The sequence below is a fragment of the Pholcus phalangioides genome, unplaced genomic scaffold (genome assembly GCF_987345545.1).
Source record: "Pholcus phalangioides strain wild (caught in Gottingen) unplaced genomic scaffold, Ppha-v1.0 ptg000013l_1, whole genome shotgun sequence".
Classification (NCBI taxonomy): Eukaryota; Metazoa; Arthropoda; class Arachnida; order Araneae; family Pholcidae; genus Pholcus; species Pholcus phalangioides.
This window is the reverse complement of record NW_028301606.1, coordinates 38,589,578-38,718,799: the sequence shown is the minus strand read 5'-3', so window position 1 is coordinate 38,718,799 and position 129,222 is coordinate 38,589,578. Positions and strand designations below refer to the sequence as shown.

Sequence of the window (129,222 nt, the reverse complement as noted above, 5' to 3'; positions counted from 1 at the left end):
TGTCCCAACTTTTTTCATAAAATGTCTCATTCTTTCTGGGTCATTCAAGTTAGTCGAGGAGGTTACCAATTTGCTGAATTTCTATGACGGGGTGGGGGGGTTGATTTGAATGAGAGCTTACGTCATCAACCACCCTTTATAAAAATATGAAACATTCTTAATGTCATTTTACTTGGTGTTCCAAAAACGAGAAAAAAATTTCCCTTTAATTTAATAAATTTAATTAAATAATTTCCCTAAAAATTTAATTTAATTAAAAATTTAATCGGCAAATAAAAATTTAATCGTGAAGAACTAATGCATAAAAGTGTTCCTCATTTTAGGATCGGACGAATATTAAGGAGTTATAACGTTTTGAAATTTTGTATCGTATCAGTCTCCTAACGGTCAGTTACGTACCAAACGCCCAATGAAAAATAATTTTTCCACATACAGCGGGATGCCAATAATCGAAAGTGAACTGAAATATTCAACACCACAGCCAAGCTCAGTTATTTTCTTCACGATTGACGCTTTTTTCCTCTTCTTGTAAAGTGATGCCAACCTTGTAATTACGTAATAAATCCGACCCTCTATATTGGCAAATTTATCACCAGATTTGTAAAGCGTAAGCCAAACGGGATATCCATTGGAAATTTTTTTTCCAAAATCAACACTTTTTTTGAAAAAATTTAATTTTTTTCAATTGACTGTAAAGTTTTTTGAGGGAAATTACAGGGAATAGAAAATGGTTTGCGCAGCTTTAGTTCTTTCTGAGCGTTAGCTCAGGGTTATAGCATTGCTATCAGCTAAAAAACGCCAAGTTATACGTTGGGTGCATGTTCGGTGAATTTGGCAGGATTCGAAAGTGATTGATTTTTTCATGAATTATAATTCCATAATTACTGGTCAAATTTCCGTATTCGTTTTTCACATGGAATCACGTGTGTAATTATTGGGCGGTCGATAGCATCCACCTTGTTTATAGGACCAGACAACCAATTGGGACTGTACTTGAAAGATAAGCTACTTTAAAAGTTCGTCAGAGCTGGGCCAAAACAAAAAAAAAACCACAAACTGTCAGGCAACAATGGTTCTTGGGACTCAACAGTGACATTTGGAATCTTTACTTTGCTTTACTTTGATTGCCTAGGGTCTAAAACATAGTTTTCCAACCTTTTTTGTCCCATCGCCCCTTCGTCAGAAATTTTTGTCCCATCGCCCCCAACGCAATCTAGCCCATAGGATCCTATGTTATACCCGTAACTTCTACCCCCCCCCCCCGGAACTTTCCATCGCCCACGTTGGGAATCACTAGTCTGAAACAATGCATTTCAGAGATGTTTACTTATTTACAATGGTTTGCCACTTCTTCAATTCTCACGATATGGAGAAAGCCCCTTGCAGCACCAGGTATTATAGCTAGTAAAGTATAAAACTGGTAAGAAACACTTTCTTGATTTTTCTTTACATCTCGAATATATCCATCAGATTGGAATCTGAAGTAAAAACTGTCTGATTACACAGTCGCTATTGCCGAGGTAGATTGTGTATTGTTAGTTTGTGCACTCCCAAGTTCATGTTGAACGCTATTACATTTTTATTTGCTTTTTCCACATAATAATTTTATCCGACCCCAAAGGAATCATATTTTTTCCTCGTTTAAAAAAAAAAAAAAAAAAATAAATTCGAGCTCTCATAATATTATCCTCGAACTGTGAACATGTTATCCATGGCACGTGTCCATCCCTGACATATCTAGGGGACCGATTAACTAGATTACACTTCCGTAAGATGTGGAACATTCTACTGAATATCTGACATCCTAGTTTGAGTAAGTATAATCTAGAGAAAACGAGGCTCCTCGAGCACACCCATCGGGCATGGCCGCCTATTTTTCCCGCCCTGGCGACATAAATGTTATCCGAAATACAATATATAGTACAACAGTATAACATTGCTACATTCCTCAGACCCAGTGTCTCCTACCCTGTTTTGAACGGCAGCCAATCTCGCTACTACGCCGAACCAACGTCACGCGTCGATGCGGAATCAGATCCTTTTGTTCGGATAGCAAGCATTCCGAATTAAGGAAGATTCGAATTGGGGTTCTTTTCATCGGTACCGCGCTCAGACGTAGAGACTAGCCTTTCGAGGTCAGGTGCCGCGATTCGCATATTTCACGCGGAAACGTGGTCCGTGGCTTTTGAAGTCGCCAAAGTGTCTGTATGTCCACTATTCTGACATCTATATAGTTAGAGATGAAGTTTGGCTACTCGACTGCATAAGCGAGACTGTTAACCTCCATGTACCTGCCTGCCAGGCTGGTACGCCCACCTACCAATCGGTCAACAAACTCGTTTTCAATGTCAGAAAATGTTCACGCAATTCACGCGTTTTCACGGCTCGTCGGTGAAGTAAAAGTATGGTTTCCAGTTCACACATCCAGCGAACTGAAAACCGGAATCGTCGGCGCATAACATGAGCACTGATTCCGAGGTATTCAACAAGTCTTTTTATAAGTGCCTTTTTTTTTCTAAAACAATGAACGAAGAAAAGGGTATTGTTTAATCATTGTTCGAAATAGGAGTTTTGAAATGCATTCTTGTCCAGAGAGATGAACATTGTGAAGAAAAACTCATCTATTAGCCATCTTTCGCCTATGGATCTTATATTTTCATTTTTTCCCTTTCAACCGATGAGTATGAAAAACAAGCCTGCCGTTCGGAATCGGCAATAAATTGTAGGTCCTGGTCTAATTAGCCCTCGTGTGCAGAAAATGACCGTGGTGCGACAAAAATGATCAAATGATCAAACCGAGCACAACCGCGGTTCTATCGTCACAGACAATTTACTACCGATCGGGTTGTGCCAGATGTGTGAGTGCGTGTACCTAACAGTCTGAGTGCATATTTTATTTTGCGTCTAATTTTTCAGTGGTGCCACCTATAACTCAAATTATGAGTGAAGTGCAATGATTAAATATTTGTACCGTTGTAGGCCCGGTGCTTTCCGTGCGGGAGACTTTTCAAAGGAGAGATCGGCTCGCATTCGCGCGTCAAAGTTGGGATTTATCGATAACCAACATCAGCCGATCATCACTGTGTCGCCAATGGCGTTCAAATCCAGTTGCTCACGGTGCGATCCCGTGACTATGACCACTCAACCACCTCAGTGGCTACTACTAACCCCCACATGCATCTCGTCTATATTCCTCTGCGGAACTTGTAACGAATTGGTACATGTTGGAATGTGCGTGTCCGTGTTGTTAACCTAACGTGAAGCTTGTTTCTGTGTAATGCTTGTTATAGTGCTGCCATCTGCTACCTATTTTTCGAACTATGAGTGAAGTGTCATGCGTCACTAAGAAACTAGTGAAGGCATGGTCACACTCGTGTCAAGGCTGGCCCAATACGTTCCATGGGCAAGTAGCCGCTCTGCTATTGGCAATGATGGCCAAATGTTGGAGGCTAGACGATATTGGAAGGCTGTTCGAGTACCTTCTAGCTTCCAACCCAAATCAAAGTAGCTGCCTTCCTTCCTACATCTTCCAGTACGTCTGGCCCCACATTGGTTGGAGAACGCAAACTGTCAAAGCAGAAGCACTGCAGAAGAACCGGTTCCTTTGTCCTTGGCAAATATTCGAGAGAGAATATTGGCATCAAAAAATTCTTCGTCTCAACATTCAAAATATTTTATTCAGTAAAATGAGAAGTAATTAACTCCAATCGATTCTCCGCACACAAAACATTAAATGTTACGGTATTTGCTTAAGTCAGGGCCCACTCGCGTCAGGAATGGCCCTATAGTAATTCGCAAATGTTTGCTTCGTTTACTTGCCTTCAATAGAAAGAAGCAGCACTATCATGGCTGCCTGCACACTTTAATAATAATAATAATAATAGTAGTAATAATAATAATAATTATTATTATTAAATATTATAGTAGGCAGCCTATGATGGTGCTGCTTCTTTGTATTGAAGGCAAGCAAACATGACTATATAGGCTTAAGCGAAATACCGTAACATTTAATGTTTTGTGCGGAGAATCGAGTGGAGTTGATCTTCAAGAAGCAGAGGAAGCTTTCAGGCATCAAACTTCTCATTTTACTGAATAAAATATTTTGAATGTTGAGTGCAATGCAGGCGAAACTGTTTTACTAAGCCATGGCTACAATCGTGTGAAAGCTGGTCAGTAGTAGTCCAATAGTCATTCGTAAATAATTCCAATATTCGCCGCCTTCTGATGCAAGAAAACAACAGTGGCATAGGTTGGTTACACGCTGGTCCAGCTTGACCCAATGTTCCTTGGTGAATATTTGCCAAGAACAACAGAACCGGTTTCTCAGCACATTCTTCGTGTTGCGACAGTTTGCGGTCTCCGATCAATGTGTGGCCAGGCGGACTGGAAGGTAGGAAAGGAAGGTGACTCCTTTGACTGAGGTCAGAAGCTCTAAGGTAATCAACTAGCCCACCAATACCTTCCAGTCTCCAACTTTTTTCTCCAGGTTCGAACCCCGCTGACGGCACAGTAGCGGTCGGCTGAACTTTTTCCCAGCTTCGAAGGACGAATGCGAGCCCGTCTCCCATTTGAAAAGGTCTTTCCGCGGAGATCAGCCAGACTTACAACACGATGCTCACATAACATGAAAATTCAAGCGTTTCCATCTTTACTTCAAAAAATTGACGACAGATGGCAGAACGAAAATGAAGTGCAACTTGACAACAAAAATACTTAGGGTCACACATATACTCAGACCACACATTCCGGCATGTGCAGATTCGCTAGGAATTCCGTAGAGAAATTTGTACGAGGTTAATGTGCGGTTGAGATAGGACGTGTTCACCAGATTTATCACCAATTCGTCAAATAAAGCTAATCCGAAATTTGTTACTAAAAGCTTGTGCAGGAAGTGGTTTCCGGCTTCAATAAAAAAGGTTGAATTTTTTTATTTGAAAGCTTCCCATCAAATTTAAAAATCCCGTAAATCGATGAATTCTCTTTCATTATAGAATTTAGGCTTTTTCTTTTCTTAGAGATTTTGTTAAATTAAAAATACAGAAATCCAATAATTGTTGAAGTTTGCGCCATCCGTTACCAAGGATGTTCTTTTAAAACTTAAACGGCTGTTGTCATATTTACGTGGTTTGTGTTCCAGGCAGAAAAATTTGTTTTGTGTGAGTGCATTCTGCAGCGAAATGAGTCTCCAAAGGCAGATCAGAAGCGTTATAGGGAACTGTGAAAACCCTGAAGGCATAACGATGCGAGGGTTGAAAAGTACCCTTTAGAAGACTTTCGGCGTAGACACCAAAAACCAGAACAGTGCCATATCGGAGTATTTGAAGGAAGCGGTTCACGCCGGTGATATAACCAGAGAGATTGGAGGCTATTACCGGAAGATCAATTTGAAATTCCAGCCTGCAGCGGATGCCAAAAAGCCTCAATCAAATCGAAGGTCTATCGTCTCGCATGGTTTCCAGATTAAAACTCGAAGCCAATCGAAAAAAGGTGAAGGGAGCTCGAAGGTTCTGACTTCGAAATCGTTGGGAGACGAGTCACGTCTTTATGTCCAGCGAATCTGATGATCGGGTTGGTCAAGTATGATCCAAGGTCTGTTTGTTTCCCAATCCAAACTCGAAGACAAATCGGGAACATTTGAAAAAAGGGATCTCTTCCTCCTAAAGACATCTGAAAAACCCCAAAAAGTTCAAATGCCATCAACTCGGGAGGTATGTTTCATAAAAATGCACATTCTCGAAATTTGACTTTATTCGGTATCGAGATGTTTAGGCTTCATGTTGGATGTGTTTTTATTTCAGTTTTTTTCTTGTTTTCTACGACTGTCATGCCGCGAATGCGGTGTGTTTCTTAAATATAGAATTATTGTTATACCATGAATATTTCGGATATATATACATAAACTTTTAAAGCTTAACGTATGCATTGCGAAACTGAAAACTATTAGTAAAAACAATGTCAATGTGTCCGTATTTTGAAAATAACTTGAAATGCTTTTGCTCGAATAAGAAAAATAATAATAAAAATGGATTTGTATATGAAATGTTCAGTGATTATTAATGTTGGGAAAATATAACTGTGTGGGATAAGCTATATAAACTTTTTGCACCATAAAAGCTAATACAGTGGAACTTGGCCTAATCCTTTTTATGTGTGAATTTTATCATATGGATCTCATAATTTTATTATGTGATTAGTAGCGGGTTTCTTACTGATAAGGTGGAGAGGAATGAGTGTGGTTTCTACTCTAAAATTAGGGCCGCACTCGTGTGGCCCAATACGTTCCAAGGTTGTCATGGTCGAGTATTGTGGCCAAATCTTCGATGCTCGTAGGTAATGGAAGGATGGTCAAGGAGAACGAGCAGGACCTTCCAGCCTCCAATCTAAGTCAAAGGGGCCGCATTCCTCCCCGATCTTCAAATCCGTCTGGTCACACATTGGTCGAGGAAAATCAGGGTCACACTCGTATCAAGTCTGGCCCAATAGTAGTCATTCCCAAATATTTGCTTCCAATCTTTGCCTTCCCATGCTGCAATCATGCACTAGCAGCATCGACTGGCTACACATTGACCCAGCTTGGTTCAATGTTCCTTGGTGAGGGAACCGGTATTTCCAGAATACTGTTAGTGTTGTGACTGTTGGCATTCTTCGGCTGAGGTCGACACGAATGTTGCCCTAGCTGAATGCGAACAAATACAACATGAAGAGTAATCTGGAAGCAAATATATTCACCGAGGGCTAAGTTGAGCCAGTGTGTAGCGAGCTTATGCCACTGGTGCTTCATTGCAGCAGGGAAGGCAAATATTTACGAATGACTATCGGGCCAGGGTGGACACGAGTGCGGCCCTAGCTTCATAGCACTGCCATCGGTGTGAGCTGATCGCTGATCCTCAGCTTCCTCCAACACTGTGGTCGGTATCGTGGACGTGCGATGGACTCGCACTGCGAGTTCCAGGGCCGCAACTAGATGCGTGGTCACCCGGGGCAAGCGCGCATTTTGACACCTCCTCGAAGGACGGGTCCAGCGCACGGGGCACGAGACCCGCCTGCTCCGCCCCCGCTAGATGCGTGGTCACCCGGGGCAAGCGCGCATTTTGACACCTCCTCGAAGGACGGGTCCAGCGCACGGGGCACGAGACCCGCCTGCTCCGCCCCCGCTAGTTGCGGCCCTGGCGAGAACCGGGTTCGAAACTCATCGACAGCATAGTGGTAGTCGGCTGAGTTTTGTTTTCTGTGGTTCTCGACTACGAAGCGTTAATATGAGCTGATGTCCCACATTATAAAGTCTTGCTAAAGTAGATCAACCGAGATGAATATAGTACAAATATTCAATCATTACACTTAGTGTAAAAAATAGAGATGGCAGCACTAACAATTCACGTAAGATACTTGATACCGCAATAAGGCTGTTAAGTACACTTGCACAACTCAATCGGAAGTAAATCACCCATGCTGAAATTCTCGGAACATTTTAACGGTAAAAAAAAAGAAAAATTTAACGCAACGGACGTGAACCAATTTAAAATTGCATCTATTTCTTTCAAGTCATTGAATTTATGGCACAGAAAAAAAACCCCGCTTAATTGTAAAAATAACTGTAGCACTTCATCGTAACGTCAAAGAAAAAGACACTGAACATTGGACGGTATGAATGAGTTTTATCAGCAGCTTGATTTCACTGGATGTGACTGAATATATACTAGTACAAGACGACATTCTTCTTAGCTCTGGATGGATCCCAGCTCTGGAAGAGCCACCTCTGCCTGGTCTCATTGACAGAACAACGTGCCATTCGAACTCTCTTTTCATCCGATGACATGTGCAGACACAGCTTGCTCTTGCTACTCTTGATCACATTTGTCTGGAAGACATTGATGAAGGAAGTGACTTTTTACAGGGTGATCAGCGAATAAGCCCTTATTTCAAAATTAAATATCTCTACAACAAAGATCAATAGAATTATGCGGTAAACGGTACGTTTATTAGCAAAACTATAAGAATGTTGTACAGAAATTTCGAAAATTTAGTTTTTTTTTTAATTTTTTAAAATTAAAGAAAAGAAAAACAAAACTGGTGATTTCGGGGTTCCGAAAATCCTCATTTGTGTGAAGAGAAACCACTGCATTCGCCTAAAGTTACTGCATGGGCTGTGGTATGCGCCATGTGTGCTGACAAATTGTTCCAAAATTGTAACGTAACGTTCAGTAGTAATCGTTTCTCGCACGAAGAAGGAGCCGATAATGCCTCTAATTTTGAAATAAGGGCTTATTTGCTGATCACCCTGTACATTGGTACGTAACAATATCAAAGTTAATAAAAAAAAAAAAAACAATAAATAAACATTAAAGTATTGTAAAAATACAAACATTAATTCTCTAACGAAGCACATATTGACATTTTTTTCTACATGTTTCTATTCTTCCGAATAAGATACTGTGAAAGGTGAGGTGGAATGAAAAGAGATGAATGAAACAAGCAAGCATTAAGTCAGGGCCGTGGTCTTATGAAAGTATCACGGCATCACGGGCTCTAAGGCAAAGTGATTTTTGTTGTTACCCTGATACCTCCCCCCCCCCACCCCCCAAACCTGGCTAGAAATGCGAAATGCCTACCTACCAACTTACACGCATTTCTCTGGAAAAAATTTAACCAGATCTCGTTTTTCAGGTAGGCCCATGCTGCAGCACGACCCAACCCACACGAGTAAAAGGCTTACATCCCGGAAGGGACAGAGCCTCGGCCATGTCTGGTCTGACAGGGGTAAGTCCATGCACTAAGAGGGCACTGGGTTGAATTGTAAAAACATTCCTATTACTTTTACAATAAGTACTAAGCTTTATCGTTATTATTGGTCAAACTGCATATGTCCCCCTTGGGAGGATTTCTAGGAGCTCTAGGTCAATGTTTTTAAAGTGGGCAATATCACCTCCGCGGAAGGGGGGGGGGGGAGAGATAGAATAGTTCAGTTTTGGGGGAAATGGTCACTGTCAGCAAAATTTCGTCAGCAGCTTAGAATACATGTATTTCATATCTTCAAAAAGGGGTGGTTGATGATGTAAGCAACCTTCAAACCCCCCCCCCCTTGTCATCAAAAGTCAGCAAATCCAAACCCCCCCCCCTCCTCCTCGATGCTGACGTAATACTTGAATGACCCCTTTACGAAGCCGCATGTACGATTAAAAGGTGTGATTTATAATTATGCCACAGGTAAGCTTACCTCGGGATCGTAGGACCAGGCTTGATTTCCTCCTTGAGAGTGGCATTTCGCTAGCACCACTTCTTTGCCAGTGTAATCTAAACAACCGTCTGCTTTGCGGATTTCTCCGAACGAACTCATCATCCAAAACTGTTAAGTAAGATTTAAAAAAATCACTGATAATATTTCAGATTTGTGTTATTTTATGTGTGTGTGTACCATGCGGATTGACATTAGTAGTGCAAGCAATGTTCTCACCTGATTTCCTCCGGCACCGTGGCATTTGTACATGCTCACTGGTCTCTCCTGGTGTCTGTTCCTCGGTTTGCAGTCCAAGCACATTTTCCTCTTTTTGCTGCCCAAATTACGAACCTGCAAAATATCGGCAAAAATAGCATATTGGAAAAAAAAAGAAGAAACAAGGAAAAAGAGTTTTTCTCTTATATTTTCTTCAATTATTTATGAATTACTTGAACATCTTAAAAGCAGACCGAGCTCGCATTCAAAATTATCATGCTGCAGTTGCCGTTCTAACGTCAATAATTATGGTTTTCTTCTGCGCCGATCACTGCAATACTCATAAAAGTTAACATCCCATTTGAATTTTTCGAAATTTTGTTGCAGTTAGCGTTACCGCGCTCGTGAAAGCTAGGTCCTCCCCCCCCCCCCCTGTTTCTCTTCTCATTCTGGAGTGCATGCTCTGAAATACCTATGTCTCGAATTTTATTCGCATTCGTTGATTCTTGCAGATGATAGGGGCCCGTATGACGGCAAAGTTATTTTATGATGTAATAAATAATACATTATTTTATGTATAACGATATCTGTATCACAACCAACAACTTGTACGTTTGTCAGCTAAAATATTGTTCGAATAAAAAAATAACAACAGCAACTCCCTCGACGCTACAAAATGTTTGTTTGTATTATATGTGCATGTTTTTGTGTATTATATGCTTGCATTTGTGTGAAATATATTTGAATTTGTGTATACGTTTGTATTTGTCAAAAAAAATAAATGAATATAAATGGAGGATCATAGATTTCCTCTACTAAAAATCTACGGTCTTTTTATACAAGTAGATTGCCAACCAACCTCCCCTCTTCCGATGGCTTCATCTGGAACGAACAGTTCTGGGTATATGTTGTCTAAGTACCACTTGAAACTCTTGCAATTCAGTTTGCTTCTTAGCTCGATTCTACTAGTAACGTCTCCGTACTCCCCCTAGAACGAAAGGCAAATATTAGGAATAAACGCCATCGCAACAAAACCATGAATATCATTCGGATAAAAGTATTTGAAACACGCTATGATAATTTAGGTAACGATGGGCATGAATGTGAGAATTTCGATCATCCTCACACGTACTACGTAATCGTTGAGAAGCCCGTGCGTAAAAAGAACCTCCGAATGCCAATGGTAATAAAATGAGGGTAATTTGATAACGATTTTTAAATAACTAAGTAAAATTTAATAATGGAAGTCTAGAAACGAGATACACCATTTCTATCCGGGAATTACCAATTTGTTTTGTATCAGTTCGTAAAAATATTTGGCGTAATCGTCCAACCACACTTTTGCTACGCGCACTGCATTCCTCTTCAGTATATTAACCATTGTATCGGGCCATTTGTAAGGACTGTGCTTCCGGAAAACATGGCCGACATGAGAGCATGGGATCATCTCTAACGAACCGCCACACATCCATGTCTGAAAAGAAATATGACGAAATTAGAATGCGTAGTTTGCGCATTCAAAATATATCATCGTAAAATACAGGATGATTCATAAAGTAGTAGGCTACACAGCTTCCAGAATGCTGTGAAACAGTAACAATTGACGACACGGATCACACCACGCCCCCACATGGCCAGGCCTGACAGGGTTCTAACCCTGGGGCCGGGAAAATTCTCATAATTTTTTGCTTTTTCACGCTATACATGAACTATAGAAGGGCCCGTAAGAAGTCTGACCGGGGGGGGGGGCGCGAAAGATCCCAGCCTAGGGGCTCTACTCTAGGATGTGGGGGCCATGATAATACTTCTGTATGTATTTAAAATTTTGTATGCATATAATACTTCTGTATAATATTCTAACACTATATGTATTACTGTCAAAGACCGAAATGCGGCCAATTCGCGAGTTGGCCGAGAGTTTTGGTGGTAGTCTGATTCGCAGCAATGATTCGGGGTTTGGCTCGTCAATTAGCGAAGTGGCTGGAGATCCCTGGCCAACCCTGTGCGATGTGTTGATGTAAGACGGTAGGCACCAAAATGATTTTTTTCATTGCCAAGTGTGGTATATGGCTATAGCAGCTGTTTCGGATTAGCTCCACTTGACAAGAGAAAAGGAAGAGAAATTTGAGAGAGAAAACTATTTATACAGGGTGTCCTGTAAGTTCTAATGCGTCTTTTATCTCATCAACCGTCCGTCATAGAGGTATGATTCGAATTTAAAAAAATGATCAAAAGGAGTTCAAAAACTACCCTGCACAAGTTTTGAGACTAAAAATACAGTGTGTAACAAAATAAAAAAATCTAAATTTTTATACGGTCCACCTCTAACTTTGTCCTGTATCTCCTAAGGCCAAGAAAAAATGTCTACATTTTAACTGCAATGTTCACTGAGATATTTTAATTTCAAAACCAGGTAAAAGTTTAATGTTAGTTTAAAGTTAGTTTTTGCTGTTATGGAAATAACAGCAAAAACTACCCAAATTTACCTACAAACCCAAACATTACTACCCAAACCCCCCCCCCCTAAACCTTTCCCAAATTTTCTAAGATTTTTGAATTCGACATCCAGTTGTCAACAAAAAACCATTGCCAAAAAGTAGGCACAATCACCGGTCGTAATTAAAATTGCTGAAACTACTTTAAACCTGACAAATATGTGAGATGAATATTTATAATTTTTGCCATAATTATCATAACATAATTAATATTATGAAAAAACGCTGTGTATTATGACTTTGGCAGTTATTACAAATTCAAATAAGTATCGTTGAAAAAAACGGAATAAATGTATATAAAAAAAATCGGAACAGCGAAAATTACATGTATGTCCCGTAATACGGGACACAAGTGGTTCCTAAAATTGTTTCGGACATTCTACTAGTCTTTGTTTTCAGGAAAGTTGATAAAAACTGACCTAACAGATTGCACTCGTAGTCAGTGTCTTCGAATGTTACTGTTTCATAGCATCTGGAAAATGCATACTTTTTTAATGAATCACTCTGTATATAATAGAATTGAAGTGTCATGTGTAGCTGTACTTTATCACTACAATATTTAGCAATTTCAAATTGTGTATTCTCACAACGGAAAATTGAAAATGAAGCAAACCTTGAACGACAGTTCCAAGTTCTCACCGCCCCACGTATCCAATCCGTTGTCGTACGTTCCCAGGTATTCGAAAAACTCCTTGTCGATGGAGAACAGACCACCAGCCATAGTCGGCGTCCTGAAGAAAAGGTATGTAATGAGAAAACATGAACGAAGCTCTTAGGGGCCACTTAAGTATTACGTAAGCAGATTTTCAGCCATTTTTGACCCCCCCCCCCCGCCGTCAGCAAAAGTCAGCAAAACACTGACCCCCCCTCCCCCGCCTGACAGAAAAATTTCGTTAGCAGCTTAGAATATTTCATATCTTCAAAAAGGGGTGGTTGATGACGTAAGCAACCTTCAAACCCCCCCTCCCCCTCGATGCGGACGTAATACTTGAATGACCCCTTATAGCACAAAGTCAATTTTTTATTGCACAAAAATGTCAAATGCATTTCCAAAAGCACTACTAAGGACGGAATGCACGACAAAGTTCACATTGTATCGCACTTGACCAGGGTTCGAGTCCGTGGAGATTCCTTGATATATTGGGCCAAGAAAAAAGTCTCTCTCTCTCTCTCTCTCTCTAACGTCCCACCTGGGCGCCATTTGCTGAAGTTAAGGCACAAGAATCGTGGGACCTGTTAATCCTGGCTTAACAGAGGCTGCCGCTGTGGTGGTCCTAGCGATGGACTCGCATTGCGAGGACCCGGATTCAAACCCCACCGTCGCCATAGTGGTGGCCAGCTGAAGTTGGTTTTCTGCGGTTCCCAACTTTGAGATGCTAATGCGAGCTGATCTCCCCGTTAAAAAGTCTCGCCACAAAGAGCAACAGGCCTACAACGATAAAATCTTCAATCATGGTTAGAAAAGTTGATGGCAGATGGCAGAGAGCACTACACACAACTACTACTAAACCAGACATGCACCTCATCCATATTCCTGTGCGGAACATCTAACGAATTGGTACATGTTGAAAAGTGTGTGTACGTATAGTGAACCTTTCGTGAAGTCTGTTTCCGTGTAATGCTTGTCATGTGTAGTGCTGTCACCTGCAATAAATTTATTAAACTATGAGTTTTTCCTCAACTCACAGTGCGTGAAGTGTAATGAATGAATGATTATACCTGTAGGCCTGTTACTCTCTGCGGCGAGACTTTTTAACGGGGAGATCGGCTTGCATTTGCGCCTCGAAGTTGGGAAACGCAAAAACCAACTTCAGCCGATCACCACTGCGGCGACGGTGGGGCCAGCACCTCCTAGAGATAGAAGGCCTCTGCACTGTTTGCCATAAACGTCATTCAGACTACTTAGAGTAAGTTTGCCACATTTTGAAACACAGCATCCTATTTCGTTTCTTCTTATTTTGGCGTAGAATCTTCCTGATTGGCTCGCAAATACCGCATAGTGATTGGATGTGGGGTTAGATTGGATGTAACGAGTATTGTCCCATATTTCAACGTATTTGGAATCCCAATTTCCTGAATTTCTCTCGAGGTAATATGGTCAGCCTAATTTTACCAATTGTTAAAATTACGAGAACACAACGAACGTACTCTAAAGGTTTCCAGGGCTCTTTTTGGTACTTTTTCATCCTGAACGGGATGGTGTGCCACACGAACTTCATGTTCCAATCGAATCCACCGACGCTTATTAGACCAGGATTCTGATGCTTTCGATGATAGACATACTCGAATGTGTCGTCGGCAATGATATCTATGATGGGACATACAACCACTGTCCGGTTCTGGTAAATACGGTGCAAAAGTGGCTCCAACCAACCTAAAAGAGCAAAAAATAAAACAGATTATACCTAAACAAAATCACTGATAAAAAAAATGGTTTCCAGACATCACAAGAGAGAAATGAAGGCCGCGAATCGTTTACCTTCGGTACATTCGATGTGGGAATCCAAGTAAGTGAGAACCGGCGCCTTCGCAGCTTCGGCCCCAATTATTCGAGCTCTTATGAGACCTTCCCGTTTTTTCGCCCTGATCAGTTTCACCTTCGGGAATTGGATCAAGTAATTCTCCAGAGTCTCGTTCAAGTGAGCTGCGGAAGCCAAATTTACATCGAGATATGAATATTCACCGATATAATAAGATTCGAACAAAATAGTTGTGTTTGATAGATGCGAGAGAAATCGTATCTATCATACAGCGTATGCTATAACATAGTGCAGCGGTTCTCAACCGGTGCTCCGCGGAGTCTTTGGGGCACCGTGTGCACTTCCCAGGGACTCCGCGGTCACTCGAGGATAATAAAATAAATCAATAAATTTGATAAACAAACAAAAAAAAAAGAGGCCTAAAGGGCTCCTCGGGTTAAACAGGGCTCCGCGATAGAAATTATACACTGAAAAGGGCTCCGCGAGTCAGAAAAGGTTGAGAACCGCTGTCATAGTGTATTTATGGAGTTTTCATAGTAAGTGGTAATGCAGTCAAACTTGGTTATAACGACATCGAAGATTCCACGAAATTTTGTCGTTATAACTAGGTTTATGTTTTCGAGATATTTCAAGTATGAAAAAATATAATCAGATGCAATAAAATAGTGTGTGTATGAAGTTGTTGTTTTATTATAAGTAGAGTGACTAGGCCTATATATACGATCAGGAAAAATGCGATAAATTGATATCATTAATACGGGAAGTCGCCAAGTCTCACAAAGATATTGCCGATTCTCACCTAAATCAATCGCCAATGAGCCCTTATTAATAATTCTTGGTGAGAAATGCAGTGCCACAGGCAGCCTGCGATGATTTAAAATGTACAGTATTTCACGGGGAGGGGGGGGGGGCTGAACGCAGCCAGGGCCGTCTTTACGGCATAATCCTCCCCCCTCCCCTGGCTAAAGTGAATTTTCATAACGCACTTTCTGGATCAACGCACTCTTTCTGAATTTGAGGCCGTCCCCGAGTGGGACCGATGCGTTAAGACGGCACTGAACACGGCGAATATGTGAAATTAATATTGGTATTTACAGTCATAATTACCATAACATAATCTATAAATTATGGAAATAATCTTCACCCCCCGATTTCAGCAAGGGTTATGAATTAAAGTAAGCTTTGTCGAAGGCCCTTTTCAAAAAAAAAGAAAGAAAAAAAAAAGTGTTAAGAAGAGCTAAATTATAAAAATTCCTATATACAATTCCCATTTAAAAAATTAGAATATAGAGAAAAAAGCAAAATTTTTGATTTCAAATGTGCACTATATTTCAACGAAGATGCCATTTTATAAATTTCCAAAAAATGCAACAGACTCTACATAGTTTGTAGAAGAATGTACCACAAAAGAAAACTTATACATTAAAAGATGCATTTTCCCCCAAAATCATAAAATAATAACACTTTAGTAGTTGATTCAAAAAATTGCAAAAAACTGGGAAGAAAGAGCATAGATTTTTCAAAATAAACAAACAATTCAGAAACCTTCAGTACTTAGTGACTTCCCCCTTTGCCCTAATAACACCTCGGGAACGATTTGGCATATTATTGGCAAGGTTTTTTATATTCACCACTGGCCCACACAGATTTCAAGGTAGACAAAGGTTCATTTTTTTTTTCTTTGGGGCGAATTGCTACAGGCGTCTTTTCATGATGGCCCACAAATTTTCTATTGGGTTCAAATCTGGTGAATTTGCAGGCCAAGGAGAGAAGTACTTCATTTTCTTTAAGACAATTCTTTCTTGTCTTTGAAGTATGACTAGATACAGAATCTTGTTGGTAAGTGAAATCGTCTTCAAATAAATCTTAACATGGAATGGTCCAAGACTTCTTGGTATACACTAGAATTAACAGTTACATTCAAAATGTAAAGCTTTCATATGTGGGCCGCCAGCGCTCATACAGCCCCACACCATAACATAGGTAACAAATTTCTCACTGAGCGTTACAAACATTGTTTAGTGAATGTTTCGGGTTTGCAGCTCCAAACTCGCATGTCTTGATGACCGTGGGACACGCAAAACATTGACTCAGCACTAAAAAAGTACGTTTCCCTATCTGGATGACCCCATGCAAGCATATTTTTGCACCATCGAACTCTAGCAGTTTTATGCTTGGGAATGAGTGAGAAGTGGGTTTTTCTTAGGCACACACTATTTAAATCCAAATTTATGCATTCGTCTGAGTGCGGTGGAGGATGATGATTCAGTCACTCCTATTTCTTTCCGCCCCCTTTGAATAAATCGCAAACTTCTGAAGCGATTTTTCTGCATGATTTTCTTCAACAGTGTATCTTGGCGATTTGTAATCGCTTTCTTACGGCCACTATTATTCTGAAAACTACAGTTGCTTAAAATTTTATTTACACTTGCTTGAGAACATCTTGCTTTTTGGGAAATTTCCTGTTGTGTTAGGCCTTCTTCCCGTAGCCTCGCTATGAGAAGTTTGGTAGAAATCGCAATTATTTTTTTCCTGCACATTTTCAACGTATAACTAACTAAAACCTGCTTGCTAGCAGGTATTTATAGTAGTAGCACATGTGCAATAGAAACTTTTTTGCTAATTTTTTGCCCTCAACGTCAACCAATAAGAAATGTTCACATATATTCTAATATTTTGAGTTTTTAAGCTCTCCAGATAACTCTAATTTTGTGATTGATTACATTTTTTAAATATCCTATGTCAATTTTGGGTAAAGGTGTGAATAATATATGATATTTCCAAGTCTTCAGAGCACGGCCATTTTTTTTTTCATTCATTTACACTGTTTCTTTTTCAAGATATCATTTATTTTGAAACACAAAACATACATCTTTCCCTATATTCTATTTTTTTTGAATTGGAGTTGTACGTGTGATATTATCATCCTAATTTTTTTTGATGAATAATATAGGGAACTAGCTATAATACCCGGCGTTGCCCGGGTTTTTTTCAATGAGGCTTTTTTGGATCACCTGATATCTCCCTCTTTCTTTGAGGGACATGCAAACCGTGTCCAAGTTCACCAATATGGCGACTTCGTGCGCGACTCATGAAATAAACAAATCTAGATTTAAATTAACGTAAAAAAAAAAAAATTTTTTTTTTTTTTTAAAGGGTGGTAGGTATTTCGACTCCCCCCCCCCCCCTTTTGAACTTCAAGTTATACATCTCTGCCTGTTTCTGCTTCAAAAAATGCTTAATTGAAGCTGTGGAATTTCTTCGATGTACTTTACGGGCCCATAATTAATTTTAAAACATCCTAAACTATGAATTTATGCAGTTCAATATCAAAAGACAATACGGAGACATTAATTTTCATGCTTGAGAAGATATAAATAAAAAGTTGAAATCAATGTTATTGCATGAATGTCCAACTCAAAAGTAGGTCCGGCTAATTACTTCATATTTGATCTCCTGGGCTTCGTATATCTCTAATCGAACTCAATATTTCAGAAATCTAGAATTCAATACAATTTTTAAAATTATGTATGTGACAGAAAACTCCACAAAATTTCAACATTTCTACAGTAAAATCGGCAATTTTAACACTGATTTCTATGGGGCATCATCCTTTGCCTTACCCTCAAAGTGATGCTGATGATGGTGTCTATTCAAAAAGCTCTCATTACTGGGAAGATTGAATAAAGTGGCAAACCATTATAAAGGCATAAATATTATACATATACGTACAACATTAAAGAAACGACAAACCATTGTAAAGGCATATACACGTCTTAAACGCATTGCTAGGGAACCACGGTAACCAAAGTAAACGTTCGGAAAGTGATTGTTGAGGCCCAAAAACCATTGTTGCCCTACGGTTTTTTGCCCATTTGGGGCATTTGCCCTGGTCTGACAAAATTTTAAAGTAGCCTATCGTTCAAGTCGGGTCCCATTTGGTATATATGCGAAATTTGGCGACGATCGATCTAAAATTGTAGATTTGTATAGAGAACATACACACACACACACAGACACACACACAGACACACACACAGAAAATCAATTTTATATATATAGAAGATAGATAGATAGATAACAACAAAAAATGTGACTTGTATCCAAGGTCGTTGCATTTTCATTGACGTTATAAGCGTGGTTCGTTAACATTATTCTCTATGTAATTAATCAGAACCACCAATTATTAACGTTATAACAGAGTTCAACTCTATTTAGATTTAGTATGAGAATAAGTTAAAGGCAATAAATAATAGCATCTGTAGTCATGATAACGGTGCAATAATAACAATGTGGATGCGTACGCAAGTCTGAAAAATCATCGACAAGAATAATTTCTTTTACTAGGTGCTCCGGTGACCTGTCCAAAATACTGTGGATTGTCCTCAAGAGGACGCTCCAGGCTTCATTATGGAAGCAGATAATGATGCTGGTCGGTGGTAGGAGCTCCATCGGATATTCAATCCGTTTACACCTGTAAAGACATGCGATTCTTTTAAACTTCAAAAAATACTTATGCTATTCTTTAATACTTGAAATTAAAATTGCATGACATCACAGCGAGTTTATGATGCTAGAATGTTAGGAATGGAAAGTATGGAATGGTGTGTGTGTGTATTGTACAACACGTTCAATTAGCAATTGTATAGCACTCCAGGCATTGACGAATACCTAATGGAATTTATTTTCTTTGCGTGTATAGGTAAACTGATACTTACTTTATCATACATGCACCTCAGATACATTCCTCTGGGAAATTTCTAACGAATCGGTTCATGCCGGAATGTTTTGTATGTGTATGGTCCTGATGTTGTTGTCAGAGTTGTGCTTGTTTTGTGTTCTTGCTGCCATATGTCTTCTGTATTTTCAAGTGGAGATAGTGAATGCTTGAATTTGCATTTTATGTAAGTATCATGTAAACTGATAGCTGTTTATCTTAATTAACGAACATGGAACTCTACAAGCTCTTATCTTTTTGCCCAGTTCCTGCATACTAGAATACTAAGCATTTGATGTGGCATTTTTAAGGACTACCAAGATGTTGTCTGGCAACTCAAAGCCTTGTTTGAAGAGGTTGAACGTAGCCGCTGAATCAGCAGCAAAGTGTGAACTTCAGCACTGGTAGTTCTGCCATGGGAATTTCGCAAAAATTATATATGTTTTGAAAAAATCACTCAAATGAACAGTGGCGGAGTATGTCAATCGAGGCCCAGGGCGCAAAAAAATAAATAAATAAATAAATAAAATAAAATAATAATAATAATATTGGGTCCCTTAAATTAGAAAAAAGTGTGGATTTTTGGTTAATCGGGGCCCCGGGGGCGCGCGCCCTATTCTCCCGCCGTTAAATCCGCCTCTGCAAATGAATCATCTAAAGAAATGTAGCCACAAACATCTCCAGATTTTACCAATCTCGACTAATGTTATGAAGGGACATTCGAAACAGACGGCGCGTACCGTAAGTTCCAATTCGACATTTATCTCATCAACTGTTCATCGTAGAGGTAAGGTTATAATTGAAAAAAAAACTGCTCAAAATGTGTTCGGAAATCACCCTGTACCAGTTTTAAGAGTGAAAATACAGTGTGGCTTAAAATGAAAAATATAAATTTTTACACGGTTCTTCCATGTCCTCTCCACAAAGATCACTTTTACTACGTACGCGATAAACAACAATACAGTACGCGATACAGAGAAGATAAACTGCCGAGCTTTTTGCTTCTGAATTCAAAGACAGAGGGCAGCACTTCTGGAACACGTGACAGACATTCTCAGGAAAAAAGTTGATGATGATACACTACACTTACGGTATACGGCGCATTTCAACATGCACCGATTCGTTAGAAGTTCCTTCAGAGAAATATTTGCGAGGAGTAGCAGCTGTTGTATGCGGACATTCCCAGTATAAGGTTTAGATTGTGCTTAGGCCTAGCTGAATTTGAATCAGAGACGCGAAATAAACACCGTGTGCGCAAATTGAGTGAAACGTGAAGCCTTCCACATGATTTGAACTAGCGCCTGAAGTCGTTGCAACTCCTGATACGATATTAAACACGCAAGAGATCAAATGCCGTTTGCACATCAGCAGAATTACTCAATACAGAGAGTCGACCCCTTCAATGCAAACTAAATTTCTAAGCAAGCCTCTTCACAGAAAACATATTGAACAGATGGAACCGAGCATGACCAGGCTTTGTCGCTTGTGCGATATAAGCTCGGTACTCCAGAGGGCGTGGTCGTGCCGGAACTATATCCGCCCGGAGAACCAGCCAGAATAAGTTAGCTAGGAACTCTGCCACAGAGGGCAGGCAGATCTGCAACACAATACAATCACTTTTCTTTCCAAATATCAGTTTCGGCATTAACATCCAGAAAATTCAATTCTCAGTGTATTTCAGGCCGAAAAAATACCATCTCTTCATATACCATATTCACTACAAACTATGAAAGACAGATGGCATCACCAGCAGGAACACGAAACAAACCCAACTCTGACAACAGAAATATATAGGGCCATACAAAAAACACACACACACAACACGTTCCTGCACGTACCGATTCGTTAGAAATTATGAATGTGTACTAGGTTTCATGTACGGTAAAGTAGGATTATACATGTACGGTAAAGTATACGATTATAAAATATTTTCAGTGTGTGTTACATTTCATCTCTAGGATCCGGTAGGTTCCTCCGAATGGATATGATATCACTGACGAACTGATTGAATGAATGGGTCTTCCATCCTTCGTCCACGAGCTTTTGTTCTTCCTTAGTCAAGTTGGTCAGAATCACCGGCTCACCCATTTCACCAGGCTGATCCACTAGTTTCGGAATAGGTAGGACACCCTTCCCGGATTCGACGTCGATATCCGTATTATCATTTATATCATAATTAGGGTTCTTTATTTCGATCCACGGCAAACTGTCCTCCCCTGTAACAGGACTATCTTTTGTTACCTTTTCCGGGTCCGGGAAGTCGGTAGTCAATGTTAGAATGTAAGTCGCGAAGAACCACGCGCTGGGAACCAAAACCAGTAACTTTATTACCCAGTTTTCTTTTTTCCTCAAAATCATGCTCACAAGTTCGATGTGATAACACAGTTACACGAGTGACGTGAAGGTTGATCTCGACAGAACTGTCTCGAGTTGTTACTTGTTCGATTCGCCCTTTTTTGTTCGCTGGTATGGCAGATTTCTTAGTCGACTCCTTCACAGGTGATACAGTGTATTCCATGACTGTGCTTTACCTGATGCGACATGGTCGGAGGCGCGTTGAAGAAGCGAACGAGTGTAAGCAGAATCTTTGCACTGCAAAAGAAAAATATTTTAATATGTAACACATTGTAAAACTCAATAAATATCTTCTTAATTTTTCAGTTGGCAAGTTGAGTATTGGTTGATTGTACTGTATAACATAATAATCAGAAGTTATTATGAAAAAAAAAATTCAAGCAGACAGGTAACGAAAAATAGGCATTCAAGCATATTATGTTCTGCAATTATTTATTCAAATTTTGTTATAGGAGACTTGGTAACAAATTTTGAATACATCACATTTTAAATCGAACATCTAATACTTTTGTTTGAATTTTCCAAAATATATGCATGTACTTTGCATATAAGAAAAACTCAAATACAGAATAACTGACTGATTTCTTTAATATTTTATTCCAGAATGAATATTCATGTTCTCCGGAAAGAAATCCTGTCCTTCGAAACCTGAAGTCTCGATGGCTCGTTTGCTTTTGAATGACCGACTCCCAATTTTATCCTTTGATTTTGAGTCAGCGAGTCCTTTGCCTCTATCTGTGGCTGTGCTGGGTTTGATTGTGTCAACACCTGGTAGCTTAGATCTTTTCTTGTTCCCGTAGTAACATTCTGTAAGCAGAAGAAAAAGTCAGTAATTTCTGTTTTCTTTAAAGTCAAACTGAAGCAATCAATAAAAAGATATTTTCTGGAAAAATTATTTTTCAATTGAAAACTGTCCAAATAAAATACAGGGTGGACAAGAAGTCCGTAGAAACTTTAAAGATTTATAAAAAGTGGAAAAATAACCGAAATAAAAAACACATTATACGCATTATGGGTTATACCCTGTGGTGGTAGTCATGTGCAACACATACAGCTGTAATAAACGATTTGGAGGCATTCTGTTCGTTATTTGCGTATCTTTTTTTCGACTTGTGTACGTCAGCGCCACCTATCAGCTGTTTTTGAATTATTTTTTTCCTGTCTTAAAAAAATTCCTCTGGCCTAGCGATGCCAACCCTGCAAACCGTTTTCTATTTCGGTTATTTTTCTGGTTTTTATGTGATTTTAAAGTTTTTCCGGACTTTTTGTCCACCGTGTATAATTAATAATTATTTCTAACTACTTTTGCTAGAACTGATTAATTAATAAAATAAATAATCATTTCTCGATAAAAATATACAGGGTGTAAAGTTACGTCCTTATACACCCTTCATCAGCGTTGGTTGTAGAAACATAACTTTAATTAGAAAAAGTGTGCATGGCAAGTTCTCATTTAAAAAAACGTATGCCATTTATTTTATTAAAGGCCGTAAATGTACCGAGATACAAAATTTTATTTTTTATACGGTCCCTGTCCTCTAACTTGCAGTTAGAAAGTTGTTTCCCCGTCTCTTCTTAGCCTCAAAATAATTCCATATTTCTAATTGTAATATTCGCCGAAGTACTGCATATTGAAAGTTAAGGGGAAGGGTCATCTTAGAATGTAGAAAAGTTGTAGTAAGCTGCAACTGCAGAAGAATGTTTCGATTGTCTCAAAGAAACATCAAATTATTTTATTGGGCTCAGTAGAGACAAGACAACAACTTTATAATTGAAAAGTAAAGTTAAACAACAAAGGCTCCGTATAGCAGCTGACACAGTATGGTGGTCGGTTCCTAACTTCAAGAAGGGGATCCCAACCCTATTATCCCGTTAGTAAGTCTCGCAACAGTAATACACAACGGTGTAAATTTTCAATCATTACACTTCACTTATAGTCGTAAAAACATATGGCAGCACAAAAATTAAAAACCCTACGCACAGCACTAGGTCCGCATTCAGAATGATAGGTACACATCCACACTTCCAGCGCATTTCGTTCGGTAGTGAATTGCCCATGACGATGGAGCTGAGCTCGGTTTGAAAGAAGAGGGGGGACCGTATAAAAAGAATTGAATTTCATACATCTATAAAATAAATGCCAATAAAATTAGCGTATTATTTAGATTTCTTTTTTTAATTTACAGGTTCTATGACCGTCGGTTTAAAAGTTGGAGGGTGTATAAGGACTTAACGTTACACCCCGTGTATTCGATACTTCGCATATTAATTCAATTTTTTTAAACTGATAATTAATCGTAACAAAATCTTACCTGTCTGGTCCAAAACAACCACCAATACTGCTACAGCAATGAAGAGGTTAGTGAATGCGGCCATCTTCTCCTTGAATGTGCGTGAGAAATGCAAGTGGGCTCGTAAAAGTTCTATTTCCTAACCATTTATTGAGCAGTCTTTAATACATGTTGTTCCAGTGTTTTGCATTTGTCGCACCTGTTGCCATTCTGCAATTTTCTCAGGAAATGATTATTATTCACATTCTTGATGACGTTTGCGTTGAATTTTCTAATTTATACTAGAAGCATACCCAAAATTGTTTGTCCTCAACTCCCACTCATTGCATATTACACGTATTCACTATAGATTTCATAATACCCCCATGAAGAGAATTAAATGAGTAGTCATAATTGTACTCACACACTAGAAATGTGTTGATTATTACTCATCATTACTACATACGTAAAATTTTCTTTCCAAACTTTAGCTTCATCTGCGCTTGGCATCCAGTTTTTCGTACTTTGCCAAGACTAGTGTGTTAAGGGAGCTTAAATATAGTGTCCCAGAACTCTACCCCTAAAATGAGAGGGGCGATAATACACATGAAGAGAAAACTAATTTTCGCGAAGGTTCTCAGGGTCCAAGGTCACAACTAAGGGGAAGCAGGTCGTTCTGGTGCACCGGACCAGATGGAGAAGAGAGGGTAAACATTTCACCTTTTAACTTCTCTAACCAGGGCCGTCTTAAAAGCATCGTGGGTCTCCGGGCAAATTGATATTTCAGAGGGCCCCTACCTGACTAAAAATGATTGCTTATGAAAATTTGCGTGTTTAATCTCGAAAATATCAACGAGATCTTATTTATCTTAGGCCCCTCTCTGTACTTGCGCCCCGGTGGGAAGGAGGGGAGCATGCATTAAGACGGCACATTACAAGCAGGTGCCAAAATGCGTGCTTCTCCAACACCATCTATATAACAAGGCCTCTGTACGAACCTCGTGACGTCACTGAAGGAGGCCATTTCACCCATTGCCATTGGATATAGCAGGCCGACGCATGCGATATCTTTACCCTTTTTTGCAGTATATCCAATGGCAATAGGAGAAATGGCTTTCTTCATTGACGTCACAAGCTTCGTGCAGAGTTCTTCTTCTGTAGGTGGTGGTGGTTTGTCCCGACTGACCAAGCAACCGAGTTATTCAGGGCATACATGTATCCCTCCACTTCAGAAGTCGGTAAAAATATTATGGTTGCCTTGCTCACATCACGGGAAAATTTCATACAAAAGTGTGAAAAGAGTGAATAAAAATTCTTCCTTCCATTTACAGGTGATTACTAGGCAAAAAATATTGTCCCCTTTTCTCTCTAACTGGTATTATGCGTTTGGGGGCGTAGTGGGAGGGGGTTCTTCTCACTTTTCGGGTTACTTTAAGACAGTGCTTTTTTATAAGTGTGCGCCGTGGCTCCTAGGGGCGTCACGCCGAGCTAGAGATATTGATTCGTGTGCCCGTGAAGTGCTTTTTTGAAGTGGTTCTTACTGAAAAAACTATTAAACTATTCCGGGGAGCCGCCGATAAACAATGAATTGGGCAAGGGAGCCGTTTGAGAATATCTACTTTAAGAACTTTTTTTTTCTCATCAGTGCAAAAATTGCATCTTTATAAGTCATCCTGCGTTCCATTAGAAAAACTGTTTGTTCTGAGGTGTACAATACTCTCACCTATCTTTAGGCTTCTGGGACACCCGTTACGGATTGAGAGTTTTGTGAGACGATTTTTTTAAAATGTTATTTGGATTTTGCAGCTCAGTAAATGAAATTCGTGTATTACTAAAGTGTGCCATTATCCGTACGTTACAACTGTTAGAACGGTTACACGCTGGAATAACTTCGCTGTGCTGGCGTCCGCGCCTTTTATTCACAGTAACGCAGATTTGCATATGGTTTCTTCTTCCCCAGGTTACATTTGCATGCACGGTGTTCTTTTTCTCCCGATAAACTTCAACAGGAATGCCGTTTAAATGCGGCCGTTTCGATGTTTCCATGTTAGACCATTCATTTTTTGATGACAATTGTTTGTATTGATGTGTACTATCACCTCTTCCCATCTTTTCTGAATCACCCTGTATAATGAAATCTGTACGAAACGGAACGTCAAGAGACTGAAGTAATATTCCATTTTAGGCAGGTGCACTCGCGGTGGTGTTTCCATTTATAAAGGTGCACACGCACATAAAGGCATTGATCAAATGAAGAGACTTTTTTAGTTCCATCGAAGACAGGTATCCGTCTCATACCGTCTTAGATAAAAGTGATACCCCGGCTAACGAACGTGATTCCGGAACGAATTATCTTCGTTAGCCGAGGTACTGGTTTAAGTGCCCTCTTTCTTTCACAAAAGACAACTGATATTGGAATAATCTCGGTGTCTTGGAATGGAGTTCTGTCAGACCCACCCACTTTACGAGAACCTTAGTTGCACGGAGGCTTTCACGATAAGATCTAACACAACGATTCGTGACAATAAATATGTATATTAAGAGGTAGTGCCACTAAGCCGCCCTCTTTCATTTTGCCTTGGGGCAATCAAGCTACCTGTACAGCAGGAACCCCTTTTTTTTGGGTAAATGTTTAAAAACTTGTTTGAGTTCCGTAGAACAGCCTCATTATCATCACGGGTTCCACGAACAGCCTTATACCTGCCTTATACCAAGGGTTCCGTGAGAAGCCTTACGACTTTTCCCATTCAAAGAGACAACTTGACTGCTATGTACTTTGTGTTTATATTTGATTGTTTCGCATAATTGTAACTGAAACAAATTAACACTTTTCAACATTTTTTTTTTTTTAATAGAAAAAAGGCGATAGCCTAATACTTCAGAGAATATTTTTTTTCAGCGCACTGAACCATAAACTACGTAATAAAATATAATAAAGACAGTTATATCAGGAACAGTAAAATATCAGGGCGCAATCTTATATATAAATGTGAAAGTATGTATGTATGTATGTATGCTCTTTATACAAATCTACAGTTTTAGACCGATCGTCGCCAGATTTTGCATATATACCAAACAGGTCCGGGATTGAACCGTAGGCTACTTTAAAAGTTCGTCAGAGCTGGGCAAATGCCCGAAATGGGCAAAAAACTGTCGGGCAACAATAGTTTTGGGGCCTCAACAATTACTTTCGGAACGTTTACTTTGGTTACCGTGGTTTCCAACAATGCGTTTCAGACGGGAATATATGCCTTTACAATGGTTTCCCACACCTTTAATTCTGTTGTTATAACAGTTTATTCCTTTATAACGGTTTGTAACTTTTTCCAATCCTCCCAGTAATTGAAGAAAACCCGGGAAGCGCCGGGTATTTCAGCCAGCCTATATACAGGGCGTTCTGTAAGTGATAATGCGGCCTTTATCTTATCAACCGCCCATCGTATAGGTACAGTTTCAATTTAAAAAACTCTAGCACAAAGTTGACACTCTGGTACGAAGTTAAAAAGTTATCATTATCCATCAACATGCGAGTTCAACTGCAAAATGACTCAGCACTGCCATCATTTTCACATCAGTTGATCAAACTTGGCAATGGAAGAATTCCCTTAGACCCAAGCACTGGACTGATATGTTCCCAAATGGATTTTGCCAGTTGTTAAATTCAGTTCAAGAACTTGCAGACAAAGTCTTCCCAAATATTCAACAAAATCACCGAAACCATGAGTGGCTTTGTGAGAGAGCGATTCTGGCACCGAAAAATGACAGTGTGAACAAGATCAACGAAAAAATCCTAAAAATTATTCCGGGAGACTCCACATCTTACAAATCGGTTGACACTGTCACAGACACAGCGCAGACAGTGCTGTATCTGTGGATGTTCCGGGTGTGCCACCACACAACTTGACCCTCAAAGTCGGAGCACCTATAATGCTTTTAAGAAATTTGGAGACACCGATACTCTGCAATGGCAACAGACTCTGCGTGAAGAAATTGCACACTTACATCATTGAAGCAACGATTTTAACTGGATGTGCTGGAGGAGAAGACGTCTTCATTCCACATACCCCAATAATTATCACTGAAGAAATTCCATTCACTTTCAAGCGATTAGTTCCCGATTCATTTAGCTTTTACCATGACAATCAACAAAACGCAAGGCCAGTTGTTATCAACCTACTTGAGCCTTGTTTTCACACGGACAGCTTTACGTCGCCTGTTCGCGTGTTGGTAATCCTAAAAGTTTGTGCATCTACACACCAGATGGGAAAAAAAAATATATTGTGTATCCACAAGCAATTGCCTGAAGTTTTTAATTAAAATGTTTAAAAATGAAAGTAATTTTTTCTTACTTAATGCAGAAATATTTTGATTAAGAAATAATTAATAAGCTATACATATATGAATTTTTTACGGGACGGGCGACGTCACCGGGTATCAGCTAGTGATATATAAATATCGAATCAAATATGATATAATTAATCGTGCGTAAGTAAACCAGAACTTACAGGGAATGTTCGCTCCGTAAACTTAAATATCGTGGATGTCGAGGACGTTGAATGTATAACTATCGAAAACATTTTCAGTATTGTCCAACAAATTTTAGGAAAATTCAAAACAGCCTAGGGAAAATTAACCATTCACAATAACCTCTTCAATTCCGTCATTTTTAACTGAATAAAAACTTTCCAAATGAGTAAAAGCATAGGTTATTTAGACATTCAACATTTTTAAAAACAATGCAATCAGGCTGCGAAAGCACAGGGAAAAAACAAGGAAAGCACAGCAAAAAGATTATTTCACGTTCAAGCGAACTCGTCGCTCAACCGAAAAGAGCAACTTCGAGACGCAAACGTCAACAGCAGAGGATTTCGGTAATAATGCCATTTACATGAGCATGTATTTACAAATCGTTATAATAGTAGGAGACTGAAGTGGAATGCGTTTGCATAGTACGTTACGCGAGTCGTCGTGTGGGTTGCCCAATAATCCGTACACACAATACGCTGAGCATTCAGAAGGGAAATGGTTAAAAAAAAAAAAAAGTACGCTTGTGTATTTGTTTAACTCATGTACTAGGCCCCAGGTGATGAAGAATCGACGCTTTTTACTTATTCGCCTTGTAGCAATCATGTTCAAATATCGCACGAGATATTGAAAGACATGGACGTCAACGGTTATCGAAATATCTCTTTGATGGATGAGGATTGAGGGCTCGTTTTGTTGGACACGATGGAATACAGTCAAACCCAGTTGTAACGACACCGAGGTTATAACGGCAATAATTGGCGGTCTGGGCTGATCCTCATAGAAGATAATATTAGTGAGCCTTGCTTATAACGTCGATGGAAATGCCACAAACTGCACATTTTCCGTTGTTTTATGACGTTTTTTTATATTCAAACTAAAAAAAATATAGGCAGTTTAGGAAGTTTGGTGCTCTGATGTGCTCCTAATTATCATGGCTTGCATACGGGACACTACTGCATTCTCCCGTAATTTATCCCTTTCATAGACTTTCATATCGCAAAAATGTCCCGTTTTCACCGTTTTTTGTTTTTGCTTTTAGACGAAGTTTACTCTACTTTTAATCTTTAATCTTTACTAGAATCAAAGATGGAGGCATTTTGCAAAAGGGGTCATTCAAGTATTACGTCAGCATTGGGGAGGGGGGGGGTTCGTATTTGCTGACTTTTGATGACAAGGGGGTGGGAAGGGGACTTTGAAGGTTGCTACGTCATCAACCGCCTCTTTTTAAAGATATGAAATATTTTAAGCTGCTGACGAAATTTTGCTGACGGGGGGGGGGGGAGTCAGTGTTTTTCTGACTTTTAATAAATAACGTTCATATTCTGCAAAATATGGCTAAATTGGCAGTTGAATTCTTTTTTTTTTCGAGAATCGGTGATACATCATATTTAGCAGGGCTGGGCAAATCTGCTGCCCGACATGCAAAGGCCATATAAAAATTCTTACTGTGGGCACGTATTTTTTTTTTCAACTACATGCCCGACACGGGCACGTAAGAAAATAAAAAAATTACAATAATTTTCGTCTTTTAATTACGGGCGACGATGAAAGATCAGTCATTTTACGACTCATTAAAACTATATGGGTACATAATAAAACAAATATGTAGTTTTACACCCACTTAAAATACCAAAATATTCATTTTAAAAAAATCCAAAATATATGTACAAGAAACTTTGAAATTCCAAAATCTGTACCAAAAATGAAAAAAATCTGCTTAAAAAAAAATCATCATGCAAAAAAAAGCACGTTTTTAAAATGCATATTGTGTATTTTTTGGTGCATGTACATTTACAAAATAATATCCCTATATATGTAAATACTGCGTATGCAAATAACATTTACACATTATCTAATTCACGCATTTTAAATTTCTAGTGAGCCGTAGCTGTGCTCATTTTCGAAATACCAGTAACAAAAGAATTTCGACGCTATTTTCTAGAAATAGCTCTTAGCTGCTGTTTTTTTAAAAACATTGACCACTTTTGACGCTCTCTGTATAAATAGCGTTACAATAAAACGGTTGATATTTTTGGAAAATATTGTAAACATTTTTGTCCATTATTCACTAAATTCCACTTGCGGGAAAATAAAGACCCCCCGATGTTATAAAAATATTATGAGCAATATTAATTTGAAAAATTACAAGTGATCGGGCTTTAATAAACATTCAAAAATATGAACTTATTCTTAAAATTCTTTGATTTTGTGTAGTTATTTATACGCATTAGTACTAAAAAATGAGAAAATATGCAAATGCATATGCGCAAATACATTTGCATATAGGACTTCCTAGACATGCTGTATAATAAGGTTTATTGATGGTACTTCCAAAATAATTGTTAGTTAGGAGCTATACTAGTTATTCTTATTTAATTTCCAGCTAGGACTTTGTTAGGTAGTTGCGATGGATTATACAGGGTGTCCTGTAAGTCCTAATTCGATCTTTATCTCAGCAACCGTTCGTCGTACAGGTATGGTTTAACTTTAAAAAAAATGCTCACGAAATGCGTTTTGGAATCACTCTTCATAAGTTTCGAGAGTGAAAATATAGTGTCATAAAATGAAGATTATAAATTCTTTACACGTTCCCCCATATACTCTAACTTCAAAATTAGGGGGAAAATGGGGGGAGGATAATAGCATAAATAAGGAAAGAATAATTGTCCGTTATTTTGTGCCGTTCTTTCCCAACTTTTCTTCAATTTTTGAATTCAAATATCTCAGCTAATATTGCACTTATCAAAACGAACTTTTTTGTTGGGAGCAGCAAAGACAAGGTAACAACTTTTTAATTGGAAGTTAGAGGGCGGGCACCGTATGAAAATTAAAATTATCTATTTGATATCAACACACTATATTTTCACTCTTGAAATTGATACAGAGTGATTTCTGAACACATTTTGAGCATTTTTTAAATTAGAACCATACCTCTACGACGAACGGTTGATGAGATAAAGAATACGGATAAAACTTACAGGACACCCTGTACAGTCAACGAATTTCAATCTATTTCATTTTTACAGCCCTCAATATTTTGCGGCATGGTGCTGCTCTCATCCCTCTTACCTGAGTCCGGTCCTGGAACGTAAATCGGCTATGATTCTAAAAGCAAATTGAACAGTAATTCACAGACTTCTTTTTCAAGCACCAATAGCAAAGAAAATGATAGATGACTGATCTTAGACAGGCCCGTAACAAGGCTGGGATAACCTGGGTGATGTCCAGGAATCCAAGCTGATTTAGGGCCTTACAAAGAAAAAACTAGTACACTTATTTCTTGGAAATTTTGAGTGTCTTGTTTGAAATAATCTTCAAGAAAGAATAGCTTCCAAAACGAATCATTGGAAAAACTGAGGCGGGGGGGGGGGGTAGACAAACCCCTCCTTCTCCGAACGTAACCCTTTCCACTGCGCCCCCAAGAAAAGTCTGCACGGGGCTCGAGAAGGCACGCTACAGCCCAGATCTTAGATTTCCAATTGGTGACAGCAATAATTTTTATGGGGATCAGGTTTGATGATCCGAAAATTGATAAACTTCACCCTAAACAATTTTTTGACAAAAGAATCGTTAAGACAAATAAGATCAGGAAACTCTCCCTGTTGGTTTTCATTATATCAACAGTCACAGTAGTGATAAGACTGATTCAGATGATGATTTATATTAAAACACACTTTTGTGTGTTCATTATGATTTTCCTTTTGAAGAAGATTATGTGAATAATTATTATATGCAGCTATATTTTGAGCGTTCTTTTTAACAATAAGAATAATTTTCGCAATAAAATATGTAAATCCGGCAATATTTACGAGTATTTTACAGGCATGTAAAATATTGATTCTAGCATGTATTATTTAAAGTCACATGCCCGACCGGGCACGTAAAGTTTTGGAGATTTGTCCAGCTCTGATATTTAGGATCCCCATTTCCCATTTTCTCACGATCAAATATGGTCACCACAACCAGAATCAAATAAAATTTTGCACAGCATTTGATTGTACCCGAGTACATTTTTCGTCAAAAAAGGGTCTCAAAAACGGCAACCTAGATTGTAACGACTCCTCGGTTATAACGACAAAAAATTCACAGAATCTTCAATGTCGTTTTAACTGAGTTCGACTGTATTTGAGTAGCAGGAACTTGTAAGTCATTCATATCTTTTCCTAAAATCCCTCACGAGGCAATGGACCATAAATTTCTACACGGAAAAATACCCGTGAAGGAACAGAAAAAGAGAAATCAGAATATATCCGTACAATTGCCTACATTCGAGACGAATTTCGCAATAATTGAGAGTCTAAGCTTCCCCGCCCAGAGTGATAACGCTTCCTCTGTGATGTTCGCGATTATCGCGTAAGTTTTAACTTTAACCTCTCGTCTTCAAGAGAAGATAACCAGTGTGAAGGGGGTTGCAGGAATCTGTGTAAAGTAAAAGAAAAAGAAAAAAGTAATGAGAAAGAGATGGGTGTGAAGAGCCGCTCAATCGTCGACCGATTGAAGGACCATCGGAGAGCTGGGTGCAGAAAAATACCAGTAAACATGAAGCCGAAGTTCGCCTCCGAATTGTCATTTTCCTTTCATTGCCGAAGATACATAGCATCGAAACGGTACGTATTACATACGCTTTTACTTCCTGCAATGTTCTTTTTCTAACTCTGATTACTATTTATACAGTAAAACCTCTCTTTTGCGGACACCGACAAAAAAAATTCGTCCGTAAAAGAGGGGTTACCGTTGATCAGGGGTTTGAAATGCATCTTTTTATTATAAAAGGGGGAAATTATTATTTGGCCGTAAAAAGGGGGGGGGGGGGCTGACCGCATCTAAGTGGGTGTGCGTTAAGAGGAGGGGTTTCACTATGCTACATATTTCTCTTTCCATTTTTCGAATCGTGTTTGATGATTGATTGATAAGTGAAAATTTCATATTAGTATAATTTCTTCAGCTGCGTCAGGTTCGCTGATTGTTTACTGACTGGGAAAAATATAATGATTCTGATGTTGAGTTAGTTTATTAATTTTTTGAGTTAGTCTATTTAGAATTTATTCGAATATGACAATTTCTGATTTTGTTTAAATTAAGACCGAATTCTAACAATATTTCTAAGGAAAAAAAGCTTTCAATGTTTCCCGAAAATAAATCCATTTTTTAATGAAATACAATAGAATTGAATGATTAAATATATGGGTAGAGAGAGCAGAGACATGGAAATGAGAAATTGACCAAGGAGGTAATTGGAACCGCTTTTTTCATTATTGAAAATTCAACCTAGCACTTATGTTGAAGAAATCAAAGAAGCATTTTTAATATATGAGGTTTTTTTGAATCAAGCCTTCCTTTTTTGGGTTAATGTTTTTAAACTTATTTTCTGGAGTGTTCCTTCTTCAAGGTCAATTTTACGTAGTTGGCGAAGGGTTTCACTTGCCTCGATGAGTGGAGCAAGTGGAACCTATGGATGATTGTGCTTTAAAATCATTCACGAAAGATTCATAAACGGAAGAAGTGTCGACAAAGGGGAAAAGTTCATTTAGACCATAAAAAGTCCAAACATTTTGCTATTCTGGTATGAAAAGCCAATTAACAACCTTAGTATATGCACAATTCACAATATTAATTGACAACTTTGGTATGAAGAAAACTCACGATGTAATAACACCCCCATTCCCCCGTAAATGTTGAGCGATTCATTGTATGAGACAAGTGACAAGGGGGAAATGTGAATTTTCAACAGATTTTCAAACTTGAGAGATGAAGGAAATGACAGAACTTTATCACTTCTAGTTGTACTTTTGCCTTGAATGTTTGGTCATTTAAAGGTATATGTGGTATCGATTTTCCTTCCAATATTTGCTTACCGACGAGTCTTAACTTCAGTTAGTTTCCCAACAAACATCTTTGTCGAATTTTTATTTTTTTATGAGGTTGAAGAAGAATCCAGTTACCAACCTTAGCTTCTGAAAAAAAACATTTTACACTACATTTACGAAGTTTCGTTGTTCCTCTATTTCTCAACACTCATCTTTTAGGTCTGTAGAAGCAGCTAGTCTCATGGCTCAGGAACTCTCTCTCTCTCTCTCTAGATATATACTTTTCTTCAGTTCATACCACTGTTGATACAGCCAATGCAAGTGGGTACGAGGTTAGCGTATATTCATTGGGTTCCACTTGGCCTAACACATGAAAAATGAAGGGAAATTGAGAATTAAGAAAGGGTTTTAGGGAATTAAGAAAACCTTCTTAATTCCTATTCTCTCTGAAAAAGTATCATAATTATATTGAATAGCAGATTAAATAATAAGGAAGAAAGAACTTGTGTGTGATACCAAAATATCGATATTAGATCAATCCAAACTTTCAGAAATAGTTGAAATGTAAAGGGCACACCACAGGTAGCAACATGATCACAAACGTAACTTCTCCATATGGAAGTTCCTTGTAATGAGCAGCAAATAGTGTACAAAAGAAAAATTTCGCCAGAGACCGCTTCCAGAAGCTGACTGAATTTTACAAATCATATGGGGTTCCACTTTTCACGAATCTCCTCTCACCTAAGTGTACTTTATTTATAAAATTGCAACAATTATATGATTCGACACTATATGTATAAACACTGAACCTGTTATACTTCTCTTTGCGCTGATGATACGCGGAAGCTTTCGATTAACCCTTAATCTACGAAAATAATATCGTTGTGCCACAAACTCTAATTTGCATATAAGGAAAAAATGTAAGGTTTACAGCTGCTTTTAATTAGATTCTATATATAGTCAAGTACAGTTAAGACATTCATAAAATTCTTCAATTAATATTCATTATGAAAATGAAAAGTTTCTACAATTGATAAAAATAACTGAAAATTTGGTAATAAAAACATGGAAACAAAAACATTTACAAATTTTTGCCATTTTTCTTTCATTTCAAAAATACAAGTCACAATGCATAACATTCAATACATGTATAATATTTTACATTTTAATATTCAAGGTTATCATTGCCGAACAGCTGATTCCCCTAAACCGTTAGTATTAGAGAAAACTTCTGATAGCAAAAATGTTTTGAATATTTTCAATCGCCATCGTTTGAGCCATTCAAGTAAAAAAAAATATAGCGACACCCTGTATATATACAGGCCTCCCTGTATGTATACGGGGGGCCTTGCGATAAACTCAGAGGGGTGATATTAGGCATCACAAGAGGAACAAAAATTGCCATAGAACATGGTATCACAAACCATAATTAGTCGGTGAAAATTAAAAAAAATACTTATGAAGGGTGTGACGTCGAGTGGGACAAAAAGGCCAATAATAAGTAGAAAAATTATTTATTTCACAGCATTGATTACAAATAGAATACAATAATAAGTGCAAAAATTTCTTGGAATGACTTCTCTTCGTCTACTTTGTGACATTGAACTGTGCTGCACAGGCTGAATTGTAATCATTCTGCCAAGAGTAAACGGTTTTTTACTTATTTATTTTACTTTTGTGTACTCTAATTTTGTACTTATTATTATACTTTATTTTGTACTTATTATTATACTTTATTTTGTACTTATTATTATACTTTATTTTGTACTTATTATTATACTTTATTTTGTACTTATTATTATACTTTATTTTGTACTTATTATTATACTTTATTTTGTACTTATTATTATACTTTATTTTGTACTTATTATTATACTTTATTTTGTACTTATTATTATACTTTATTTTGTACACCATAGCCTGCGTTGTAATCAATGCTGTCAAATAAATGTGTTTTCTACTTATTATTGACCTTTTCGTCCCACTCGACGTCAAACTGTTCATAAGTATTTTTTTCAGTTTTCACCGACTAAACGTGGTTCGCGATAATATGTTCTATGGCAATTTTTGTTCCTCTTGTGATGCCTAATATCACCCCTTCTGAGTTTGTCAGCACTTCACGGTAACACCCTGTATATATCAGGAAAAGAATTAAATTTGATTTTTTATACTGTTCCTTAGTAAAAATGCATTCATGTAATGAATGACATGTGATATCATTCCGTTAAAAAAAGGGTTTGTTTTGATGAGAAATTACTCCAGAGAAAGAGAGGGGCACAGACAAATTATTTCGATCTATTTAAAATGTTACTCCCAGGAACATAGTGATAACCCTTTATGTTATGTAATTGAATGAAATCTTAAGATTGTCATATTGATTATTAATAATCGAACCATTTTTGTACTATCCACTTATATTAGAATGATACATTGTCTAATACGGAATATGCCTAAAATTCAAAATTCAATGATTTTGTCAATTTTAATAGAAATAGAATGAGTTATTTTTTATATACGCATTACTATGACGATTTTCGTACTAAACATCATATTAAAAAGAGACCGTTTAAAAAATGAAATCGCGTAACTTTTCTTTTCCCCCAAATGAAAATTTAATGTATTCATTCCACATTTTTCTTTGAAATTCGTTTCTTTCAAGGAAATGTTAAGTGTAACAGAAGATAACATAAAAACAAAGTGTCAGAAATACATTCATTGCTGTTTTTAACTTAAAAATTTCATGTTTTTTGTATTTACTTTTATACAATCTTTCCAATGCACTTGAATTCAGTGTTTGGAGAAGATAATTTGAATCGCATGTAAACATCCAGTCAAGTGATTCACATCGGAACGACTCCTTGAAAAAAAAAAAATCACGAGATAAGTCGAGCTGAGACATCGGCACCGTCTTTCATTCCGAGGATTTTCTCTTCCGTGAGATACCGACCGGTACATGTTATTTTACATGAACCGCCATTGATTATGTTTTTTTATCACAACTCTTTATCGAAGAGCGCTTTTCTTATCCACGACAGTAAAAATTCGTTATCGTTTGTGTCGAGTCAAAATAAATTCCGTATACGTGATATACGGCTTCGAGAGTGCGTAAGGTTATGTCTCCGAAATTTTAATCTATTTTGTACATTGTTTATTTATTTTCTTCTTGAAACATATCTTATTAATGATTGTAAGTACTATATTTTTTTTTACTTATTGACAAATGGATAACTTATGTTTGACCATCGAAACATGCAATGTCTGAGCACATATACCTTGGATTTATAGATAGTTTTTAAGCGTGTTATACGTCAGGTGACGACAAATAAATATAAATTTAATAAATTTGAGGAAAAATTGTTGAATAAACTCCACACTCATTGTCAAATGATTTTTTTTATTCATAAAAGGGAAACGTGATTATACTAATTTATTTGCTACTAGATATAATACCCGGGGCTGCCTGGGGTTTTCCCTCCCCCAGACACTGGTATCAGTAAAGACGTGACACAAACTATTGACATTATAAAAGCAATAATTCCCTAACACGCGTCTGTAAAGGACTGTTAAGGAACCTCGGTAATCGAAGTGAACATTGTGAAAGTCACTGTTGAGGCCTAAGAACCATTGTTGCCCGACAGTTTTTTTGCCCATTTCGGTCATTTGCCCTGCTCTGATGAACTTTTAAAATAGCCTATTGTTTAAGTTGGGTGCAGTTTGGTACACAGTGGATCCCGCTTATTACGTTCCCACTTAGAACGCTTTCCCGCTGCTTAGTACGATTTATTGTCCCAACTCTTACTAATACTCATTGAGATTTCCCGTTTAAAGCATTATCCCGCTTACAACGTTTTCCCAATAACAGTTTTTGAAAAACGGTATTAGCGGGATCGGCCATACTGTATATGCAACATTTGGCTACGATCGGTCGATTTGTATAGCGAACACACACATACAGACAGACATGGCAAAAATCAATTATAAGTATAGATTGATTTTCAGTGTATATGTGTGTTCTCTGTATACAAATCTACAATTTTAGACCGATCGTCTTCGCATTTTGCATATATAACCAAACTGAAACTGACTTGAACAATAGGCTACTTTAAAAGTTCGTCAGCGAAATAGACGAAGAAACTGTTGGGCAACAATGGTTCCTTGGCCTCAGCAATGAGTTTCGGAATGTTTACTTCGCTAGCCGTGGTTCCCTAACAATACGTCTCAGAAATGTTCATTAATTTACAATTTTCCTTTGAAACTTCTTCAATACTCCCAGTATATGGACGAAACCCTGGCTGCACCGGGAAATATAACACTTAGATAGTTCAAATTATAAAAAAATATATACACCGACATAGACATTGTTATAAGAAAGACAAATTACATTTACAGTAAATATGTAAAATAATCGTAATTCACACAAAACCTCGTGAATAAATGGGATATCGGAAATTAGTTCTCATACATGGAATATATATATTGTTTTGAGAAGGGGGAGATATGCACCCCCAAATGTAATGTTCATTGTACATTATGACTAATAAGTGTTTGTTACGAGTTGTTGAATTTTTTGAAATTGTGTTGAATTTCAAAATTTTTCAAACTTTTTGAAACTGTTGAATCTTCGAAATTGTTGATTTTCTTTTTAATTAAAATTTTCCAAGTAGAAAATTTTGAAATTGAATTTTTTCAGTTGATTCGGTGAATAAAACAAGAAACATGAGAAGCGGTATAACCGCTGTCCCTAAGAGTTTACAGAACATTTAGCATAGCAAAAATCACTAAACCCTCTGTAAAATACCGCATGTTTTCTATGAAGTAAGCTGTCTTCCAATTTTCATCAGGAAAATGTGTTCCATCGAGAAAAATCAGCTCTACTAAATATCTGCGATTGCCATTGTTAAAATTTATAAGAAAGCGAGATATCTCGTTAATGCCTGTGAGAGGGTTACGTTTGCATACATCATGAGTATACAATGACTTTTTTTTCACGACAACGGTTGATAAATGGAAACATTCCGTTGAACAGATAGTTATGCATATTTCATCAATGATATTAAGAACAATGCTACGCACCCTAAAATCCGTTTACTTTCAAAAGATCATGTATTCGGAGTACTAAAGTGTGATTTGCAACATAATGTTTTTAATAAGAAGTGGCTCGAGAGAAATACAAAATTTAGGCCCAAAAAATTTAACTTTTCTCGTCAAATGTCCAAAATGGATAAAAAACTGTCCGGCGAAAATGGCAACCCCTCTGCACAAAATTGTGAAATTTTCATTCTGGTTATCGCCGTTCCCAAACAACGCTTTCTTCGACGATGAAGACATGTCTATTCCCCAGTAGGGATTTTTTGATACTTTAGAGCTCTAAACATAGAGGAAACCTGGACAGAGATTCGAGTATTTATAATTACAAATACAAATATTTATAATAAAAGCTGAAAAGCTGTTCATTTTGTCATTGTTATCGAGAATGACCCTGATATTTTATCATCAGTTTTCGTGCTACGCAATTGGTATCTTCAGAGGAAAAAACAATGGTGTTAAGGCTAAACCTGAAACTATCGCATGGGGATGATAACGGAAAAGGAATCAATAGAGGAAATGAAATCAAAAGGTTGATAAAACTGAAAGTATTTACGATATGTTGTTGTTAAACAATTGCAAGATTGAAAAGAGAAGACAAGCCTTCACGGTCGGAGTTTATAATAAAGATCATACTTTTCGGGCTATTATATATAATTGCAAAATTATCTAAAAAAAATTCTATAAATGGGGGCTCCGGTACGTTCCCCGCCGCTGTGGTGGTCGAGTGGTCATAGTGAAGGATTCCCATCGCAATGTCCCGGGTTCGAACCCTCATTTGCGCTATAGTGGTTGTTGGCTGAAACTGTTTTTCTGTGCTTCCCAACTTCGAGGCACGAATGTGAGCTGATCGACTCGCTAAAAATACTCGTCACAGAAAGCAACGGTATATAAATATTCAATCATTTACACTTCACTTCTGTGAAATATGGAATGACAGCACTGAAAAATCAGACACAGCACTAGATAAGCACTTACAGCACAGCTCACTAGGTAGTAAATTGCCTATGGCGATACACCTAAGTTGTGCATGATTTGAAAGAAAAAAAAAGAAAGGTAAATTCTCTCCTATTGTGGGGTGTGTTTCATTCGGTTGTTAATGAAAACATTATTCAATATTTTCCATGGCGATGTGTTCCATAATAATCGTTCTTGTAAGTTTCCCAAGACCTGAAAAGCACTAAATCTAGGAAAAAAAGGAATGCTTAATTTCACAAAATGTTATTTTTAATCAAGAAATACATGTCTCAATAAGGTTGATAAATTGATTCATTGAACTGAAAGTTCCTTTAAAATTTTAATTTTCAAAGGAATTTTAAAAGTTAACTTTCCATTTTATCTGAATTTAAATTTAAAAAAAAATAATTCCTTTTTTTAAATTTCCCCTTTACCTAATTTGCAAGTTTGCTTTGGTTTTTTTTTTACTAAAATGTAATACCAACTTACACTTGAGCTAGATTCAAACAAACATACACATGATCATCACGAAATAGATGCTAAAAACTAAGAAAAAATGAAATAAAACCGAAATTTTAATTTGCTGAAAAGTTTAGGCAAAATTTTAACAAATGCATCTGTGTGAGCCGGATCATAAAGGAAAATGGACTCGTCGCACCCGGCTATTATTAACCCCTTGACAGTGACGCCCGAGTCCAGTTTCGGGCAACAGAAAAATTGTATATTTGTGACTTGATGATTGTTATTTGTGACAAAAAAAAGTGTTTCTTTCTCATGAAGCTTTTCTCATGAATGGAATTCTTTTATCTTCTTTATTCGTATAATGCACAACAGGGGGAAAAAAATGATTTCCCAGTTTTGATGCATTTTTCTGAAATAAATTACACTGTCAAGGGTTTAAGCAAAGAACAGGTTTGGCATTCCAAATTATGTTGAAAAGGGTAGGGAATAGCTATTGGCCACAGTGATAACGCCGATGTTGCACATTCACTCAAAAGACTATGACAGAGTTAACACCTAGTATTTCAAATAGCTCTACATTTGCGTATACTGTTTTCGTCAACGAATATCTCTTAATGGATAGATGTTTTTTCTGAAAATACTCGAATTTCATCCCACGACACTTTTTTTCTTTTCTTTGAACGGTGAATGTCTTAGCTTATATACATATAAGGAGGTTTTTAAAGGTGGTCCGTGGATTACCTTTCCCCCCCCCCGAAGGGGAGGCTACGTGAAAGGGCGGCTTAAGCATCCGGTCCGGGTTCATCCTACTTGACGATGGAACGGGGCGGGGTGGGGGAATGAAAAAAGCTAAAGATACAACATGGGATTCTATGAGGTGATTTGGCAAGAAAGGCGATGGGGAGTTCTTGTTTCTTTTATCTGTTGAGGGGGCAATGAGGCAAATTAGTTTGGAAAACTCTGAACAATAACATAGCTTGGGACTTTGAGGTAGTAAGAGGGGGAGGGGGCTGAAGCACTCGACGGTGATCTTATCAACAAATGCTACTATAGATAAACCAACATGAGTAACTACGATTAAGTCTGAGAAAGTATAAGCAGCGTTCAATCATCAACCGAAGAAGGCATCAGTTTTGGATAATGCGTTATCGGATTAAAGTGTCATGAAATGTGAGGCAAAATGAAGCTCCCCCCCGACTCGTATTGGTACGTAAATAAATATGCAAATTTTTCGTTACTGATCTCACTAGGGTTCGGATTTTTATGATCTAAAAATCTTAAAAATATGCAAGCATTTATCACCTAAAAACATGAAGATATGACTTTATAATGTAAAAATATGACCCTATGTAATTATTTATCTCATTATTTCATCTCTCCTTTTTTCGGCTATTGCTTCTTATCGTATTAAGTTAAAAAATAAAAAAAAATTCATTAATTTTTAATTGAAATTCCCTCACCAAATCCAAATGAAAACCACGTCTACTTTATGCATGACAACTCTTCTTTGGTACGTTCTAGAATGACACTGAATTTTATGAGTTGCGGTTTTAAATATTAACCCATTAACTGCCAATTTTTTTTTTTTTGAATTTTTTTTCCGGATAAATTACATATGTGCATAAAAAGTTGTAAACGTAAAGCACGTAAAATTCCAAAATCCCCAAATGGGATTCGTGGCAGCTAATGGGTTAAAAAAAAATGCTATTATTCAGTTTCTTCTTAGAAATATTTGACAAAACTACTTTGCAAAAGGTTTTTTTAAATTCTGGAGAAATGGAGCAGCAATATTTGAAGAAAATTTACCATAAAGTAGACGTCTAGTTTCTGCAGTCTCGTTGATTATTTTTCAAAATGAATTATAATGTTGCTGCTAATTTAAATCGGTTTTATGCTTGAACATTTAACATATTTAAGAAAATACGATATATTGGTAGCCCTTCTTTTAAACCGAGCTCAACTCCTGTCCGTCATTGGGCAATTTACAATAGTTGAGATTCTCAGTTTCTGCCGCCCTGGTTGTAGGATCTGGTGCGGGACTTTTTTAACAGAGAGAGATCAACTCATATTTGCGCCTAAAGCTGCAAAACGATAGATAACTAACTTCAGCCAACCACCACTGCGCGACCTGGGATTCGAACTCAGGTCCTCGTGGTGCAAATCACTCACGATGCTGACATGACCTCACAGCGGCCTATTTGAGCTGAAAATGTTCTCCCGAAGTCCTGGAAAAAATCACTTAACTTTAGGTAGCGCCAGAATTAACACAGAAAGAGTCGAAGGAGGGCAATTATATCACACTTGAGAGAGTGAGAATTTTTGGGATAAGAACAGGATCGTCTCTTAAGAGCATCACGGGCCCTTGGCCAAGCGATTTTTCTGAGGCCCTACCTAATAAATTCAAGAAAATTTCAACCAGATCTCATTTTTGTGGGGATCCTCTTCTCTTGAGGTCCTCGGGCCGTGCGTTAAGACGGCATTGGATAAGAATAAAAATAAAAAAAGGTTTTTTCTTTCAAAAGAATAATGTAAAAACATTGTCATATATATATATAGATTTGGAGTTTTACAGTAACGGAGATTGGTGGCAAAATCAAGTCTGGCCCTCCTGTGGGGTTGGGGGGAATCAGACACAAAATTCCAAAGATTTCAAGTGTCCGAATGAAATAAAATCTTTTGCACATGCTTTGCATTGTCCTTCAGAAACATAGCAAGTGGATCCTCTGAGAACAAAATGGCAACTGGAAATGTAAAAGTTCTCTCCAGACAAGAAACCGTTTTAAATGCTTACTATATACCTCTGAAAAAACTTCCTACAGATTAAAATTTTCATTGATAAAAATGATCAAGAATGAACTTTTGCTTGACAATTCCTAAAATATGATGTCATAAAAATCCGAGGCCTACTGATCACACACATTCAACATTAATTCTTTGAAGTATTATCACAACTCACGATATCCATTACCGTATAAATACAAATACAAATACAACGCCACAACAGGCAAATTGCCCAACGAGGTGGCTGACTTAAGAACATCATGGATCCCCGAGCCATCCTTTTGGAGGCCCTACCTACTACTGTTACACCACACATGCACCCCCCCCCCGCGGAACCCCCCAACGAAGCCCCAACGAATCGGTACATGCGGGAATGTGCGTGTACGTGTAGTGCAACCTGACGTAAAGTTTGTTTCTGTGTAATGCTTGTTATGTGTAGTGCTGTCATCTGCCCCCAGTTTTTCTAACTATGAGTGAAGTGTTATGGTTGAATGATTTACCGTTGTAGTACTGTTGCTCTCTGTGGCGAGAGTAATAGTTCTTGATATTTTGATTCGTTTCGAATAAGTTCTTGAACATTTTTTCCACGGAATAACCTGAGTTTTCATGTATTTTTGTTTGGCTTCGTAAGTTTCAAACTTTTTAGAGCGAATTTCCAAAAGCAAATCGATCGCCACTGATCGGAAAGCTACTTCGGTGTAAGGTGCTGAATCACGGAAAGAGTTCAACGTTTTCATTTGATCAGTTCAAGTTTGAATTTAAGATTTTTTCTTGAACATAACTTGTGTTTTGTTTTTGTGTAACGAAAAATACGAAAACTTTGTTTATAATGTGGAATACACACAGCTGGCGCTCTTCGTAAGTGTTCATTCATCTTAACAAAAAAACACGTGTTTGAAATTTAAATTAAGTAATTTAATTTTGTAAAATCTTACTAATGTTCTTGAGACATCGATGAATAGGGTATATATGCCAAAATACTTGGATAAAATATTTTATTCATGGATAAAATTTTTAATTCATGTGCTATGGAAAGGGCCATAAATAGATTCATAACTATTGACATACTTTTTCGTAAAATTTCAATTTTTCAGTGATCTGAACGCACTGCAATCACCATTGGTGTGATTCGGAAAGCAGCCGAAGAAAACTCAAGCCTGGCATTAGACAAACGCAACCATCAGTCATGGACTCGGGGGATGAGCGGATGCCACTGTGAGTTCGACTTCTCATTTTTTCCTAGTTAGATATATGAAATTATTAACTGTTATATATATATATCCGCGGCTGCGCTCGCGTAGATGATTTGGTGGTAATCTGAAAATTCCCTGTTTAGGGGTTGAATTATGCAAAATCCATTCTTAATGAGCCCCTACCATAAAAACAAAACCACAGTACCAGCCAAATTTCATATTTATAGCTTCAATTTTTCTTCACTCACCCTTTTTTGACCCCTTTAGGGAGGGTGGAATTTTGAAAAACCCCTTCTTAGCGAGTCCCTACGTTATGAAATTTTTTCAGTAATTTCATTTTATATTCATAGCTTCAGTGAGAGCTTCATAGTTTTTCAGCTCGGAGATGATATCTCCACATAACTTATGGCCACCCTTTAGGGCGTAGAATTTTGAAAAAAACCTCTTCTTAGCGAGTATCTACATTATATAATAAAACTACTATCCAAATTTCTCATTTATAGCTTCAGCGCTTCTAGCTTGGCGATGATTTCTCAATAACCTGTGAACCCCCATTATGACCCTTTTTAGAGGTGGAATTTCCAAAAAATCCCTTCTTTTAGAGAATCCCTACATTAGAAAATGAAACTACTGACCGAATTCCATATTTATAGCTTCAGCGGTTGGGCTCGGTGATGATGAATCAGTTAGTCATTACTACTGGTATTACTTTATTCAATACGGATAACACGCTTAATCGCGATACGTAAAATTTCTTAAAAATTAATGTGTTAATCGTACAAGCTCGATTTTTACTCTCATTTCGCTATTCACTCACTCGTGAAGACGTTTTACATATCACTATTTTGCATCAAATCGGTGCTTTCTGCACGTGTTTGTTCATAATGTTTTTTTTCTTCGATAGGAATCAAAGTGGAAACTCTGGAACTTACGAATCGATAGTGAGCAAAGATAACGCGATAATTTACTGCTGCCACGGAAATGCAGCGGACGAATGCTGCAACAACATACCAGAAAACAACATTTCAGATCAATCAACAGACGGGAGACTTTCCCAGTTTCTGGTGAGCCCTATATTAAAACATTCGCAACAAGATTTACTTGACGTATAAGGTATATCGTATGTATTGTACAATCAGGCCGGGAATTAGAGGGGGGGAGGGAGGGAAGCAACTGCCCCGGATACCAGCTTTTAGGCAGGAACGAAAACACCGTTATAAAATTATTGAATTTTGAAGTGGTGGGGGCGTCAAAATAACTCGAAATAACCGCCCTGATTACAGTAAACCTCCAGATTTTTTTGACACTCAGAGGATCGGGGGTACATCGGATAACCGGGAGGGCATATCAATAACATTTTCTAAGTGTTCAAACATTTAAGTGCAAGTAAAGAAATAATGTAAATAATGCAATTTTTTACGAGGCATTGCAGAAAACCCCTATTCCCCCCCCCCCCCCCAAAGAGTGAGATATTCTCACTTAGTTTCCTCTCTCACGGAGATAGGAAAATTTGTTCTTTGGAGAAATCAGTTTTTCAAAATATCTAGGCTTGTTGTCAAATAGTACTAAAATAGAAGGCTTTTGAAAGACGAGATATCTCGTCAAGACCGGTGAGATGGTTAAAAAGATTTTGCAATCGATCTTTTTTTTCTGAGACATCGTATAAATAATCCTTGTCGGAAATAAAGTGCTACAGTAAGTATACAGTGACGTTTTCTAAGTGTTCATAGCAATGCATTCATGAAATGCATTTCACGAAAAAAAGTTGAACATGACAAATATGAGAAATTGATATTTCTAGTCATATTGATTTTAAATACAGTTCATAAATTATATAACTATCTCCATCCCAGATTTCGTTAATGTATTACTATTAAACTAAAGATTCATTGAAAATCATGTGATTTTTATAAAAAGTTGGGCAAAATTACGGAAAAATACAGGGATTTCCAGTATACGGGCCATATCAATAAGCCGAACCATCAAACATGTAGGCCTAATAATTTTTTTATCGTTACGTATCAATAGGACAACATACAAACATTTTCGCAATGGGCTCTATAATTCCACAAATTTCTTTCAGAACACCATAAAAATGAAAGCAAAAGCATCGAAAAAAGTGTGGTTATATCAGAGGAGAGTTGCATTTTATTGACGTTATAAGCGAGGGTAATTGCCATTATTCTCCCTGGGAATCAGTCGAGAGCCCCAATATTTCACGTTATAGCCGAGGTGTCGTTACAACCGAGTTTGCCTGTATAGTGTTCTTCGAGCAGAGACTTGGGGAGAGGACAGGGGCCTCTTCCTGAAATACAAAAAACAGTCAACTTTGGGGGCTCTTTTCAAGTGCCCCGTTGGTCCATGCTGGAAATAGGGCCTGCTCGTAATATCCGTTTGGAAGCAGAATTTCCTTATTAAAAGTACATTGATCCAAGACATGCTTTTTTTTTCGACATTTTGTGTACAACAAATGGAGAAAAAAAAGAAATAACGATAAAAAATAAAATTGCTGACTGTCAAGGAGGTCTCGATGTCTTTTAAAGTCAAGGAAACTTCTGATGATCGCAACGGATGTAGTTGAGAAACATGAACGGAGGAGAAAAAAAAAAGAAAAGAAAAATGTCAAAAAATGGGATTGCGATTTGTTGCAAGTCACGAAATTTCACGTCCGGTAAAGCCAAAAGTGCGTTCTTGCCCGTCTCCGAAATACTGTCAAAGAAAAGTTTCAAACTCCAGTGACAGGTGTCACTGATTCAAGATGAATTTAGAGCAGTGCATGTGTTTCAGTTGAGTGGAAATACTCGTATATTAGAGAGTACCGATTGCGTAAGAAAGCATTACAATTTTAAAATAGTGTCGGCAGAAATAAAGTTCAAGGTTGACGTTGTTCATGTTTACGTCTTACTCAAGGCCAATCAGAATTTCCGTCGTTCCCCGAAAATATAAGACACCCGGTGTTTTATATTAATTTTTGCTCCAAAAGAATTTTTTTTTTTCAAAAATTTACGAATTCATGTTTGAATTTTGTGTGATTTTATTTTCTGTATAGTCACTGGCCTCCCAATTTACAAACACGAGTAATTCTTGTTTATGTAGCGTTCTCGTAGTGCATTGAAAATGGCTCAATTGCACAGCTTGTTTGTCACTCTCGTTCTCTCAAACAGATCACAACTTTATTCTATCTCCATGGCCAATTTACTACAGAATGAATAGTGAGCGGAAGGGTTCATCTGTACCTAACAGTCGAATTGTGTGCGTCTAGTGTAAGGTTACCAGATTCGAGAACTGAAAAAGGAGGACGCTTGCTTGCGCACCCTTGATGATGTATTTTCCCCGATTTTCACAACAGATGCTACTCTTTTCTTCCTGAGAAAAGGAAACCCCCGACCACAATATTTTTTTCCTAATTAAAACAGAACCGCTATATATGTTACAGAAATTTGATAAATCTGGTTATTATATGCATAATCACCGGCTATTATGCATAGTTATCAACCATTTTTGCAAACTTAATAAATTTTGTCTTTAACATTTACCTGGTGATTATATGTAATCCGAGCTCGTAATGGTAAATACGATAAACCATCAATAAAGTATTTAAATTTACCTGAACTTTTGCTTAAATTTCAGCCTAAGATGATGGATTCGATCAGTGATGGTGTTGATGTTTAAAAATTTTGATAAATGTGAAGAAAATACGATATTTTATGCATTCTTGAATTTTATGCATTAGCCTAATACTGAAAAAGGCCAAATTTGTGCAAATGCATGCGCACAAATGCATTTGCGTATGATCCCGGCTCTAGTTATGGAAAATGTTTTTCAAACTCAACTGATAAGTTGTCAACAAAGAAAACAAATATTATTGATATAGTAGATGTTTGTGAAGTAACTTTGGAGGCAACTTGTGTGGATTTGTCTGCGAATTTCGTGGGCGTTTGTCAAAGCGCATAAAAATGTGTGGGAAAAATCACACGCACGCAAACACTCATGCCAATCAAAAGATATGTTTCAGAGTAAAAAAAAAAATTCCCATGAGAAACAAAAAAAAAGTGGATGATTCCAGAAACCTGAAAAAGGGGACTAAGGGACGAATTTTCCGAAACGTAGGAGGACGCTTGGAATGACATCAAAAAGAAGGACGAATGGTAACTCTCCTAGTGTTGTGCGTGGATTTTAGTGCTACCATCTATTTTTCAAACTATGACTGGAGCGTTATGGCTGAATAATAGTACTGTTGTAGGCATATTGCTTTCTGTGGCGAAGCTTTTTAACGTGGAGATTGGCTCGCAGCTTGTTGTCGCTGGAATTTATATCCTCTGAATTCTTCACCTGAGTCAGTGATGGGCAAACATTTTTAAGAGCGAGCCAAAAGACAAAAAGAAAAAAAAAATTGCAGGGTGGAGATATTCTAAGATTGATTTATAATTGAAACTGGTATGCTTAGAAATGAAGTGGTGGGATATGTTGTATACTGTACTTTGAAGACTGCCACGGTTTCATTACAAACGAGACACAGAGACACACAATGGTTTATCCTTTATAACTGTGAAAACAAAAATAAGTATATTTTAATAACTTTATGCATATTTATTGCATATGTGCTGCATTTTTCGCGTTCGAAAAGTTTTATATTAAAAAAATGTGTTCCTCACCACTATATTTTTCATACGCAAAAAAAAAAAAAAAAAAACGAATACCCCTCCCCTCAAATGAATTTTTTTAAAACGCTGAAATTGAAAATTTAAATACTACAGTCGAATCCTGTTATAACGAACTCCAAGAGACCGGAGAAATCACTTCGTTATTACGAAATTTCGTTGTAAAGGAGTTCCAGGTTTTTGCATTGTTCTTCTATATAAACGTACCTGGGGGATTATATATATATATATATATATATATATGGAAAAGTGTTCGTTAAAACGATACTCTCTCTCTCTCTCTCTCTCTCTCTCGCTATAAATATATTCGTTATTATACTCGCTATAAAATCTATATTCGTTAAAACAGGATCCGACTGTCATATTTTTAAATCTCCGACAGGCCATATGGAATCTCTAAGCGGGCAGTAGTTTGCCCATCACTAACCCAAGTCATGTGACATAGACGTCTTGCATGATATTCTTGATAAAGTTTCCAACATAACTTCCTCTCCATTGTATTTTCAATGTATTCATTCATTTCTTTGCGTAAATAGTCCTTGAATGGTTTGTTTATAACAATATCAAAAGCCTGGAAATTGTCATCCCTGTGGTTTCATTACTCTGGAATATCTTCCAAAGTCGCCATTTTGGGTACAAGTACTGAACAATCTAGGTTATTTATTTTAAGTATAAACGTCAAAAACATTATTGCATACGTCATACTGTTTAGTATTATCTTATAATTCAATACGCCCGTCCATCGGGGAAACAATAGACATACAGAAAAATCTGGCTGACGATTTTAATTGCGTCTTATTTTTGGGGTTTAGGGCTTATCAGGGGTGTCCTAAATTCGCGTAAATAGTTTAAAAATGCACAAAAATTGAGGGCATTGGTATTTTTGAATGCCGTTTGCGAAAAAGGCATTCTCACGCGAAGGAGGGTTTTTTTTTGTTGCGAGGAAAAAAACAAATTTTCGTCGATAGAGGACACTGCACGAAGGCAGATCACTGGAAATTTGCAAATCAGAACCCTATAAAATGCAGGGTGTATGATTAGCAGCTCATTTCTGAATTTTAATGGCTCTTACAAAAGGTTTTCATTGTGATGATGTCATTGGTGAATAAAAGTATATTGGTGCAGCTGTTTTACATCAGCCACAAATCATTGGCTGAAGCTTCACGAAGCTTTTTTTTCAGATACAGGTTAGATTGAAGAAATGTTCAGGTCTGGAATGTCATGATTTACTTTTATGCAGTGACTTCTATCGACAAAAGTTTTAATTTTCTTCTGCAGCAAAGAAAATCTCCTTCCCCTTTCATGAGAATAATTTCTTCGCAAACCATTCAAATAAGTCCTACCGATTCCTTCCGTTTTTATGAATTTTTAAACTATTTATGAATTTATGGGACACCCTGTACTTCGTTCAGAAAAAAAATTTCGTAAGCTTCAACTAAAATCAAAATAATAAACCCAAAATTATAAAAAAAAACGTAAGTTAATTAAGAGACACAATTTAGACGAATATGAATTCTCTATCTTCCTTCTTAATAAATAGCAATTGGGGGGGGGGGATTTAGAGACCAGTCACATGAAATTTCTTACAAAAAGTATTTGATATTCGCGCATGCGCAATGTGCCAGTATGCGAGCGCACACGTATACCTGGTCATAAAAACATCCTATCAAATATTCTAAAGAAATACACATGACAGACGGAATTTCATTCAGTGTGAATTTAAGATGAGTGCAGTTGATGAAGCGTTAAATACTGCTCATGTCATGATTAGCGAACTAAAGTTCTGGAACGAGAAAGAGAACCAGAGAAGAGAGAAATACAAACGTGAAGAAATTAACAATGTGGCATTTCTAATGACACTTCTAGCGTAAATATGGAGAACTGGCACCATAACAAAAAAAAAAAAAATTAAGTCCTGTGCATCGCTTTCAAATCCGCGAATTCATATTTTTGAAATTTTTAAATGTTTTTGCATTATTTATGTTCACAAAATGCAATAACATGTTTCAGTAAATCATTACTTCATTTTGTTTTAAATTTCATCGAAAATACAGGGACCAATACAAATGTTGGTCCTGTCTGGGTTTCATCTTGTGAAATGAGACATAGCGTGATATTGATCAAAGACATCAGCATGTGTCACATTTTTTGGCATCTTGTCCTCGTCACTTTCTCTTACAGCCTATCTGTCTATAATACTTAGCAAATTTGAGATAATCTATAATATACCTATGGTCAGAATCGACCTTTCTCTGCAAATACATTGTTTATTTTGGGATACTTCATACAGCCAGCCCATCACTATGTCTATTCAGCTGGTGTATTCCAGTTTTTTTTAATTCTACCAGTTTTTTTTTTCGTCCAAGCACACGTTTCTCGAATCAAATGCTATCCATCTGTAAACAAAACGGAATGCGAACTGTTTTCAATTTTACTAAGCCAACACTGTTCATTAATTTTAAAAAATACATACGTCATTTACCATCAAAAACCGCTGTAACTCCTTTACGATTGCGGACTAAATATGGATCAGTGGAATAAATCCAATTCAGTTTTTCTCTCTGTGTTTTCTTTTCTCTTTCGTCATCATTTCAAAGATTTATCGTTACTCTATGAACAAAAGTTGTTTTTTTTTCCTCTCCGTTTTTTTCTATACTCCTGTTAGTGATTTCCTTCCCCCACATATAGTACATCCTTCTACTATTAATATACATGTAAGAGCGAAAGAGAACATGTAGAGTGAAGGTGAAACGAGAAATCTACTGAATATACTTCTCTTATCTATTATACTATTTTCCCCTTAATTTTTTCCCCTTTTTTATTTATTTTTCTTCCCCCCCTCCTTTTCTTCCTTTCTCTAACGCGCGGTTAGGTTAAGACAAGGTTACCAGATTTGTCTTCGATTTGTCAAATAGAGATCCATCGGGAGTTGTTGGCAAAAGCTTGTACGTGAAGAGGTTAAAACGATCAGAAAGTTTAAAAACAGTTCAAACACGTCTGTCCTAACAAATGAAATTTATTCATAACGCGCGCAACTATGTATATTGAAGTTATGAGCTTCATAAGTAGAGATAATTCCTCTCACTCAAATTTTTCTGCTAAGACGATTATTATTCAAATACATTTTTTTTTTCCAGAACTTTATTTTTAAATTTTATGCCATACATCACACTTAACCCGGAGGCACGTGCTTCCATCTGATGGATGCCCCCCCGCTAAAGTTCATATTTACTATTTTTTCTAACGCAAAACAGCCACAATCCTTTAAATCATGGCTTAACCCTTAAATGCATAGCTTTCCATGTGTGCTAATGGTCCTTCAAACATTTATTACTGCAGCCAGTTTGGAGATAAAAATTCAGAATCGCCTCTGCCCATAAGGTGAGGTCACATTCTTTCCATTTTATATTCTGAAATTTCTCGTAGAGGTCGCAATTAACGACAACAACGCTTTGTTTGTTGCAGAGCATGTGTGGCTGTGATTTCGCTAAATATTTTGTTCACTTTTTTTTCTATCTTGAATTACGTGTAGTGAAACCTGACGTGAAGTTTTGTTGTTTCTCTGTAATGCTTGTTATGTGTAGTGCTGCCATCTGCCACCATTCCGTAGGTCCATTCCGTACTTTGCGAACGTGATAACAATACCTGAATGGTGGTATTTACTCTGTATCTAATACTTCTACTGCTACTTCACCACACACCAACTCCGGCCGCAACGCCGCACTGCAATTTACTACCTACCGTTAAACAGTTGGGTTGTAAATGAAGGTGCCATCTATCGGTGATCGCCTTAAGCTCGTTAGGGAAAATATCTCGTGAATCTAATGAGCGCCGTCTACTGCATCTACAAGGAGAAAAAGCAACCTCCACGTTTACCCGTACAGGGGTTTCAAGATGTCTATTCGTCTCACAATTCTGTCAATCGATTTTTTTTACAATAATAATAATAATAATGATTTTAATTACTGTATATCAACTTTATAATGATTAAAATCAATCTAGTCACACTGTTCAGTTTTTGCTATCTTCACCTTTTGCATTCATGAAGGACTCATTCCTACGTTTTACTTACAAACGTCCATTATTGATGTTTAAATGATTCATCATCGATGAAAAAAGAAAAAGAATATACGTGTCAATTATCAAAATAACATGAAAGAGACGAAGCGCCAAAGAAATCGGAGAAGGTTTCGAACGATAAAAACCTCGTTAGTGGCCTTCAATTTGTTAAAGAATAATAACAATAATAAATGCTTCGTAATACCGTATACGTCTTAATAAACGCATCCGACGGGATCATTTTGACGTGAAATAAAAGAAATAATAATGATTATAATGTCACACAAAAAAAAAAAAAAAAAGAAGAGGAGAGAGAGATGTGTGCCAAGCTGTAAATAAGAGACTCCACATGAAACATGCGCGTTCTTTTGTGAAACATTTCCGTTGGTGAGAGTGAGCATGGTCGAAGTCAGTGATACCAGGACGACTGAATCCGAGTCCGTAACAAACGGCGACATGTCTGTCGAAGATATCACCACTAAATCCATCGGTAATGGATCGACACCGCTGAAAAAAGAGGGTGAACTAGTCGAAGTGTCGTTACGTGGACCTGAAGCCGACGAGAAAAACAAATCTGGACTTGGACACGAGCTGAATTTTTTGAAACCGAACTTCACCACACCTGACCTGGTAAGGCGACTGTTATAATGTATTTTATAGTAGCGTTTCTCAGCCTTTCTGTACCCAAGGACCAGTAAAACGTCTGAAATGATTTGACGGACCACTACAGCAGAGCCGCCCTTAGGGATATAAGGCCGGCGTGATCGTACTGAGCCCCACACGTTTGCGGGGAAATAAATAAAATATTTTTTCAGGGTGATTATAATTAAAGTTACCGTACTCTGAGTAGTTTTTCTTCAAAACTGCTTGTCGGAATACAACCAAATTTTTAGGACATAATGAGACCATGGGATTAGATTATGAAATTAGACCTTAGATTTATGAAATTTAAAAAAAGTTCAATTTTCAACCCGCAAAAGAAAAAGTGGCTCTTTTTTTCATTGAATTTTCCTTTTTTTCCATGGGCCATATAACATATATATCAAGTTTCAATAGAATACGTCCACCAGAACGGGCCTGATATAGGTCCGAGTAGTGTCAGTCAGGGCCGTCTCAAGCGCATCATACGCCCCTGGGCCAAGTGATTTTTCTGAGGCCCTAAATGGCAAATTCCCGAAAAATTCAACTGCTTATTTTTCTGAGGCCCCTCTTCTCTTGACGCCCCAGGGCAGTGCCCGGGTGGGACCATGCGTTAAGACGGCACTGGTGTCAGTATACTGACGGGTGTTACATTGATCTCTGAGCAGTGTCAGTATACTGAAACTACTCAGACGTATGTAGCACTCGTTCTGGTAGACGTATTCCATTGGAAACTTGGTATATGCACTATATGGATTATAGGAAAATGTAAAATGCAATTAAAAAAGCCTCACTTATTCACCTGTTGGTCAAAAATTGAATTTTTCCTTTATTTCGTAAATCTCTCGCCTATGGTTTCACTAAGATATCCTAAAAACAATTGGTTGTATTCGGATGAGCAGTTTCTGAGAAAAACTACTCAGAGTACACGGAAACTTTAATTACAATTACCTTGTATATATCACATACAGCGAAACCTCTCTTTTGCGGACACTAGCGGAAAAAACAAAATTCGTCCGTACAAGAGGTGTGACCATTATTTATGGGTTTGAAATGCATACTTTTATTATGCAAGGGGAAATGATATTATTTGGCAGTGAAAGAGGGGTGACCGCTAAGAGAGGAGTTTTTATTGTATGTACATTTTTTGTAGCGTCTGAGCTTCACAACAATGGAATTTTGGAATTATTTTTTCGTAAATTCTGAATTTTTATCAATTCTAGAATTCATTCATTAATTATAAATTTTTTTTTATCAGATTTGGAATTTTTTGTTTCATCGATCTGACATTTTTTCTTTCACCAATTCGGAAATTTTTTGTTCAATTAATTTTGAGTTTTCATCAATCCTGAAATTTTTGAATTCTTATCAATTTTTTTAAAATTCAAAATTCTCGTCAATTTTTTAAATAATAAATAATATTAAACTGTATGGAATTATGTATAATTGAAGCGATTCTGGAATTGCAATATTTCATTAATTCTGGAATTATTATTTTTTCATTTCTTTCATTGATTCTGTTTTTTTTTAATCAAATTTATAGGATTTTTTCCCTACATTAATTTTGAATTTTTATTCGTGCGATGTGGAATAGTTTCTTTCAGTTATTTGTGTCGTATTTCTAATTCACTCATTATAAATTTTCACTAGTTCTCATAATTTATTTTATTAATACCTAATTTTCATGACCATTGCTCATGCTTTTACTTGTTCACATCATCGTCATCATTTTATGACCGGTTTTGGTCATAGTCATCTTTCACTTCGCGACATTTTAAATGACCATTGTGATGCATCTCGCGTTTTTAAATTCATCAAAGCCATTGGTTTTTACAATTACATATAGTTTACAATCCACGCCATAGTTTTAGGTAGGCCTACTTTCTTGACATGACAAGGACAATTTTCCTTTTTTTTTATATATTGTCATTGTTTTGGCGCAGTTTGACCAAATTGGTCCTTGCGCCAATATGTTCAAAATCTAATCTAATCATCATTAGTTTTGGAATTATTTCTTGCATCAGTTTGACATTTTCTTCAGTTCTAAATTTTCATCCATTTGAAATTTTCATTAATTTTTGTGTTAATTTGCATTTTATTGTGTGTCATCTAAGCCTCGTCCTGGCCCATTGGGCTGTACGACAAAATCGGATGCTGAGTGAGCAATCCCGCTCAAGATGTTTTCCTTAAAAATTAAATAACCCTAAATGAAGTGGTGCGAAATATTTGCTGTGCCATACATCGCCATCATTGTCTCCTCTCCCGGGGGCCCTAGCTTATTCCCAACCTAAATTAAAAACTATACATTTTATTGTGTGTATATATTTTTCAGCATTCCTGTATTCTCGCCACAGAGAGCAGCACTCCTACAAACAGTACAAATATTCAGTCACTACACATCACTCACTTCACTTCTGAGATATAGATGGCAGCACTGAAAAATCCTACACAACACTAGATACGCACCCAGACTGTTAGGCACACGCACTTACACTTCCGGCACAACTCACTAGGTAGTAAATTGCCTATGGCAATAGACCTGAGTTGTGCTCGGTTTGAAGAAAGAAGAAGCATTCCTGTATATCTGTATCAATGTATGAATCTTTGGATGAAGATTCCTCTCCCCATAAAATATATATAATCGGAGCCCCGAAATATTATCAAGACACCTTTATCCCCGCTATTACTTTCGCACCGGGCCCTGTACTACAATGCCGTAGCGGAAAAGTGTGGGGGGAAATGTCTGATTTTTATGGAATACAACATGGTTAAGTCTATTGTTCTGTTACTCTTGTCGTAGTCCCCGGAAACTTCAGTTGTCCCCTCCGGAAGAAATTTCTGACTACTGCCCTGGACCATTAATTTACATCATCAACACTAATGCTATCCAGAATTTTAAGGGACATTCTCGTACTTTCACGTATTTTTGGCTTAGTCGAATTTATACAGTTTATTTGGATTTATAATCTTTACTAAAATCATGAATGAAGATAGTTTTCATTATGCATGAATTATATCATGACAATTATAATTTTTGAATTCTCATCTCATATATTTGTCGTGTTCAACATTTTTTTTTCTTTGGACAGCATAACTACATTTCAATTCACTTGATATATTAAGTAGTTCTTCATTTACCACCCATTGATAATTTCAAGTAATTTTAACAACAGCTGGTGATTTTGCTGACTTATGGCAGCGTTTATGGTTGCAATGTCCCGCATTTTGACTTTTAATATCCCAATTTTCCGTATTTACCTCAATAAAATGTTATCTAGTCATGATGTGCGACTTTTTTCCCACGAAATACATTTTTCTTTACTGAGATTTGTAGCAGCCTTTTATTGCCCCCCCCCCTTTAGTCATTTTAGCAATAATTGGCAAATTTTCCGGACTAGAATTTTTTTAACTACAATAAGTGATATTCCGTATTTAGGATCATGAACAGGACGAAAATTAGATTTATTTAAACTTTTTAGATAACGGTACAAATACTCAATCATTATACTTCATTTATAGTTCGAAAAATGGATGGAAGATTTCAGCACTAAAACAAGCATTACACAGAAACTTCACGTTAGGTACACAGCACATACACGCTTATTCCAATACGCACACATTCGTTAGAAGTTCCAAAGGCGGAATATGGACGAGGCGCATGTGTGGTTAGTAGTAGCAATTGACATAGTTGACCATGATTATGGATGCACGCTGTGCTTTAAAAACTATGTAACAAAGTTTGCTTTTTACTCGTGATTATACAGTTTGGACGAGAAGTCCTGGACACATTAAAAAAAAATTAATAACAAATCAGCCAATTGATATAAAAAAGTGTTGTTTGCACTAAAATACGTATCAGGGCCTAGAATTTTGTTTTTGGTAAATTAAAAAAAAGTTCAAATTTCACTCATAGGTGACGCTGTAAAACGGAAAAACTCGACGTAACGCATTAGGCCGCCTGTCACTCGAGTGGTTAGGGAGCTGGACTCTGACTGTGCAGGACTGGGTTCGAATTCCAGTTGACACATGGATGTCTACTGACACTAAAAAATTCCCTGGACAGAATCATCCAGATCTCTTTGGAAATACATGGTTTCGGGAAAAAAAATGAATGAGAAAGAAATAACATTCGCAGGCTTGTTAACTGCTGAGACAGAAATAAAACCTTTAAGAGAGAGGTACTAAGAAAGCTAGTTATATATAATAGGGCCTTCTCAGTGCCCCGTGGCAGACTTTTTCTTTTGGCTTCCCTTTTGAAAGGCTAATTATTGGGCAAATTAAATGTAAAGTATTGCGAGGCCCAGGGCGCCGGTTGCACCAGCCTAGTTACGGCCCTACTACTATACCACACACATGCACCTCGTCCATATTCCTCTGCGGAACCTCTAACGAATTGATACATGGTGGAACGTGCGTGTAGTGAAACCTGACGTGAAGTTTGTTTCTGTGTAATGCTGCCACCAGTTTTTCTAATTATGAGTGAAGTGTAATGATTAAATAGTTTATCGTTGTAGGCCTGTTGCTCTCTGTGGCGAGACTTTTTATTGGAGAGATCGGCTCGCATTTGCGCCTCGAAGTTGGGAACCACAGGAAACCAACTTCGGCCGACCACCACTATGGCGACGGTGGGGTTCGAACCCAGACACTCGCGATGGCAGTCCGTCACTATGGCCACTCGACCACTACAGCGGCTAGCTAGTTACGGCCCTGAGTTATAGTCATCCATGGCAGTGGTTCTCAACTCGAGGCCATGGCCCAGACATCTTGAAGCAGGGCCCTAGAATCTTTGGCGGGCCCCCTCCCAAGCCAAACTTTTCACTGGCCCTTTAAAGTGAACTTATAGCTTGAAAAACGAAAAAATTGTAATTGCCTCGGGCCCCTGGGGTGGTGCCCTGTCAGTCTCACCCTTGTGGGGGCCAGGAGTGCTCATGTTGAAATATGACAGTTTTATGTAACTTAAATTGTCATAAATGTTAATAATTCACTGCTTGTGTTATGTTGAGTTTTTCGTTCTACAGTGCTGCTACCTGTGAGTGAAATTCGAACTCTTTTTAATTTGTCAACAGAGAAAAAAAAAAAAATCTATGCCACGATATGTATTTTAGTGCAAACCTCAACTTTCTATGCCAATTGGTTGATTTGTTAGTAATTTTCAAAATATGTCCTGGACTTTCGTCTCCACCCTGTATTACCTTAAATTTTTTGTACTTGTAGTATTCGTGTCAAATAAGCATTTATGTTGACTTTTATAAACCGAATATTTAGCGTATTCTATAAAATTCTCATTTTTCAGAGCGACGCCCATTGCCATGTCGGTCCAGAAGAAAAAGTGGATACCGTGGCCAGGAAGCGTCTCATTTTCGCCAGCGTCTTGTGCCTATTTTTCATGATCGGGGAAGCCGTTGGTAAGAGTTGTTAACTTCGAATATTTATTCCCGAATGGGATGTTAGTGTAGAGGCGCAATTATCTGCACAAAGCTGAATCTTCGGAAATGTGGATTTTCCAATCCATTTCTTTTTAATGAAACTTTCTACACAGCCACAAACAACAGTGATTTTCATACCGTTTAGTTATTCTCTTTGTTGCAATAAAGTGTACTGAAAAAGTGCATAGCTGAGGCCAAATTATTATTATAAATTTATACAAAAATTGCCACGTTTTTAAGACAAATAAATTCAATTGGTCGAATGGTCGACGCGTTTCGGCTCTTCAATGGAGAGCCGTCATCAGGACCTCGTGGTCGGAATTCACACGAATGAGTCGTGGAGGAGTTCTTCGTGTGAATTCTGACCACGAGGTCCTGATGACGGCTTTCCATTGAAGAGCCGAAACGCGTCGACCATTCGACCAATTGAATTTATTTGTCTTGAAAACGTGGCAATTTTTGTATAAATTAAAACCAGGCAAAGTTTCTCATTTTTGTGATAATATTATTATAAAGCTTTTGTTATTTGACGTTTCTTATTCAGCTCTATTATTTCATATTACACGACTGAGGCATTGACTAGAAATTTATTTTATTTGTTATAGGTGGTTTCTTAGCAAACAGCTTGGCGATAGCCACAGACGCAGCTCACCTACTCACGGACTTCGCCAGTTTCATGATCAGTCTTTTAGCTTTATGGGTCGCGGCACGACCAGCAACGAAACGTATGAGCTTCGGTTGGTACAGGGCAGGTAAGTTATGTATGTCTCACCATAAACCCCTCATTCATAAATAACAATAAGTCTTGAGTACTGTCTCTATCCCTTCTATACCCAGCGCTCCTTGTTGCAGTGTTACGGTCGTTTTAGTTTCATAAGAGAACATTTTCCACGTTTAAAAAACACTTTTCCAACGGTGTTGTCTCGAACACCGGCGTCCTAATAGGTTAAGGTTAAACATGCGACGGCTTATGCAGCCGAAACCCGTTTTACCGAATACTGTTATAGCGAAAATCTCGTTTTGACGAACAAGGATGACGTCACTCTCCACTACCATACAAAGGTTTTTTAACAACTGGATGTTGTGAAGATGAATTTTCTCTTTACAAAAATTCATCTTCGCAACTGCCAGTAGTTAAAAACCTTCACTTTTCTAATCCCCAGATAAGTTTATATAAGAACTGGAATTCTTTTATAACGAAATTTCGTTATAATGAAGTGATTTCTCCGGTCTCTTGGAGTTCGTTATAATGGGATTAGACTGTATAACATAACGACACTATGTTGATCTTGTCCCTCTGGATTGAACAGTTTGTGCAACACAAACACGTGGTACCCAGACGGAAAGTCCCTTCATGTAGAGCCTTCGGTACACAGTACTGGCAGATATTGCCTTACCATGTGACGCTGCAACCATGGGTGTAACACTTCTGGAGGTCGCTCGTCGATTCCGCTCGGCTGCTACAGAAATAAACTGATCATTAGAAGGGTGTGGAAACCTTTGGTCAAACGGGTACAGGTCCCGGACAATTGTTTGACTTGTTCGTAATTGTTTTCATAATCGATATATTGCTATAATTGCTGAGCGGAATCGATGAGTGACCTCCACAACTGCTGCATCCAGGGTTGCAGCATTACTTGGTAAGACAACATATCTGTCAGTACTGTGTGCCAAAGGCTCCTCATGAATATACGGCATAGCGCAAGTATGATGCGAATACGTTGCTATATGCTTTCTGTGTGTACATTTGCCCGACTGTGGAGGTCTGTTCAGATGTATGGAGCCCCTACAAAATTAAGGACATAAAGCTCCTCGAAAAGACATAGAGGTTCTTTAGCAAACGAATAGCTTTCACACCAGATAAGGCCTGGGCTCTGTTCCTTCCGGGATATAAGTCCTTTACCCGTGTGGGTTGGGCCATGCTGGGAAAACCAAAGAAATAGCTGGCATGAGTTACTACTTCACCAAACACCAACTCTGGCAATATCACTATATTGCAATTTACTACCATTAGTGAGATGGGTTGGAAGTGAAGGCGCTGTCTATCGGTGGTCGCCTCGAGTTCGTTAGGGAAAATACCTATATCACCCCCCTCTTGGGTTCGAACCCGGGACCCTGACAACAACCTTCACGATGGTAGGCGAACATTTTACAACCAGGGCACTTGGCATGAGTTAATGGTGTTATTGCGAGAGGTTTGAATTTCTGGGGTTGCACTCTCTCTAATGGCGTAGAATTGCTGCAGATCTGAAGATGTGCTACAAACTAGTCCACCAAATGGTATACAATTGTCTACCATCGAGAGAACCTTTCTTCGAGATCGTGGACCGACGAGCTAACCTACGTAGGCATCACTTCCAAATTAGAATACCAACGGGTACAGATGCCGTGTTGCCAGAATACGGTACAGTCTGCCTCAGAACTTGCATGCTTCTCCCACGCAAGATTTGCTTCCGCTATTGAAGTTTTCGACCTGGCTCCGTATGCGAAGTGCTTTCCCTTCTGACTATTATTTCTGATTATTTTTATTTTTTATTACTTTATTACTATTTATTTATTTTTATTTATTATTACTCTTCCAGTGTAAGCGCATTTCATGCCTTCTGGGGTTGTTTTTGTTTAATAACGTTCTGTTAAAACTAATAACATTCATATCATTTTAGAGGTGATGGGTGCATTAACGTCGGTGCTTCTGATATGGGTTGTGACGGGTATCCTGGTGTACATGGCCATTGAGAGGATACGAACTGGAGAGTACGAGATCGAGGGTGAAGTCATGCTCATCACTGCAGCTGTGGGAGTCACAGTCAACATCATGTAAGGCCACCAAAATAATCTGCTCCAATCATTCTTTATCCTCGTAGCATAAAAATATTTTTGCATGTACAATATATTCATACAAAAATATTTTTATTGCAAGAAGATAATTACCGTTTTTTCACGTGTCTTGATATAAGCGACCTCCAGCAATAAATAATTCGATGATATGCAAAATGAAAGCCGCATTTTCGAAGTGACGCATCTCTCTCTCTCTCTTCTTAACCAAGTCATGTTCGGATTTCTATGAAAAAATAAAAATGAATCACACGAGTCTCTGCCGAAGCGAAACTTCATTAGCGTTTTCGGGTGACTCTTGCGTGATGTTCACATTGAAAATAACTGGAATATTTTTTTTAACAAATTTATCTTTTTCTTCTGTTATTGAACGAATGAATAATAAAAAAGTTATCACATATTATAATTTGGATCCTTTTATAAATATGACATTTCTGTAGAAGTGCCAAATTAACATTTGAAGACAGTATAGATCAGTGCTTTTTCAATCTTTCACTCCTGTGGCGGATGGTAGTTAAAAAATTTCGTACACCGGAGGAAATGAGTGAAGTAATTTGCGGACCGGTAAAACGTAAATGAATGTGAGAATTAATTTGAGGATCGGCTATTAATAAATGAGTGGAAGCAATAATTTGCGGACACACGAAAAATTTCTACGCAGTGGTTCTCGTCAATTTGTAAATAATTTAAAACTTCATAAAAATTGGAGAATTCTCTCGGTATACTTGAATGCAGCTTCCGAAAAAGTTATTTTCAAGAAGGGGAATTTTTGTTTTGGTACAGAAAAAAAATTTAGTTCAAGTTTTTTTTATCGATCGTGGGTGCTGGAAATCCTTCCGGCAGAAATGATTGGACCTGTAGGTCTGCCTACCTGGCTCCATTCTCTTCCGTGTCCGAAACGTTTGCAAAGCTCCAGCCAGTGATTCGTAGCTGAGGTATAACAACCTCCCCAATGGTGCTTTATCCATCAATGTTAACATCACAATGACGACAAACCTTATGTACGCACCAGTAACAGGAAAATTCAGAAACTAGCTGTTAATCGTGCACCCTGAATTTTGTAGGACCCTGATTCGAATACTCCTAGTGATTAGAATTCACTTTCATGCATCACCCTCTACGACAAAAATTCGAACTAATTTTTTCCCTGTACCTACTAAAAAAAGTTATCCGTGAGAATTATCTCCTCAAACCGTATACAAATGTACCGATTCCTTAATTTTTTAAGAATTTTTAAAGTATATGCGAATTTATGGGACACCCTGTACATTAAATATAGACCGTATTTGCCGAGTCTAAAATTACGCAGTAGTTACATGAATTGGGATATTTTGGGGACCGGTTAGGGCTGTCTTATCGCATGGGCTTTCATGGGCACTGCCCAGACGCTACGAGAGCACGGGGGGGGGGGGGGGTCTCGTGATAGTGAGATTTGGTACTATTATTTTCAGGAGTAAAAATGTGAATAAGTATGCATACATTATCGGCAAAGCGGGGGTCCTCCAGAATATCGCTTGGCCCGGGGAGGGGGACCCCATGATGCGGTTAAGATGGCCCCGAGACGGGAAAGAAATTCCTGCAGACCAATGGTTAAAGAACAATGGTATGAAGAATGAACGATGAGTACACATAATTGGTTATCTTCCAATATTGGCTACTAATTGAATCTTTTGGTTTTTTTCCCCTCAGTATGGGCTGTTCATTGCAAATCGGAGGTGTTCCGCACGGCCATTCTCACGGTGGCGGTCATTCTCACGGTGGTGGCCATTCACACAGCAATCATTCTCACGACAACGAGCATGGCTCTAAGAATGACTCCGATGCAGCGGAAAAAAACAGAGGATCACAGAATATCAATGTAAGGGCAGCCTTCATTCATGTCGTCGGAGATCTCATACAGAGTCTTGGTGTCCTCACTGCAGCATTTGTGATCTATTACAAGGTAATTTTTTATTTGTTCTTCTTGGATTTCGTACTATGGATAAAGCGATGCTATACAGGGAGGGAGATATAATGAAATTGTCTGTAAGGATTTTTATTATCTAGGTAAATTAGAAAAACTATCATTTGTAAGTCAAAATAATTTTAAATTTTTACGACCGACCGAATTTAACTTTTTCTTCGTTGCTGCCTAGCCCGAGGGGAATGCCTGGCGACTAAGAGACTGCCTTTGATGGCTATAAAGGGGGTTATAGACAAGTTTGTGCGTGTTTGTGTAGATGTGAAGTGCTTTTAAGTTAATAGAAAGAAAGAAAAACGTACGGTCCGGTAAATGCCACCATCAGAATACTAGTTCAGATCTTTTTGTCAGAAGCTCGAGCCCTATACCACCACAAGTTCTCCATTTGCCAATTAAGTCATGCAACTGCTCTTCAGGAGAAAGGGGAAAAAACAACCACGTGAGCCGAACTTACAAATTGTGACCCCAAAAAAAAAGCCCCACGGTAAGGATGGAATTTCAGAAAAATTTAAAGAAGTAGTAAATTAAAAAGCATATGTAGCACATGTGTAATTAAACATGACAATGAGTGTATTACTCAGTGTACCATTCTTACATGCAGAGCCATCGACATCGGTTAACAACTAACAGGCCTAGATACCTTATGGCATGAACAATCGTTTTTAACAGTATGAGAGATTAGATAAAATGACACGTATAGTACATGACATGAAACATTAGAAAGATGCCACTATAGTGGTAAAAAGAAAGATTATGCGATAAATGCGTGTATTAAAATGGATACATTAATGAAATCACTTGTGCACAATTCGCCAAAATGTTACGAAATGCAATAATAATAGTAATAATAATAAAGAACTATGATGAACACAAGAAAAAAGCAAAAGAAAAAAGTGTGCTAGCTGAGGTTATTATGAATACAATACCAGGGTCAGCCATGATTCTTTACACTTCAACAAAATGTTATTCTGTGCAGTAGAGTTGATCAATAAGACTCCCATAAGCTTCCCTGTTCGATGCTGTTCCGTACGTGCTGGATGAAGTTAAGAAACTGTATGTGATAGTTGGGTGTGTGAGTATACGTGTATAAGAGGTGTGTCAAAAATATAATAAAATTTGCAGCCTATGCTTGCACTCAGAGTCAGTATATGTCAAATTAATTGAGATCATTTCAGAAAATATGAATTCGATAAGTTGTGGCTTATCACAGAAATTTGGAATTTTTAGAGCTATGGCCGAAGGAGGTGAAACATCAAAATTCAAGAACGCATTTCACGTATGCAATTATAAAATCTAACTATCAATTATCTGAGCAAATAATTGACAAAAAGTGTGGAATCCTCCACCTAATGGTTATAATAGAGTATATATATGTTCATTCTAATGAATTGCGTGATTAAATACAATATACATATATGATTACATGTGGATACAAGATTAAATGCGATAAATATGGGTAGTAGCGTTCAGTATATATGCAACACTATGCCTCCTATCAATGAAGAGAGAATTAGAACTATTTACACTTTCTACAAAACTAAATCAATTCCCAACTTTTTGCAAACCATATGAAGTTACATTTGCTCTCATTTTAAGACCACTGCATGTAGCTGACAACAGATCTCAAGCCTTTGGATGTTACTCAAAGCTTGCTGGGGGTCTCTGGATGCTATAGGGATTTTCGACACAGGGCCGTCATTTCAACTTTTTCCGGGGGGGGGGGGCAAAGCACATGTACTCAATGTATGTATATATATATATATATATATATTTGTATATAAAATATATATATACCATTTTTAGCACCTAAATGACGGGCCTGATTTTCGAGTCGTCAGCATAAGAAGCTAAAATTCCTCTTTGTGGATCCAGAAAATCGTTAACAAAAATACTGAAGAGTATTGGGCTAATTTCTGACCTTTGACAAATAGATGCTTTAAATGGGCGTCGAGTAGGGAGGGTGTTTTTGATGCGGACCTGAAATGCCCTATCCTTGAGGTAGCTATGAACCATATGTATAAAGTGGGAGGGAAACCTTTTAAGTATCATAATGGCAATGAGTGTCGAGTGCTTAACCTTATCGAAGGCCTTCTGTATGTCTGAATCAAAACTCCTTGTGGATGAAAGCATCTTGTATGTATTTTACAACGCGGATCAGTTGTGTTACACTAGAATGTCCGCTACGAAAAGCATGTTGTTCATCTCGGATAAAGCTGTTATCCTCGAGATACAAAGATAATCTCGCCTCAAAGACTCGTTCAAAAATCTTGGACAATTCCGGGAGCAAGCTGATCGGGCGAAAATCATTCGCAAATGACATGTTTCCAGAAAAACGGGAAATGACAAATTTTTAACATACCATTAAAGTTTACCAGTGTGGTGATAATATTAGATGGATGTATCTTCAAAGCTGTGTTTGTAATATTATCCTACCCCAGAGGCTTTTTTTATCTTCAGGTCCTTTAATTATATGGAGGATCTCCTCCCGATCAGTGGGAGCAGCCGTCAAGATGTTATGCGGCTGGTTGTTTTGTAGAAAGATGATAACCACTTGTTCAAAGTGTGCTTCTACAATAGGCGGTTGGTTACTATTTGGTTGCTCTGCATATGTGTTACTATAAGTTGCTCCTCATATGTGTTAGCGAATGATTCCGCTACATCTTCATCAGTGTATACAAGACCATTAATACCAAGTATTCTGTTAATGTTGATGGCTCTGGGCTCACAAATTCTAATTAATTTCCAGAAACCTATCCGATACATCAGCCTCGTCAAGAAAATCATTCCACTTCTAGTGATATTCCTTGAGGCTGTTTCTCTTATTTCTCTGGACGTACGGTTCAGCATGTTACGGAGATTGGGGTCTCTCGTAAACTGTACTCGCTTTCGGAGTTGATTTTTTAAGTTAATTTTACACTTCAACTCCTCGGGGATGCCATAATTTTTAAAAGGCTTAATACGCCTAGTCAAATTATTTAAGGCATTTTGAATTACCTCAGTAATTTTTTTTCTACTGCTATATCAATGTTCTAAATGTTACTAATTGCTATGGTATTAGTAATTGAGATTCGCAAAAAGTGATAAGTGAATTCGATTTTTTTTTGGCTAATAGGATAACCTCTATAAAGCTCTGGCAGATAATTGCGAGCTTATCGTTTTCTTCAGTGGTATCCTTAAGCTTTCGGAAGGGGATATTTGCGATGGTTGTTGAGCAGTAGCAACTTCATTTGCGTCATGCTCAGTAGTGCCATCGTTTTTCTCAACAACCTTTTGCGGCGGCCCTTGTGATTCTAAATCGATCAGTGATGGGACCAGTGGGTCCTGGGCGTCCGTTGTTGGGGTCATTGGTCCGTTGTTGGGGTCATTGGTCCGTTGTTGGGGTCATTGGTCCGTTGTTGGGGTCATTGTTGAGGCATGTTGCCCACTCAAAGCAGGGCCGTCTTAAGAGCATCATGGGCCCCCAGACCGAGCGGTTTTTTTAGGCCCTACCAAGTAAATTCTAGAAAATTTCAACCAAATCTCATTTTTGTGAGGGCCCCTGGGCCATCCGTTAAAACGGCACGGACTGAAAGTATGGGGGGGGGGGGTGGACGTTTGTTCAGTGCTTCCACAAATTTGTGGATTTTGTTTACCACCTTTTTAATCTAAGTCACATCGGCAAATCTTATTCAGGGCTGAGTGTTTCGTTCCTCGTTTTTATCTTGGAGTCTTGAAATCTGGTGACTTGAACCCAGTCCTTCGGTGGAAACGGAAAACAAAAAAAATTTGGCTTAAATTTTTGTCAATAGAGAGCGCAGCAAAGCGAATTACTTGAAATATGCAAATCAGAGTCCTATAAAATGCAGGGTGTACGATCAACAGCTCGGTTCTGAATCTTCCTGTTACTGGCGCAGACAAAGTTTTCATTGTGATGTTGACATTGGTGGATAAAGCACTATTGTTGAAGTTGTTTTGCCTTAGCCATGAATCGCCGGATAAAACGTGAACGAAAGTGTAGGGTACAGAAGAGAATGAAGAAAGGTTTAGGTTTCATAACTAATGCCAGACTTGTTTTCAGCACCCTCTATCACCAAAATATTAAACTAATTTTTTTTTCTCTACCAAAAAAAAATCTCCCGTAAGAATAACTTTTTTCCTCAAATCACATTCAAATATATCAATTCCTTTTGAATTTTCACATTATTCACGAATATATGGGACACCCTGTACATTCATTATTCGATTAAATATAAAAATAATTAGTTTTTAATTATTATTGTGAAAATTGTAGCATCCAATTAAATACCTTCTGGCCTCCACAAGATCATTGCCAATTGTGGAGCGTCCACGTTGGTTCATGACCCAACCTTGGTCCTGACTGGACACGAGAGTAGCCCTAACCGTACAAAAATGCGATGAACATCAGAACACATTCACCTACGCAAGACATTTTCCCGGCTTTGTCTTTAAGGACACTCTTTGTTTCAAGAAAATCAGAATACACAAGGGGCGAAGTAAAGTAAATGATATATTTTAAAAATTTCTATCCGCGTTATTTGAATACTTTTGTTTCCAACAGAAAGTTATGACCAACGGTTTAAAAGTTCAGGTTTAAAAAGACTACTTTGGAAAATGATAGGAATATCAATTCATCCCTAAATTGCGATGAGATATATGCGAATGATTCATCAATTTATTCACGTAAACAAAACGAGTCTGCATTCATTACTTCTTTCAGTGATACTGTGGAAATGATGCGGAACGTGACATTACGAGATGCTATTGAAAAACAATATCATTCAGAAAGATGAATTATGGAAAATAAATGACGCAAACCAATGTTTTCCAACGTCTAAGAACTTCGAATCACGTGATCATATATTCATTCCATCTTACAACGTCCGTCGACATTAATGAGTAAGAAAAATACACAGGTGGCGTTTTTTTTAACGTACAAGGGTATTTGATGCCAGCATCTTTTCGGAAATTTCTCGAACAAAATGTAACGGTGCATATTCAGGAAAACTAGCTTTTTCTGACTAGATTTTATCTCTTTCGCCATTTTATTCTACCTATCAATATTTTGTACTAAATTTTAATTTATTTTCAGCCCGAATATGCTATCGTGGATCCGATCTGCACCTTTTTCTTCTCGATTCTCGTACTGATCTCTACTTTCACAATACTTCGTGATGTGCTCAATGTCCTTATGGAAGGTAAGAAATATCTATGATGAAATTCAATACAGTGATTCTAAGCCCAAACGTAGAACAGAGTTCAAATTATCCAATTAATCTGTACTTGGATCCGAATCATGATCATGATGAATGAACATGACTCGGCGTCTTTTAGGTCACACGTCAGGGCCCCCCGATTTATTTTTAATTTGTTTTTGCGAAGTCTATATTTATACTTGTACATATATTACTTTGAATCTAGTATTTGAATGCATGTTGTCTAAGGATCCTTTAGGTACCCTAGAATAGCCTTACCCCCCCCCCCCGAACTCATTGTATAATCTGATTCTCCTCGTTATATGTCTGACCTCGCACATGTTTTTTGTAACTGTATATGAATGCACGCATATGGCTATATGGGTCATTTAGATCCCATGATAAGGACCACAATTATTATTTTATAATATATATACATATATTTTTTTTCCTCTCCTTGTAACTCGGAATTTTCACCGGCACGACCACGCCCTGTGGGGCCATGAGCTTATATCGCGTAAGCGACGGAGCCTAGTCATGCTCGGTCCGTTATGTTCTGCACTTGGATCCGTAAAATGACTACAAATTGCAACTTGATCATCAATATCCACAAATGATTAATAATTGATCTTAGCTGCATATAATTCCACCGTTCTGGAATCGACATCATTGTAGAATTTCTTGACCCTTCTCTAAGCCTGATTTTAATAATAATTGGCAGTTTATTATAAGAGAAACACACAAAATTTAAATACAAAAGCAAGAAAAAACCAAGGATACTTCACTCCCGTACAATAAAAATGTTTGTTACATTAAAATTACAATAAAAAATTTGCTGTTACAATTCATTACAAAAAACAAATAAAAATACAATAATTAATGACAAAAAAGGGTTAATAATTTTATGTATTATTAAGACAAGAGAAAAATAAAATGGAGAAAACGAAAGACAGAAAAAGGTTAATAAATTAGCAAATTAGTAAGTGATGGCTGGCAAGATATTTACAATTAGTGTGAATAATAAACGTGTTGTAACGGGGGATGAAGATGCTGTGCGCTTATGAAATATAAGAACAAGAATCAACATATTATTCTTAATACAATACTATATATATCCCCATTCCACTTCAGTACACATAAAATTTTCTATGTTTTATAAAAACCGATATGTCATTGATGAAAACAGTTACTTATCAGCTATGAAACTGTTTCCCAAATTTTGCTAATCATTTGTATACTAGTAGTGAAATCTATTCTCGGAATTTGTTAGAAGAAACTATTCTGAGAAATCTGTTTCCAGAGATTTTGTGAACAACACAATTTCGATGCATTCCGGCTGAACAATGTTGCGATTCATTCCGTTATCAGAATAAAACTAAAAATTTACAAATTAGAATTTTGAATTTTTTCCTATACGAATGGTCAAAAATTTGAAATTGCTCACTAGTCATCTAAACAATTTGGCGTTTAGATTGATTTACAAATTTGGATCGTGTAGATTTTGCCGGTTTCCGATAAACAAAAAGGTAATTTTTTCGAGAACTCAGTTTCTAAACAATAAATCCAACGTGAAAAGCAAATTAAATTCTGACTTGCAAAGGTTGCCGTTTTCGAAGAAAGAAGTGCACGTTTTTTATTACGAGTTGTTATAAAATCTGGGGTCATCTCTAGGACTGACCCGACAATTTCCTACACGTTGCTCAGCAGCAGAATGTTAGCATGGCTGTTCGAGCCAGAAATTAAGGTTTAAAAAAACGACACCCATTGTCCGCCTAAATTCAGAAACATCATAATTTTCCAACTTTTATTTTTGAATATCTACTGTTTAACAAGTTGGTCAGAAGCCAATATCCCTCTGGATAATGAAGTTAGTTGAGAGAAATTCAAGAGAGAGAGAAGACAAATTGATCGAGAGAAGCACCGTCTGACAGCTTGTGCACTTCCCAAACTGCCATACTAAATAATTTGCTCATACTAAAATCGCGATTTTCTTACCTTCCAACTTCGAATTAACCAAAATATTCAAAGGAATTTTGAATTAAACAAGAAATTTAACATCAAGTTAAGTAGAAAACTCAAGGTGTGGTCGTAAAAGTTCGAATAATCCAAAATTCGAATTAATCAAGCTCTACTGTACATTAAAAAAAAATTCAGAAAACCAAAATTTTGTTTTGTTTTCATTGAAAAAAATCTTGTTTTAGTAATCAAATTTATCCTCAGTAAGATTAAATTTTTTCTCCAAAAACTTCATTATGTATTGGATACCAATTTCACTTATAATTGTCTTACGAAACTACAGGAATGCCAAGAGGAATGAATTTCCAAGAAGTAATGAAACTTTTACGAACCATACCAGGAATTATAAAAGTTCATAATTTACGGATATGGTCTCTGAGCATGGATAAGACGGCTCTTTCAGCGCACATTGTCATTGGTGAGTGAGATTTATAAATGCCATCGAATTATATCAACATTTTTTGGATACAGTGAAACCTGTCGTTTGCGATCACTGGCGGGGCAAAATAACTCGTCCGTAAACGACGGGGTGACAGTTAATTAGAGGTTTGAAATGCAAATTTTTATTACATAAGAGGAAATTATTACTTGGCTGTAAAAGGGGGGGGGGAGGTGACAGCATCTGAGGGGTGGCTGTTAAGAGGGGCTTTACTGTATTTCTAAATTATGCACGTATGACTATTATATGAAGTATTCGTAAATTTGCTATGATTTCCGGTTTGATAAATAAAAACATTTCAAACTTTTTACATATTTTAACATGTATATAAACTTACTTAATATTCGCAATCCGACGAATATTGTGACGATATGAATTGAGAGCATTTGTGACGGTAATAGCAAAAGATATTTAAGGGGAAGCTAGCTTAACCCTTGATGCACTTTGAATTCCATTTCGGTATCAGGATATTTTGTTGAAATTGCACCAAGACTATTCCAAGAGATTTTGAAAATACATCAATAGGAAGTATGACCATGGCCCCCACAAGAGGGAGGCTGACAGGGCCCGGGACGATTCTCATCTTTTTTTTTGTTTTTTCACGCCATAAATTCACTATAAAGGGGCCGTGAAAAGTCTAGACTGGGGGCCCGCCAAAAGTCCCATCCTAGGGGCTCCGCTCCAGGATGTGAGGGCCATGAGTATGACTGTGTCCTCAATTAAAGACAGCAAAATATGACGACATATTTGAAAAAAAAAGCTGAAGTGAAACGAAATCGAGTTGCGTTATTCGCATTGATCTGTAATCTAAATAAACAATTACGAAAGAATCACTTGCATAAAAATAACAGTATAATATCGATAATATGAGGTGAAAAACAAAGGTACCCTAGGACATTAAACATACCAACTTCACAAGAGTTCATTTCTTGAAGTCGGTATGTTTTATTATGGGAAATATTTTATTATGGTATGTTTTGTTATTAGAAATGGCTTCTCGAGAATTTTTTCGATGCCAATATCTGAGTAGGAATGTCATCTACACGCGCTGAAATACAACATACAGTTGCAAGGCTAAAATATTATACAAAACCAAATCCTCGCTGTACTCAAACTAGTGGGTATACAAATGTGTTTATTTATGAGTCGAAATGATAAGTTGGCTATATCAGCGGTCACCAACCATCTGAACTCTACGAATTTTGAATCTCAAGCAGAACTGTACTTAGCAGGCACGGATCCAGAATGGGGGCGAGCGTTCCTCCCCTAACAGACAGAAGTAAAGTAGAAAATAACGATTCTGTCCCATAAAATACGGGACATATATTCACCGTACGCCTTTTATACTCCCTGAAATTCACCCTCCCCGACATATTGCCCTGGATCCATGCTTGGTTCTTTGGGGTGGGGTACGAGAAGTGTCACAGTATGGTTTTTGTGTGTATCTATAACTGTCTGAGATGGGAATTATGTGTGTTGTCGAGAAGTGCTGTCATCCATCTTCCAATTTAGGAAAAAGAAACGACACATATCATTGAATTTTTGTGGTTGTAATAATTTGATGCAGTCAGTACAATGCTTTTTCAGAGGGGAAAGCCGACTCGCATTCATTCCTCGCGACCCACACTGAACTTTTTGCCGCTGGTTTTTGAACTTTTTGGTGGTCGAGTGGTCATAGTGACGGACTCGCACTGTGAGATTCAAACCCCACCAGTGCCACAGTGGTGGTTGGCTGAAGTTGGCTTTCTGTTGTTCCCATTTTGAGCCGAGAATGCAAGCCGATCTCCTTGTTGAAAAGTCTCGCCACTGAGAACAAAAGGCCTACAATAGTACAAATATTCAACCAATACACTTCACTCATAGATGGCATCACTGAAAATTCAAAAACACGGCACTAGATACACACTCAGACTGTTTGGTACCCACAGTTGGACACTATTTGAATGAATGGATGAACCTCCCCCCCCCCCCCCCCCCCACTGAGCCACCTGCAGAGATCAAACCCAGTAGCGTCGAGCGCCCACGGAAATTTATAGAGCTTATCCGAGCACCTTCCCTCCAGAATTGATTCAGAAATCCATATTTCCTATATGAATCTCAAGACATGTATCCACAGGTAGGAAATATTTCTGAAGTCCCTGATCAAACCTGGAAATAACGAGTACTACATTCCAAGGGAGAAAAAGTTGAAAATTTTCTAGTTCTGTTCAGTTCAAATCTAAACACGCTCACCTTTTAATCATTTACATTATCGCATACAGATAAAGGGGAAAATCCTATCCTGATCTTGAAGCAAGCGTCATCCATCATAAAACAGAACCTCGGTGTGTTCGAGCTCACTCTCCAAGTAGAAGAATACAAAGACGAAATGCAGGACTGCAGTAAGTGCAAAGAACTTGACTATTAAAAAGGACTTCGTCGAAGGGACTGCCATGCTGGAATGAGAAAATATGCGGTGTGTTTCAATAAAAGTTTTTAGTTGGTCTTTTTTGTCTTCGTTTTTTTTTTTCTGTATTTACTGTATCTTCAAAAACATGACTTTTAAGCTTATGTGTAACTACGCAGACACCTTTACTAATGACAACAGTAATCAAAATATCATGAATCCCATCATATGACACGAAGAAGTTACAAAAGAAGTGAGTGATTATTGAACCTTTAACCAACTGACAATACAATCTTTTGGACAAATACGGGACGAGAGTTTCGACAACTAACTTCATTTTCGTATAATCCAGTGCCGTCTTAACGCATGGACCCACCCGGGCACCTCAAGAGAAGAAGGGCCTCACAAAAATGAGATCCTGTTGAAATTTTCTAGAATTTACAGGTAGGGCCCCAGAAAAACCACTTGGCCCGGGAGCCCATGATGCTCTTAAGATGGCCCTGGTATAAGCCAGTTGTCTAAACTTTAGTTTCCCAAACTTTTTTGTTCATTGCCTATGACGTACCTTATGTAAAAAGAAAACTCAATGAAACTTCTCAGTGTCCCGAAGATTTCAGCTCGATGGGAGTAAATGTGTCACGTACTTGAGTTTCAATTTCTCTTGGCAACCCTGATAATGGAAATGGATGGACAAATGATGTATTGAAAAAGTAAAATTCTCGCAAAATGTGGCCATTTTAGTTTGCTATTCCCAATGTATATTCTCGAGTCAATTCCACTGAAGGCTCCTTTTTCAGTTTTGAAAGTGACACCCGCGAGACACCAAGGCTCTGTCGCAGAGTTGAAAGTAGCTAATCAATTTTTGTTCTCAATGAACGTAGGCCATAGTTTCCCAAACTTTTTGTTCCATCGACTCTTTCAGATTTTTTTCCCCTCATTGCCCGCCAACTCAAGCTAACCCATAGGGTCCTATGTTATACCCGTAGCTTCTATCACCTCCCTGAACCTTTCCATCACCCCCAGGGGCAATATTTCCCACTAACCTAGACTATGAAACTGAAGAGACACGTAAATTAATTTTTTATTACAATTTGTACAAAGCTCCAATTACCTTAACGCACTTGATTCCGATTTCTCATTCGACCCTGACTCAATATCCCAATAGAAAATTCTCGCAGCTCATCCCGTCAGGTCCGCAACTAGATTCTTGGTCAGCCGTTGCGACCATGCATTTTGGCACCCCCATTGTTGAAAGAAACGTTAAAGGGTGAAATGTTGAATCACCCTTTCGCAAAACGAAGAAACTGCAATAGATTTTGTTTAGAAAACTCACGTCAATTCCTGTGTAAAATGCAGATCCGACTTATTTCAGGGAAACTTCGCTAAAATTAATCAACTTAAACAAATGTAAGGAGACCCCCGAGGAATCAATTCAAAAAAAAAACCCTTGTATTATGTAAAATCAATACTGTAATAATATTACAGTAGAACCTCTCGATAACGGACACCAATAGGACCAAAAATTTTGTCCGCTAAAGGGGAATGTCCTATAATGAGGAGGTACGATATACGGTAGAACATCGTTTATACGACTGTCACATTTATAAGACGCTTGACTTCGGTCGCAATTGGTTTCTATACATTTTAACGTTAAAATGTATATGTTACTGTGTGTGTTTAAGGGCGGTATTCACCGAGATAGTTTAAACTATAGTCACAATTTTTTGATAAGAGATCGACACGTATTGGTTAAATTCAGATTTTTAACCAATCCGCGTCGATCTCTTACCAAAAAATTGTGACTATAGTTTAAACCATCTCGGTGAATATCGCCAAAAGTGATGCACACAGGTGGATATGCATAATCACCAATCGTCTCGATAAAGAAAGTTTAATTAAATTTCGCATTATTTATCCGCTTTTACCGGCGATTATGCGTAATTTTCGCAAAAATCCAGCTGGAAAGTCTGATAAATATGAAAAAATTTATAACCTTTCTTCTCTTCATTAAACGAATTAATTATTTTTACCCACCCACACACACACATACACACATTACACGATACGTTCACTACACATATTTTGCAACAAAAATTGAATCAAAATGAGTGTGATGAAAATGAAACGTTCATAACAACGTGTCTTGTAAATGTTGGCTTTCTTTTATGCGTATAAACAAACTAAACCCAGGGCAGTCATTTCAACTTTTTCTTGGGGGGGGGGGGGTGGAACCACATGTACTCAATGTATATATATATAGGCCTATACCATTTTTAGTACATTTTCAAAAGCCGGGGGCCGCCTTCTTGACCCCCCTCCCCCTAAAAATGACGGGCCTGATAAACTCAATATATTAACATTCGAATTCACCATCCTGTTTATTAAGTAATTAATCGATATATGATCTATCATAATCACTAATACGAGCTTGTGTTTAAAAATAATCTTAGTTCGATGAGATAAATTCTCTTTTTATGATATGACCAACAATTAATAAATTAGAGTTTGCTTGATTTTACTGTCCGCTAACGGTGAGTGAAATACATTAAAGCCCTATTCCACGGGATTAGAAAGGTGTCTGGTAACGGAAGGTATCCGTTAACGGAGAGTGTCCGTTAGGGGAGGTTCAACTGCATTAGAATATTTTTTCATTCACCTATTTTTCTGCTATTTTGACGCAAGAAAATTTTCTTAACGTTTCGAAATGCAAGAGATTCTCTTAAACAAAGTTCTACGTTTGTTCTTAAGTACCGTAAAAAATATGTTGGAGGAATAACAAAAATTTAATTTAATTTTGCAATATATTTCTTAATTTTTATTCGCAATATATTGCAAAATTATAATTTTCCAATATATTGGAAGATAACGTTGATAGATAGCATCGGGATGCTATCTATCAACAGATAGATAAAACAGCAATCAAACAGACCAAGATATCATAATTGTGCTGCCATCTATTAAAAGATTTTGAAAAATATTCAAAAAAAAGAAAAAAGAAAAAGAAAAAAAAAGGGTTTTTTTATTTATTTATTTAAAATTCGTCGATTGATCTTGAATTTTTACCGTTTTTGAACTCACGACCTCTGTATTTTGCTTTCACTTTCCCGCATTTTTCTGCCTTCCCACCATTTTCATGAAAATATTTCGTTTTAATTTCCTAGATGGCAGCACAAGTTAAGATATTTTGTGAGACACTACTTGGTTACTTTTTGATGATGATTTTGGCTAGAAATTTTTTTGAGGATCTGGCAACGCAGTGTCGTTGGTAGTCAAAAACGTCCGTGTTAAATCAAAATTAGAGACATTTTAGTAACAAATTGAGGTTATTTTATAATTTTACCCGATTCAATGAGATGTGAATAGCTGAATAGGTAACAGTAAGTTTTGAGCCTTAACTAAATTCACTAATTTTCAACTCTTAGAGCATTTAAGGTTCATTAAGAGTAAATCAATAATGAACTCATCAAATTTTTATAGAACTTTCTGAAAGAAATAGAAATTATACTTCGAGTATATATTTTTGCCCGTAAATGCGTCATTACTGATTGGGACCGGGCTGCAAAATATTAGGGACCGTAAAACTGGGTTTTGTTGCATTGACTTTCTATGCATAATTTTTTTTACGATTATCGATTTAAAAAGCCAGAACTTGACATTTTATTGATGAAAAATATGGTGATATTACAGATACACATGGTAGGGAATCCGTGGCCCCTCACAATCTTAAATGGGGGCCTTGATTTTTGACAGGACCCCAGACTATGATTATTAGCTGGTTCCTTGTATTGATTTTTCAAGAATATTTCAAATTTTTAAATACTAGAGAGATATAAGACCGATATCCAAGCCCTCCCTCCCCGAGAGCCCTGTCAGTCTTTTTTTTTTTCTCCATCGTCATATCAGACTTGAAGTTTCAGTCAACACGATTCAAATTCTTATTTCAATGTATTAGACATTATTTCGCTTTGTATATGTTGTGTTAACGTGAAGCTCCTAAACAACCTGTGCTACCCAGCATGCCCATGTGTTATTACGGCCTTGTTTTGCTTCCTAGAACTCCTCGGAGAGGTGTTTTTAATATTGAAGAGGTTATTCAATATTAATGTATGTTGTCTCTTCAATATTATGTTGTCTCATAATATTGAAGAGGGCAGCAAAACTGTTTTTGCAGCAACGTGTTCGAAGCAACTGCATGTTAAAGGGTGGCAAAGCCATAAATTCTCAGTCTTTAGAGCAAGGGGCTATGTCAGCGAGGGAACTAAAGAGTGTGCAAGCACGTGAATAACCAAAACAGCAGAAGCACAGACAACATGGGGGGGGGGGGGGAGAAGGGCAGCTGAAAGTTGTCACTCAAGCCCCCATATGTAGGTGGGTGTGTTGCATTGCAATTCACTAATTATTCGAAGAGTCAGCCCCATAAAAAAATTATTAGGGGGTGAAATAGCCTTAGGCCCCAGGAGCACCTGCAAAAAACACTGTGCAAGCATGTCAGTGATCGAAAGATTTCTAAGGTCAGTGGGCAGTGAGAAAAATGATTTGTCAATACAGTACAACCTCAATATAACAATATTGTGCAAACACCAAGAAAAAATATTGTTGTAGAGGGATTATCGTTATATTTAGAAGCAGCATTATCATCACATTTGTGCTGTTGTCATCTTTTTGAAATTGAGTACCACTGGAAAATGTGCTTTTATGTATTTATTTGCCGAAAAAGTTGTAATTGATTAGATTATTAATAAAATTCAGTCAGATGCATTGCCCCTGTAAAGTTTTACCGTGTTGTTCTTTCGTATCTTACACAGAAAGTAGCGATCAACAAGTGATGAAGTTAAAATAAAACTTGAAGCGATTTTTAACAAATTTAAAAAAAAAAAATTATTGTTTTAGTGGCTTTAAAAAATCTAAAAAAATATTGTTATAGAGGGATTCATCATAGTAAAAGATACCATTGTATTGAGAGCAGTTTAACATTACACTACAAGCAATTCCAAACAAGATTTTAAAAAATATTGTTGTAGAGCAGGTCATCTTCAACCCGTTTCTCGCGAGCACCGCAGACTCCTTTAAGGGGCCAGAGTGCTCAATTCTCAGGACCTATTTCCTGCTCGCGATCAAGTGATCAACTTTCCAATCAAACACCTTGCACAGATTGCATTCAAGGACTGAAATCATTCTGATTTTTTGCAATCGCACTTCAAACTTGCCATAAGAGTGCTCTCTGTTTGATGATGAGTACAGGAACTGCTCGCTACTGGACAAAGGTTTAAGACCTCTGTTGTAGAGAGATTTATCGTTATATCGTGTAACGTTGTAATGAGGTGTGGCATGTGCTATGAAGCTCCCTCGAGAGAGAAACGATAAGATTCTTTGCTGTTCACACCAAGCAGAGATGGATGAAGTCGGGAAAGAAAATTGTGTTTCTCTGTGGGGAAATCTAACCACCAATCTCTCGAAATCTGGGAAGATCCTCTAGTATTAAGCTACTTCTACCTTAACTGTACATTCACCTCATTTATTCCTCTTTAGGATTTCTTACAAATCAGTAGGCCTACATGTCAGAACATGCTTTTGTATGTATGTCTACGCTCGGCCCAAATGTAGTTATGTGGTCAGAGTTGTGCTGGTAATTTTTCATGTTGTGTCAGTATCGTGTTGTAGGCTCTCTGCAGAGAGACTTTTTTTTTTCATATAAATTGAAGACTGGCTCGCATTCACGTTTCGAAGTTGGAAAACTGCAGAAAATTAACTTCACCACTGTGCATAAATGGAGTTTGAACCTGGATCCTCATGATGAGAGTCCAGCACAATGCCCACCTGAATGCTCAGCAGCTCCACCATTAAGCTACAGAGAAACATTTTCTTTCCTTAGAGTGTATATGTATGCTGGATGGGATTGTGCATGAACAGCCTCCTGACTCAACTAGTAGCTCTTAATGACAATAATTCCCACAGATGGCGACATATAGAGATGAACGATGTCACCCTTCTCTGTGTTTATACAAAGTATGAAAGACTGGATACTCAGCGGAGAGGATTGATGAAGTTTAGAAAGAAAATTTAACGGTGAATTTTCTTCCCAAATTTCACCCATCTATCTCCGCTTTGTATCCATTCTTTCATACTTTGTAAAGCCACCTTGTAAATACGCCTCTACTAGAGAGAGACATTACCATTTTGACTGCCTTGTGGGAGCGTTGGCCAAGCAATGCACTAGGGCCATCTACAACTTTTGTGAAATTTATTCATGTTGATATAATTGATTCATCAATAACTTTTCTTTTTTCATGAACCAAATGTAATTGATTCTTTAATTTACACTTTCAGGTCAAAAACGGTGATTTTGTTTGAAATTTGGCATTTCTTCCTTGGCAGTCGTGTTTTGTATTGGTCAAGATGAGTAAATTATTGGCTACTGCTGTTCAGCATAAAAACTATTACTCATTCTGCAAGAATTGAAAAGTACTGTGCTATCACGCAACACTTTTCTTACTTTTATATTCTGATATTGCTTTTATTCAACTTTTGGTTCTTTTCCTGAGAAAAAACGACAAGTTGTCAATAATTTGTTTTGATGTAAATCAGTTTTTATGCAATTGGAATTTATTTTTTTAATCTATTCACCTGTTATTTGTCTTTGATTGTTTTTCAAACACTGTGATTGTTTATTTTTTACACTTTAATACAAGTGTGATGTTACATAATTAGATATTACACAAATACGAATTGTTTACACTAGAATAAGTCACGAAGTATATAAACTTCACCCATACCTTTAGAGCATTATAATTAATCTCACTAACACTTATCGGTTTCCATAAATATTTTGTTGTGCAGAGTTTTCTGTTACACTTGTTTTGTGCTTTACGTTCAGAATAAACAGCAGCACTATTGTTGGTATATATTATTGAATATATCACATACAGCCTGCAGTTATGATAGTGTTCTTCCTTGTCATATTGTTTGTCACCTTAGTTTTTTTGGTTATTTATTTCGCCACACCTCTTTTAAGGTATAAATGAACACTAGAGTTTTCTCGATAAAGACAGTGATATACTTTTGTGAGATTGGTGTTATGTAGCCTACGGGTTGTTCTTGACGTACGATCTGTCATTGATGAAATAACCTGGTGAAAGGTCTTTTTCACGTAATATATGTATTTGTTTAATTTATCTACTTTACCTTTTAGTTTATTTTGGTATGTCTGATAATGAAATCAAGTTTACAATTAGTGAGCACTCATGCCTTGGCAATTATCTGTCATGTGCAGGCACTCAGAATGTATGTTTCAAAATATCATGGTTTAGAAATTGAATAGAAAAACTTTTTTTGTTAAATTATTTTACAAGTTTTCTTTTATTGTATGTATGAATTTTCATATCCTTTACATAAATAGTTTTGTGTTCATTGAAATTTCAATACATGGAAAGTGGTGATATTTAAAATGGGTATTTGTACAAGACGACATGTTTCATTTCCAAAAATAAGTATTTGCGAGATCTTTCTTTCCGTTGCCAACTTAAAATATTTCTGTTGATAACCCACACACATATATTTTTTTGCGCATATGTGCCAGTGAACATGTTAATTGACCATATCTAAAAAAAGTGATGCTGTCGTTTTTGTCTTGACGCATTAAGCTGCCATCATTAGTTCTCTAGAAACTGATACCAAGTATAAATGAAAGCTTGAGGTTTTATTTGCTAATCATGATTATTCATCTTATTTTTGCAAATAATCAAGCTTCACGCTTGAAGAAAACATAGGTATTCGAAAAAACAGTGTTTTCTTGTGCATATGTAGGAGTTGTGTTTTAGAAATTATTCAATGAATCCGTCGACTTGTTTGAATGCTGTTTCGTTATTTATTTCCTCAGAATTGTTGCATTGTCACATTAATTGACAGAAACTTGATTGTGTATCCATTTTGAATTTGAAAAATAAGTTTGAAAACTGCTACTGTTCTTTAAGTGGGCAGTTTTAGAATATGCTTTATGAATAGTCATGTAAATGCACATTGATTTGACAACATGCTTTTTTTCTGCCTCATACTTCATTCAGTGAATTTTAGCTGTACATAGCATGAATGGTTTTAAAATGTAAGCAGCATTGCTTCAGAAGCAAAGTGAATAAATACGTAATAGTCGTAGAATTAGTTAAAGTGTTTTGTGGAAATGCTCCGTGTTCTATTGTTCTATTGGAACGTAAACTGATGACTAGAAAACTACATTTTATATGTGCTATTTTATAGCTTACCAATGCCAGTTTTAGGTTCATTCCACACTAGTGTGATACTACATGCGATGCAGCCTACAACTCGACACGGATTGGTTAAAAATCTGAATTTCAGGTTTTATACTTTTGTATAATTTTTTTAGAAAATGTTGCTTAACAAATGCATATAAAACAAATTATGGCTTTCTTCGTCCTAAAATAAATAAATATTCATTATTATACATTATTCAACATATTTTGAATTGGTATCGTCGTAAGCATATGTAGTGCTGACAAAACTTTCAAGTACCAGGTCATCTAAATTGTTGTGTACTAATTTTAATTTTTTTTTTCTTTTTGTTTTTAAGTCTGAATTAGAACTGAAATGAACTGTTAACAAAAAAATTACATGATAATTATTTCATTTTTCATAATGTGGTAGTGAAAAGGTTAACAAGTTTTCTACATCCTCTGCAAAGGAGGAAGACAATTGAACATTTCTTAACACTTTTGCATCTGGGAACTATAATTCGTTTTTTTAACAAATCAGCATCATCAGGAAACTGAATTTTCATTTCCTAAATTTCGTGAAATAAAATTATGCACAAAAAAGCTGTTCCACAGATTATCATAAAACAATTACAGTTTTAATTCACATATGTTGAAATATTTTTATATAATTAAATCACCATGTTTTATAGGAAAGTTTTAGTAGAAATGGCTCAGTGTTAAACAGATTCACAAACCATTTAATCAGTGGACAAATTTCCGAGCTTTCTTTAACAAAGACATAATAGTCACTGGAGCTTTTAGGCAGGGGATCCATATGACCCCTCCCCACCCCGAAAAAAAGCCACACAGTTGTATTGGCAACACAAGAGAGGAGTGCACTACCTTAAAACACAAGCACAATTTACAATTCCTAGAAATGCCTGTTTTTGATGATTGTTGGTTTTCTGTAAGTTGTCATAATATTTTCTGCCTTGACCATGGCGCTGACATACAACAGCCTTACGTTGTCATCAAAGAACTGTGCTAACATGTGTCACAGTGACCAGGTTCTGTGATTTTACTAAAAAGTTCAAACTCCCATGCATTGCTGCCATTTCTCTCCATCTTTTATTTGCATTTTTTCCAGAACTCTGTCTATGTTTTAATTTAATAGCTCATATAGATTATATGCAGGAATATACACACAAATGTGCTGTCGCGTTTGTAGATATTGACAGTGTTTTCTAGCAAAACCTCCTGCATTTAATCTAAAGAATTTTGATGTCGTGCTCTGTGTTAGAAATTTGTTTAGCCACTGTTGAATATTAAGTGAAATGCATTTTTATTTAATAGGAGAAATGTGATGCGTGAATTTTAGAATTAATGTATCTTATTTTGTATCAGAAATATTTACATATTGTTATGCGTTGAAAATTATGAATATTTTTTTGTATTTTTCTGTTGGTATAGCTTTCCCATAGATTGTGTTATTATTTATTAATGCATATCATTTTTTTTATATCAGAACTTTTGTGAAATACCCTTAGATTTGCTCAAATTTTTAGATGTGATCAGTTGATCTTAGAAAATGAAAAGTTTCTCTGTTGAAATATGCAATATTATCTCTGTACAAAGGTCTCTTCATTGTGTGTATAAAGGTACATCTGCACACACATACGCTATGCATTGACTGAGGGATTTGCTGAGATCTCACGTAATGTGAATGGAATGACAGGTTACGTTTATTCATGAGAGAAGCAACAAAACTCTCTTGTATTCATGAGGATTCCTGTTCGGTACATCAAAGAGACCTGCACTGTCTTTGGCATCATGTATGGCAGAAAGCTGTGGCAATGCTGTCACAACTAGTTTGTGTGGGATCAAAGAAAAGAAGTAAAAGCAAAAGTCTCTGGCATATTTATTTATTACTTCCTAAGGAATCCAAGTGTGCATATGTAGATGTACCTAAGAGTTGAAAAACGATAGTTCAGGCAGACCAGTTCACACCGAGTAATCATAGATGTTTCATTACAAAGGATACATTATTTGAGATAAAGAAAAAGTGATAAAAGTTTCTTCTCCTAGGATTTTAATTTGAGTGGCTGATAATTTGTGATACGTTTTGGAAATGTAGTTCCTGATACTGCATCATTACCATGTGCCAAATTTTTTTTTTTTTGGTCAGTTTTTCTAAAACTTTTGTCTGTTAAATGATATGTGATATTTTAGATAATTTCAGAAATATTTAAATAATTTTAGTTATTTTGTTAAATAGTTTTAAGTACTTTATGCTTTTACCAAAAACATGAATTTTTGTATTTATAAAACCAATTAAAGAAACATTGTCAATTTTAAAGATTTGAATTTTTATTGTGTTTCACAATAGTAGCAATTGTGAATGTGCGTACCATTTTGAAGCCATTTATTTAAAGCCACACTTGACTCAGAAGAACCCAAAATTAATGAAACAACAATTTTGATGAAGATCACGCGAATTTCATACCTCTAATAAATCACATTACATACTTCTAATACTTTCATCTCAACATGCACAGGTTATTCTATTTTCTCCTTGATCAAAGATAAAATACACATACATATAGCACCACTTAAATTTGCATTGCAGGTTCCAAAAGCATGAGGGTACATAATATATATATTTTTCACATTTTTGAAACTGAACTTGGCCCATGCCGCCATAGACAACCAATATTATTACTAAACCATACACCTTGTAAACATTCCTCTGCAAAATTTTAAAAGAATTGGTACATGCTGGAATGTGCGTTCTGCATGGGTGTGTGACCCTAACATGTTTATATGGTGTCAATATTATGTGCATGTGCTGATACTGTGTGTGGATCTCTGTTCCATTCCATATCTTGAAATGAAAAAAAAAAAATGGCTGATGCACAAGTTTTCTTGTGTAAATATTGTGTTGAAGGTCTGTTTGTTGACTACGGAGAGACTTTTTCAAATTGGAGATTGGCTTGCATTCTTGCCTTGTAGTTGGGAAACAGCAGAAAACAAACTTTAGCCGACCACCACTGTGACATCAACTGGGTTCTAACTTGGATTCTCGCGATGCGAGGTCCACATGAGCGGCCACCTAATTATATATTATAGTATTCTTTTTCCTCTGATGTAAACCCTTTGCAGCCCATAGATTTTATTTTCATTACCTCATTGGTACTTTTCACAGTGTGAAAATTGATAGCGGATGGCAGCATTGTAACAAACATTACTTAGAAACAAACTTCGCGTTAGGTTCACAACATATACACTCACATTCCAACATCCACCAATTCAAACGAAATTACTTCGGAGAGGGATATGGACGAGATGCATGTGGAGTTTAGTAGTAGTATATTGCGAATAGAACAGAGAGAAGTGCATTACCAACTATGATAATTATGCGAGCTATCTTCACTACAGTGTTTAATTTTACCCGCGAGGTAAAGAAAGGCGTTATGATTACTATGGTGAATCTTCAAAATACGTTAAATATAGGAAAATATATTCATGATCGTTTTAAATTCAACAAATATTGCAGCGGTCATTAAGCATTTCGCGGATTTACCGACATCTGCTTTTACAAGTTCCAATTAAAATTCGATTAACGCCGAGTTTCCGCTTGCGGAACAATTAATGCACGCGTCCTCGTTTCCTTGAGAAATGTCGCTTCTCTGTTTCCGATTCCATAGACGTAATACATAATTCTGTTAAACGTAATAATTCCAAGCATTAGTGTTAAATCGAAGGAAACGTTCATGTAAGACAAAGGTGCTCAGTCTTTTTGATGAGCGTGGACCACTTGAATGGTTTTGTAACCGTTCGCGGGCCAGATCGAAATTTGCAACTGAATATATATATGTTACGGTAAATCGATTATTATATACGTATACGCATATTTACCAATCGTCTTGGTAAGTTTTATAAAATTTATCAATTTTATCGGCGAATATGCATAATACCCAAGTGCCGTTGGTAAATTTGATAAATATTAAATTATTTTGTTTTTATGGGTCTCCGTGTTTGTCCTATGTAGCGAAGTGGGCAATCACCCCATGGAATATAATAAATTACCCATTGTTTATACTGTGGTATAGCATCTTTAGGGGGTTTGAAACAAAAATTTTTAGTAGGCACATCTATGGCTGTATGGTTAAACTTTTTGAGAGTCGGCTTGATCTTAAGTGAGACTGTTGGATCGTATGGCATAACTACACTTTCATTGAGTGGGTTCTCAGTAATATATTCCAAAGTGGTTTTTCTTGCTGGCTTCATAAATTTTCTACTCATTTCGTCAACAATCTCGGTGTCGAACCAATCCCCTGTCTTTAGCAATTGCTCTGATGGTTTTAAGTTCACGGTCTAATGTGTTTCGATCTGAGCAAATGTTAAATGCTCTCGCGATATAAGTACGAAACGCTGAGAGTTTCTATTGCATGGAATGGCAAGATCTAAAATGAGGTGGTAGTGAGACCGAGAAAGGCTTATTATGATGGACCGAAGTTTGGAAATATGATTTTTGTTTAGTTACTAGTACGTCAAAGAAAGGACGTACTAGTTAACTAAACAAAAATCGTACTAGTAACTAAATAAAACTAGCGGTGAACAACACCAGTAACTTGATTTCCGGCGTCCCTGGATGTATATAATGCAGCGTTTCTTCAACCTTTCTGAACCCAAGGATCAATAAAATGTCTGGAAACAATTCGACTGACCACTGATCAACAGAATCAGTGGTGTAACCATACGTGAATATGAAGAGATTTTTTTTAATAACTTAATGAATAATATTACGATATAATTACCGCTACAAACACAGATATTACTTTCACATATTTGTCATGTCCAATTTCTTTTTCTTTGAACAAAATTAGCTGCAATTTCCAGTAGTGCTTCATTTTCGAAATCGCGTAAGTGATGGGAACCTTGGTGTATATGGTTTTTCCTGATAAGGTTCAATAGCCTTTCATTTCCCATATATTGGCAATTTTTCAACAATTTAAGCAACAATTGATGATTTTACTGACTTATAGCAATGTTTCTGGTAGCGATTAATGATGTCCCGTATTTGAGACACCACATTGCGTATTTTCCCTCGATGGAATATGGTGACCATCAATAAAATGATGAATATTTTTGAAAATATAAGTACATTTTGCATTCACCATGATTTATGGCAGGTCTTTATTTTCCCAATCTTTGATTTTAACGACAATTGATGAATAATCGCACTTTTTTGGCTAAAAATAACGATTTTTCGTGTCTAGGGTAGAGATTTCTCGCATTTTTATCGATGAGATATTATTACCCTAAGTATGAAGGTCTAGTTTTCAATTGGACCCATAAGGATATTATTGATAACAATCTGTCATTCAGTAAGAATTAAAATCATCAACTCTGCCTGGAATGATTTACGGAGAATTTACTGCAGGAAAATTCATCGACAACAATTCACCGCCACGCAATTAACCGGTGCGAAAATTCACCGACTGAAAAATCACCGCTGGGAAAATTCACTGACCAACAATTCGTCACCAGTGAGTGAGTGACCAAAGAGTTGATGAATGAACTAGCGAGAAAAAGCTAGTGTGTGTGTGTGACCGAGTGGGTAACCGTATTTGATGTGTGAGTATAAGGAAAATGGTGCAATTCCTTGAGCAGCATCCCAAGAAGAGAAGGGATCGGACTCCTCCAGCTCCTGTAAATCCGACACCAGCTCTTCCGCTAAGGAGATCGCCGCGTCTTCATTCTGACAGCGCGCTAGTAGCACTGTTTGCAAGAGAGGATTAGGATAAATCTCTAATCTAATGAAGCCCCGGAGAAATTTTCAAGATCTTCAACAGTGATCAAGAGTAAATTAGACTGGTTGGATTGAACTGTCCGAGCGCAATGGGGTGCTTCCCCCTTTCTGTCATGCAATCCTTGATCAATCAAACTTTTTATTGCACCCTTTGAGAAATGATTTATACAATTTTGTATAATTGTTTATTATCGGTGCCAGTTGTACTTCGACTTTAGCTTGATTGATTTGATTCTTCGATTTACATAATTTTAATTACGATGCATTATATGTAATCTTTGACGTATCGATAAATTTTGGTATTGCCGGAGATGCCAAGGTCCCCACCTGGGGGCCAGAGTGCTTACGTTGCTTCATGTGATAGAGCCTGGGTGTCTCGCGGTTTTCTTCGGTCTCCAGTGACTGTGTGTGTGTGTGCCAGTGGCAGTGTGATTGCGCCAGCGGTCGTGTGAATGAGTGAACCAGTAACCATATGAGTGACCAAGAGAGTGGTTGAGTGACAGAGTGAGTGAGTAATCATATGATGACCGATTGAGTGTGTGGCCTTATGAGTTACCCATTCACTAGCTCATTCGCTTGTTCACATACTCACTCACTAACCCCGACTCACTTACTTGCTCATTCCACTACTCATCCACTCACTCACTATGCCACTTTATTCATGAATTACTCATCGCTGAATTTTCGTAGCGGTGAATAACTGTCATGTCGGTCAATTTTCCTAGTGCTGAATTGTCATGTCGGTGAATTGCGGGGAGGTTATTTTTCCTTTCTGTGAATTGCGTGGTGGTTAAAATTCACCGGCGTGAAATATTGTCTGTGTGAATTAAATTGTTTGACGGTGAATTGTTGGCGATGAATTTTCCATTCACGGCTTGGAACCACTCATGCTATCTATGCAGACCCAACTCTGATCCATGAACCACAGGTTGAGAACGCCGATGCAAGAGAAAGGATCGATCTCAAATATTCCTTTTATTTTCCAAACTCCTGTAAAAAGTTCCTTCTGCTTAGATCAATGCGCCACCCTCACTTTTATGCCCAAGTGTATGCAAATTCCGATGTCATTAAATATTAAATGTATAAAAAAAAGGCATTTTTACGTATATCAATTGGGAAAACTGAAAGAACATCAAAATGCTGAGGACAATAAAGAAATTGAGTATTCTAGACTATACTGAGGTTAGTACGATGCACGTTCCGGACGAGATTTCGGGATCTTGCGTGTAATGTCTCTTCAAACAGCCACATGTTATATAAACTCAGTTTTTTGAGTGAAACTTTCAAGAATTGAGTGAAATAAAGGATGTCAAAGACATCAGCTGCTATAGAAGAAACATGTTACGATGAAATTCATATACACTGGGCTCACTAGTCTAAGCCCTTTTCCTACGTTTATCTCAAGGAAAAAACGACCGGGAAAAGCTATAAGATCTGGTCGTAACCGTCAACTTTATTAAAAGTCGGCTAGAAAAGTATCATAACAGAATATGTGTACGTGCCTGTGTCGTACAAGAGAGTCTTCGTGCTTGGCCTCACAGACCAACCGGGAATCTTGAGTTTCAAAATATATAACCCCCTCTGTGACCATGTTTTATTATTATGTCTTTACTCAGGAAAAATATTCTTCAACTTCACGTAACGTGCTTTTGAAACTTCTAAATATAATATATAAAGAGATAATAACATGCCATATCTTTAGGGACACGATAGTACTAGTATCAAAAATAATTTTCATTTTCGTTTGAATTCGTTTACTAACAACATCCAAATTGAAAGAGGCATCATATTCGAGGAAGTATTTAGTGTAACACAAAATTCGAATCATTTCTCGTGCCTTCAAGTATTCGTCTTAACATGTCAAGATTTAGTATAAATCAGTTTTTAGAGGAATTATTTTCCATATTTTAGTGTCATTTTAATAGCAATTATTTTTTTTCATAAGACCAAGGAGGGGTGTCGCGACCTCAAGCTGATTTTTGAAAAATGACTATGTTGTTCAACTACAAATCAGATTTTGTCAATTAGTTAATTTATTTTCTCAAAATAAAAGAAAGAAGTAATTAATAATAATGTAAATGTATATGTTACGGTAAATGTGATAAATATCCGGTTATTATGCCTAATTGCAGAGCATTTTGGTAAGTTTTATAAATTTTCCCAAATTTATCACTTTTACCGGGCGACTATACACAGTACACAAGCATGGTTGGTAAATTTGATAAATTCCCTAAATTTATCACCTTGTACTATATAGTATACTATACATTACACATCACATATATATTGTAACATTATATCGGGGTGCGATTATAAAATTTTTTATTATTATATTGGGGTCTGATTGTATTCATCACACCTACTAGACTAATTTGGGATTTTTCCATATTTATCAAATTATCCAATTACCAATGTTATGAACAATCGCAGATAAAGGCGATAAATTTCAAGTATTTATCAAATTTATCAACGAGATACCGTGTAAGTATTAGGGCTAGGATTTTTATGCCCTAAAAACTTCTAAAAAATGCATTTATGCCCTTACAAAACAGTAAATTGTCCCATAAACCGAAAAATTTGTCCTAAAAAATATTTTCATTGCTATTTCGGATGACATTAGTTTCAGCAAAATAATATGATGATGAGAAGTGTCTATGCAGTCTAGACTATTTCACAATTTTTTATTGTATGAACAAAAATTTTTCATTTTAACTAACCCCTACAAGTATCAGAAAATTAATAACGTAGCTTTCTTTTTCTTACAGTTGTTTTTCTCTCAAATTCAGAATTAATGTACTGCCATCTATCGTGGAAATATCTAGCAAAATACAGTCGACGCTCGATGTTACGAACCTCCAATTTACGAACTGCATATTTTTACGAATGTATTATCTGGTCCTAAACAATATACCATTCCTCTTGGAACGCCTTTCCCATTTATGAACTATTTCTAATTCCGTACGGGTTCGTAAAAACGAGTGTCGATTGTATTTACCTTTAGAAAAGCACTGCACAAAATTAAGAAATAATAATAATAAATAATTCTTTTGTTTGCTGAAACTTTCAAAATTTCCCTCAAACGATAAGAAATTTCCCACATGGACTAATTTTAGCTAGTTTTCCCACAAATATTGGAAATTTCTCACGAGTTACTATAACTGATTTAGATGATTAATCTATTTACAGCTACGCACAAGTGTCGTTAGAGGGCTAGGTTTTTTTATGCTCTAGGGAATGTAATGTCTTTGCTGATTGGTTGGATAACTTGAAATTCAGTTTTTTTAGCTAATCAGTGGAGGTGTTTGATTTTTGGTGCATAAAAATCCTAGCCCTTAATGATACAATTTACATCACTGCGCTTGAGCATGATTTTGAAAAAGGTTGCAAAATTATCAGTTGGCTGTCATATTTCTCTTGTTCGGCCGGGGTTTCACCCTTTAATAAACTGTCGTAGATGGCCCAGGTTGGTCGGGGGGAACGTTTTTTTGGAGGCTAAACAGAGAAGAAAAAAGAGCGTTCTCGTCAGGGAACTGGGAAAGCAAGTCTAAATCGGAATTGGAATAGCGGGGAAAGAATTTACTTTTTAACGAAAATTACGAAATATGCCTTAAAATGTCAACATGACGTAAAAAAAAGTATGCAAAAAAATAAAAAGAATATGCAGATAGAAATTTGAGCCCTAGTTATTATGCATAATCGCCGGTAAAAGTGATCATCTTTTCAGTATCTATCAAATTTATCAACGACAATTGGGTATTATGCATAATCTCCGGTCAAAGTGATAATTTTTTTAGTATTCACTGATCATTGATCATTTTTGTCGCACCACTGTCATTTTCTGCACACGAGGGCTAATTAGACCGGGACCTACAATTTATTGCCGATTCCGAACGTCAGGCTTGTTTTTTAATACTCATCGAGAAGTTGGTGCGCTAACCTCTCGATGGGGGGTTCCCAGCGGTAGCAACTTTTTACTGCGGTCAAGTCGCCGTTTTTCGTTGTACCCCTGTGTCAGGAAAGTTTTCTGACAAGGACGAACCGGGTATCGAACTCGCGACACCGCTAAACATCCTTTGGTACTTTGGGCGAGCATCTTATCGACCGGGCTACCGCGCCCCTTTAGTATTCACCGAATTTACCAACGACTGCTGGCAAGCATTACACGTGCTAATGTTTTCTCACTAAAATGCTTTTTTTCTAAAAACTAAGTTTTTTGTTAGATAAAGAACATTTTTACGAACGCCTCTCAATCAAATGTCTTGAAACTTTGTGTGTGTGTCTCAACACTATGGTGTTATATCATGAATCTTCAACCCGTTGCTTTCGAGCACCACGGTGCTCTCTGAAGTACCCAGAGTGCTCGATGCTCGTGTCCGATTTCACGCTTGCGAGGACTTGATCAACGTTCGAATTAAACACTTTGTACAAATCGCATTCAAGGATTGAAATCACCCTGATTTCATACATTGGCATGCCAAACTCTCTGTAAGGGTGCTGTTCTTTTGATGATGGGCAGTGCTCGCGACTGGGAAAAGGTTGAAAACCTCTGTGTTACATGCTTCAACGCGAGAGAATTTTTTATTAAAATTATCTAAAAAGAATTTAGGGCACAAAATATGTGAAAGAGTTAAAGAGAGTTTAAAATCGAGAAAAAAAAAATAACCAACAACTAAAATCCTTAAAGCTCGTATTAAAGTATCAACACCACGGTGTTGAGAGGCACACAAAGTTTTAAGACATTTCAATGGATGGTGTGCGAAAAAATGTTCCTTATCTAACAAAAAACTCAGTTTTGAGAAAAAAGCATTTTAGTGAAAACATTAGCATGTGTATAATGCCTGCTAGGAGTTTATATTAAAATATTTTAATACAGGTAGGCCAAAAAATTGAACACAGACGCAGAAAATTTCATAGTATTTAAAAATTGAAAAATGTGTTTTTTTTGGAAAATATTGCATGCACCAACCCCCTCAATAATTTGAACAATGATTTTTTAACCGATTGACACAAAATCTTTTTGCATTTAATTTCCAATTGAATGGAATATTTTACAAAGTCCTTTTTGAAAAATCGACTTGAGGGGTCGTGGTACCCCTAAAGATTTTTGGCACATTGATTAATGGCGTTTTGTAAGATCATTTCGGCTTCCTCTTCTTTTACGGTCGATAAATGGCGCTGCACAAATATAAATCACTCGAAATATGCAAGTCAGATTTCTATAAAATGCACTGTGTACGATGAACAGCTCATTTTTGAATTTTTCTGCTACTGGCACTTGCAGAAGGTTTTCAGAATGATGTTTATATTGGTGGATGCGCTATTGGCATCGGTGGAAAGAAATATTGGTGTTGTTTGTTTTTCCTCGGTTACGAATTGCCGGCTGAAGCCTTACGAATGCTTTGGACACAGATGAAATCAAAGAAAAGTTCAGGTCCAACCACAACTGTCCCATCGCTGTATCGACAAAAATTTAAATAATTTTTTTTTCTGGCCCAAAAAATCCCCCTTGGTAAGAATAACTTTTCTCACAAATCACATTAAAAAATGGCAATCAACCAAAATTTTAAAATACTTCATAGAACATACATGCTGAACCAGAAAACAATTATGTACAGAATTCGAGAAATAACATAAAAACTTTTTTTGGAAATTTTCGTCTGAATTTTGTTTCATCGAAATTAATGTCGAGAATCCATTTTTTTCTCTTTTTTTTGGCAACGAAAACAAAAAATTTCCAATGATATACACAGGACCGTAGCTAGTCATTCCTGCATCCAGTGCAGGAATTTTAATTCAGGCCCCGTCTGTGTGTGTGTGCGTGACACGTATTTAGGCCCATTCTAGGCTTCCCTCCAAGTTGGCTCTGTGCGGGTGCACCTGTTGCACCTGCCTGGTTACGGCCCTGGATATACCTATAGGCAAAAAAGAGCACTCCCCTCTCTAAAAGCTTATAAATGTACATGCAACTTAAACTATGCTTAAAAACGGCTATCCAGCCACAAAACGGAATTTTTTTTTTTGTTATAGTTTCTGTTTACGTACTTTTAAGGAGTTATTGCTGAGTTGTGCAAGTTCATATGCAGTTAATTCGCGATAAGCTGAACTCCTATACCTCGAATATATATCTATTTAAGTCGAAGTTTTCACTTAGCCTCAGCACTTTTTGCTTATCTTAATGTTAAAATTTTCCCTTAACTGGGAAATGAGAGAATATTGAGAAATAACATTTAGCAATATATATAGAATCTAGCATTTAGCAATAGAACTTGGAATTCAGCAACAGTATTTAGCATTTAGCAATTGAATTTGGCATTCAGCAACAGAATTTAGTATTTAAAACAGAATTTAGCAAAAAAATTAGCAACGAAATTTATCATCTAGCAATGTAATTTAGCATTTCGCAACTGAATTTTTAGCAATAGAATTTAAGAAAGAAATTTAGCATTTCGCAACTGAATTTTTAGCAATAGAATTTAAGAAAGAAATTTAGCATTTCGCAACTGAATTTTTAGCAATAGAATTTAAGAAAGAAATTTAGCATTTCGCAACTGAATTTTTAGCAATAGAATTTAAGAAAGAAATTTAGCATTTCGCAACTGAATTTTTAGCAATAGAATTTAAGAAAGAAATTTAGCATTTCGCAACTGAATTTTTAGCAATAGAATTTAAGAAAGAAATTTAGCATTTCGCAACTGAATTTTTAGCAATAGAATTTAAGAAAGAAATTTAGCATTTCGCAACTGAATTTTTAGCAATAGAATTTAAGAAAGAAATTTAGCATTTCGCAACTGAATTTTTAGTAAGCAATGAAATTTAGCATTTAGCAACAGAATGCAGCATTTGTCTGCTTGTAAAAATATGAGTGATATTCTCACGAAAAAAAAAAAGCACCTGCTGCTTTTTTTTAACAGAAAATAACCTCGCATACACTTCATTTACAATTTGTTTGGAAACAAGTCCCGCGTTAAAATATTTATTGCAGTCGGCCCTCGGTATTTGCGCATTTCATATTCGCGGTTTTCTTATTCGTGGTTTTCGTTTTTGGGATTTTTGTATTCGCGGTCTTTTTCCCAGTTTTTTTGGGGTTTTTTTTTGGAAAAAACTGTTGCGGTAATAATTTTTTCCAGAATTTCATCACTGCATTTTATGTAATAAAACAGTTTTCCCGGAGGCACTGTAAGTGCTGCCCTCTAATGAAAGCCCATATTCACCATATATTTCTAACTCAAGACGTACACAGTTTTTAAATCAGGGGGGCTTATCTCCCTGAGGTCAAAAGAAAAAAATTCGGCCATTTCGCGAAGTGGCCCGAGATCTCTGGCCAAAGCTCGATGTAAAACGGCCCGGTATAAGACAAATCAACTTTTTTAAATCACCAACTTGTGATAAATGTCTATGTATAGCAGCTTTACTAGATTAGCTCCATGTGACGAGAGAGAAAAAAGTGAAAAATTTGGGAGAAAAAACTATAAAAAAATTATATAAACACATAGTTTTTCTGCCAAATTTTGGAGATGAAAGATGATTACCGCATCGCGACTGCCGTTAGATGGGTTGCCATAACTAACGTGGACATAATTATCACGAAAAAATACGCCAACTTGACGATGACCACGAATCATGCCTATTATTATTGGACTTTGGCCAGGGATCTCCGGCCACTTCGCGAATTGGCCAATTTCGGGCTTTGTCATTAACATATATATTCTAATTTCTTCGTTCCTATGGTGGATGTGGAATTTTATTTCATTTACTTTGTATTCTTGCGCATGAACACTCAGTAATGATGCGTAAACGTGAAATTTCGAACAGGTAGTGTTGTGAATTACAACAGCGTTAATGAAAAGATAACAAGGGGGGGGGGGAAGATGTTCTTCCATCCCCCTTCCCCCCTGTTAAGCTGTGGATGATGAAAGACTCGCAACCGATAAAATATGACGAGCTCCAGACGAAAATCGCCTTCACGCACCGATTGATGCGATTTTCGCCAAATTAATCATCAAAGTTCCCTCGGAAACGTGTTCCAACACGAACATCTTTTGTCTGTGATATTACATATACACATAGTTTTAGTTATTTCCCAAAGAACTAAGATTTACGCGGGGGGAGATGTAATTAATAAAATTAATTTATTCAGGAAATTACGCGTCCATAACTGTTAATTAGCAATTCGATTTATCATCGCCATCTCGTTCGTGCTTCCACCGAATCATAAAATTATAAATTCTCAGTGAAGATTTCGCATTTTCGCGAAGGAAACTTTTTTTTCTACTTTAAAAAAAATTGGAAAAATAATTTTGTTTTTATTCTTTCTTACCGTAAATGAACGACTTTGTGAGTATTCTTTGATCCTGAAATTTTTCGAAATTCCCATCACAGTGGTGTCTTGATAATTCGAGGTTCTAGTTAATCCGAGATGAGCTAGAATTTTTCTAAATTCATTTTCCGTTGTGGTTTTTCGCTGAACACGAGTTTTATTCCATTTTTCCCACGAATGCGAGTAATTTCAGTTGGAAAGAGGTCTTGACTCTGAGACTGGGGAGGTTGTCTCCAGTGGATCTCCCAAGATCCTCTATCGTAAATTTATAATGCAAAAAAAAAAAAAAATATCGGGCTTCTTAGGGCGTGGAGCCTCTGTCAACTTCCCTTAACCAGGGTCTCGACAGTTGTGTAATGAAGGGCAAAATAGGCAGTAGGAGTAGAGGACCCCTCCCCCAACTAAGAAAGCCGTTTTCTATTATTTTTCGGATAATCCGGGTTTTCAGCAATCCGAGGCGGACGCGGTCCCGATCACATCGAATTATCGATACTCCACTATATTCCGATTTACGAAAAATTCACCGAAAACAATTCATCGATAGGAAAATTCACCACTAGGAGACAAAAAAATCACCGATGGAAAAGTCACCACCGGGAATGTTTATCGACGGTTCGTAAGTGGAACCTCCCTTAACGGACACTTTCCGTTAGCGGACACCTCCCGTTAACGGACTCTTCTGATCCACGGTCCCGTGGAAAAGGGCTTTATTGTATTTCACTTCCAGTTAGCGGACAGTAAAATCAGGCAAACGAATTTTTTTTTTTGTCCAAGCTCTAATTTGTGAATTTTCGGTCGTAAATCGGGAATTTATCATATTCAACGGTGATTATGTATAATCCCACGCTCGTATTGGTAAATATGATAATCCATCAATTAATTACTTGATTAACCAGTCCGTAGTGAGCCTTCACGGGGCCCCGGGAGCCCCCACTCTTGAAAGGGTTAGTAATTAAGGGTTATAATTATGCAAAACAAGTGTAAAGTTTTCTGGGACCCCTATTCGGCTCGGGGCTGATTCTGAACGGTAATGTGGGTTTTGTTTGCGCATGTTGATACGTGTGAAGAAAGGCAACATAACTGGTAATGTTGTCATGAACGTTTTTATTTCTTCTTCAAACTTATTGTAATTTTTAGTGCACGCATCATGTTCGAGAAAAAATAATTGATTGGTTTAATGAAGAGAACAAAGTTTATAAATTTTTCTATATTTATATCAGACTTACCAACTTTATTTTGGGAATTGCGCATAATTGCCGGTAAAAGTGTTAAATGTAGCGAAATTCAATGAACTTTCTTTATCGAGGCGATTGATGATTATGCAAAACCACCAGTGTATCTATCATTTTTGCAACCGAAGCTAAACGCCATATAAACATGAAAGTCGTATAAACGAGGTTCTACTATATACCGTACTTCCCCAATAGCGAACACTCCCGTTAGCGGACAAAAGTTTTGGACCCAAGGCTGTGCGCTAAGGAGAGGTTTTAGCGTGTATCTTTTTGAAGCTCAATAGATGATTAGGATCCCCGGAGGCACCCGAGACCCCAGAGACAATGTGCTTATATCACCGAGTGTTACAGAGCCTGGATGTCTCTCGGTTCCTACCACTATCACCTATAGACCTCCAAAGTCTTCCAAAGTCTAAAATTGCAACATGTTGGAATATGTGTGTGTGTGTGTGTGGTGAATATTCCGTGAAGTTTGTTTCTGTGTAATGTTTGTTATGCGTATAGTGCTGCCATCTGCCATCCATTTTTCTAACTGTGCGTGAAGTGTAATGATTGAATAGTATACCGTTGTAAGCCTGTTGCTCTCTGCGGCGAGATCATTTGTGACTCGAAGTTGGGAACCACAGCAAAACCGACTTCAGCCGACCACCACAGAGTGGCGAGCGACGGTGGAGTTCGAACCCGGGTGGTCGCGATGCGAGTCCGTCACAATCACCACTCGACCACCACAGCGGCGGGCAACGGGACTGCAGATAATACGCAAAATGATATGCTGTATAATTAGAATTAAGAAATATCCCAATGTTTTTCTATATAATTTGAAAATAATTTCTAATAATTTCAATATTTTTATTCAAGAATGATAGCGTACATTTCATTATTATTATCATTATGCTTCTTGATTTGTTTAGAAAATTCCACTTTCATGAAATTCATGGAAAAAATAAATTCCTTAGAATTTTGATAAATTTCTCCAATTATCTCGCTTGAAAACATAATCAATCGTAAGTTTTTGCGGAATTATTGTCTTAAGAAACTCATTATCTTCCGTTAAATTAAAATAATGAAAAGCGGCGTTTCATTTTTTCAATCTTCTTTATTATCGGTTTTTCATAATTCGATAAAGGAACAATTATAGACGGAAAAATAAAATTATAGATTCATTCTTTCGCTGTATTTTTTTTAAATAATTTTACTGAAAGTATAAATACAAGTATTATACAGGGTGTCCTGTAAGTGCTAATGCGGCCTCTATCTCATCGACTGTCCGTCATAGGGGTATAGTTTCAATTTAAAAAAATGCTCAAAAGTTGTTCAAAATTTATCCTGTACCAGTTTTGAGAGTGGAAATACAGCGCGTTACAAACTAAAAAAAAAAATCAAAATTTTTATACTCAGGGTAACAACTTTCTAACTAGAACTTAGAGGACAAGGGGGAGCGTATAAAAATTTAGATTTTTTAGTTTGCAACACGCGGTATTATTTTTACTCTCAAAACTGGTGCAGGATAATTTTTGAACAAGTTTTGAGCATTTTTTAAATTGAAACTATACCCCTATGACGGACAGTCGATAAAATAGAGGCCGCATTAGCACTTACAGGACACCCTGTATAAATACTTCTCTCTCTGAACTTGTATCGCTCTATAACAAGGATGCTCGACCTTCACGAGAGTGCGGTCGTTATCATGGATTTGAAAACGCGTCGTAGGGCCACTTAAGTCATCTTTACACATGTGCAGCGGATCACTCAAGTGATCTGTAAATGTGCCGCCACGTGCTGCTTAAGTGACTTATAAATATGCCGCGGGACGCTTGAGTAATCTGGAAATGTGCTGTGGATGATGTGGAATGTGATGTGGAAATGCACCGCTAGCAGCTTAAGTGAGCTGGAACTGGGTCGTTGCCTGCTCGAGTGATCTGGAATTGTACCGTAAGCCACATGTGTGATCTATAAATATGTTGCGGGTCACTCAAGTGATCTCTAAATAAGACGCGGATCACTCAAGTGATCTGCAAATATATCACGGATCACTCAAGTGATCTGCAAATATATCACGGGTCGCTTACATGATCTATAAATATGCTGTGGACCGATTGAGTGATCTGGAACTGTCCTGTGGTTATCCAAAGTGATGTGGAACTGCACCGCCTGTCGTTTACGTGCCCTGGAACTGTGCTGCACGACACTTAAGTGAGTTGGAATTGTGCCGTTGACCGCTTGAGTGATTAGGAACTGTGTCGTGGAAAAATATTTGCACTCTGAGTCACTTAAAAGAAATCTGTAAATGTTTCACGGATCACTTAAGCGCTCTGGATTTGTGCCACGAATCCCTGAAGTGGATTCCGGGGGAAGGGGGTGGGGCACATTTAGCCCGCCGGTCATGAATTGAGCATGTATGCTCTATACCAGGGGTGGCAAACCTCATTCTGTTCGCGGGCCAACATAATGGTCAGCTATAGCGTCGCGGACTTCATTAGTGGTGCAACTTCGGTGTATAACCCGCTCCACTATTAATTGAATTAATTAGTTAGTTATTAAATTAATTTCGTCACTAGAAATACGAAGATTGTAAGCAGTTTGTTAATCAAGAAATCTGCTGCTGGAACCGATAATTCAAATAATGATCACAAATATAATTTTTTCACTGTACTTTTACCTTGTAGCGGGCCGCGGGACAGCTGTTGGCCACCCCTGCTATATAAGATAATAAAACTATAAGATATAAACTTGAGAATAATAAATTCAATAAGATATAAACTCGAAAATAATTATAAAAAAATTATATCAAACTAATACTAGGCCTTGAAAAAAACCGGCATTTATGTTGGTTTCTAACTACTTTCAACGCGGTAAAGATCCCGACAGAGTTAACCGAAAGAGAAATGCGAATTTACTCCTAAATAATGAAATTCTTTTTAGGAAAGTAATTATTTTGAAACTAATGTTCTCGGAAGTTTTCTATTTCACCATCGTAATTGAAAACGAAATGAATTTTATTGCGCCACAAGTTGTTATACTTCCATTTTTATGGCTGTTTCATTTTTAAGGAAAAATTGCCGAGTGCTTGAATTAAGTCAGAGCAACTCTTGTTTTAGGACGTAATTAACTCAACGGTGAAAAGCCGTTTTTACGACCTAATTTTAAGATTTTATCGCATGCCGACGAAAGCTTCCCTAAATAGTAATAAACGATGAGTTCAGGAAATTCATATTCATGAAAGTCGTATTTCGCATTAAGTATCCGATATCGTGTCGTATCATTGTTCAACGCGTAGTGTTTCGTATAGTCTAATACGTAAAATCCCGCGGGGTCTCATACCTTTCATAGAAGTAACATTTAAAATATTGTTTGACGTCTCATTTATTTCAAATTTGGCATAAATGTTTTTGATTGTATATTCTCCGCTATGAAATGACAATTTCATACACATCTTCAATAATCAGATTTTTTACAAATTTTCAAACATTAGGGGCCGTTAAAGTATTACGTCATCATCATTGGGGGGGGGGGTTCCGATTTGCTGACTTTTGATGACGGGGGGGGGAGGGTGTGGATAATGCTTACGTCATCAACCACCCTTTATGAAAATATGAGTTAGGATTCAGAGGGGCAGAGCTGATGACGAAATTTTGCTGACAAGGGGGAGGAGGGGGGTCACAAATGGCTAAAAATTTGCTTACGTAATACTTGAACGGCCCCTTAAGGAAAAAAAACACGTATTGTTCATGCAATCATGAAATAGCATGTAATTGAATAAAAACTGATTCAAAATAAAGGAAACACTTTTGTTCATAAAATGAAACAAAAAATTGAAATTTAATTGAATCGATCTTATTTGAAATAGAATTGTAAAAAAATTTACGCAGCTTTTCATCATAAATCACGTATTTATGAATGGGATCTCAAATATTCTGCCTGATTTGATTAATTAAACAGTTTTGTTTACTTTAAAATTAATTTTTATTCACGTAATATATGCAAACAATTAAATTGACGTCTTGCTATTTCCTCATGCGGTGTCGATAATACACTTTTTCTCATAATGTTTAAAAACTATCAAAAAAAATAAAAATAGTGGAGATATGAATAAAATAGTGTTGGGGCATAGCATAGCATATACAGGGTGGGCAAAAAGTCCGTAGAAACTATAAAAATGAATAAAAGCCGGAAAAATAACCGAAATAAAAAACGGTTTGCAAGGGTAGCATCGCTAGAGGTAGCGGGATTTTTTTTGACTGGGAAAAATAACTCAAAAAACAACCGATGGGGGGGGGGTGACCCTGACGTACACAAGTCAGAGAGATGATACGCAAATAACGAACAGAATGCCTCCAAATCGTTTATTACAGCAGTATGTGTTTCACATGACAACCACCACAGGTGTTATTAACACATTGCAGGCGAGTCACAAATAATCCAGCTACGGCAGAGTGCAGCAGGTACATATACGCGGCTTACAACGGTGAACTGATTGTGGATTAGGAGCGCAAGTTCTTATAACCGTCTCACCGTCTCATTTGCATATTACCACCGAAGTTGCTCGTATCAGCGCCACCTATCGGCTGTTTTTGAGGTTTTTCCTGTCAAAAAAAAAATCCAGTGACCTAGCGATGCTAACCCTGCAAACCGTCTTTTATTTCGGTTATTTTTTCCGGTTTTTATTCATTTTTAAAATTTCTACGGACTTTTTGCCCACCCAGTACAATCGGAAATATCCGTAAAAATTTGAAATAAATCGATGGGTAAATAATATTTTTGATGATACACTAAAGCATACGTTTTGAGATTTTTTGACCACGTTAAAAGTTATATACACAGGGGCATAACAAACAAGAGGAAGGGGGGGGGGTGGCATTTTACTGGTTAACCGTTGGTCTGTAAACAGTACTTCCAATTGGAAAAAGTTTCCAAGTAACGCGTAGTCATCAGATATGTCATTCAAGTTGCAAGGGGCTCTATAATTATTAAAAATTAAAAAAAAAATTTTTTTTATACATCGCCGTGCTCAAAACCAAATTAAAAAGTTGTTGCCCTGTCTCTCTTGATGTCAACGCACGCGCACACACACACACACAATATTCATTGAGATATTCGAAAAACGGATGAAAATTTGGCAAGCCCCCCCCCCCCAAAAATAACTCTAAATGCCAAAAACCGTTATACCCGCATTTAACGCTGTTTTTTCCCCATATTTCCTTTTTTTTTTTATTAAATTCGAATACCTCAGTGAATATTGCACTTAGAAACATGGAATTTTTTTCGTTGGCAACAGAAGAGTCAGGGCAAAAACTTTCTAGTTGGGTTCTTGGGCACACGGGGACTGTATAAAAAGTTAATTTTCTTCTTATTCTAATAACCGTACAACCCCTTGAAATTTGAATGACATATCTGAGTATAAAATTGGCAAGTATGAAATCAATCTATAAATCTGTGGTTCCCAACATAGGGTCAACGACCCACAGAGAGGGGAGGGGGAACAATATGATTTTTAAGGGAGAGGGGCAGTTTGATTTTTAATGGGAGCAATTTGGGAATGTGCTTTTAACCGAGAATTTTTAATTATGATTCTCTTTTTTTTTTAATATGTTTATGCATTTCACACTATTTTTTTTTGTGTGAAATATATAAACATCAAATGAACACTCACAAGCAAAACGATACAAAGGCTACAGACAACACAAAGGCGCATGGCAAGATGTATTTTAGGCATCACAAGGGGGAGACAGAAAAACGAATCACTTGGATAAGAAGCCACACAAATGTATATGATATCATAAAAAGAATTAAACGTTTAAAATGGAAATGGGCTGGACATATTCCAAGAAAACCGACAAGAGATGGACCCAAGGACGTCACTCCACCAAGGGGGAGGGGATTGGGATCTGCCCCCCCCCCCCCAAAATGTGAAAAAATGACGGAAAAAAGAGAAAAAGATGGCCAAATCTATTGTTGTATCCGTTTGCCCCCCACCACTCCCGAAATTAAAGTAGTCCCCTTCCGAACGAAATTTCTGACTGTGGGTCTGGATGGACAAGTATTCCGGATTGGTAACCTCGTGGTGTTAAACGCCTGAGCAGTCGTCCCCAAATAAGATGAATTGATGAGATCTAGGCTGGGGTCAACTGGATGGCAGAAGCATCAGGCAGAGTACAATTGGAAAATTTAGAAGAGAATTTTATCCAGCAGTGGATTAAAAATGGTTGATGATTATGATGATATTTCAGTTTTTCATTATGTTATCGGAATTTCATTTGTTGTTTTTACTATATGCTCGAATAATTGATTTTTTTTCCTCCTCGAAGCTTCTTGCAGTGGCCCGCCAACGAAAATAGCTTTCATGGGTAAGGAAATTATATAAATGATTTAAAAAAAGAGACCTCAATATGAAGAAATAACTTCAGAATTATATATAATGAGAGAAATGATTTAATAATTATTGAAGGAAATAATTTCAGAATTGGTGGAAAAAAATGGTTCGCAATTCACGATAATTCATGATTAATGAAAAATTCCAGAATTATTAAAGATTAATGTTTAATGGAAAAGCAATTTCAGAAATAGATGCAGAAGGCTCAAATACATGTACCTTCTGCATCTATTTTATATATTTTTGTATTGACTGCAACTTCGCTTTATCTTCAACTTGACAGAAAACATTCGTTTTGGCTTTTTTCTTTAGATTTTTGAATTGATTTTTGATTTTTGATTTTGAGTTACTACAGCAGAACGTCGGAGGATCGAGCATCTATTTCGACTTTGGTGGCCAAGGAATGCTCTCAGAAACGTTCTGTGTTAAGCCAATGTCAGGGTGTTCCTTCCCCCCCCCCCTGATGATAGCCCTAGACATTTGGCTATGACTTTTTCATTTTTGAATTTTTAGTAAAGGGGTTAAAAACCTGAAAGGTGGTGCAAACCTGATAGGCCAAGAAGTATGGTTGTTGTTATGTAAGAGAAATATTAACACGTATTATACGTTCACAATTTACCCCTCAGATGCGGTCACCCCTCTTTTACGGCCAAATAATAATTTCCTCTTTCATAATAAAAGAATGCATTTCAAACCCCTGCTGAACAGTCACCGTTCTTTTACGGACGAATTTTTTTGTCCCGCCGGTTACTGCAAAAGAGAGATTTTATTTTAATAATTTTAATCACAATCCGATTCCTGTGCTTTCCGAGAGATCAGCTGGTTTGCCACGAGACTGATGATAATCTAATTTTTTGATTATGTGGAAACTGTAAAAAATTTTCTACTGGAGTAGTACTCTATACATTTTCTGCTTCCTCGCCCGTCTGTTTTCCCGCAATAGTCAAATGAGTTTTGATATCGAATACCATTAATCTCAAAAATCGGTTTCCCATAAACGGGACTCCGGTTATCAGTTTTACGGGAAGCAATATAACTGCAATCACGAACGTAATGTATGACCTTAACTTATTGATGATGCTGGTTATAAATAGTCTTTAGCTGATAATGAATCATTGGGAATTTCTGTGGCAACAGTCGCTCTCTCTCACACACACTCGGCAATAAAACAAATACCATATGGTGAATACATTTAAATAAATGATATTGTCTCCCTTAGTTCCCCCTTGGAAAACGAGCTAGTTTTTTTAGGCCGTTTGTTCTTGCAGGTTATTTTACTTTTATTTTGAGGTTTTTTCATAAGAAACTCTAAAGAGCAACCTCCCTTTTGGGAGGTGTTAGACCTTTCTTTTATTCCTATACGTTTTCCCTCTATTTATTTCTCAAATTTCAGTAAAGGCAAATAACAGTTAAAAAAAAATGTATTTCAGAAGGAAAAACATTCCTCATGATTTAGTGATAATATTTTATTGAGTAAACCATGAGAAACTGGGATATTAAATACGGGAAAATATGGGACATCGTCAATTGTCACCAGAAAAACGTGTTGCCATAAGACGGTAAAATCAACAATTGCTGGTGAAATTGCTAATAAACAATACCAACTGATAGGGCAATGAAGGACAACTAGAAATCAATGAAGGACAACTAGAAAAAGAACTAAGTGATTTGAAATGTAAATCACAAAGAAAAAAAAAACACATCGAAAAACGTGACAAATATGTGGGATGAAGGATAATCATGGTAATGATATTATTATAGCCAACCACCATAATATGGTTTATAAGATACGGAGTTTATTTATGATTTTAGTAAAGATTGAAAATTCATACAAACTTTTGTGAAAAACCGGACAATTAAAGTCAACACGGATAAAAGTTAATCCTTTCAGTTCTGACGGTACTTTAAAATACCACTAATTATTAAATTACCAGATCATAGAAAAACTGTGGGACAGCTAGTTTTTTTTAACACGATGAAGTTTTATGAATACAAATTCACTTTTCGCGGTCATCGTAAGCAGTTATAGTTGAAACTTTGCAGAGGCGTAATACTAAAAGGAAATGCATAATGTTTATTTTTCCTTACTTATTATTGATCAATATTTCGGTTCATGCCACTATTTTTGTAAAATAATACTTGTTTCAAATTCCAAGCAATGCGTCACTGAAATTGTTAAGGAAGGTCCCGCAAAATACAAGTCGCTGTCATGCTGTAAGATATTGGTACGTCGGATTGTTTCAGATCTTTTGCTGGTCCTTGGGTTCAGGAAAGTTGGGAAACGCTTGCTTCAAACTATTCACTGATAAGATCTTAAATAATATACGTATTTCATTTATTCTATGTGGATTCGAGTCTACATATATATGGAATGTGCAATCGATATCTCTGAAAATCTTTTATTGTAACTTTCTTAACCACACAACATTGTTTTCATTACTTCTGGATACATTTCGCAAAATCGATTATGACAACAGTTCCGAAAGATGTTTTTTCCCCTTCCACCACTATTATACGGAAGATCATTTTTTTGAAGACCTGGTTCTTAAAATAAGGAAGCGTTGTCCCTCTTTTAGAGAGTTTTACTGTAATTTTATTTATCAAGTTTCGATTCTCACAACTTAAAATACAGATATCCAAAATTCTTTCTTTAACAGAAAATTATATACGTGGATTTTTCGAAATAAGAGGAACCTCAAGAAAGTGGTTTTAGTTTGGTTCTGATATTTCTTACATCTTCCCAGAATTTAGACGAAACCTTCATGAAAACGCTCACCACTTCGGAAACTTCTCATAAGTTCATCAAACTTATATCTCGCTGTAGAGGAAGTTCCAATATATTTATATCTCATCCCGTCACAGGCTATTGAAAATTCATTAATGGAAAAAAATATATATATATCCGCGATCTCACTTTACGCCGTATCCACTTTGGGAATGTAAGAATCCTGCTTGAGAGATATACAAGTATATAAAGAGAGACGCTATATATATGCTCTGCAGCCACCGTAAAAAAAATCCATAGGCTGAAGAACAGTTTCCGAAAAGTTCGGAAATCAACCCAGGCTAGAAAATCACATTACACCCGAAGCGAGCTCTTCTCTCCTCTCTCACTCCAGCAATTTCTCTCTCTTTTTTTCTTGCTATCGTATTTTCCTTAAAAAAAATCTAAGGTAAGGAGTTATGGGTGAGGACGGAAAGGGGGTTATAGTCTAACTTGATTTTCTTGAGAGATGAGCTAAACGACTTTTCGAAACTGGTCGAGATTGAGTTTGTCCCGAGCTTTGCTTCTCCTTCGTGACGGGCTTTCATGTCATCAGATTCTGACATCCTTTTTATATTTACGTATATTTCCACTCTCATCCAGCTTGTTTTCCTGCACAGAATCTATGGAAATTATATAGTTTTGCGTTTTCAACAAATCAAAATATTTAATTCTCATGGAAATAAATAATTATACTTATTCTGATCTTTTTATTAATTAGATGCCTTAGATCAGCGGTTATCAACCGGTGCTCCGTGTGCACTTTCCCGGGGCTCCACAGACGTTCGAGAAAAATAAAATGAATCAGTAAATTTGATAAATAAATAAAAAATTAATTTATTAATTTTAACCATATTAATTATATACTAAAAAGGGTTCCTTGATTCAAACAGGGCTCCGCCATAGAAATTATACACTCAAAAGTGCTCCGCGAGTTAGAAAATGTTGAGAACCGCTGTCTTAGATGAATTAGGTCGAGGCGCGAAAATTCGAGCCGATCTCCCAGTTAAAACAGTCTAGCCACAGAGAGCAATAGGCCTAGGATGATACAATTATTCACTCATCAAACTTCACTTATAGTTTGAAAAATTGATGGCAGATGGTAGCACTATAACAAGGACTACACAGAAACAAACACTTCGTTATTTTCACTATACACGCATATTTTCCCACCATTTTTTTTCTTTGTATTGTCTGAATCATAAAATAAATTTCGGAAATTTGTTTTCCAGAATTAATTCAGTAGTGAGCAACCTTCGGACCTTGGGCAAAATGCGGGCCACCAAGGGATTACATCCGAAAGGTTTTTAAGTATCTACAAGATTTGCAGAAGACGGATTATATATAGAGATGATAGTTTAGGATGAAAATTCATCTCTGTCTGCACGGGGTTCGAACCTCGGTCTGCGGTATGAGCGCTCTACCTGAAAGCTATGGAAACAGACAGAGTATTTCCTCCTTGGAACGTGTATGTGCTGAATGGCTCCGTGCAATTGGACGGCGGCAACAATGCACTAACAGATAATAAATGACGTCAAGGCTACCAGATGGCGACAGATATATGTAGGGAAAGACGTCCTTCGACTTGTTAATAAATACAAGATTTTCGGAAGACTGGTTATATCTGAAGATGATGGTTCAGGAAGATTCATATCTGCCTCCATGAATGGAGAAAAGTATTATCTCCACAGAACCAATTCTACAGCTACTAAAATTAGGAAAAAAACAGGCGAAATAAACTGAAAAATTGTTTGCTTCCCAATTTGGGAGAGAGAGGGCAGCACTCCTTGAAAATATAACAGACATTTTTCAGAAAAAAACTTCACGTTAGGTACACAATACGTAAACAGCCTTCTGAGATGCACCAATTCTATAGAAGTTGGAATCCGAGCAATTTTCATGATATGCCTGTGGGAAGTAGTTGCAGTAATATAGAAGTAGTTAGCAGTAGAAAAGAGTATCGAGCAGGCAGGCCTCCAACATTACAGATAAAATGTAAATTCAAACATTCACTCTCTTCACTTCAAAATATGGAAGACAGATGGCAATACCAGCTACAACACGAAACAAGCACAACTCTGACAACATAAATGCATTAGGGGCACACACACACTTAGATTAGTTACCGATTCGTTGGAAATTCCGCAAAAGAATGTGTACGGGGTTAAGTACTAGTAGTAGAAAAGTATCAATACATACAAAACGATATCTATACCTAGGCTGACTATGTTTCCTGGATTAAAATTGGTTGTGCCGCTGTGGTGGTCGCAGTCGTCATACTGACGGACTCGCATCTCGAGGACTCGAGTTTGAACCCCACCGGGCGACTACGGTAGTCGGCTGAAGTTAGTTTTCTGTGTTTCCCATCTTTGAAGCACTAATGCAAGTCGGTCTCCCATTTAAGAAGTCTCGTCACAAAGAGCAGTAGGCCTACAATGATACAATATTCAATCATTAAACTTCACTTATAGTTTGAAAAATTGATGGTAGCACTCTATAACAAGCACTACCCAGAAACAAACTTCACGGTCGATTCACAACACATACATTCACATTTTTCAGCATAGCCCCCAGGTCTTCTTCGACCACCTGCTTATATCTCTTCATTTAAAGCAGCGGACCATGATCTATCTGGTTAGGAGATGGATTAAAATAGGCGAAATCGGAATCTGCAGGAAAATACTGGACTTCATCAATTATCGCCAAAAAAGTTGTCAAAGATTAGCAAAGTTGCCATTTATAAAAGAAAACTCGCCAGGGAGCTACGTGGGGAATTAAAATGCAATTCTAAAGAAACAAAAAATGCCCAGTTTGACAAATATGCGAGATGAACATTTATACATACGACTAATCAATCATTATAATTAGAGTAATTACAGTTATAACTATGGAACAGCTTCGGTATAAGGGACAGGTTGGCGATTTTCGGCGCCAAACATGTCCGACGACCCCATCAAAAGTCGCCAAGGCCGTTGGACACATTATGGGCGGCGGAAAAAAAAATCGCCAGCGTAGAAAATAATGAAACAACATGAAAAATATCATGAAACACAAGAGAAATGAAAACATAAATAAGATCTGGATTATAAATATGGTATTTCTGGGTTAATAAATATCATATGAGGCTGTGGGACGCTATTGACGCTCAAGCAAGCAATCATAATGTATAATTCATAAATTATGGAAACAATCTTAATCCTTCATTTCAGTAAAGCAAAAAGGTGTTTCCGTTTAACCTTTTGGAGTGTGCGGACATTTTTTTAGTTTGTAAACGTGTCACGGGTCACTTGAGTTATCTGTAGTTGTCGCGAGAAACTTGAATTATGTAGAAATGGGCCGCGGGCCACTTGAATTGTCTGGAAATGTTTCGAGTCACTCAGGTGATCTGAAAGTGTCTCGGGCCGCTTGTGTGATGGCCGCTCGTGTGATGATGATAGGGAAATGCGCTTCGAGTGACTTAAATTATCTGGGAATGTGCCAAGTGAGCTGTGAATGTGTCGCGAGCCAATAAAGTGATCTGTAATTGCTCTGCGAGCTACTCAAGTATTCTGAAAATGTGCCACCAGCCTCTCGAATACTCTGAAAATGTACCATGAATCTGAAGGTGTGCCTAAGGTCACTCAAGAGATTTGGAAAAATTGCTTGTGGGATCTCTTAAATGATCTGAACATGTGTCGTTGGCTCCTTGAATTATCTGGAAATGTAGAACGAGCCACTGAAGTAATTTTGAAATGTGCCACGGGCCACTTAAATGATTTTATAGTCTTTCGTGGGCCATTTGAATGGCTTGGAAACGTGTCTTGAGTTATCTGGAAATGTACCGTGGAATGCGTTCTACTACTTGACCGAACATGCACCTCGTACGCATAACACATTCCCTTATTTACTGTAATGCGATGATCGATGGTTGTTTTCACTGTATATAGAATAATAACGCTAAGAAACAAGATCTAGGAAAACATCGGACATCGTTTCATGAATTGGAAAATGCATCTGTTTCGATGCGTAATTCATTAAAAAATCTTCTTCGAAATCGTTGTCTGATGAAATTTATTTTAATTTTTGTGAACAAATTGTAGAATCGTTGCTATAATTTAAATTTTCGATGCAATCCAATGATGGATATAATAACAGTTGAAATTCAAGTAATTTATTCTCGTGGGAATACGAGATAATGACTGTTCATATGCATTCGGTAGGTTCATGTGGAAGATGAATTATGGAAGCGGAATATTAAGAGAAGATATTCAATATTACGCTTTTATTCAGAAATATGTTGTTGCAATAAATTTATATAATGAACGGATAATATTAATATTTAATCGCACAGTGAAGCTCGAAGTTTCGGAAATTTTCGAATACTGTATTTATCAACGTATATATGAAACGCACTTTTTCTCCCAAAAAAAAAAAACTAAAAAAAAAAATCATTAGCATCTTGTTCACCAAAGTGCAAGAAAAACTGGTACAGATGAGCGTTTGCAACGTAAGTCGATGTGGTCAAAAGTGACTATATAAGACAATGGGAAAGAGAAGAGCTGTGTTAGAGATCGGTTTCTGCTATTAAAATGGCAGTTAATGACGATTTAGGCGACTTTGAACGTTCGGCGCTCGTGAGATGGACGGAACAGTATATTCAAGATAGTGTTTAAATTTGAATTTCACACAAACATCACAAGAGCGCACCGTGATTATAAAGAAAATGGAAAAAACATCAAATCTCCGACAAAGACGAGGGGGGTGGAAAAAGACCATTGAAGGAATGGGACCATCGACGGCTCACAAGAATCGTTTCATGAGATAGACCTGCAACACTTTCTCAAATCATTACAGATTTCAATGTTCGGGCATTAAGAAGTGTCGCATGCAAACTGTACAACGATCCCTCCTTGATATGGACATTCGGAGCCTAAGGCCCACTCGAGTGTAACTTTGATGACTTTTCTTTCAAACCGAAAACAACTCCGGGTTATCGCCATAGGCAATTTATAACTTTGATGAATGCAGGGCGCAAAACTATGCTCCTCACCTGGGCTCGCCAGCACTGCCATTAGACTGTTCAGTCGTGTTTTCAGTTGTATTGGGCTGATGGAGGTGTACTTATGTGTTCGTATGGAGGGAAAAAAACCCACAATACCATGGACCCTGCATTCAACAGGATTTTTCAAGCTGGTTAGAGGCTCTATCATGGTATGGGACTTGTGTATTTGGTAGCCCTGATAATGCTACAGACGACTCTGCATGATGATGACCAGTACGTAAACATGCTTTCCGACCACTTACACCCGTTCATGTCCCGTGTGAATTCATACGGGCTTGGGCAATAACAACAGGACAATGCGACATCACACACCTTGTAAGTTGCTACCGAGTGACTCCGGGAATACTCTTCTGACTTCAGCATCCTCCGTAGGCCATCTAAATCCCTAGACATGGATATTCTTGAGCAGATATGGGATATCTTGCCATGTGCAGTACAAAATGTACAAAATCATCTCGCATTATTATGGAATTGTGTACTGCCCTGAGAAAAATCATGGTGTGAATTGTCTTCTCTCAGGATACCTTCACATATTAGTGGAGTCCTTGCCGCGTCGTGTTGCAGCACTTCTGAGGGCTCGAGAGGGACCTACGCGATATTAGATAGATGTACTAGTTTTTCTGGAACTTCAGTGTATATCGGTACCAGGGGTTTGGTACACTGTGCAAAATGCGTACAATAAAAAGTATTGCACCTTGTATAAAAGGATGTGTAGCTCACCCTCGAATACGGCAATTCTGGGATTTTGAAAATACATATAACGTGAAGTAAGTGACACCGAATTGGATATATGGCCAATAAACCTATAAGTTCGAACCATAATTCCATTAAATTAACTAATTAACCAATGGATAAAAACAAAATTTTATTGAAGACAAACGTGTACAAAATTCCAAAAAAAACAAAACAAAAAACAACAACAAATATTTGGTGCTGCAAATGGTAGCTCACAAAAAAGACATTTAGCATGCAAATATTTTTTAGGAAGATGTAGCTACACTCCCTCTAGCACTCACAACTCTGTAACGGCCGCATTCACCAACACAGTTTAAACTGCAATCGCAGGTGAAAGGAACGAAGATCAAAACGGATTGGTTACATTGAGGATTTTAACCAATCCGTGTCGATCGCTAATCCTTTAACCTGCGATTGTAGTTTATACTAAGTTGGTAAATACGGCCGTTATACCTGTAAAAATTAACACACATTGAGGAATGGGATTCCTAGGAGTAGGATGTCATAGATACTGTTTCTCAAACTGGGAGCATAGGCTTTCTTGCGGTCCTAGGTTATTCTAAGGGAGCCGTGGGTTAAAATAACATGGAAGAGGTACTGTGACAAGTGACTAAGGGGGTAGGGGGCACAGAGAGCCATGGAAAAAAAAACCAAGATGTTAAGAAATAAAGCTTTAAAGGGAAATATGGGGGGGGGGAGTGACTGCTTTCACATTCCGAGAAGTAACGCCCATAAAACCAGCATTATCTTAACTTGGGGGTCCATCCAGACATGGGAAGGGGAGAGGGTTCATATCGAGGGGGGGCTGCATGACAAGATATGGTACCTACGCTTTGCGAGTATGTTCATGTGTACTCGAGCTGTTGCTCCAAGCTTATTACGGGAGGGGGAAACATCATTATGCCTAGGAGCTGAGGGTATTGAGATGGCCCTGCATGGAACCTACACAAGAGGAATTTTCACTGAACTTCGGCCCGGGGGGGGGGGGAACTGACCTTACTCAAGAAAAAAATTTCTCACCATAAATTTACTATAAAATCAATTTAGTAAGTAGAAAGATTCTCGTTCCTGGATGAGAGATGGGGGGTGGGCACTGTATAGTGCAGGAGGCCACGTGAAGAATATATGGTTCAAAAGGGGCATTTGACAAAAAAAAAAGTTAAGAAACACTGTCAGAGATGACATGATTCATCGTTTCCAGGTTCGTATAAACATTCGAACGAGGCCATTCCTCGCCATATTGAGGATTTTTTTAAAGGTATACCGGCTTTTTCCTCTGATCGATGAGTTGGCCTTGTCATGTTGTAAGACCGTGTGAACAAATGATATTCATTCAACATGCATCAGAGTTTAGAGCTGTCATCATTTTTCAACTTTTTTTTAGTGGCTGGAAAATACAGATTAGACTAAATTTTGACCATCAAGCTTAGTATAAAGTCATTAGAATAGTAATATCTGACCCAGCCACATTTTTAAGGTATCCGACTACGTTTAAAACACCATTTTGGAAGAAAATATCGATTTTTTTCTCATCTTTTATGAAAGCCTTATTTCTTGTAATTCCTGGAAACAACCATGGTTTTGTTTATATGACGCTTATAGAACCGAACTTATCTGTGAATTATAACTTTTAACGCGCTTCACGAAGAATGAAACGTCAATATTTTTGGCACTTTACTCCAGTTTGAAACACGATTTCTAAAAATCCATTGACAATCGTTAAAATATTGCAATATGATATTTCGCTGTATATTGTTAAGGTTATGAATAAAAATCTAAGGTCTATTACATATATTCGTCCAATTACAGTGTTTTATACACATATGATATATGCAAAATCAAATTCCAAAAAATTCACACGTACATTGCGTGAGTTTCGATTTGATTGGATTGGGTGATTTGAGTGAAACTTATCGCGTATCATACAATCCTTTATATTTTGATTCATAACCTACTACATCACTCGCTGAATATACTGTGAAAATAGCAAAGTATTCCATACATAGACTTTTTTTGCAATCGCGTTTCAAATAGTACATGAATTTTGCCTAAAACTGGACATAAAAATGACTTTTTAGTAGAAAATAACATAGGTAGTTCAAAATTTATGATTGTTTTCACTATTTTGGGAATCTTTATATCAAAAAATGTTATTAAAGTTCGATTCAGTACTATTCTAAAGGAAAGTGACAAGAAAGGTAGTGGGATCGGATATCTCTTAAAAAGATTTGATTATGAAAATTAATAGAAATTTCTTGAATTTACATCAATTTTAGAAATTCTCATATCAACAAACTTCATTTCAATGGAAAACTTTGAAAAGACCATTCTGTGAAAAAAAAAAAAAAAAAAAAATATATATATATATATATGTATATATAATATGTACATTAAAATAAAGAGTATGTGCATTAAAATAAAGAGTATGTGCATTAAAATAAAGAGTATGTGCATTAAAATGTACAGAAAAATGTACATTATGAATAGTTGTTTTTTGTCGAAACTCACCGATATCAGCGCCATCGGCAGCTGTAATTTACAGTGTAGTGAAAAACATAGTTGTTAAACTGGAAATAAATCAATTATGTGAATCGGAAATTCACAATTTCTAAACTTTAGAATAAAAAAAAAATCGAAAAATTAAAAAAAAGAATTCAAAAATGAAAAAAAGAAAAGAAAAAAGTCGTTGCCAGTGTCTAGTTCTCTCATGGGGGGGGGGGGGGAGAGACACACTGACATTGGCTTAACTCAAAACGTTTCCAAGACCATCCCTTGGCCTACAAAGCCTAAATAGATGGTCATCCCTCGACGTTCTGCTGCAGTACCATTGAATTAAAAATATAGAAGTGTCAAAATAAATAGCCAAAAAAAAGCAAAGTTGCAATATATAAAATAGATACAGAAGGTGCTAGTGCACAGGTACCTCATACATACTTGCACCTCATATTTTGATTCTTCTAGATTTTTGAATTCAATGGTATTACAGCAGAACGGCTTTGGAGGCCAAAAGATGCTCTCAGAAACGTTCTGTGTTAAGCCTATGTCAGTGTGTTCCCCCCGATGAGAGCCCTAGACATTGGCTACGACTTTTTTCACTTTTTTTTTTCATTTTTGAACTCTTTTTTTAATTCTTCGATTTTTTTTTCATTCTAAAGTTTTGAATTTTCAATTTCCAATTCACATAATTAATTTGTTTTCAGTTTAACAATATATATATATATATTTATTTATTTACACACCATATAGTTTCAAACTTAATGAAACTAGTTTCTAATACATCCATAAAAACAACCGCAAACGAAATTAAATAATAATGGGGGGGATAATAACAAAGAACACCCATAAGATATAATGCCATAAAATGCCAGAATAATCTGAAAAAAATGTTTAATACAAATGATTACATGAACTAAAAAAAATGTCGAGGCAAAAAAAAAATGCAAATTAACTTTCGTGTATCGTGTTACAGGACGTGTAGTTTATCTTGGAATTTCCGGAAAATTAAACTAATTTCGATTTTTTTTTTCTAGCCGAAAAAACTAAAAACTAAAATAATAATAAATGCTTCTGCACACGTCCGCATACAAGAGTAAATAATACCTAAAACGGAATTGGTGTAATTACGCTTCCAATTTATCATCTGTCGTCATTTTTCTTCACATTCTAAAATTTTTACGCCATTTCCAAATTCATTTTTTTCTTTTTTTCACGTCACTTCACGAAAAATTAACTTTATAAAAAAGAAGAGAAAAAAAGTAGTTTTAACTTAATTAAATTTCCAAGTCCTAACTAATAACCTTGTCAGCGTAAAAACCATAAGAACCTGTCGCGAAAGCGAAAAGAAAACTAATTTTCACCTCTTTTCCGGTAGTTTGTTTTTTTTCGTTATTATTATATTTTTCCCTCTCATTTTTGAAAAAGCAAAATTAAAAATTATTAAATAAAAAAATGCATCTGAGTTTCCCTTTACAAAAATTCCCGCTATCGTTTCCATTATTCTTTCGAAATTCGGGGCATCTTATGAATTCTGACAATTTATGTACTTTCAGTTTTAATTTTTTTATGAACTAACGCATCTATAGAATTTTTTTTTTTTTGAAAATGCTGTAAATTGCCATTCTTGACTGATAACTGAGCGCTTTTTTTTGTTATTATCGGAATAACTAAATGGAGCGAATTCAGTTGGTAGCCAGTCGCAATTGAAAATGGGATAAAACTTCAAGATCACACAAATGTAAAGGTCATGTCTCATTTTTACACTTGGTTCCGGCTTGGTACGGATGCTGAGAGTTTTAATTTGGGATTACAACGCTGAGTGAATTGGCAAAGACATTGAATTGATTTTAATAAATATACCGAATAAATTTTGATGACTACAATACATAAATTTTGATGGACACATTGAATGAATTTTGATGGACACATTGAATGAATTTTGATGGACACATTGAATGAATTTTGATGGACACATTGAATAAATTTTGATCAATACATTGAATAAATATTGATCAATACATTGAATAAATTTTGATCAATACATTGAATAAATATTGATCAATACATTGAATAAATATTGATCAATACATTGAATGAATAGAGATAAAGAATCGTGAACAATACGAATTCAATGAATTCAACTGCTATGAATGTACTAAATCAATAGTGATTACGGAATTCTAACGAAGGAATTATGAAGAAGGAATCATGATCGAGGAACTGTATGTAAATGAAGGCGTTATAAAATTATGAAGAAGAAATAGCGATCAAAAGAAATCGTACTGAAGGAACTACTAAATACCACAATCGAGGAATTTAGATGATGTAATTGTGAAAAAGGAATTGCGATAAGATGTGTAATGGCACTACCAAAATCATAAAGACATATCCTGAGGCACAAAAACGTCTGTGGAATAATTCAGTGATGTTCACATCTGAATTACTATCACCGAGTGGTTTACGCACAGAAAGAGTTTTAATCTGCAGATTCCAATCCAATCAGACCTTTTGTACATAAAAATGATTGTGGTTCTATTAAGTTAAACGACGCACATGTGTGTGCAGCTCGTACGCTTTAAATAATGCACATGCATTATTTAAATCACATTGTTTTTGGGCATGATATCTTCATTAGAGGGTGATGTGACGTCTAATATTTCAAAAATCTATGTATAAAATTTATTTTCTGTGTGTGTCTTCTCTATGCAAATCTACAATTTTAGATCGATCGTCGCCAAATTTTGCATATATACCAAATGGGACCCGACTTAAACGATAGGCTACTTTGAAAGTTTGACAGACTTGGGCAAATGCCTGAAATGGGCGTAAAACTGTCGGGCAACAATGGTTTTTGGGCCTCAACAATCACTTTCGGAACGTTTACTTTGGTTACCGCGGTTCCCTAGCAATGCGTTTCAGACGTATATATGCCTTTACAATGGTTTTCCACTTCTTTAATGTTGCCAGTATATATATTTATTTTCTCATTAGTGCATTTTGTAGCATTTTGGTGAATTGTACATAAGTGATTTCATTTTTGTGCCCATTATAATACTTGTATTTATCGCATAATATATATATTTTTTTACTACTTTTGATTTTACTGATCAACTGCTCTATTGCATAGAGTAACATTTTGATGAAGTTTGACTGATCTTTGTGTATTTTACTATTCTGATGGTAGCATTTATCGGACTGTATGTTTTTTTTTCTATTAACTTTTCAACTGCATAAATTCATGTAGCTTAGGATATTTTAAAATTAGTTATGGGTCCGTAAAGTACATCGAAGAAATTCCGCAGCTTTAATTAAGCATTTTTTGAAGCAGAAACAGGCAGATGGATAACTAGCAAGTTCGGGGGGGGGGAATCGAAATACTTAGCGACCCTTTAAAAAAAAGGAAAAATATTCATTTCCCCGTTTCTCTAAATCCAGATTTGTTATTTCATGAGTCACGCAGTAAGTCACCATATTGATTAACTTGGACACGGTTTGTATGTTCCTCAAAGAAAGAGGGAGATATCACGTGATCCAAAAAAGCCTCATTGAAGAAAACCCGGGTATTATAGCTATTAGAGATTATATAGAGAGAAGTTTCTGATTACTTGTCAACTGCTATAAACCTATCGTGAATATTCTCGTCCCCCCCCCCTCCAACTTGTAGTTCTTAAGAAATTACTACCAGAAGCATCGACCATTATTGTTCTAATATTTAGTATCGCGGAAATATATTCATTCATACCAATTAAATTGGTTATCCGTGAAAGCGTTTCAAAATATGGTGATATGTCTTACTTTGTTACAATTGTCCGAACCACATCATATGCAGGAAGCGACACGAACCCGATCTCGAGCATTCGATTACGCCGACTGACAATGAATCATCCCGATGTAACAGCGACTTCACTCGATCCGATTAGCTTGTGGGAAAAGCGATTATTGCGTATAATCGCGGACATTCGGCTTTATTTGAGGTCGAAACTTGTCTCCAGCATATCCGGATTAGCAAAGCTAATAGTCATCCGATTCGCTCGTTTCGTCGGATAAGTTAAGCGGAAAATAGCCCTAATTATCAATTAGATATCGGCCGGGCAGAGAGAATATCAGATTTCTCTCTCGGTGTGTTCGCAGCAAGTGTGCTGCATCGTAGTTCAGTTTGATAGCCGATTAAATCACCTTCGTGGAGATGAATGATCGTCGGGGTCGATCCACTAACTGGCTTCTGTCTTCGGTTAGACGTGACATTTTAAGCGTGTCAAATATAACTTGACCCGAATCGATACTTGTTATGTATCGCTACAGAAACCCATTGATGAAATGTCCTGCTATATATTCAAAGTTAAATTATCGACATAAACAATCCAGTGGCTGTTATCAAGTGCTTTCTAGATGACAACGTCACGTTTTTTTCTCGGTTTCTTTTTGCTACTAAAAAAAGTTACTTCAGTTATATTCTTTATTTTAAACCGAGCCCAACTCCGGTCTATCACCGTGAGTAATTTACTACCGATTGAGCTGAGCCGGAAGAGTGTGTGTGTGTGTGTTGTGCTTGAATTTTTACTGCTGTCATCTATACTTCAAATTGTGTAGTGAAGTATAATAATTGAATATTTGTACCGTTGTATGTCTGTTTCTCTCTGTGGTGAGATTTTTCAATCGGGGGGATTAGCCCGCATTTGCAGCTAGACGTTGGGAACCACAAACAATCAACTTCGGCTCACCACCACTGTGCCGACTGGGAAGGGGGATTCAGTTAATAATTCAATTATAAATACAGTTATAATAATACAAGAAATCATCATGAACTTGCATTCGACTGTCAATCTTAGATAAGATTCTAACTTTTCCAAAGTACAGTTAATCATCGATTTCACTCATGAAGTTTAGAACAGTTATTGATAGACTTCTGGTGAATGAAAATGGTATCTGTATCATAAAGACACAAATAGAGGAAACCTCCCAACCGGTAGAAAAACTTATGAAAAGAATCTTTCTAGTGCATTATGTTCGTCCCCTGAATGACACAGTCGGAATGACACTGACCCCTCATTATTTGTGTGTTAAGCTTGTTACCAGTGTGCGCATGACGAATACATTAGTAGTAGTCTGTTCCAGACTCTGCCACGAAGCTGGGCTGGAAGAGATCTCGGCAACGGGATAAGTCCAGTGGCAAAGTTCTGGCGTTCATTCATTCAGTAGTAGTAGTAGACTGCTATGAAGTTGGGCTGGATGAGATCTCAGCAATGAATCTAATGGAATAATTCCAGTGGCAGAGTCCTGAATGAGTGAACGCCAGGGGCTCTGCCATCGGACTTATCCCGTTGCCGAGATCTCTTCAAGCCCAGCTTCGTGGCAGAGTTTGGAACAAAGTGAGTGCACCTAACAGTCTGAGTGTGTAGCTAGTGTTGTGTCTGATATTTCATGACGTTTATTCAGTAGTAGTAGTAATGGAACGCACAAATGAAAACAAAGCAGCAAAAATGTTTCATGCGTTCTTTTTCTCGGTCAAATCATTAGATGCTTCATTGGTTTATTTTTAAAAACATGATTTTCTGCTAGAAAAATAAGGTGTTCGTATTACCCATGTTTCATGGGACTTGTCATCAAATTTGGCTACTCATAGATCTTATGAAAATGATCATTTTCTTAATTCTATATGTGGGGGGGGGGGGGGGGGAGCCTCCTTAATATTTTCAAATAGGGATTTCGTTATTTTAACGAGAACTGGGCATCAATAAAAATGTTCTCTATGAATAATGTGTACTTAAAATGTAATGTCTAAGGAGAAGCGTAATTAAAAGAAATCTAATCGGTTTTATCGAGTAAATAAAATAAATTTAAAAACTTTTAATAGAAAGTTTTAATCAATTTTTAACCCCAGAGCGAACGCGCGCTACAGGGAGGAACACGAGAACGTGCAAGGAGGTGCTTTGCACCCCACTACGTTAATTTCTTCTGAAACGCGATTTTTATTTAAATTTTACTAAATGTATATCTTAAAAACACCATTTAATTAAAATGAAAGAAATTATGAGTAAATTAACCAGCATTTATTTGATATGAAAACTTACATTATTCCCATACACTCCGCGCAAAGACTGATAGTATTATCCTTGAGAAATATTCTTGCTGTACTTGGAGAAGCTAGATTTTGTTTTTCCTGTCTTTTTCTCGCGCGCACAAAAAACAACGTTTGTATGAAGTCTAGCTTTTTTTGCAAATGTTTTGAATGCGGAAAAGTTTGTTAAGAATTTCCCTTTTAGTTGGAGGGGACTCTTTTTTACTATTTGGGATCTGATTAGTTGAAAAGTTAGGGTCTTTCTCTAAATGAAAGAGGGCCTTCTTTCCTTGAATTCATTTGACAGTTCTTTCGTTAATAACAAGAACACCCTTGGATTCATTGCAGCGAAGGTGAGAAATGCAAAATTACCATAGACCATCTATTTGAAGTTTTAGCGGTAGAATATGGAACGCCCATTTCATCTACAACTTTCACGGCATCTTCGCAAGCTTTTTCTCAAATCTTAGGATATATTTTACCAATCTTACTCTCATTTATTGTTTTTTACACGAAAAAAAAAATTTTAGTACTTTTTCTGGACTGGTCCATGTCCATAACAAAATTAAAAAGAAAAAAATTAAATTTCATTCGTCCTTAAAAAAATGAATAAATTTATAGCATAAGTGCCGGAATAAATGAAATTTTTGCTTTGTAAATTAAGTTTGGAATCTCACACTTTCGGGAAAAACGAATCAAATGCTTTCATGTACGATAGATATATATTTTTTTAATTATTAAAACCGATGTTCTCCTGATTGGGAACCTTGGCCCGTTAAAAAGTCAACGCATCCAAAACGTTTAACCTATATCAACAATTCATCGAGAAATTGGATCAACCCTATTTATCAGTAGTATCTTAATAGGGGTGTGTGTGTGTGTGTGTGTGCGCGCACGCGTGCGTGTGTGTAAGAAATGTTTAAGTAATGCCGCTTTTTGATGATTGAAGTCCCAAAAATTGAGTCAAAAATCGTCTCACAATTGCTTCTAGATAATCTTCTAGATCTATATAGAACGGGGAGATGGTGATAAGAAGTCGATCCCTCATTCACTCACGGTTGCGATGTCACAATTGTTCTCTTGTTCGTGCTTCAGACATTTAGATTTTTTGGTCTTCCAGTCCACACTCAGACTAGACTGGGATGAATTTCGGGTTTGATTTGCCCTACAGGGTCCTAATTCACCACTCAGGTGTAGATATGTAGAATTCCGCAAGTTTCGACATTGATTTCGAGATTGTCCTTTTATGTGGTCAATCAATTATGTAACTTCTAAGCTACATTATGTGTCATTATTGGGGATATGATTTTTATGCTCTAAAAACTTCTAAAAAATGTTGTATAAAATACGCATTTATGCTCTTAAAAAGCTGCAGATATATATGTCCTATAAAACGAAAAATTATATGTTCTAATTTTTTTTCATTCTCATCTCAAATAACAATAGTTTTAGCAATATAATATGATAATGAGAAGTGTTTGATGGTGTCTAAACTATTTGAACCATTACTTCTTTGCGTGAACAAAAATTCTTCGTTTTACTAACTAATCTCATCGTGCCAAAATTTCCTTCAAAAACTACCTTCTTAGTAAGTTTTTCCCTACTGATTTAGACTTAATGTGCTGTCATCTACAGGTAAAAATACCTAGAAAAGTAGTGTATTTAGCTGTAGAAAGCACTAAATTAAAAATAGATAAATAAATAATTACACTCATGTCCATAAATTAAAGGATAATGCCAGCTCCGGCAAATAAAGGTTCAGAAACAAAACAAACGTCATATACCTTGATTGAATCACTGATAGCATTCACGAAAGAAAACACATATTTTATGAACAGTATATAGATGTGATTTCTCTATTCTGCACGGAAATACCGACATGGAATTATATTCTGCTCAGGGGCAATGCAGAACCTGCCTTGGGGGTGGGCAACTTTTTCTTGATTGATTAAAAAAAAAAATTCGAAATTTTTTTTTGATTCGAGACAGTGCCGCCGCCGCCCCCCCCTTCCTCGGTAGAATCTCCGGATTTCTGGATTTCAAAAGTTGACACGTCTGATATTAATATAATACACGAAGTTGGAATATTTTAATCTACCATCAACACTTTCTAACCCTCGTAACTCATGTATTTTTGGTAGAATGATGCCATTATAATATGATTATATCTTCGAAACACTAAAATAAATCACCAGGATAATATTGTGATGAACACAGTTATTATGATGATTAATTACTGTATTGCTACTTATTCTGTACAATGTACATTATCCATCTCCCGAATTGACATCTTTCTACTAGAATATGCTAACTCTCAAAAATTATTCAAAGTTGAAAATTCTAACGCAACTGCATGTATCGCAAACTTTTGCGAGGTTCTTTATCATGGTCACGTTGCCTCGAAAGAATATAAAAAAATAATATCTTTTTAGTATATATAACAGTTGATTCTAATTATAAATTATCTTAGCAACCACTTGAAAATCTGAACTGCTCAAGCGATATTTGTTGTCGGGTGACGAGGTAAAGATTCCAAAATAAATTGCCTTCACGTTGAGTACAGGATAACCGTATTTCCTTAACCATTCAACTGCAACGTCGATAGTTCATCACTACGTACACTTCATCGGCTATCATTAATTATTACAGGCATAAATTCTAAAGAATACCGGTAACAAATATGGGTATAAATTTTTAGGCGTAAATGCAAGCCTGTCTCTCCTTCATGAAGATTTTGTCAAGCAACATATCCATGCGAGCAACATATCCATAACATTTTAAAAACACTCATAAACGTATCTATTTAGTGAGTTTCGCATTTCTTACTTCGATAGATGCAAGCACCTGAAAAAATAATGTGTCGAAATTTATCGTACTAACATGCTAGATTTATTTTTTTTCATTCAAAATCCCGTGATAAAAAAGATAAATGATCCAATAGAGCTGTAATTCCCAAAGTGTGGGTTGCAACCAGAAGGTCGTGTTAAAGAACTGGGGGACGGGGGTCTGCTAGAATTTCTACAAAAAAACAAAACGAGTCTGGATAAGATATTTATTTTTCACGCGGTAAGTAAAAATTTGCCAGACTGAAAAAATGTCACAACTCTATCTCAGCGCTGAACAATTACTTAAAATACATGTATCATATAACGTAATTTTATCAAATTCCACATGTACAGGGTGATTCAAAAAGAATCATTCGATTTCAAAATACTTTTATACATTTTCAAACATCTAAAACACAGAATGATAAGTAACATGTGAATGCATAGGGGAATCGTCTACATTTATGATTATGAACAATTAATAACGTTAATGTATCGTTTATTAAGCTCTTTTTTTGATGAAAAATTATTGGAAATATTCAAATGGCTCAAAAATGTCGGCTAGAAGGGGTTATGTTTAACATAGTATAACAAATCAACTAAAATTATTCTTCCTACGAAAGAACCCAAGAATATTTTCTGTTCTTTGTCCTGCGTTTGGTAACTCTGCACCATTTCGATGCGCAAGATGCACATTCCGTCCAAATGTGCGGCTGTGTTGATAGAGTCGAGATCCGCAGGATTCAAAGCTAAAGAACGATTGGGTAGTTTGAAATTTCATAATAAAACAGTTCTATTAATCAAATATTGAAAAACAGGTTCGATTTAATTCACCATTGATTACAGAAATTGAGAAGCATGCATTAACAAAAACTCAGGAATGCCCCGGAAAAACGGGACATATGGACATTCGTATATGTGTGGGTGGGGTAGTAAGTGAAATTCTTGTTATAAAGTGGGAACCACTGCTATATATAGAGAAACCGATTAAATTAATATCTTCAAGTATTCTTACCTATCATATTATCTGACATTTCTTTTAGAAATTCTAATCAATTTCTCCCATAAAATATACTCAAAAATACATGTATATACAAAAAAAAAAATTTTTGAAATGAAAAAATAATGCATATTTTGCATATTATTTCATACATACATACAAAAAAAGGAAAATATTCTTTTCATATCGACGATATTTCATAGAAATTATTATTTTTTTGTCTAAAAAGTAATAGATTATTTGATAAATTATAACCAATCGAGCGGAGAGTTGAGGTAAAGTTCACGCATTAATTATCTCGATGTTCAATAGCAACATACAGAAAAGGGGGAAAAAAAAACAACGGTTATATTTCTGGATATAAAATAAAATTTGCGGGAAACGTGAATAATAATTAGTTAAGTTTGAGGAAAATGCATCATTGAAGATATTAAAATTCATGAAGCAGTGATTTTTTTTCTTCTTTTATTCTATTTTTTTCGCTTCTTGTGTAATGGTAGATTAATTTTTATGTTCGATATTATTTTGTGGTAAAGAAAATCTCATTCGAGGAGAAAAACCCGCATGAATATGATGATGATACCGTGAATATCCGGTTCAAATCGGTTTCGATATAACATTTAAAAAAAAAAATCCTTATAATAATAATAATGATATTCGTAATGTTTTTCGGGAAAAGCTTTCACATAAATTTTGATTTTGAGATATTTTATTTACTAGTTTTTAGGTGTTTTTTTTTTTTTTGGAGATCGATTTTCGACCCGAAAAAAAAAAAGAGTCACCGGAGAACATTATCGATAATTTTCAGATTTACGAGCTAGATCAAGATCACGCTCGCTGAATATTATGAGGAAGAGGCGGATTTTTTCATGCACATGATCATGTTATTGATTCCATGAACGAAAAGGTTTTTTTCTTTATCCCGTTTTTTCCGTATTAGATATTAAAGTATGTAAGAGTGTGACACCGCATTGATCTCTTTGATTTTCAATACTAGCTTTAATGAACGAAAATTTCAGTTTTACGGTAAAATTGTGTTTTTCTGAATTAGGTTTATATAAAATCTAGCGCACGCAATGATTATGCATGATAGTTGCATATTTTAAAATATACTACACCGAAACCTCACTACAACGATACTCGATATAACGAGATAAATCCATCTCAACCATTTTCATTTTCAAAAGTTGTTTAGAATTGCCTATAAGTCTACTGTTAAAATCCTCTCGATGCACAACGATATCCTATTTTTTTAGGAGATCAACTAATCAATTTGAATTATTTTTGTTGCGAATTAATACTTTTCAATACATTTTTATACGGGATACCAACAACGCCAATTCAGAAGAGATGCCAACAACCTAAATTTGGCGCTGACTGATGAATATTACCTAATACACACACAATAACCACTCTACAACGATATTTTTTCTTGGTCGACAAAGTGTCGTTTTTTGTGACCTCGTTAGAGTGAAATCTCGTTGCATAGAGGTTTCACTCCATTTCATTTCTGTTACAACCACAATAACTGATTATTTTTACGAAAAAGGACATTGTATTTTTTATAACCCATGCGATTATGTCAAATAAATCTCATCTCATTATCTTTTGTTATTAAAACATAATACAGTCGAAGTTCATTATAACGATCCCGATGTAACGAAAGTCTTGTTCGAAAAATGGACGTTATATTAGGAAGTCATTATATAAAACGTTCGAAAACAAGTAATTCAACGAAAAAGTTTATATTTAGATGGAATGAAAAATTATATTATTCATATTATTATGATGTAAGTGATTAACACGATGCGACATAACATAAAATTGAAGTGTTTGCTATTTTTACTTCAGAATATGGGTAGCAGATGGCAGCACCAGTATAGTACGAAACAAACAAAATTCTGGCAACATGAATACGTTAGGTTCACGTGTTAGGTGTGCATACACATGAACAATAAGTTCCGGCATGCACCAATTCATTAGAAATTCCCCAGAGGAATGTTTATGAGACGGTTAAGTAGTTAGCAGTAGGATACTACATAAGCAGTTGCAGTTAAAATGCATCGAGTTAGAAAATAGTAATAAAATTTCAATAAAAATCGATTACATGCGTGCACCCATGTTCTAAATTTCAGGGTTACGGTCAAATAAAATTTTGGCAAATTGAAAAACACGGTTTTTGTACATTTCTTTGTAAAAAAAAGACATGGCAGAGCTACGTTTTGGGCGTTGTAATGATATGAATGGTCTTTGTAGTTCGTTATGCATATATTAGACAAAATATAACGTGGGATGTATAAGAAAATTTTGAGAATTACCGTCCGTTATAATAGAATGGTCGTAATAACACATTGTTCGTTATAACGGCAAACTATAATTCATTCCAAATGTTTTGCTTATTCCTCAATGCATAAAATATTTGATTTATTTGTGAATTCGAAGTACGATTATAGAGTAGCCAAATTATCAAAATTATACGATGGAAGAGCTAAGTAGCAGTAGCTTGAACAACTGCATTAACATAAAGCTTATTAAAAATGTATTTAATAACTGTATTTCAAAATGGCGAAATAAATTTTGTAAAATTCACGTATATCATTTTCAATTTGAATTTTTTCTGTACGATATTATGTTACACAATTTGATTCGCGTTTTTCAAATTTCATTCATTTATGATTCAAATCTCTTATAAAAGATTATTCAGGCAAAAAAAATCCATGTATATTTTAGCTATTTTTTTAAGAACATCTAAAATGTATATGTTACGTTAAAAGCCTGAAGATTGATAAACCTAGGTTTTACCAAGTCGAGTTGATAAAAGCCGGAAAAACGCTTGTAAACGTATACCTTTCGGACTTTTACCAAGCACTTCAATGCTGACATTTACCGACTTTCATAAAAATTATTAAAAATGCGAATTTTCTAATTTTCATAAATTTGGAAACTTGTAATTTATTAATGGCAATGATACATATAAATAAAAAAGTCCGAAAAATATACTTTTACAAGCGTTTTCGGGCTTTTACAGTTTGCAAAACCGAGGTTTTACCACTCTTCGGGCTTTTACATGTATAAGAAAATTTGATTACGTTTATTTTACGTAGTTTCTTATTAGAAAGTGTAACCAACACATTTCTTGTTTTAACGGCATTTATTTATTTAAAAATTAAAAGAAACACAAAGATCTTTCAAATTTCTAAAAACTTGGTTAATCAATTTTTAATTAATTCAACTGTCTTTCTATATCAGTTTATCCATGTGAGATATTTTTCAAAGGAATCAGTTCGCCAAGCACGCTTACATACAACCGTGTAACACAAATTATCTACAAACAATATATCATTTTACTCAAAAGAATTTAATTTACATTTGTAATGTATGTATGTGAATGCATAATATTAATTATTAAAATATATGTAAAGTAAATAATTAAAGCTCCATCGGATGAATATTTAGCTAATTCTAATAATATGTTTGTTAGATTTATAATATGCATTCATTATAATGCTTTCAAACAAGAGGAGAAAAATTCCAATTTTCCAAACGTTTTACTTCTTTCCGTTGAAAAAAAGATTATTTTGAATGAAACTTTGAATAAGAATAGTTACTATTATCTGAACTTTTTCTGAAATTCGCTTCATCAGCAAACGATATTAAATGCATTAATTTCCCCCCTCCTCCATTTTCCAAAATTTTCTCAGGATAGAATTTTAAGAATCCTTTAGTCAGCAGTTAATTTATATGTTCACACATTTCAGAGGGTATTACATACGCACACATACGCAAAGCGTGCACTTTCCTCGCATTAAATGGCTTTAAGCAATAACAAAGAAGTATATAAATTTGAATATTTTATTGAAATGCGGCAAATGTGTCGGAATTTGTAATGTCTTCTTCTAAAGCAATGAAGTTTCCCAAAATAATAATAACAAAAAAAAAAAAAGGCTAAATGCTTCTTTAAAAGAAATTAGTCTACTTTGCAGTTTTTGGAAATCGTTAGCCCGGATGTGCTTTAAATTTAAGAATTTCAGGACCCTCAGGCGTATTTCGATCTCAACATGAAGCGAAATGAAAACATAGGCTGTATTTTCTCGTGGTTTTTATTTATTTATTTTTTCCTTGCTGGAAATTGATTCTCTGAGGGTTTTTAATATAAATGTGCACCGTATGAATAATGAATCGCGTGTTTTCCGCGA

At 36.7% G+C, this 129,222-nt stretch overlaps 2 protein-coding genes and 2 long non-coding RNA genes across 8 annotated transcripts; 2 read left to right on the top strand and 2 right to left on the bottom strand.

Moving 5' to 3' along the window:
* Positions 1-7,635: 7,635 nt before the first annotated feature.
* On the bottom strand, positions 7,636-28,607 carry LOC149079087 (putative polypeptide N-acetylgalactosaminyltransferase 9). Its single transcript, XM_089241377.1, has 11 exons — positions 28,253-28,607; positions 21,068-21,714; positions 18,710-18,879; positions 14,405-14,569; positions 14,074-14,299; positions 12,539-12,656; positions 10,716-10,904; positions 10,290-10,418; positions 9,452-9,565; positions 9,215-9,343; positions 7,636-7,858 (listed from the first exon to the last, which is right to left on the bottom strand). Exons 2-11 carry the CDS (start codon positions 21,478-21,480, stop codon positions 7,697-7,699), a joined length of 1,815 nt encoding a protein of 604 aa, XP_089097503.1. The 5' UTR covers positions 21,481-21,714; positions 28,253-28,607; the 3' UTR covers positions 7,636-7,696.
* On the bottom strand, positions 21,893-23,976 carry LOC149079088 (uncharacterized). Its single transcript, XR_016193877.1, has 2 exons — positions 23,790-23,976; positions 21,893-22,284 (listed from the first exon to the last, which is right to left on the bottom strand). It is a non-coding gene; the product is annotated as an uncharacterized LOC149079088 (long non-coding RNA).
* A 3,972-nt stretch (positions 28,608-32,579) lies between the features above and the next one.
* On the top strand, positions 32,580-74,271 carry LOC149079086 (proton-coupled zinc antiporter SLC30A2-like). 5 transcript variants are annotated; one of them, XM_089241373.1, is made up of 10 exons: positions 32,580-32,881; positions 44,461-44,581; positions 45,464-45,623; positions 59,212-59,323; positions 59,950-60,096; positions 62,008-62,161; positions 63,869-64,121; positions 69,229-69,334; positions 71,631-71,765; positions 74,048-74,271. In XM_089241373.1, the coding sequence occupies exons 2-10, from the start codon at positions 44,553-44,555 to the stop codon at positions 74,191-74,193; spliced, it is 1,242 nt and encodes a 413-aa protein (XP_089097499.1). In that variant the 5' UTR covers positions 32,580-32,881; positions 44,461-44,552; the 3' UTR covers positions 74,194-74,271. The 5 variants fall into 5 exon arrangements, with proteins under 5 accessions (XP_089097499.1, XP_089097501.1, XP_089097500.1 ...); XM_089241375.1 differs by lacking the exon at positions 32,580-32,881 and adding an exon at positions 37,146-37,268; XM_089241374.1 differs by lacking the exon at positions 32,580-32,881 and adding an exon at positions 41,681-41,791.
* Positions 74,272-77,426: 3,155 nt separating this feature from the next.
* Positions 77,427-82,875, top strand: LOC149079085 (uncharacterized). Its single transcript, XR_016193876.1, has 2 exons — positions 77,427-77,543; positions 80,500-82,875. It is a non-coding gene; the product is annotated as an uncharacterized LOC149079085 (long non-coding RNA).
* Positions 82,876-129,222: the final 46,347 nt, after the last annotated feature.

Excerpts from the sequence above, each read along its gene's own strand:
- LOC149079087 (XM_089241377.1), bottom strand. The coding sequence starts at position 21,480 with ATGATTTTGAGGAAAAAAGAAAACTGGGTAATAAAGTTACTGGTTTTG. Across the intron at positions 18,880-21,067 it reads CCGGATCCTAGAGATGAAAT|GTGTAAACGGATTGAATATC; the intron begins GTAACACACACT and ends ATGTCTTTACAG. Across the intron at positions 7,859-9,214 it reads CCTGGTCCTACGATCCCGAG|ACAAATGTGATCAAGAGTAG; the intron begins GTAAGCTTACCT and ends AATGTCTTCCAG.
- LOC149079086 (XM_089241372.1), top strand. The coding sequence starts at position 53,679 with ATGGTCGAAGTCAGTGATACCAGGACGACTGAATCCGAGTCCGTAACA. Across the intron at positions 59,324-59,949 it reads CATGATCGGGGAAGCCGTTG|GTGGTTTCTTAGCAAACAGC; the intron begins GTAAGAGTTGTT and ends TATTTGTTATAG. Across the intron at positions 69,335-71,630 it reads GCTCAATGTCCTTATGGAAG|GAATGCCAAGAGGAATGAAT; the intron begins GTAAGAAATATC and ends ACGAAACTACAG.